Below are 144,179 nucleotides of genomic sequence, written 5' to 3'. Positions count from 1 at the left end.
AAATTACAGCTCGCTAACTGGCCGATTTTTACGGAGAACTTGAAACTGGAAGCTGTCTTTTTGCCAGACCTAAGCCTTCATGAACTTAACAAAAATTCACTGCGGTAATAATCTCAGCGGCAGAAAAGGCGATACTCCAGTCATCAGGCATTGTGCCCAAAAAACTAAACCGATGGTGGACAAAGGGATGTACCGACGCTAAAAAAGAACAAAATAAGGCCTAGGGTATGTTACGGAGGTACCCCGCCTATAGAAACCTCTTAAACATCAAACAAGCCAGAGCCAAAGCACGATTCATTTGAAAACAGGCTTAAAAATCGTCATGGCAAAAATATATATCTTCAATTAATAGTTCGGTCACATCGAAACGAATGCGGGTCCAGGTGAGGAAATTTAGAGGAGAGTACTCACCTTACACAATACCACTACTTACATGCCCAGGCACGCAAACGAAACTACAGGACCAGACCAACACATTAGTTGAACACATTAACAACATCTCCACCTTAGCACACCCTTCAAGTTCATTCTTAAAATATGAATATTCGGCGAAGGAACAGAGACTGCCCATGACTGGGGCTTCAGCTGAAATGCATAACCCCCTCACAATACATAGATTAAATAGAGTTCTCTCTGCCTGTAAAAAAACGGCAACAGGTTTTCACCGTGCCCGCTACACACTGCTGGCACACGTATCTCAAGCATCGGTAGGGGCACTTCTTAAAATTTGCAATAAGATATGGGAGTGTGGGGTAATGCCCACAGATTGCAAAAATGCCGTAGTAGTTCATTTTCTAAAATCTGGTAAACTCGCAACATCCCCTAGCAGCTATGGACCCATTGCATTAACAAGCTGTCTAGCCAAATCCTATGAGAGCACCATAAGCATAAGACTAACATTCATCCTTGAAACAAGACACCTAATAGACTTGCACCAGTGCAGATACAAAAAGGACTGCTCCACCACTGACCATCTCGTGCGACTAGAACAGGAAATACGTGACGCGTTCCTAGACAAGCAATACTGACGCTTTTCTTCGATTTAGGAAAGTCCTATGATACTACGTGGCGATATGGAATCTTGAGGGACCTGGCTGACTTGGGAATTCGCTGCAGAATGCTAAATTGTCTATGTGATTTCATGTGAAATAGAATTTTTCAAGTACGTCTCGACAAAATACGTTCACGCACATTTACACAGGAAAATGGCGTTCCACAATGTTGCATGCTGAGCACGAGACTATTCAATAGTCAAAATGAACTCTGCTAATAAAATTATCCCATCCTCTGTTATGTACTCATTATATGTCGACGATTTGCAAAAGGCTTGCCGCGCTTCAAATCTACCCACCTGCGAAAGATAACTACCAATAACGATAAATAATCTGATACAATGGGCTGACAAAAACGTTTTCCGTTTTTCAACACACAAAACTGTTACAGTTCTTTTTTTCCCAGAAGCGAGCGTTACATTGCACTCCAGTTCTCACATTGTATGGTACAACGCTGCCGGTCAAGGAAGACTACAAATTTTTAGGCGTAACTTTTGACACAAAACTGAATTTCCTGGCCCACATTGACGCAACTAAAATAAAGCAAATAAAAAGCAATAAATATCATTAAGGTTTTATCGCACAAGCGCTGGGGATCTCACCGAACATGTCTATTACGTTATACCGCTCTCTTGTACGTAGCGTCCTCGTCTACGGTAGCGTAATTTATGGTGCAGCTAGGCAGTCCTACATTAAGCGATTTCATCCAGTTCACATTCTCGGCCTACGACTGGCGAGCGGTACCTACAGAACATCACCTCTCCAAAGTTTATGCGTTGACTGCAATAAGCTGTCCTTACAACACCGCAGAGCACTACTTACATTTCCTACATACTGAGAATTCAGTCATCACCACAACCTATATGCTACAGCATCATCATCCTCAACAACAGCCTGGTTACGTCCACTGCAGGGCAAAGGCCTCTCCCATACTTCTCCAACTACCCCGGCTATATACTAATCGTGGCCATGTTGTCCCTGCAAACTTCTTAATCTCATCCACCCACCTAACTTTCTGCCGCCCCCTGCTACGCTTCCCTTCCCTTCAAATCCAGTCCGTAACCCTTAATGACCATCGATTATCTTCCCTCCTCATTACATGTCCTGCCAATGCCCATTTCTTTTTCTTGATTTCAACTAAGATGTCATTAACTCGCGTTTGTTCCCTCATCCAAACTGCTCTTTTCTTATCCCTTACCGTTACACCTATCATTCTTCTTTCCATAGCTCGTTGCGTCGTCCTCAATTTAAGTAGAACCCTTTTCGTAAGCCCTCACATTTCTGCCCCGTACGTGTGTAGTGGTAAGACACAGCTGTTATATACTTTTCTCTTGAGGTATAATAGTAGGCTGCTGTTCATGATCTGAGAATGCCTGCCAAACACACCCCAACCCATTCTTATTGTACAGCATCATAACACAGTACAAATCACGGGTACTCTATACAAACAAACCGACCATGATTAGGCCACTTATCTTAAGACACGAAGAATACTGTCACACTTATGAAATTCCTCATGAGGTCCTGCAGGTTGCTGAAAGGCCACCAAGATTGTCCCCATGGTACAACTTTGGACACTAACACATTTAAAGAAAAAGACCTTCCACAAGAACCCATAATACGAGTGTTCCGAGCTATTCAAGAAAAATATATAAAATTACACGGAATTTTATACTGACGGCTCCAAAACACAAGAATAGGTAGGTGTTGGAATAATAAAAAAAATTGGCAAAATAGCACTCGGATGAATAATTTTTCTTCAGTCTTTACCGCCGAAGTTTTTGCGGTGTGGATGATAGTAAAAAAATTCCCACCGACAAGCAGACGAATGCTGTAATATATATCGATTCGTTAAGTGCAGTCAGAGCTCTAAATCATAACTCCGCGTCTGAGCCCCTACTTGCTGATGTCCTAAAAATGCTGGCCTACAATGAACACGGAAGAACCATACAATTCTTCTTGGTCCCAAGCCATGTTGAAATACCAGGGAATGAAGCAGCCGATAGATGCGCATTCATGGCAGTGCACAAGTGCATAACGCAAACAACACTTCCATACAAAGAAAGTATCCGAGAGATCCATAAGGCCCTGGCATCAAAGCGACAACTAGAATGGGACTGTTGCATAAATAACAAGTTACACACAATAAAACCCCTGCTTGGCGAGTGGAAGTCATGCAGTCACCAGCAACGCTTATATGAGCTGATCCTATGTCGACTTCGAATAGGGCATACACACCTGACACAGACTTTTCTACTTTAAAACGAAAACCCGCAAACTTGCGAGAAATGCCATGAGCCACTCACAGTAATGCACATTATTATGACATGTCCAAACACTGAAACACAGAGAGGGAAGCTTTTACAGAATCTCTGTAACTTACACATACCTTTACACCCCACCTCAATGCTCGGAGATGAACCGCTAGTGCCCTTCACTGACTTGAGATTTTTAGAAAAAACCGGTTTTTTGCCGACTCTAAACTAATGGAGCTTTCGCTGCTCTAACATTTCATTTCTTAATATCTTGTGGCTGGCGCAGCATGGCCTTAGTCGCTTTTGCGCCATTAAACCCAAAATAACAAACTAATTATAGTTGGTCATTCCCTCCAGGGCTTTTGCTCGGGAAATGCAGTTCGGGCTGGGACACTGTGCCATGCTCTAACGGTCGGTCGCAAATGCAGGAGACTAGCAAACGCCTTTACTAGTGGTGGAGGGTGCTTCAGCCTACAACGTCCATCCTGGAACTTCCATCCCCTACCCCGCGCTCAACCATGCCTGAAGACGCATCGCAGCAAAACCCTGCTACTTCATCTTATCAGGTGCCTCCTACGTCCATCTTGTGCTTTGGTGTGCTTCGCCGCAGTTACGCTGCCATTTTAAGCGGTGCATACGACACCAACGTCGAAGACTGGCTGACGACATGTGAGAGGGTAAGCGACACAACAAATGGAACGACGCTGTAAAACTGAGCAACTTGCTCTTCTATCTCGCGGATGTGACCATCTCCTGGTACAATAATGTTCCGACATGGTCCTCATTCAAGACCTCTGTAATGTTTTTGTTTGGTGGCTCGGCTGTGCGTAAGCAGCGTGCGGGATCGTGTTTGCTAGAACGTATACAGGAACCGGCTGAATCATTCACCAGCGAGATTGAGGGTCTTCTGGGCTTGTGTAAGTGTCTCAAAGTGGCGATGTCCGAGTCGGACGAAATCGGACATGTCATCAGAGCGATAGAGGAAGATTCTTTCAACATGCTCCTTCCAAATAATCCTCAGTCCGTGACACACATAATCACTCTATGCCAAAGCTACGAGGAATTACGGAGGCAGTGGTTGCTCACACGTCGCCTTTCATCCCGCTACGAACACATCGGGAGTTTGGCTATCATATCCGACCAGTGGAGCTGCTTGCAGAAATGAAAGCGTCGGTCCGGGAGGAAAACGAACGCCAGCTTTCCTTGATGACCTTCGCTCAGCTGGCACGTATCCAGTAGCCTGCTGCGAATTTTGTGCCTCCGCACCATAGCCCAATCCCGAAAGAAATCGCCGAGGTCTTACCAGACTAGCGCCATCATTTTCCTGCGGCTGCTTCACTAAGCTACGTTGAACTCATGCACCACCCGAACCGGTCCCGGTGGCTGCCCCACTCAGCTACGCTGAAGTCGTAGCGCGGACCCAACCACTCTCTCCAGTTAACCCTCTCCATTATGCCAACTTCGTGGCTGGACCCCAATGGTAGCCCGTCATGCAGTCATATCAACAGCCGCAAACCTGTGACAAGGATGGGACATGCCCCAGCGAGCTGGTGGCGTACTCCTGACAGCTGATCCACATGGTTTGCGTGCAGCTACGTCGGTCACGTAGCACGTTTTTGTAATCGTGTGCGCCTGCCTTGCGCCGCAACAATTGAGACTAGCCACCCAAACCGTCCATATAACGGCCACTCGTAGGCTATGTCACTGACTTGGCACCCTACACCAACTACCCACTGTCCACCGTCTCCTTGTCGTCGCTCTCTGTTACCGATGCGACCTCGCCACGTCACTCCCGGTGGGGAAAACTAATCGTCGCAGTCTAAGAGGCAAGGGCTGCGACGCCATAAAACGTGAAAGTCCTCAACGCAGTCTCTGGGATCTAAGTGCTCCTTGACGGTGTTCACATATCTGTAGTTGTGGACACAGGAGGCGCCGTATGTGTTATGGATGCTAAGCTTCGTCGTATACTTCGGAGAGTCACGGCGCCCCTTTCTGTGCTGTCCCTCCGCACAGCCAGTGCTCAGAATATTCCCCCTTTAGCGGCTTGCACTGCTCGTGTTGTCATTGCCGACGTTCTATACGATAGAGAGAGAGAGAGAGAGAGAAAACATTTATTTGTCATGAGATTGGGCGACGTCCTCGCAGGGTGCAGCCCTTAGTTCCGGGCCCCATTGGCTCGCGCCACTCCGCGTGCCCTCCGGATCAGCCGTCGCTGCTCTTGCGGGTCTGAGCTGGTCAGCGCAGTCTCCCAGAAGGAAGGTGAAGGTGAAGGAATACGGGAGTAGCCCGTAGGGTGTGGGCACTCTCAGGTGCAATGATATACTGTGGGCTTTGCTCCACAATAGGGACCGTATGAGGGATATTATGTGGGGTGGAAGAGGTGAAGATAAAAGAGGCAGGGAAATGAATTAGTTTGAAGCTGTCGCCACGCGACCGCATCTTCTCGATTAAGGGAATTATGTGGTGGAGGGAAGTGTGTCCTGGTATCGCTGTAATATTGTAGAGTTTCAGCGTAGTTCAGTGGTTCTGTCGGTGCGTCGTCTGGGTCTGGGTTGGTTGGTGCTTTCATGATGTTATGCGCGGCTGGGATTTTGTCTCGCGGCACGATGCCGTTATTCATTGTGCACGGACTGAAATAGAGCTCTCGCCGCTGTTAGATTTGACGCTGGCCGACATCTCTTCGCTTTTCAGAAAAATACTTGTCCAAGACGACTCCCCACATTCCCCCGAACGCGTCAACGGTCGCGCCCATGTACTGCAGCGAAATCGCAGGCCTTTTACTAAAGGGAATATTCCCCTGCGCCCCAGCATCATTTTCGTTTGCAACCTGTTCCCATACCCTTTGTGGTAGTCCAAGGGGAATAACGCGTTGTGAGTCAGTGCTTGTTATCGTCGTTCTTTCTGTCCCTCTTTTTATGCACGCGCTGTAAATAAAGTTTACAATGATATATTAACTAGCCCGTACCCAAACCCTGCCAAGGGGAATGTCTTGACTATATAGAAACGATGTAGGACGTGTAAATTATGGGCGTGCCCGATGGACATTACTGTATTAGTTTATGTGCGCACAGTGCTGTTTCTATGTGTTGCCTATCGCCCAGTGATGTCTTCGGTCATTCTATTGCCGATGACCTTACACCGGTCCAGCGCTCTTAGCGTTTGTGCCTCTTAGAATAACTTCGTTCTTCTTTCGATGCAGGGTGTAACCTCCTGCTACGTGCCGGAATGGTCAGGGCACAAAAGACGAGGACCACACGCCCGGCACGCTGACAGTGCGCGAGCAGCGGAATCGAGGGAATCAGGCTTCCGCCAGCGGGATCGGCTAAAAATATGGTTTCTATACACCAAGCACCAGCGTTTGTCCGGTTTTTCTTCACCAACAAATTATTGACTCCGGACTTCGTGTCATCGCTCTCAGCTTCGGGTGCCACAACAGCTTAGCTGGACCTACCGCCGCAAGAAGCTCGACCCTCGCAGTCTTCGAAGTCCGACTTCTGTCAAGTCAGTCATGGTCTCAGATTCCCCCTGTTAAGTACTGCTCTCAACGCCACTACCCAGCGATGTGTAAGTCTCCGCTCTCAATCCTCCCGAAGTTCTGGTAGGTGGTCTCACAACTTTGGTTCCTTGCCATCAAATTCTTCTTCCGTCGCCATTGCTTCGGTTCGCAGTTGACCATATTTGACCATGTTGCTGGAGCGCTTCCACCTACTAGGGATGGGATTGTTCACGATGTTCTACGCACCCATCCCGTCGGCCGCCCCTATTACCACCTAGCGCGCCATTGAACCGGAGCTACATCGATTACAGCAACTTCTTACATTAGAGAAGCTCGGCGACCGCAACCCTACCGACTTATTGCGTCAAGCTGAAGCCCTGGTTGGACACCTGGCTCCTTCAACCAGCCGCGCACTGTTCCAGAAACTTTTCCTGCAGCGCCGTCTACAGCAGCTGCGCATGAAATTGAGAGCGTCTTCAGCCTGGACGCTGTAATCTCCGCCTCACTTGCCCGACAAGATGAAGGATGTCGGTTTTCCCACCGTGGCCCCAGTTCGTCGCCCTCATGACCCTTCGTCCTATGGCGCAGCCGCTGGCGAAAACTATGCGCGTCTACTCGAAGCTAACGAAGAGTTTACACGGCAAGTAGCGTGACTGACAGCTGAGGTCGCTGCCATCTAAAGAGGCCAGCCATGCTCTTAATCACGACCTCACCGCCCCAGCCTCAGTTACTCCGGACACCGTTTCTCTCCACCCGTTACGCTTTGATGGTACCACCGTCATTATGGCTCTCGCGCAAACCAGTGCCGCGAGCCCTGCTTCTACGCAAGAAACGGTTGGGCAGAACATTGACGGTGACCACTGTTCCAGGCCGAGATACAGTAGCCTTCTCCACGTCACCGACCGTGTCCTCAACGTCTGCTATCTCGTTGGCACTGCCACTGAGATTTGCTCCCTTCCTCATAGATTGGCTGAGCGCCGCCATCCTTCCGACTCTCCTCATTTCACCGCGATCAGCGTATCAACCTTCGGGATCTACGGTCAAAAGTCGGCGACCCTTGACAGCGGCATCAGACCTACCTTTCCTGGTTCTTTGACATCGCAGCCGTGCACCAGTCCATCGTCAGAGACGACTTTCTTTCGCACTGTATCGGACACGTGTAGTGATTATATCGGCGCGGCTGCGCATCGGTGATTCGCAGTATGTACAGCACGCTGCATCATGTCTTTATAAGCCACGCTCGCAATAAACCTTTTTTCATTTCCTGCCCTGGCTGTGCTGCTGTAAGCGTCGTCTCCCTTGGCAGGTTACATGGTGTAAGAAGTGGGATGGTGTCAGAAGAGGTCCATAACGCGAAGTACGCTAAATGGACCTGCTAAAGGTGCCCCAGCCATTGCGGCTGACGGGTAACGTCACGGAAAACTAGAAGCGTTTTAAGCAGAAATTTGAGTTAATTCTGCAGGCAACGGCGGCAAAGGACCAGCCGAGAACGGAAGCATCGAAGGCAGCCCTCCTGCTGAGCTTGGCGGGTGACGACGCGCTGGACGTGTTCAACATCTTCGATTTCGCGCCAAATAAAGACAAGAACCACTTCAGTACCGTGGTGAGAAAGTCTTATTCCTATGGTGCCGAAGTGAGCAATGAAGTGCACGAGAGATATGTTTTCCCTTCAAGGAAACAAGCGGAGGGAGAACCATGTGAAAAATTTGTTCGTTATCTGAAAAAGCAAGCAGCGCAGTGTAATTTTGGCGTTTTGCAAGAATTCATGATAAGTCCCAAGACCGTATTTGGCACGCACGATCCTAGGCTATGTGAGAAAATGTTTCGCCACAGCCAACTGACTTTGCAAAAAGCAGAGGAAATGTGCAAAGCAGCGGAGACGGCAGCACAGCGAAATGAAGTATGGCGTAGCGGGGAAGACAGAGTCGATGCCATATCGAGGCGCCCGGCGCCACCCTCGAAAGAGCTGAAGCAAGGAAAAGAACAATTTCGCTGTCGTAAGCGCAACCGCTGGCATAAACCGAAGCAATGCCCAGCGTTTAAAAAGAGGTGTCGTTTGTGCCACATGCTGAACCACTTCGCAAGTGGTTGCGCGTCAGCGGTAGTAAGCGAAGTAAAAAAACAAGATGAGGACTTCGACATTCTCGAGATCACTACAACTAGGCACGAAAGGGATTGGACGGTTAAAGCCTAAGTTCGCAATTGCGAGATAAGCTTTAAAGTGGACACCTGGTGGCAGGCAAGCCTGTTTCCCATGTCAATTTACCGCCATCTGAGGGCAGCTGAAGAGTTGAAGCCAACGAATTCGGTGCTGAGGGCGTATAACGGTGGTACCATATCGTCCTTTGGAACGTTTACGCAGGAAGTAAGGCTTGGTAATACTTCTGCTTCAATCATATTTCTGTTGTGAAAAATGGCCAGCAGGCCTTACTTGGACTAGATGATATGAGGCTTTGGGGCTGGTCCCGCGTAAAGTAGGCGCCGCCGACAAGATTTCCAACGATGGACTTCTCAAGAATTTCAGGCATGTCTTCGAGGGCCTAGGTTGCTTGCAGCAGGCCTACAGCATGGTCTTGAAACCGGAAGTGGTGCCAGTCGTGCAACCAGCTCGACGAGTTCCTTTGGCGCTGGAAGAGCCTCTAAAGAAGGAAATTGAAAGAATGGTACGTGCTGTCATAATTGTTAAAGGGAACGAGCCTGCCGACTGGGCCATTCCTTTAGTTCTGGCAAAAAAGAAAGATGTCACGCTACGAGTGTGCATGGACCCCATAGCTGTTAACAAGTACATAAAGCGGCAGCATTTCCCGCTTCCTAGGCGCAAGGATTTGGAAGCCCGTTTAACCAATGCCACGTACTTCAGCTGTCTTGACGCGAACTCCGGCTATCATGAGATACCGCTTGACGAGCGGACATCTAAGATCTGCACTTTCTCTTTACTGTTTGGGAGATACCGTTTGCTGCGTCTGCCCTTCGGCATTTCACCCGCAGTGGAGCTATTTCAACAAACCAAGAGTCAAGTATTCGATGGCCTACCTGGTGTGCTAGTATACATTGACGACATTTTAGTTTGAGGTTCCCGTAAGAAAGAACACGATGAGCGGCCGACAGAAGTGCTTAAAACTGCCGAGAAAGCAGGATTGACTTTCAACACGCAGAAATGCAAGTCTGGTGTGAAATCAGTCAAATTCATTGGTGACGTCATAAGCCGAACGGGCACATCGCCTGACACAAAGCTTATCGAAAGCTCGGAAAAAATGCCGACACCACCGTCTAAGACTGACGTCCAGCGGATGCTGGTAGTGCTTAACTATTTCAGCAAATTCGTGCTACGGTTGTCCGAGCGAACAGCGCTTTTACGAGAGCTTATCAAGTCGCATGCAGAATTCCAATGGACAGCAAACTACACGCAAGAGTGGAAAATCGCAACGCAAATTGTGACTACCGCCCCCCTGCTTGCAATCTTTGATCCACAACGAGAAACTAAGATAACGTGCGACGCATCAAAGGAAGGTGTCGGTGCAGCATTATTGCAAGGCTGCAATGGTGAATGGCGACCGGTAGCATATGCATCACGTGTATTAACCCGAGCCGAGCAAAGCTATGCACAAATTGAAAAGGAGGCACTCGGAATTTGTTTTGGCTGTGAAAGTTTTCACCAGTTTGTGTACGGAAGAAAAGTGCTTATCGAAACAGACCATAAGCCGCTTGTAGCAATCGTGCTAAAGGAAATCGCCGACATGCCACCACGAGTGCAAAGACTCTTTTTGCGGCTGTTAAAATACAACTTTGTCTTGCAGTACATTCCCGGAAAGCAGCTGGTTCTCGCTGACATGTAACGCTCAACGGCTGACCAGGGCGAAGACCAAGTTGACACCACTTCAGGTACCACAGACGACGTGGATATCCATGCGGTGCAGTCCTTTGGCTACATGGTCACTTCCGAAAAGCAGCGGTGACTGCAGCAAGAAACCTCTCATGAGATATACCTACAGGCCATTAGCAAGAGCTTAGCATGCGGGCAGCCGGTGAAAGGGGAACTCAAGCCATTTGCGAAAGAAATGTCAGTCGTTAATGGAATAGTGCTGAAGGGCTCGAAAGTTGTAATACCGAAGAGTATGCGACAAAACATCTTGAAAAGAATACATGCTGGGCACATCGGGTTGCAAAAGTGTAAAGAGAGGGCCCAACCTCTAGTATTTTGGCCCGGTCTGAACGGCGAAATTGTTTAGCTAGTAGAAAGCTCCGCAACGTGCAGGAAGTAGGCGTACAGGACACCACATAAACTACTTTTAATGCGGCCAGTTCCAAAATGTTCTTGGTATAGGGTCGGCGTAGACATCTTTTCTTATGCTGGAAATTCGTTCCTGGTTGCTTACGACGCCTTTTCAAATTTCCCGGAGGTTGAGAAACTTGACGACACAACTGCAGCAACCACGATAGCAGCCTTTAGCGCCATGTTCGTCAGGTATAATGTACCTGTAGCAGTTTGCACGGATAACGGACCCCAGTTTTCAAGCCATGAATTTGCCAGATCTGCCAAAACATATGACTTCAACCATGTAACCTCCAGCCCCCGTTACCCGCAGTCGAACGGCTTGGCCGAGAAATGTGTGCAAATCGTAAAGCGCATCCTGAAAAAGACTCGAGAGTCGAGGGAGGACTTCTGGCTGGGTTTACTAGCCTATCGCTCAACACCACTGGAAGATGGGCATTCTCCGGGTGAGCTTCTGCAAAGAGGCGACTTCGTTCTAACCTTCCCGACTTCGGCAGGGTGTCCGGGACCCCTGTGAGGAAGCACCACCAAGCCACGGCTGGGAAGCCTTTGCAAATACTGCGCAGAGGCACGAAGGTGAGGCTTCAGGATGCGACTGGGTGGTCCCCAAAAGCGAAGGTCGTCGATGAAACTGCTCCACGTTCCTACTTGGTACGAACGCAAGATCACCGTGTTCTGCGGCGCAACCGCCGACATCTCCTTAGGACGGGTGAACAGTATAGCGGTGAACGTGATGACGACTGCGAGGAGAGTCCACCATGTGAAAACTCCCGTTCGCAGGCGCCTACAGCACCAGCTGAACCAAGAGCGCAAGCCTCCGAGTCGTCATCTCTAGAAACAGCAGTAGGATCAATAATACCAGCAAGTGACGGCGATCCTTCGCCTGGCATCCAACCGACGCATGCTACTAGAAGGTCGACTCGTGCCGTCCGGCCTCCCCAGAAGCTTCATTAGCATGAACATATTCAGCAAGTGTTATAAGCTTTGGCAAATGTGTATATGTATCTAAGTCTCTCTTTTGTTTGTTACCCGAGGGAGGATGTATCTGGCACGTGTAGTGATTATATCAGTGCGGATGGGCATCGGTGATGCGCAGTATGTACAGCGCGCTGCATCATATCTTTATAAGCCACGCTCGCAATAAACCTTTGTTCATTTACTGCCCTGGCTACGCTGCTGCAAGCGTCGTCTCCCTTGGCACGTTACAGGCACTACAGGGTCGTCGTCGACCTGCGGCACATCCGCATCTTGGAATCGGAGACACGCTTAACCGCCCGAGACGTTGCCATTCATGCTCCACTGCTCCGGCTTCTCCAGGAGCACATGCCCGTTCTCGACCTTTGGTCAGTCGACCTTGTCGAGTTTTTGGACGTGTTCCTTTCAGTCCTCAGTCACTCACAGACTGACACATAATATCGTAACCACTGGCTCTCCTGTATTTGTCGGGCTCGTCACATCTCGCTCGATCGTTTAGCTGTCGCCAAAAAGGCGTTTGAGCACATGCTTAACCAGGGCCTCGTTCGTCCTTCCTGCAGACCCTGGGCCTCGTCACTCCATGTGTTTCCAAGAAGACTGGTGACTTGCGCCCCTATGGCAATTCGCGAGTTCTAATAAGGCCACTGTCCGAGACCGGTAGTGCATACCTAACGTTCACGATTTTACACCGGCACTGCACGGCGGCACAATTTTTAGCAAGGTCGACTTGGTGAAAGCCTGCCACCAGATTCTTAAGGAACACCCAGATATTCCAAAGACCGACATTTTAACGCCCTTCGGCCAGTTCGAATATATGCGCCTGCCTTGCGGTCTTCGCAATGTGGCCCAGACCGTTGAATGTTTCGTTGATCAGGTATTACGTGGCTTGACGTGCTGCGTTGCCTATCTTTATGACGTCCTCGTCTACAGCACCACCGCCGAAGTTCATAAGTTCCATCTCTATCAAGTGCTCCCAAGACTCAGACAATTTGGTCTTTCGGTTACCGGTCCCAAGAGTGAGTTCGCCGTTGTCGAGTGGGATTTCCTCGGCCATTGCGTCAGTGCGCATGACATTCATCCACTTCCGACCCGCATCACATGCAGCCATCCATGGGTTTCTAAAGCCTGCCACAGCAAGGCAGCAGTGCGAATCTCTTGGCCTAGCCAACTATTACCACTGCTTCGTTCGTCACTGCGCCAATATACTGCAGCCTCTCCCCGACCTTCTCTCAGGCTTCAAGTCACCGAATACTTCGTGGTCTGGAACGACGCCGCCGACCGCGCATTTGGAAGCATCAAAGAAGCCACTGCAGTGCGACGCTTTTCGTCCACCCCAAATGCCACGCCCCAACATCTGGCATCGTTGACATATTGGACATCACTGCCGGCGCAGTCTTCCAGAAGTTCGTTGCTGGTGCTTGGCAGCGCATTACCTTCTTTTCCAAGAAGCTTGCGCCCCTTAAGCGCAACTACAGCACGTTCGGCCAATAGCTGGTCGCCATCTATGTTGCTGTGAAACACTTTCGACCTGTTCTCGAGGGTCGCTCCTTCCATGTCCTCACCGAACATAAACTACTGACTTCCACCATAGCGTCCAGCAGCACCTTCAACGCACCCGACAAAATTGGACAGCTTGCCTGCAGTTCTTAATATATCTGTGACATTCGTCACATCAGCGGAAAATCCAACACCTTTGCCGACACACATTCTCGTGCTGCCGTTCATGCAATTGACCACGGCCGACCAGTCACCGACTTCGTGGCCATGGCTGTCATCCAAAGTGTCGACGCCGAGCGCCAGCTGCTTCGCACGAGCGGTACCCTTCTGGTGGTTGAAGATAGCTTGCTTCCTCACTGCGAGGTAACCCTAGTTTCCGAAATTACTGGACGTCCTCGTACTTACGTGCCTCGCTTATACCGGCGGGCCGTCCTTGAAGCTCCATACTTTCGCTTATCCTGGCATTTGCGCAATACAGCGACTTGTCAGTTCTCGTTACGTGTGGCCCAAAATCAACGTATACGTTCATCGCTAGTCACATGCGTGCCCCATCTGCCAGGAGTCTAATGTGCATCGTAACACTGCGACTCCTCTTGGCACATTCCCTTCCCCAGACGCCTGCTTCGGTCATCTGCATGTGGATTTTGTTGGCCCCCTTAATTCTTTCGGAAATCATCGCTACTTGTTCACTTGCATTGACAGGTACACCAGACGGCCGAAAACGATGACCATCCTCGACATAACGGCGGAGTCGATAGCTCGAGCACTCATCGCACTCTCGATTAGTTGCCATGGTGTCCATTCCACCATTACGACTGACCGTGGTCGTTAATTCAACTGAATATTGCTGGCAAATCTATCTTGGCTAGTGGGCATCAAACACCTCAAGACTACCTCTTACGACGAGATATCCAATTGGGTTATCGAACGCTTTCACTGCTAGGAGAAAGTTTCACTCTTGTGTAAGACTTTTCATTCATCATGAATCGAGCACCGTGCTTTCTTTATCCTTGGCATCCGCTCCACTCTTTGCAGAGATTCTCCCCCTAGCACCGCCGAGCTTACGTTTGGCACCACTCTACGAGTGCCTGGCGAATTCATCGACAAGTCGCCCGCCGCACCTACTGACGTTTCCGACTACGCCTACCGTCTACGCAGCGCTATGCGTACTGTCGTTGCCACCCAACAACAACGTTATTACCGGCGTGTATACGTCAACCCTAGCCTTGAGAGCTGCACACATCTCTTTGTGCGGCACGACGCTGTGCGTTCTCTTTTACGGCCCCCGTATCGTTGTCCGTCCAAAGTACACATGCGTGCACCTAAACAGATTCTATTGCTCATCAACGGCTGGTAAGGTACGCTCTCCGCTGACCACCTGAAGCCTGCCTACTTGTACTCTGACGCTTTAGTCACTTCTACTGTCCTATTCCCTCGCAACCAGGCTAGTCCTACTAGCCGATTGCGTACCTTACCACCGTCATCCGCGCTTCACTATATGTCCAGCTCATGGCCTCGTTGATAGAAGGGGGCTCTGTAGCGCACTACTACGTGCCACAATAGTACGGTCACAAAAGACAACGAGGACACGCGCGGCAGGCTGACGGTGCGCGAGCAGGCGAATCAGCGGAATCAGGCGTCCGCCTGATTGAGGAGGCTTGGCTAAAAATATAATTTTTGGACGCAAGGCACCAGCGTCTGTACGGTTTTTATCCACCCTGAAGGGTAATGTTCCCTGGGACAGACGTCAACTGTTACTCATCGGATTGACACTAGCTCGCAACCGCCATTGTGGCAATGTCCATATCGTATATCTCCTGCAGAACGTCGTGTAATGAATGACGAAGTCGACGACATGCTTTGCCGCGAAGTGATACGACCTTCCAACAGTGCATGGACATCCCCTGTCGTTCTTGTTTCGAAGAAAGATGATTCTGTGCGGTTCTGTGTCAACAACCGGCGCCTGGACGAAATCACCACGCAAGGACGTCTACTCTCTCGCGCGCATAGACGACTCGATTGGCAGTCTACAAGAGACAGAGCTAAATAATCTTTATTAAAAAGTACCTGTTGGGTTCGAAAGCGAAAGGCGCCGAATTATTTTCATCTCTAGATTTGCGCCTGAAAGTATTGGCAAGTACCCATGGCAGACGCCGATCAGCCGAAGACAGGCTTTGTCACACCCGACCACTTATACGATATTGAAGTAATGCCTTTTGGACTTTGTAAAGCGCCGGCAATTTTCTCGCGCATGATGGACACAGTTCTACGCGGCTTGAAGTGGCACAAGTGCTTGTGCTGTCTTGACAATGTTGTAATTTTTCCTCCTGACGTCACCACGCAGCTTCAACGGCTCCGGTGTGCTTGGGCGTGTTTAACAAACGGTGGCTTACAAGTAAACCTTAATAAGTGCCAATTCGCAGTTCGGCAGCTGACAATTCTGGGATACGTCGTATCCACGGATGTATCACTCCCCTATCCAGCCAAACTTAGGGCCGAGGCCGACTTCCCGAAGCCAACATCTGTCAGAGAATTGCGCACTTTCATAGGTTTCTGCTCTTACTTCTGGCGCTTCATTCGCAATTTCGCCGCCATCATGTCGCGCCTGTGGAAACTTCTTAGAAGCAACGGACCCCTCACGTCGTGGTCGTCCGAGTGCTCCGTTGTTTGATAACCTCTCCTCCAATTTTCGGCCATTACAACCCGTGAGGCCCTACAGAAGTGCACACAGATGTTAGCGGTGTTGGTCTCGACACTGTGCTTCCCCAGCCCAAACAAGGACTTTCTGAGTATGTCATGGCTTATGCAATCACACACTTACGAAATCTGAAACCAATTACGCTGTTACAGAAAAAGAATGCCCGGCCATAATATGCACTCTCACTAAGTTCCGGCCATATTTCTATGGTCACCTGTTTGATGTAGTTACCAACCACCATGCACTTACTATGATGTCGTCCTTGAAAGATACCTCAGGCCATCTTGCCCGATGAGCATTTCGCCTGCAGGACTATGATATTCGCGTGCTGTAAGGCAGCGGACACCGGCATTCTGACGCCGAGACTTTCTCGCGCTGTCCCTTGCCTGACCACAATGACTGCCGCTCGCTATTCTAGTTGACCATTTCTTCGCAAGAACTTGCCACAGTCGCTTCTGAGCAGCGCGAGGACCATTGGAGTGCCTCCCTTATAGACTTGCTTTCTGGTTCACGAGCACGACCAACCACTCGCACCTTGCGTCGTCAAGCTCACCAGTTTGCCATTCGCGACAACCTACTTCATCAGACACAACTATAACCTCGACGAGCGCCAGTGGTTGTTAGTAGTACAACGCAGTCTGCGTTCCGAGATATGCCCAGCTTCCAACCCCAGTCCACATTTTGCACACTCAGGAGTTTTCAAAACGCGCCAGCGCCTTCAACAGTGGTACTACTAGCGAGGGATGTACAACTACACTCAGTAGTTTGTTGGCTGACTCAGTAGTTTGTTGGTTGTGGGCTGATGCCTCAATTATCAGCGCCAGAAATCTTCAGCATGCCTCTCGCCAGTCATTCTGTAACCTTTAACTTGTGCTACCCGGCCGATTGAGTGCGTTGCCATCGATTTGTATATGCCCCTTTCCTTGACATCGGCTGGAAACCACTGGACCATTGTGGTAATCGACCACCTCACGCGATATGCCGAAACAGCCGCAGCTACAGACGTCCGGCAGCTACAGCCCACCTTCTTGCTTCGTCGATTCATCCTGCATCGTGTGCCACCTGAGGAACTCCTCAGTAATGGCGGACATGTCTTCCGGTCAGAAGTAGTTGGAGCCATTCTTAAAGAGTGCCGCGGTGTTCATCCTGCAGCTACGGCGTACCATCCCCAAACCAATGGCCCTACGGAACGCTTCAACCATACGCTTGGCGACATGCTTGCCACGTACGTCACCTCCGACCACACGAATTGCTACGACCCCTTCGTGACCTACGCCTACAAGACAGCTACTGAAAGCACCACCACCTTTTAACCCTCTTTTTTTAATGTACGATTTGCGCCCGTCGCACATCATCGACGTAATTCTACCATGTCGGCCGGATAACATCAAATGTGCGCCCATTTCTGCCATGGGAAGACAGGCTAAAGAGTGCCGTGATCTCGCTCGGGCCTTTACTTCTAATGATCAAAAGTGCCGGAAGAGCACTTGTGGTGACGCCCCATGTGCGCCTACCTTCGTTCCTGGAGCGCTTTTATGGCTCTCGGTTTCTTCCGCTGCACTCGGTCTATCTCCAAACTAGTACCCAAGTATGAAGGCCCCTGCGGTGTCGTCGAACGCGCATACCTCTTAAAGTACGTGATCGAACCCATTAAACTGTCTTCGGACATAAGCCGTCGTGGACGAGTGATTGTTAACGTCGACCGCCTCAACCCGCACTATAATCCACTCATAGTGAGGAGCTGTTAGGTAGCCTGATGGCTCTCGTTTCATTCCAGGAGGTAATTGAAGCGAATGAGTTGGATGCTATAGTGGGCCATCCTCTCCAACGCTTTCTAGTGGGTTAACCTCTCCAGCGCTTCAGCTTGGGGAACGCCGCTCGTCCTTGGAGTCCGTGCCCTGCTTTAAAGGTCGGTCCCAAATGCCAGTGACTAATAAACGCCGTTGCATACGAACTGTCTCGTGGCAACATTAGTTATAGAAGGCGAAGCTAACTAGCAGCTGCAAAAATTATGACATTTTTGAATACGAACTGCCTTGTGGCAAAGTTATTTATACAAGGCCAAACTAACTAGCAGCAGTAAAAATGATGACATTTTCGCAACCAGAACTTCTTGGAACTGCAAGAACAGCTCAACTGATGCCACTGGAACCCTCAAGTGCCTATCCCACATGGTTTCGGTTGGCAGTATCACTGGTTTTTGAGTGGAATAATTCAAGGCCAAGAAAAGTAAAGAACTTTGTTGCAAACAAAGTGAAGAAAAGGTTCGAGAACGCTTATGATTCGCTTTTCAAAGTTTAACGCGATAGCATGCAAATATTCCTGACTGCATCTCACACTACACGGCAATTGCAGCCTATGTAACCTCCCTGTTTCCGTGGAAACGCTGGCGGCGAGCGCTATGCACGAAGGTGAAGGTTTTGTTATTGTCTCCCACTTTTAATATTTCATTGCGAGATTTACCGTAAAAGGCATTTGTTTGTTTGTGGACTTTCGTTTTCAAACTTCCAAGGAATAACCTTCCGAAGAATGTAAGACAAGGTATGATCAACTTTACTGATAAAATGGAGCGGCAATATAACCCGCATATACCGCATCTGATACAGCAAGGCGTGGCACATTCCTATACCTAAATATATACGATAATTCCCTGGCAGCGCCCCGGCTACGGACGCCGACACAGAATTTTCTGCTACATGGGACCTTTAACGCTGCCACGTTAAATTTTCGTTTAAGCTAGACTGCTCACATGCGTTGCTTAAAATAATCAAACCTGTTTTATATGGCAAAACGGGATATCACAGGAAAACGTTTTGAAGAAGGGCTTTCTCTGTTAGGAAAGAGCTCACTGGCTGCATTAAAATGAGGCGTTTTTTACTCGTCATTTGTACTACATATAAGCATGAGGAATTTAGACAAGACAAATTCAAATTCAATGGGGAGCAGCACAGCTTCTGAGGAGCAGAGAACGGTTTCTGCATGTGATGCATAAAAAGTATGACCTCTCTCTGTTCCTTTCGTTTAAGCAGTTTGTGAAAAATCTCTAACATTACTACATTGCTCTTCCATTTTATGCACTAGGAATGCATGCTGATTATGTAGTGATTTAATTTCAAGAATTTTGCAAATACCTCTGAATTATGACAGCAAATGATGTTGAAATCACCCGCATGAGATCTTGCCCATATAAGGGCAACATGTGTAACTCATTGTAACCACTGTCTAGTCGAAAAATTTTTGTACTGCGGCAACTGTTTATTTAAGCTGAAACTGTACTACATTGTACAAATTTTCGGCCGACTCCAACGTACATCTATACTGTTTCTGCAGATATCACTAAGACTGGTTGTTCTATGAGTGCGATATTCTATTCGATATTCGATATTCTTTAAAGACATGCTAATAGTTCATTCAACAAACACATGGTTGCACCGCACTAGGAATTCCTGGTTCACAAACTTAGGCAGGCAGTGTTCGGATTTTATCAGCGGGAAAGACTTAACAGTTCGGTCATTCTTTGCAACAGCATTAGAAAACACTAAACACGAGTGTTATAATTTATTTTGTTTCGATGTACAAAGTTGGGTGCACTCAGCGCAACAGCGCGGCGTTAATTCAGTGAAGAGAAGGTGGAGAGGATTAAGGCGCCCACCACACATTTATTGAGATTACAGAGGATTGATTTTAAACACTCCATTAATACCCTTTATTACATACAGTCATAGGCCGACACCCTCTGCTCAAGGCTTTGTGCAATCTCCTGGTTGAAAACGCAAAACTAAACTAACGAACCGCATTATGCAACATAGTTCTTGTGTTCAACGTTCTGGAACGCGAAATTCACGGAACCAGGACCTTGTGCGCCGTCATGACGCGATTTTTTCGGTCTCTAAACAATTTTCAACGCAAGGACGTCACTGCCCCATTTGTCGCCCCTCCACTTGCTTTTTGTGATCTCAGACGTGCTGTAGTAGCATGCTCTTTCGTCGAGTAAAGTGCGTACTCCAAAACAAGCAGCGATGGTTCACTCACTTAAGACGTTGACCTACTACACAGGTGAGCTCAACTATGTACATATTAACTCTCGTGTGATTTGCCGAAAAACATCTTCTTCGCAGCAAGCTGACCATGTTCTAATGTTCAGGTGACACTTCTTGTACTTCGCTAAGTCAGAAGGAACGGACTGAGGAAAAACACAGAATTCTGGGGACAACCTAAGGAACGCAAATCAGGTGTGAAGTCAGAGACTCTATTGTTCTGCGCATTCAGCCGGCACGCGAGGAGACGCATGTCTACGCGTCGTGTCCTCACCAAAGTGCCGCATCAGCGGAAGTCTGTCTTCGGTGCCTGCTGTGAATCGCACCGTCTGGTCAGCCACGCGCTGCCACTCGCGATCTCCCCATCAGTGAGGCAGTAGCGCCATACTTCGCTCCGTTGGCAACGCGCCACGCGAGACAGATTGCCCGTGCCAGCCAATATTTGCCAGCCTTGTTCCGTACCGGGCACGCGACCGTACGGAACAAGCTCGTGCAACTGCCATTCTTTCTGCAGGCCGCCCTTCAGTGGGCCATCGCCTCTCTGCCCAACTGCTTCGTGCGTAGCGAGGTAGCCTGGATGCTTCATCGCCACCGGCCATCTCATACCGAATACCTGCCCGTCCAAACCGAAGCGGATCATCGACTCTTCAATTTGCCTCCGTTCCTTGCCACAAACGCACTTCCCTTCTCGCAACATGGCTGTACTATCAGTGAGGCCACCCCTTCGAAGCTGCTACTTAGCCCGGGACTGTTTCTCGGCCAGTTGGGACACGCCACCGTACGGAACAAGGTCATGCAACTGCCATTCTTTCTGCAGGCCTCCCTTCAGTGGGCCATCGCCCCTCTGCCCAACTGCTTCGTGCGTAGCGAGGTAGCCTGGATGCTTCATCGCCACCGGCCATCTCATACGAAATACCTGCCGGTCCAACCCGAAGCGGATCATCGACTCTTCAATTTGCCTTCGTTCCTTGCCACAAACGCACTTCCCTTCTGGCAACCTGGCTGTACTATCAGTGAGGCCACCCCTTCCCAGCTGCTACTTAGCCCGGAACTGATTCTCGGCCAGTCGGGACACGCCGCCGTACGGAACAAGGTCATGCAACTGCCATTATTTCTGCAGGCCTCCCTTCAGTGGGCCATCGTCCCTCTGCACAACTGCTTCGTGCGTAGCGAGGTAGCCTGGATGCTTCATCGCCACGGGCAATCTCATACGGAATACCTGCCGGTCCAACCCGAAGCGGATCATCGACTCTTCATTTTGCCTCCGTTCCTTGCCGCAAACGCACTTCCCTTCTGGTAACCTGGCTGTACTATCAGTGAGGCCACCCCTTCCCAGCTGCTACTTAGCCCGGAACTGTTTCTCGGCCAGTCGGGAAACGCCACCGTACGGAACAAGGTCATGCAACTGCCATTCTTTCTGCAGGCCTCCCTTCAGTGGGCCATCGCCCCTCTGCCCAACTGCTTCGTGCGTAGCGAGGTAGCCTGGATGCTTCATCGCCACCGGCCATCTGATACGGAATGCCTGCCGGTCCAACCCGGAGCGGATCATCGACTCTTCAGTTTGCCTCCGTTCCTTGCCACAAACGCACTTCCCTTCTGGCAACCTGGCTGTACTATCAGTGAGGCCACCCCTTCCCAGCTGCTACTTAGCCCGGAACTGTTTCTCGGCCAGTCGGGACACGCCGCCGTACGGAACAAGGTCGCCATTATTTCTGCAGGCCTCCCTTCAGTGGGCCATCGTCCCTCTGCACAACTGCTTCGTGCGTAGCGAGGTAGCCTGGATGCTTCATCGCCACGGGCCATCTCATACGGAATACCTGCCGGTCCAACCCGAAGCGGATCATCGACTCTTCATTTTACCTCCGTTCCGTGCCGCAAACGCACTTCCCTTCTGGTAACCTGGCTGTACTATCAGTGAGGCCACCCCTTCCCAGCTGCTACTTAGCCCGGAACTGTTTCTCGGCCAGTCGGGAAACGCCACCGTACGGAACAAGGTCATGCAACTGCCATTCTTTCTGCAGGCCTCCCTTCAGTGGGCCATCGCCCCTCTGCCCAACTGCTTCGTGCGTAGCGAGGTAGCCTGGATGCTTCATCGCCACCGGCCATCTCATACGGAATACCTGCCGGTCCAACCCGGAGCGGATCATCGACTCTTCCGTTTGCCTCCGTTCCTTGCCACAAACGCACTTCCCTTCTGGCAACCTGGCTGTACTTTCAGTGAGGCCACCCCTTCGAAGCGGCTACTTAGCCCGGGACTGTTTCTCGGCCAGTTGGGACACGCCAGCGTACGGAACAAGGTCATGCAACTGCCATTCTTTCTGCAGGCCTCCCTTCAGTGGGCCATCGTCCCTCTGCACAACTGCTTCGTGCGTAGCGAGGTAGCCTGGATGCTTCATCGCCACCGGCCATCTCATACGGAATACCTGCTGGTCCAACCCGACGCGGATCATCGACTCTTCAGTTTCCCTCCGTTCCTTGCCACAAACGCACTTCCCTTCTGGTAACCTGGCTGTACTATCAGTGAGGCCACCCCTTCCCAGCTGCTACTTAGCCCGGTACTGTTTCTCGGCCAGTCGGGAAACGCCACCGTACGGAACAAGGTCATGCAACTGCCATTCTTTCTGCAGGCCTCCCTTCAGTGGGCCATCGCCCCTCTGCCCAAATGCTTGGTGCGTAGCGAGGTAGCCTGGATGCTTCATCGCCACCGGCCATCTCATACGGAATGCCTGCCGGTCCAACCCGGAGCGGATCATCGACTCTTCAGTTTCCCTCCGTTCCTTGCCACAAACGCACTTCCCTTGTGGCAACCTGGCTGTACTATCAGTGAGGCCACCCCTTCGAAGCTGCTACTTAGCCCGGGACTGTTTCTCGGCCAGTTGGGACACGCCACCGTATGGAACAAGGTCATGCAACTGCCATTCTTTCTGCAGGCCTCCCTTCAGTGGGCCATCGCCCCTCTGCCCAACTGCTTCGTGCGTAGCGAGGTAGCCTGGATGCTTCATCGCCACCGGCCATCTCATACGAAATACCTGCCGGTCCAACCCGAAGCGGATCATCGACTCTTCAGTTTCCCTCCGTTCCTTGCCACAAACGCACTTCCCTTCTGGCAACCTGGCTGTACTATCAGTGAGGCCACCCCTTCCCAGCTGCTACTTAGCCCGGTACTCTTTCTCGGCCAGTCGGGAAACGCCACCGTACGGAACAAGGTCATGCAACTGCCATTCTTTCTGCAAGCCTCCCTTCAGTGGGCCATCGCCCCTCTGCCCAAATGCTTCGTGCGTAGCGAGGTAGCCTGGATGCTTCATCGCCACCGGCCATCTGATACGGAATGCCTGCCGGTCCAACCCGGAGCGGATCATCGACTCTTCAGTTTGCCTCCGTTCCTTGCCACAAACGCACTTCCCTTCTGGCAACCTGGCTGTACTATCAGTGAGGCCACCCCTTCCCAGCTGCTACTTAGCCCGGAACTGTTTCTCGGCCAGTGGGGACACGCCGCCGTACGGAACAAGGTCATGCAACTGCCATTATTTCTGCAGGCCTCCCTTCAGTGGGCCATCGTCCCTCTGCACAACTGCTTCGTGCGTAGCGAGGTAGCCTGGATGCTTCATCGCCACCGGCCATCTCATACGGAATACCTGCTGGTCCAACCCGACGCGGATCATCGACTCTTCAGTTTCCCTCCGTTCCTTGCCACAAACGCACTTCCCTTCTGGTAACCTGGCTGTACTATCAGTGAGGCCACCCCTTCCCAGCTGCTACTTAGCCCGGTACTGTTTCTCGGCCAGTCGGGAAACGCCACCGTACGGAACAAGGTCATGCAACTGCCATTCTTTCTGCAGGCCTCCCTTCAGTGGGCCATCGCCCCTCTGCCCAAATGCTTGGTGCGTAGCGAGGTAGCCTGGATGCTTCATCGCCACCGGCCATCTCATACGGAATGCCTGCCGGTCCAACCCGGAGCGGATCATCGACTCTTCAGTTTCCCTCCGTTCCTTGCCACAAACGCACTTCCCTTGTGGCAACCTGGCTGTACTATCAGTGAGGCCACCCCTTCGAAGCTGCTACTTAGCCCGGGACTGTTTCTCGGCCAGTTGGGACACGCCACCGTATGGAACAAGGTCATGCAACTGCCATTCTTTCTGCAGGCCTCCCTTCAGTGGGCCATCGCCCCTCTGCCCAACTGCTTCGTGCGTAGCTAGGTAGCCTGGATGCTTCATCGCCACCGGCCATCTCATACGAAATACCTGCCGGTCCAACCCGAAGCGGATCATCGACTCTTCAGTTTCCCTCCGTTCCTTGCCACAAACGCACTTCCCTTCTGGCAACCTGGCTGTACTATCAGTGAGGCCACCCCTTCCCAGCTGCTACTTAGCCCGGTACTCTTTCTCGGCCAGTCGGGAAACGCCACCGTACGGAACAAGGTCATGCAACTGCCATTCTTTCTGCAGGCCTCCCTTCAGTGGGCCATCGCCCCTCTGCCCAAATGCTTCGTGCGTAGCGAGGTAGCCTGGATGCTTCATCGCCACCGGCCATCTGATACGGAATGCCTGCCGGTCCAACCCGGAGCGGATCATCGACTCTTCAGTTTGCCTCCGTTCCTTGCCACAAACGCACTTCCCTTCTGGCAACCTGGCTGTACTATCAGTGAGGCCACCCCTTCCCAGCTGCTACTTAGCCCGGAACTGTTTCTCGGCCAGTGGGGACACGCCGCCGTACGGAACAAGGTCATGCAACTGCCATTATTTCTGCAGGCCTCCCTTCAGTGGGCCATCGTCCCTCTGCACAACTGCTTCGTGCGTAGCGAGGTAGCCTGGATGCTTCATCGCCACGGGCCATCTCATGCGGAATACCTGCCGGTCCAACCCGAAGCGGATCATCGACTCTTCATTTTGCCTCCGTTCCGTGCCGCAAACGCACTTCCCTTCTGGTAACCTGGCTGTACTATCAGTGAGGCCACCCCTTCCCAGCTGCTACTTAGCCCGGAACTGTTTCTCGGCCAGTCGGGAAACGCCACCGTACGGAACAAGGTCATGCAACTGCCATTCTTTCTGCAGGCCTCCCTTCAGTGGGCCATCGCCCCTCTGCCCAACTGCTTCGTGCGTAGCGAGGTAGCCTGGATGCTTCATCGCCACCGGCCATCTCATACGGAATACCTGCCGGTCCAACCCGGAGCGAATCATCGACTCTTCCGTTTGCCTCCGTTCCTTGCCACAAACGCACTTCCCTTCTGGCAACCTGGCTGTACTTTCAGTGAGGCCACCCCTTCGAAGCTGCTACTTAGCCCGGGACTGTTTCTCGGCCAGTTGGGACACGCCAGCGTACGGAACAAGGTCATGCAACTGCCATTCTTTCTGCAGGCCTCCCTTCAGTGGGCCATCCTCCCTCTGCACAACTGCTTCGTGCGTAGCGAGGTAGCCTGGATGCTTCATCGCCACCGGCCATCTCATACGGAATACCTGCCGGTCCAACCCGAAGCGGATCATCGACTCTTCAGTTTCCCTCCGTTCCTTGCCACAAACGCACTTCCCTTCTGGTAACCTGGCTGTACTATCAGTGAGGCCACCCCTTCCCAGCTGCTACTTAGCCCGGTACTGTTTCTCGGCCAGTCGGGAAACGCCACCGTACGGAACAAGGTCATGCAACTGCCATTCTTTCTGCAGGCCTCCCTTCAGTGGGCCGTCGCCCCTCTGCCCAAATGCTTGGTGCGTAGCGAGGTAGCCTGGATGCTTCATCGCCACCGGCCATCTCATACGGAATGCCTGCCGGTCCAACCCGGAGCGGATCATCGACTCTTCAGTTTCCCTCCGTTCCTTGCCACAAACGCACTTCCCTTGTGGCAACCTGGCTGTACTATCAGTGAGGCCACCCCTTCGAAGCTGCTACTTAGCCCGGGACTGTTTCTCGGCCAGTTGGGACACGCCACCGTATGGAACAAGGTCATGCAACTGCCATTCTTTCTGCAGGCCTCCCTTCAGTGGGCCATCGCCCCTCTGCCCAACTGCTTCGTGCGTAGCGAGGTAGCCTGGATGCTTCATCGCCACCGGCCATCTCATACGAAATACCTGCCGGTCCAACCCGAAGCGGATCATCGACTCTTCAATTTGCCTTCGTTCCTTGCCACAAACGCACTTCCCTTCTGGCAACCTGGCTGTACTATCAGTGAGGCCACCCCTTCCCAGCTGCTACTTAGCCCGGAACTGTTTCTCGGCCAGTCGGGACACGCCGCCGTACGGAACAAGGTCATGCAACTGCCATTATTTCTGCAGGCCTCCCTTCAGTGGGCCATCGTCCCTCTGCACAACTGCTTCGTGCGTAGCGAGGTAGCCTGGATGCTTCATCGCCACGGGCCATCTCATACGGAATACCTGCCGGTCCAACCCGAAGCGGATCATCGACTCTTCATTTTGCCTCCGTTCCTTGCCGCAAACGCACTTCCCTTCTGGTAACCTGGCTGTACTATCAGTGAGGCCACCCCTTCCCAGCTGCTACTTAGCCCAGAACTGTTTCTCGGCCAGTCGGGAAACGCCACCGTACGGAACAAGGTCATGCAACTGCCATTCTTTCTGCAGGCCTCCCTTCAGTGGGCCATCGCCCCTCTGCCCAACTGCTTCGTGCGTAGCGAGGTAGCCTGGATGCTTCATCGCCACCGGCCCTCTCATACGGAATACCTGCCGGTCCAACCCGAAGCGGATGATCGACTCTTCAATTTGCCTCCGTTCTTGGCCACAAACGCACTTCCAGTCCGGCAACCTCGCTGTACTACCAGTGAAGCCGCCCCGTCCCAGCTGCTACTTAGCCCGAAACTGTTTCTCGGCCAGTCGGGACACGCCACCGTACGGAGCAAGGTCATGGAACCGCCATTGTTTCTGCAGGTTAGTTACCTTGCAAACGCAAGCTGCTTCCGTACAAATGGCCGTTTTCTAATTGCGGTATCGTGCCCCCCTCATTTGGGTGACAGTTGTCGCAATCATTTATGCAAGTTGTTATTCTCCTGGTACGTTATTTTTCACGACGTATCTCTTTTGCATATACTGGCTGGCGACGTGGAATTGGACCCCGGTCCTGTCACAGGCACTGCTCCTTCTCTTGAATCTATTTCCAAAGCACTAACTCATTTAGAATTCCCGATGCTAACAACGAAAGCTGGGCACAATCAGAAATGAACGTAACCTCAGTCTTATCCGAGAAGCTTAACATTTCCATTGTACCTGCTGACTTTAGCGTGCACACAGACTAGGTCGCTTCCAGAAAAACAAAAATCATCCCATCATCCTCAAATTCGCACATTTTAAAGACAAAACCGCCATCCTTCAAGCAGCTTCCAAGCTTAAAGGCTCCTCTTTTGCAGTTCGCGAGGATTTCTGTACGCGCGTGCGCGCAGCGCGGAAAGAGTTATATTAGTTTGGTATACAAATGGGCTCCCATTTAAAATTCGTTTTGACAGGCTCATCATAGAAGACAAGCAGTATGTCTCTGACGCCGAGTCTGATTCAGTCATAGAACTAACAAAGTAGCCATCAACTCGAATTGAAAATCTTCCTTTTTCCCACTCTACCCTACCAAGTTATGCCCCGTCAAGGAGCCCCACGTTTCAAACGATGAAAGTTATGTTAACCAATGCTCGAAGCTTCACGCCGAAAAAAGAAGCACTGCGAACGATCTTCACGGATCCTGACACTGACATTGTTGTTATCACGGAGTCATGGCTAAACTCTGATATCGAGGACCATGAACTTAGTAACAACCCATCGTATATCGTTTATAGGCAAGATAGGACCGCTCGTCGGGGGATGGGGTCTTGGTATTGGTCAAACAACGGCTGGTCTCTTCTCGCTTATCTGCTGAAGGTCAACACGACATCCTTTGTCTCAAGATAGTGTTGCCGACAAGCACTACCATACTGATTTCTTGTTACTGTCCCCCTGATTGTGACATTACATATACAAACGAGCTTAATTCGATCATATCCAATCTCATCTACCATTTTCCTCGTGATAATCTCGCACTATGCGGCGACTTCAACTTTCCGGATATTGACTGGGAAAACTGCATCGCTTCAAGCCGCGCGTCCAAAGATTTCCAAGAAGTAGTTCTTAGGTACAACCTTAGCCAAGTAGTTACCAGACCTACTCGCAGTAATAACATTCTTGATTTAGTACTCCCTACCAATAACGAACTAACAAATTCATAAAAACATGTTATAGGTGTTAGCGATCACAACATTGTTTGTTAACATAGCTATAGAAGTTACTATCAGCCAGCTGTCTACTAAATACATCCGACATTACAATATAGCAAAGTTTGCAGAAATTAACAATCAGCCACTTCCAGAACAATTGAGCAAAACTGGTTACTCAATAAACATCAACTTTTGTATCTTCTTGATGCTCATGTTCCCCTTGTACGTATTCACGGGGATGTGCCGGCAGACCTTGTGTTCGAACAACCTTAAAAAACAATCTAGGAAAAAAGCGCATTTTCCGCGAACTCAAACGACGCAACAATCCATAAAAAGGTGAAAAATACATCACGGCATTGCGGGAATACACAAGTTTGCTGAGACAATCTCAACGCAAATATTTCCACCAGGACCTGCTGAGCATCCTGCACGACAACCCTGGCAAATTCTGGAACTCATTATCACTTAAACGCACTTCATCTCATAGTATCGCATTAATCAACTGGGATGGGTCTCCTGTTTCAGTGAATCAGCGTCCCGATGTCATGAACTATTATTTTTGGACGGTTTTCACTGATGAACCTCCCACTGATAATCCTACGTTGCCATCTACTTACTTTTCAGAAATGCCGGCTGTTATTGTAACTACTCAAGGAATCTACAATTTAATTGATAACCTTAAACATTGCAGTGCGCCAGGTCCAGACGGCATTACGGCCAAAGCTTTAAAGGGCACCAAATCTCAATGTAGCCGCTTCTTGAGATTGATTTTCCCTCAATCTATTGCCTCTTCCAGCATTCCGAGTGATTGAAAAATTGGCAGTATTGTATCTGTGCACAAATCCGGTAGTCGTTCCAGTCCATGTAATTACCGCCCTATTTCCGTAACTTGCATACTTTGTAAAATTCAAGAGCATATATTGTACTCCAGCATTGCATCTCATTTAGTCAATCACTCTTTTCCCTTTCCCAATCAACACTGATTTAGACGAGGCCAATCATGTGAAACGCAGCTGTTCGAATTCACCACCGACCTTCACCTCCACATTGACTCCCGTTTCCAAACCGATGTTATCTTTCTTGATTTTGCAAAGGCGTTTGATTCTATCGCCCATCTACGTCTTACTGCGAAACATGCTTGTCTTAATTTCGACCCACTTGCATTGTCTTGGATTGAATGTTTTCTCACAAACCGCTCACAACACACTGTAATCGATAACCTCAAGTCATCAAGTAGTACAGTCTTGTCAGGTATACCACAGGGCTCTGTGTTCGGGCATGTTTTGTTTCTAATTTTTATAAATGACCTCCCTAACAGCATTCTTTCATCACTTCGGTCATTCGCTGATGACTGCGTCCTGTATCGGCGATATCCTCCCATAATGATCAACTAATACTCCAGAAAGACCTAAGCAAAATAGCAAATTGGTGCTCTATTTGGCTCATGTCCCTCAACGTTTCCAAGTGCAAGCACATGTGTGTAACTCGCAAGCGGGACATCATTAACCACCAGTACTCTCTTAATTCCACAGCCCTGACTAAAGTTGACTCTTACCATTATCCAGGCGTTATTATCACTTATCAGCTTACGTGGTCTGTACACATAACTCAACTTATAAAGACTGTTTTAAATCACTTGGCCTACTCAAAGATCGGCTTTTCTGTCTCCTGTTCCCGTACGCAAGCTAGGCTATGAAACGATCATTCGGACTAAACTTGAGTATGCCTCAATAATTTGGAACCCTCACCAGTTTTATCTTATTAACTCGCTCGAAGCAGTGCAGAATCGCGCCGCACGTTTTATCGCTACAAACTATGACAGGCATTCAAGTATAAGCGGCATTAAATCATCCCTCAGCATCCCTAGCCTAAGATTTTGTAGGAATATTTCACAACTATCCCTTTTCCACAAACTCTATTATAATTTCCCACCATCTCAGGAACACTCTTTTACTTCCGCCCAACCGCTTTTCTAAGCGTCTCTTTAACAACCTGAGCCTACAACGTCTTCATGGTTCCTCTAATGCCTTCAACAACTTCTTCTTACCTAGTGCTATTGATTCGTGGAACGCACCAATTGACGACACCGTAAATGAAAGTAATTCAGATAAATTTAGACACCAATTGTCATGTTTTTTAAACCCTTAACCTACCGCTACTATGCTGGTACTCTAACGTCTAACTTTTGTTTTTTACTTCTCTGTTATATTGCCGGTTGTGTTGCCATTTCTACTGCCGGTTCGTACCTTACTTTGTTTTGTTTTAAATTTTTCTTGCCCATCATCTGCTCACTGGCTATGGTGTTAGGCGACTGAGCACTAGGTCGCGGGATCGAATCCCGGCCACAGCGGCCGCATTTCGATGGGGGCAAAATGCGAAAACACCCGTATGCTTAGATGTAGGTGCACGTTAAAGAACCCCAGGTGGTCAAAATTTCCGGAGTCCTCCACTACGGCGTGCCTGATAATCAGAAAGTGGTTTTGGCGCGTAAAACCGCATAATTAAATTTTTTTGTGCCCATCGTGTACTAGCATGTACACTAAGTTTTGTTTACCATTGTACAAATGAGTTAACCATTGTATAATAATGACCATAGTGTTTCTTGATGCTCTTGCTCCCCCCCCCTCCCTTCTGTAATACCCTGAAAGGGGTCCCTAACGGACAATAACTCATGATGATGGAAAGGCAAGCGCGTAAAGACACGGACGGAGATAGGACGACAAAGACGAGCACTGATTTGTAAAGCCGGCAGCGAAAAAGGAAAAGGATGGAGATAAGCTTGTACCTCTTCAATTATGTACCAACACTCCCAATTCACCACATTAACCACCCAATATATTGCAAAATGAAAACAAATACAGAGCTGTGCTCAAGTTCAGCATTAGGGAGTAGCGTCATCGTCTTTGATGTTTTGTGGGCAAGAAAACGACCTGTGAAATAAACTTTCATTCCACAACCTATAGTGCCACAATAACATAGATCTTTGTGAATAAAAAAACAGCTAAATACTACAGCTGTTATAGTTTCACTGTGCGGGCTGCACCTTTGTTTTATTATGGGGCATATCCTGCGTAGAAACAAAGCGTCTTGATGCTTTGGGCTGCCTTTGGGCGCAGCTGCCTGCAATGCCTTAACGTTTAAAGAAAGACTGCAAAATATTTTGTCTGGTGAAGGTCTTGTTAAGCGTTTTTCTCCGGCAGACTTCAAATTATGGAAAAAGTAAGCATTTGTTGCTCTTATCCTGTTTCTTAAAATAGGTGTGTCCCGCTTTTTTATCGGAGCTTTCAGTGTTACGCGAAAGCACTTGATAAAAATGAGTTTCTTGAGCTTAAATCATCCTGAGGGCTGCCATGACTTCAACAGCGACATTGGCTGTATATAAGCTGCCTGCATGTCTCGAATCTTGTAATACCTTATCTTACCGATGTAGGCACAGCGCACACCCCTCAAATGTTCTATGGAGCACGTGTAAATATCGAACAAGGCCTACGAATAGAAGGCACTTGCCATTGATAGACAGGTAGGTTCTAGCAGGGTTCTTTAGTGCTTCTATATAAGACAGGAAACGAAGGCTCAACGCCATGAGATCATTTCATGCAGTGTCCGCCATGCACGCACTGCGGCACTGGCGCAAAACGAAGAAAATCGAAGAGATCTCGCTACGCACACCTAAGGGGTTCTGTGCGAATGCCGACCACTGTGCAATGGCCGACTGCCATGGGTGGTGGGCGAGCACTGTCAGCGCAAGGTAGAATCTGACGGTTTGTTTGTGCAAAGGGCTGGAAATTGAAATGCCAACAATATTGAAACTACTTGAATGTGTTGTTGCGTTTACAGGTTCATCTGCCATTCTCAGAGCGGCGTAATGAAACCCCAGACCATGCACTTTGAGCTACGCTATGCTTAACGACTGGCCACAGAATAGTAAGACAGCAAATTTCAGTGTACTTACGCGTCAAAAGCGTTGGTTGCTGTTCTTTGCCTTTGCAGTTTAATTTTTTTTAGCACTGTGCGTGTTTCCCCATGTAGAGACAGCAATGGTTCGGGACAGTGACAATGCCTTATTGTGTCGTGTGCCGGCGTTTTGGCCCGGTTGCAAGAGTACGAAAACAGTATCTTTCTTTTGTTTCAATTTTACCCGACTGAGGTCTTCTCTGACTTCGAAAAAGATTTTTGAAGTTCAGTGATGACTTTTGAGCCAGCATCCTTAAGAACAAGGGCGTCGTCCCCTGCTAGTTGGACCAAACTATAATGAATATTGTCACGTGGAGTGACGTATGAAGAACACAGTAGCAATACTGTGAAAGACGAAACTAACTTTTATTGGGCGAACCTGTGCCCACAAAAAACAGGCTACACTTAAAGAACGGCGACAACGGCGAACACAGTCGGCAATCGTCGAAATCTCATCAGCGGGTCAAGGGCGTCGACTTTTATACATCACTAGTCGAATGTTCCAGAGTAATCGCTGCGACCCGCATGCCTTCCACAAAGTTCTACATTATTTGCGTCGCGCACACGTGCTATCAGATTACACAACGGCCGGTCACAGACAGCGGATGCAACCATCGATAACATTCCAGAAACTTCCGATACATGCCGGCGCATCCTGCGCTATGCGATAACATTTGTTAGGCGGTGAAACGTGGTCGCCTGATAAAAATATGCAAGTAAGCGTTTCCATACCCCCCTCTTAGAAAGCATCGACCTGATGCTGTAAACAACCGAAAGTAATAAAGAAAAAAACACCCGTAGCAAAGAAACAACAAAATAAGGAAGTTCGTCAGCGTGCGTATAAAGGTTTAAGACGCACTACGTGGACCACTTCAGATCGTGCGTGGCGCCGCTGGGACTGCGAAATGCCATCTGGCACGACCTCATTGTCCCGTGGGCCAATACGTCGGATGACGTTGTAGGGCCCGAAATAGCGTCGCAGTAGTTTCTCACTGAGTCCTCGTCGGCGTATCGGGGTCCATACCCAAACATGGTTGCCGGGCTGGTACTCGACGAAGCGTCGTCGGAGGTTGTAGTGTCGGCTGTCGGTACGCTGCTGGGTCTTGATCCGTAGGCGGGCGAGCTGTCGGGCTTCTTCGGCGCACTGGAGATAGCTAGCGACGTCAAGATTCTCCTCTTCAGTGACATGTGGCAGCATGGCGTCTAGAGTAGTCATCAGATTCTTGCCATAAACCAGCTTCAACCGCGTGATCTGGTTTGTTTCTTGTACCGCCGTGTTGTATGCAAAGGTTGCATGCAGCAGGACCGCCTTCTACCTCTTGCGCTCGACGTCGACGGAGATTGCTACCATGTCGGCAAGGGCTTTGTTCAGGCGCTCCGTGAGACCATTCGTCTGCGGATGGTAGGCACTTGTCCTCCTGTGGCTTGTCTGGCTGTATTGCAGAATGGCTTGGGTGAGCTCTGCTGTGAAGGCCATTCCTTTGGCGGTGATGAGGACTTCGGGGGCACCATGTCGCAGCAGGATGTTCTCGACAAAAAATTTTGCCACTTTGGCTGCGCTTCCTTTCGGTAGAGCGTTAATTTCAGCGAAGCGGGTAAGATAGTCCGTCGCCACGATGACCCACTTATTTCCGGATGTTGACGTCGGAATCAGTCCCAACAAATCAATCCCGATCTCCTGAAATGGTCGGCAAGGAGGTTCGATTGGCTGTAGCAATCCTGCTGGCTTTGTCGGTGGTGTGTTGCATCGCTGACAGTCTCGGCATGTCTTGACGTAATGGGCGACGTCGGCGGTCAGACACGGCCAGTAATACCTCTCCTGTGTCCTCGACAGCGTTCGGGAGACTCCGAGGTGCCCAGCGGTTGGTTCGTCATGTAGGGCTGTGATGTGTGTGGTGCACGATATGGTGCGGTGGTCGGGACGGACAGAAGCAGACGATAAGGAGTGTGCGCCAGCTCTGGCTCTGGCGTTCTGGCCGGGCAGCTGGGCGTAGAACTCGCGCCCGTAGCCCGACTGCTCTCGTCCTGCCCACGGGCACAGAAGCTCGCCGACTTTGAGCAGCTGGCGGCACGCTCGGGTAGACTGGCGACGCGCAGGAACGGGTTGGCAGGAGGCCCCGGTCGGGTGAAGTCCTGTTGGCTCGGGTCCGGAACCCGACGGCCCGTCTTCAACTCCCGGTCCGGTGGCCGGCCTTCTCCTGGCTTCACTTCCTGGAATTCTCCCAGCGTCTCCCTCTGCGTCTCTCGGCGTCTCCCCCTTGCGTCTGCTCCTGTCCGTCCCGACCACCGCACCATCTCGCGCACCACACACATCACAAGGACATACAGTACTTCTGGACGCAGCGCTAACGGAACAATAAGTTTGTTGGAGCGGACTGGTGAGAAGTTCTTCTTCACGAGCAGGCTGTTTTGTAGCATGAACGAAGATAATCTGCGCTTAAATGCCCTGGGGACAACGTCAGTGTTCCCTTCCAAATACTCGACGAGGCCTTTTAGCTCTGGGTCTGCTCGTTGCTGTTTAGTGAAATCTTCCGCGCTTATTATTCTAAGGAAGGCGTCGTCATCCTCGTCGTCTTGCGGCGGGGGATCGATGGGGGCGCATGATAGACAGTCGGCTTCAGAGTGTTTTGGTCCGGACTTGTAGATTATCCTGATGTCATATTCTTGCAGTCTGAGGATCCACCGCGCCAGCCGTCCTGAAGGGTCCTTTAAGTTAGCTAGCCAACACAAGGTGTGATGGTCGCTGACGACGTTGAATGGCCTGCCATATAGGTAAGGGCGGAATTTTGCTGTAGCCCGAATGATGGCGAGGTATTCCTTTTCAGTCGTAGAATAATTGCCTTCCGCTTTTGACAGCGACTTGCTAGCATAAGATATTACCCGTTCATGTCCGTATTTCCTCTGGACGATGACGGCACCGAGGCCTAGGCTACTGGCGTCAGTGTGGATTTCGGTATCCGCGTCCTCGTCGAAATGTGCAAGTACCGGCGGCGACTGCATACGTCGTTTGAGTTCTTGAAATGCGTCGGCCTGCAGCGTTTCCCACTTAAACTCGACATCACATTTGGTTACATCTGTTCTCGAGAAACAAGGTGGCTATCTCAGTGGCGCTCCGCACGTCGCCTCAGCGACAGCGCACGAATACGAAACCATTAACGCTTCCACACTGCTTCTTTGCAATCAGCTGCCGGCAATACCACTGAGTTTTCGCTAATGAACTGTGCTCCAATCATGCCGCATTAAATAATGTGGATTGAAGATGAATGAAGCAGTTGGCTGCAAATATCTAGACTGGCATACTAAATTATCTAATGAAACGGTTTAGCCAAGTTCGCAGACCGTTGCTGCAACAGTCCTAATTATTATCGTCCTACCGAGAAATTTTCGACATCCACGATCGCCCTTTAGGCCAGACGCTCACGGTCAAGCATCGAATTCTTACTGGCGATGCTACGCCTATTCAACGACGACCGTATCGAGTTTCTGCGTCGGAACGCCGAGTAATTCAAAATGAAGTCAACAAAATGCTCGATAAAACATCATTGAGCCTTCTTCGAGTCCCTGGGCGTGCCCTGTGGTGTTGGTTAAGAAGGACGGCACGTGGCGCTTCTGTGTAGACTACCGTCATCTGAACAACATTACTAAGAAGGACGTCTACCCGCTCCCGCGTATAGACGACGCCCTTGACTGCCTGCACGGTTCCAGCTATTTCTCGTCTATTGATCTTCGTTTGGGATAGTGGCAGATTGCTGTTCACGATATGGACAGAGAAAAAACCGCGTTCATCACACCTGATGGCCTATACCAATTTAATGTAATGCCGGTTGGATTATGCAACGCCCCTGCCTCCTTTGAGCGTATGATGGACTCCTTGCTCCGTGGTTTCAAATGGTCCTCATGCCTCTGCTACCTCGACGACGTCATCGTCTTCTCGCCCACGTTCGACACTCACCTTGAGCGTCTAACAGCTATACTTGATGTATTTCGAAAGGCAAAGCTGCAACTTAACTCGTGGAAATGTCATTTCGGCCACCGCCAAATTACTGTTCTGGGCCACCTCGTTGATGCTTCCGGAGTACAGCCTGATCCCGACAAAACTCGCTGTCCGAGAGTTTCCGGTTCCGAAGACAGCCGCAGACGTTCAAAGTTTTGTGGGGCTGTGCACGTACTATCGTTGTTTTGTTCCAGCTTTTGCGACAATTGCTGGACCCCTCCCTAATCTTTTGAAGAAAGGCGTTCAATTCTCGTGGGGTACTGCTGAAGCCGCCGCCTTGTCTCGTCTCGTCACTCTTCTAACCTCACAACCCATTCTCGCCGACTTCGACCCTGATGCTCCTACAAAATTGCGTACAGATGCCAGCGGTCATGGCGTAGGTGCCGTCCTAGCCCAGCGTCAGCGTGGCCAGGATCGCGTTATTGCTTATGCAAGCCGCCTCCTAGCACCATCGGAGCGCAACTATTCCATTACGGAACGAGAATGCCTTGCTGTTGTCTGGGCGGTTCCGAAGTTCCGTCCTTACCTTTACGGCCACCCATTTTCCGTAGTCACTGACCATCATGCTCTCTGCTGGCTGTCTTCGCTAAAAGATCCTACAGGCCGGCTTGGTCGATGGGCTTTGAGGCTACAAGAATTTTCATATTCCGTGGTCTACAAGTCTGGCCGCCTGCACCAAGACGCTGACAGCTTGTCGCGTTACCCTGTTGACGACCCTGACTCCTCCAATATTGCCAGTGCTTCTTGCGTATTCTCTGTGTCGCAGCTGCTTCATTTCGCCAACAAGCAACGTCATGACGCCTACATCAGAGCACTCATGGACCGTTTTAAAGACTCTCCGGCCGACGCCAGTCTACGCCTCATCGCCCTCCGCGACGGTACTCTGTACCGTCGTAACCTTCATCAGGACGGCTCTGAGTTCCTACTTCTCATACCTAAACGCCTCCGCTCAACCGTTCTAGAAGAGCTTCACGACGCACCAACGGCAGGACACCTCGGCGTATCTCGAACCTATGACCGTGTACGTCGCCGTTTTTTCTGGCCGGGCCTTGTCCGTTCCGTACGACGTTGCGTCGCCGCTTGTGAAGTTTGCCAACGACGCAAGAAGCCTTCCCAGCTCCCCGCTGGTTACCGGCAGCCGCTCGACATCCCTGCCGAGCCGTTTCATCGTGTAGGCTTAGACCTTCTCGGCCAATTTCCGAAATCTACATAAGGGAACAAGTGGGTTGCAGTCGCGGTGGACTACGCGACCCGCTACGCCATAACCCGTGCTCTTCCGACCAGTTGCGCAACTGATGTTGCGCACTTCCTCCTACATAATATTATTTTGATGCATGGTGCTCCGCATCAATTGCTAACAGACCATGGCCGTATGTTTTTTGTTAAAGTCATCGACGACAACATGCGTGCCTGCTCAATACGGCATAAATTTATCATCTCCTACCATCCCCAAACGAAAGGCCTCACTGAGCACTTGAACCGCACCCTTACAGACATGCTATCCAAATACGTTTCCGACGACCACCGTCACTGGGACCTGACTCTACCTTACATTACCTTGCATACAACTCTTCCCGTCTCCAAACTGCTGGCTTTTCCCCGTTTTACCTCTTGTATGGCCGCGAACCAACGCTACCACTGGAAACTGTACTTCCGTCCGCCACAGCTTCAACTAGCGATTATGCCCGTGATGCAATAGCCCATGCTGACCACGCGCGCCAACTTGCGCGCGCTCGTCTACAAGTGTCTCAAGACAAGCAGACGCAACGCTACGACCTGCGTCACCGTGATGTCCATTTTGTGCCAGGAAGCCTCGTGTTGCTTTGGTCACCTTCGCGTAAAGTTGGCCTATGTGAAAAACTCCTTTCTTGTTACACAGGTCCATATCGCGTGCTCCGCAACGTGACCGATGTCAACTATGAAATCGTTCTAGCCACGCCCACTACGTCCTCCGCTGTGACAACCAGTGACATTGTCCACGGCGCCCGACTCAAGCCCTACAACTCTCCACGCGCCTTGGATATTTAACAGCAGCATGACGGTGCTTTTGCCGCCGGGAGGGGGGGGGGGGGTAGTATTACGATATCATCGAGCGATGCTCAAGAAACAAGCCGCCGCGACAACGAGGATGAAGTTGGTCGGTGCGCTTGGCGCGAGCGAGTGTCGGCCTGGCTGTCTGGCTGCAGTGTAAATAGCCTGCAAATAACCTCTTCTGTCTGTCTCTTTCCACACGCAACAATATTATTAAAAATTGGACCCCTCGGTTAACCCTCTTTCTTCTCCTTCATTACATGAAAAGGGTCTCGATCAAGCCAACATTGACGCCTTCAGGTAGCATATGTGGGTTTATTGACCACTTGCCTTCACACAAAAAGATCACGCATTCGTGACGCCTGCGGGAGAAAGGAGGTTCCACGTTCCGCCGCCAAGGCTTGTTAGTAGTGGCGCTTGCTAACACTCGCAGGGTTAGTTCTAGCAGTAAAAACATAAATACCCACGTATGTGGATGGAAAAATTTAACTGCGGTATCTCAATTGGTTGAGCATCGCATGCGTAATGCGTAGACGTGGGATTGTTGGCCACCTGCGGCAAGCTGTTTTCTCATGCACTTTCGTTTCCATTACCTTTTGATTTCTTTATTTCAATTAGTAAGTACAAGTAATTTACCCTATGTTGTCCTTGGTGTCGTTGATTGTTGACTTCCGATGACAGCATAAGGCAGACATTTAAAGTGAATTCAATGTGTTATGAATATACTTGTAACAATCTTATGCAAAATTTATCGTGGTATAAATCGGCGACATTTGCACTCCTGTCACAATCACTGAGATGCAATTTTCCACACCAGTGTTGTCAATATATGACCTTCTAATTATGACGTCATCGTAGTGCAAGTTGTGCGAACGAATAAGATTGCCACAAATTATGCACACACAAACGTTTCAATAACGTTTGCTGCTACTTTTCTCTTCGCCTCCTGAAGGCGCAGACCGCTTTTCCGGCTGCTGAAGCTGCCGCTGCGGGCGTGCTATGAAAAATAATGAATACACAATGCGTTGTGACTTAAAACATTAAATTGAACGCTCAGCATAAAGAACAAATTTACACGAATATTCACGCCACTTGAGTGATTGAAACTAAACTTTTTTGATCGAATCATGCTTACCTCGGGTCCCACTCATGCCCGGGTGGTCGCCGACCGAGACACAACCACTGGACTGCTGCTCCCGGCTCTCGCCAGCTGTTGGCTCATCGCAGACCTATGCCGATTTTATTGTTCCCTTCGCATTGGTGGAAAAAGGCATGAAAACGCATTTGATGTCTGAAACTGTTGCCTTTACTAGAGCGTCCTTGGCTGCTTGGTACACAGATTTTCCTGCACTGTGAAGGAATATAATATCCCACTAAATGAAAACGCGTTCGATGTCACTGGGGCAACAGTAAAATTGCCTTCTCGCTTCTGAAAAATTTTTCTGATACGTATAACAAGACACTTCTTCAAAATCACGTAAGTAAAACAAACATCGCTCGAAATGACCACACTGCGTGTCGGCCAAAATGTTAATTGCAGCTCTCTTACACGTATTACAACCCCGACTGCGGTGCGTTGTTATGCGCGGCGTGCACGCCGATGGCCGCGCCACTGGTGGCGGCCTTGCGCAGAACGCATGGGAGAGGAGCGAGCCGCGCGCCGTAGCACGCCGTAGTTTGTTGCGTCGCTGATAGTGCTTCTCCGTCTTATTTGTGTTTTCAGAGCAAAATAAGCAACACCCTTCGCATGTGTGGGATGGCCAAAGCTTCCGAAGAATGTCGAAGAAGAATTGTTGCAGGGTGGGGGGGCTCAAATACCGGCGAAAACGTGCCGGTGATACGGTTCTAATTATTCCCCGCAAAGCCTCATCAGCAGGAGCAACGGTGGCAATGGATCGTAGCTTCGGCGCGAAATTTCTTGTTCTCATCCTTTCCTTTGTCGCTTCGGTGTTTTTTCTTTTTTATTATTATTTTTTTACTCAATTGTAGTTAGACGGGTAAGCGACGAAGTTCGTCTGCAGTGCAACATGCGGTTGAAAGGCATTTCGCTAAAGTTCGGAATGCCGTTTGCCGCTTATATCGTTTTCCGCTTCTTTACCGCGTTGGGCTAGATAGGCAGCACGACTGCATGAGCGCATTGTTTTGCATGTTAAGCTACAGAAGTTTGCAAGAACTGAAATTGTTAGCTTTATGTGGCCCGGTAAATCCTCGCACCAGCTGTCGCGCACTTCATGTTTTTACATTTATTTTATGCGTGGCTTCGCCCATGTTTAACTGTTGCTAGTTGCTTCATGCATAACTCTTGATTCTTTTGAGCTGCGAGGTTTTCACCCTGCCTCGTTTGTAAAGGGTATAAATCACGCTGTGTCTTATCGGAATGACACCAAGCAAGTGCTTCTTTAACAGCTTTATTCATTTCGCCCGAGGGCACCTTAGATATTGCGGATTTTTGGGAAATGTGTTTAGAAAATAGGTAGCTCAGGGCGAGAATTGCTAATAGTTACTGCATATGGTATTTTTGTTCTATTTTTCGCTGATCCATTTTTCGTTGAGTAGTTCGCGTCACGTCATCATACCTTGATGCTGTCTGAGCAGACTTAACACGCCGAGTGATTTGTTTGTTTCACAACGTAGTCGCTTCTTGCAAGTGAATTTTGCACTCAGCTGAATTATTTCTTATTATGCTTACGCCGCATAGGACTAAACCCGGCCTTGCCGCCAGCGCTGTATCTAATTTGACTGGCGCTGCTCTGCCTTTAAATATATCATGTGGCCTTTCTCTCTAGTAACATTTAAAAAAAGTACTGCAATGTTAGTCACACTATAGCTTTGTACGCTTCCAAGCAGTTCCCTTAGGGAATTTAAAATTGCAAAAACTGCAGCGCGAACGGCAGTTCATCGGCGGTACAGCGCTAACACGCGCTTTTATTAACCCGTGCGTTTGGTGGCTTCGTTGACTATAATGTACGCGTTTCTATCAATAAATTCGCAATTATTCTACTTCAGGCGACTTTCACTACACTTATTCGGCTGCGTCACATGTATTCATCGGCAGAAAAATCACAACGGTATATGCAGACATCGCACCGTGCGGATTTGTTATCTAAGTCTGCACTAACGACGGGTGCTTATTATTGAGGTACAGAAGCAGCATTACGGCAAGGGTAGAATTAAAGAAAAAAAAACGGTCGAGACATCGCATTAGTCAACAAAATTTGTCGGCTAGTTTACATGAGCTCCACTTCATGTAAATGGTCTTCATGGCGTTTGTCTGCGGGACGCACCTGGCGCGTATGTGGACCATGTTGCCCCAAACACCGGTAACATCTTGTTCATACCCGCTCCCACAGAGGTCTGCGTCTTCCCTACAGCTGTCACCGCAGAAGAAGCAGTCTGGCGCCCGAACCAAGGACAAATCGCAGCCGCGAACTTCAGTCACCCTTGCTGCAAAGCGTTGTCGTCTGCTACTGCTCCCACGCGTATTGTTGGAAGCGCCCGCTAGGTGGCTATCAGTGGCGCCTCTATAGGCGGTGCACGCGGCCTATACGTCACATCGTGAGCTCTAAGGTATTCACCGGGTAAAATGTCCCAAACAAAAGGCAACACAATACCTACCTCTTCGGCGTTCTCAAAAAGCTGGAGCACACTCCGATTGCGCTGGCCAGCCCTATGAGCGACAGGTGCGCCCACGCAGTCCCGACAGCATGCCACCCCCAGTGCCCCTGCAAGAAACGTCGTTGGCGCGTTCCCTGCAGCCTATATTTTCCGACCTCAGCGGTGCTTTGCGACGTGAACGGTGGCGTCCTGGCAGGCGTCGTACGTCTGCTTATTCGAGAAGGCGCGCCACTGGTTCAACGTTTTCACCGCAGGGCCTTCATTGTTCAGCAAGGCGACCCACAGTTCTTCCCATAGTTCTTTGCGCGCTGCCCTCAGCTCCGGGATCAACGCACCCGATAATTTCGGCAGGTACGAGTGGAGTTCCATGGACTCCACGAGTATCTCCCGCTGGCGAGGAGATAGTGCAGGTCTGAGGCGGCTGCCCTTTTGTGGTAACATCGGGCTTCAACGCCTTACGCAAAGAAACGACGGCACAAAGCTCGTCACTCAATCAAGAAACGAATTAAGGCTTTTCTGATGGCGCAGAATTACGAAATACCAGCAATACTAGTGGAAGCATCGGCACGCCAAGTTAGCGTACGACGCGCAAACTAGCGGCATAAATGGGTAATCCACAGTGAAAAAAAAAAAAGAAAAAATGCGCTAAGTCATTCACCGCCAGTTTGTCACACACATGTTTCATAATGAAAAACATAACCTGATCATTGTCATGAACACATTATTTTTTATTTACCAAGTAACGCTCATAATCTGCTACATTTCCCCTTGGTTTGTGACGTTCACGTCCACAAAAAAACATACGCACCGACTGGCCTCTATCCTTTCTCTCGTTTTCAGTACATCAGTGGGGTACGGGCGCTAGCCTGGGGGAGGTATTTTGATGTTCGGAGCACGTGCTTCCAAGCCACCCCGTAGGCAACCGATCGAATGAGGTTACCGTGGGGTCCGTTACGGGTGCATCCCCGCGTTATGTTATGTGGCCCCTGCTTCGTCAAGCCGCAATGTGACACAGTGTCCTCTTTGAAAATAGCCGGCAGCCTGCGGGTCCTCAGGACACTGTGTCTCTGAGCACTACAGATTTTGGCCGCTTGGTGTCGTTCCAGATTGTTACACGGAGGCGGACACGCGTATCGCTCCTTGCGTTATTTAAGCCTATCCCCATAGGTCTTTTAGGCCTCTTCTAGAACCCTCGGGCAAATTAAGACACCGTTAATTAACATATAGTTAATTAAGGGTCTCGAACCCATGGCCCATCAAAGAGAGATAGGCGAACCGGCCATGTCTTCAAGTGGAATTCTAATTGCTACCGTGAAAGTTGAGACGAACCCACTACTTTTAGTGTAAATTAAAGCCAAGTTTTTTAAGGCGAAGTGAATTGACATATAGTTAATTTAATAACTCGAACCCACGAACTTTGGTGTTAGTTAGGGCGATGCTATTTAAGTTAGAGTTATTTATGTAGAGTTAATTAAATCACTCAAGCCCACGACCTTTTTTGGGAGGAAACAACAAGATGCAACAACGCATTAGAATCAAAATGTCAAGTAATGTAAAGAATGTATCGTGAGCTAGCAGACTTTAACCTTCATCCTCTTTAGTGTATGCTAAAATGACTCAACATTTTACAGTGGTGATGGCCGATGCTTCAATAATATGTAGTGCCATTGACACACAGCGCTGTCACTGTTTGTCTGTTTCTCTCTGTACGTCCTCGCTCAGTCGCACTTACGCGTTATATCACAATTTTCAACCAACTACCTGGCCAACGTATTTTAGCCAATTTTATATAATAGCGACCTTCAAAAGCGTCACTATAATGCATCTTAAACGCCAGAAATTGTTGCCCGATTGTGTCAATAAGCAGGAAACTACACGCGTGAAAAGTGCAATCTAATCAAATGTATTTTACATTAAAATCAAGCGGCGGTTGAGGGAATACTTATTTCCAACAACGTATTAGCCTTAGTGGTGACTATTGAAGGTACCGTAAAATGAAAATATTTTATTTTGCTGTATTCTCAACACATACGCAAGCGGAGAATCCATACTTGTAGTCTTCTCAATCTAAGGTTGGTGCTTATCTTGATCGCATGGATGAACCAAGAAGGTTGTTGATTTCAGTTCAGTTTCAGTTTCAGTTTATTATTCTTTAAATACAATTAATTGGTAAGAGACAATATACAGACGAGGGTCCCAAAGTCACAGACGTTGGCGGCGAATGTGGAACATCCTTTCTGCCGTAGGCATCATGAGAACCTGACGCCTCGTTCTCGTGACGCCTGCGGCACAAACTATGTTCCACATCCGCCGCCATAGTGTGTGAGTGGTGGCTCTGGCTAACACTACCAGAGTTCTACTGGGAAACAAATACCCATGAAAGTGGATGGGGAGACAGTGCCGCGGTAGCTCAATTCGTAGAGCATCGCACGCGAAATGGGAAGATTGTGGGATCGTTCCCCTTCTGCGGGAAGTCCTTTTTTCATCCACTTGCATTTCCAATAATTTATCGTTTCGTTATTTCATTTATTACGCACAAGTAATTTCCTTTATGTTGTCCTTGGTGTCAGTGTTTGTTGGCTTCTTATGATATGACGCAATTAGGGCATTCTTTTTGTTTAGTGTAAGCGACTTTTGCTGTGAACATGCATCGGATGCGCTGTACAAGAGTTTCAAAATAAACATCCACGAAAGCGCGCAACTAGGCATATTATCCCTTACGGTCACGGTGTCTAAATATGAAGACGCGACTTGCTTCGTTGCGTTTTCTACCAAAAAGCGGAGGAGTGACTCGGCACACTGGTGCAGGTAATATTCGAGACATACATAAATCCAACTAATGCCATCTTATACGAAGCGGCGAAACACTACGGGAGAAAAAGGTGTTTGAAGACTGACAACTCCATGTATCACGGAAGCTCTGGTTTGTTGCTATTCAAATTTCTCTTGTGCAGCCGCCTCAGTCATTCACAACAATTCAGACACCCAGTTTTACGTAAAGAAAACGCTACCTTTAATGAAAACCACTTACTCAATACTCATGGTTCTGTTACTGACAAGTTTTGGCCTTGTTTTCGTCCACGTCTCCATTCGGAGGCACCTTGACCTACTCAATCTTTTTTTTACCACGGCGACGACCCATTAGTCACAACGCGAAAATTTAAAACCACCGGCACTTTTTGGACTTCTTGTGCTGTCTAGTTGACCGTCGAAGAATTAGGCTGTGTTTTTTAGTATTGCTATTACTCGAGTGGTGGCATTTTTGAATTGTACAAATCGCCGTACGCAATGTCTGATTGCGAAGATGGTAAACGCACACGTTTTCGGACCACCAAACGAGCGACGTCGGTCTGACAATTATGTTGCGTGCTCGAATGGTTATCCGAAAATGAGAAACTCCTAGTTTCATCCAAGAACAATACAATTGCGTTCACGCGAACCTGACCCGCAGTGCGGACTGTTGTTTTTGAATTTGAGAATTTTACCTCCACTGCAAATTAGGATTGTTTTTTAAGGTCATTCTAGAATAGCTCATTCTGAGTAACCGTCCTTGCTCCTAAACATGATGCGATTGTGTGAGGTAGGATGAGAACGACCACTGGCACCAGCAAGTCCAGTCGCCCTTTCCGAAACCTTTCAAGTACGTGTAGTGCGTGGAGAAAAACCAAGGCCAATGCCGCAAATGCGATGTTTTCCTGTGAATCGCTGCTGAGAACTGTTTCTTCGAATATCGCAACCTGTCAACCCGTTGATGCACCACTCGCACAACCTTTAATAGCCAGTGGCCCTCCTTTCTGCAAACTGACATATTGCGGTTGCGAAAAAAAGATAGTATTGAGTCACGATATCTCGATATGAGGACGCGATGGAATTTGCATAATAATGTTCCCAGAGAGGGGAATTTTTTTCTTCCGGCTCTGGACACCTAAAACAGCAATACCTACACGTTCTAAAAGTTTCCCCGCAGGATACCTCAATTCGTGACTGAAGGGGTTAAATGACATCTTGCTTGTTTTTATACATGCGTAAGCGGCTTTACGTTCTGTTTCTAAAAAGTAGAATCTGATTTCTAAATGCAGCTTTTTGCGCACAAGACGAGGACGAAGGAGAGGCTGAGACACACGATCGCGGACTTACAACATTGTTTCATATTGTAGCAAGGGACCACATATATAGCAGAATCCGTGACATCACGTGTGCGCCGCCCGCTAATGCCTCTCAATCTTCCACGCTTTACAAGAATGTCGCGGTTATACCGTATATATAGGGCATATCGCATCAACTGAAAAGGCTTGGCCAGCACGCCAATGTAAAAGTGTTTTTACCGCTCCCGATAAAGTGCAATCTTTGTGCAGATTTACCAGTGCGTGTGCCCCCAAAGAGCCTGCTTGCGAAAAGGGACATCAGACAAAGTTCGTTGAATGTGCGGAAGGAAGAGTTTATAATCTGCCTTCGAACTGCGGGCGTAACAATGTTGGTCAGAGCGGATGATGCCTTGATGACAGGCTACAGGAGCATCTCTACAATGTTATAGAAATGAGAGGGGGTTTTTCGGATGCCCACTGTAGAAATAGTACGCGTATAATCAGGCAGACGCCACAAATAGGGTCACATGTAGCCCCGTGTATAGTGCATGCTAAATCGTCAGCAGAAATTGTAATCAGTTAACCCGTGAAATCATCGCAGCAGAATTCATTGACAGCTGTGGTGACACCTGTGTGTCAAAACCATCCATCGACCTTTTCAGCAAGGAGCTATCCTTCTGGCGCTGAGACAGGTATTTTATGCGGGTGGCGCACACGTGGTGTCACGGATTCAGCTATATATGTGCTCACTTGCGTCAAAATAAAACAATGTTGTAAGTCTGACCTCGTGTGTCTCAGCCTCTGCTTCGTCCTCCTCTTGTGCGCAAAAAGCTGCATTCATGTCCTACCAACATGCCCAAACAGTCTCCTAAGTGAGCTAATTTCTAAATTTGAAGAAAATATAACCGCCTTTACCGCATATATGTAGAACTGGCGCTGCTATATCTTGGCAGGCTTCACTGAAATAAATCACGGAGATGAGCGGCATCATTCCAGTCACAACTGTCGATTTCTTTGTTTCACCAGAGAACCAATGGATGAAATCAATGTCTAGCTGCATAGTCCTGTTTGCTGGAATTTGGAGAACGTTGACAACAGCAAGCGATGAGAAATCAACCACTGATGCTGCTCTCTATCTTGGTCGGGGCCCTGTTGTGCCGAGCAAGACATTCCTATAAGTGCCAGCCTCTCGAAAGCAGCGAGTACTACAGTTTTAATGACATGGCCGATTACATCGTCTCGCAGCAGAAACACATTAGCTTCTATAACACGGTCCTCGAGGTCACATGTGTATGTTCAGCGGTAAGTCGTTATGTCTTTCCTGCTTCTTTTCATTTGCATCAGTACTTTTTTTTCTTCGACAGTTTCCATCTGCAAAGCTTGAACAGTACAGGAAGCCTTGAAAGCAATTCTCACTTTCTAAACCGTCAGATTAGTTGCTAGCTTATTTTATTTTTGTGATGTGTTCATTGCAATGTGAATTGTAGCATTAAGTATTCTGTAAGCGTATGCTGTCACATAACGTCAGAAATGTTTTTGCTAAGTTTCGGGGGTTTCAATTGCGTGTCCTATATTTGCTGCAATTTTCATTTATGTTATGCAACGGTGCAATAAGAGAACTACTACACTGTAAAAAGTATCTTGTATTCCTGCTACATATTTGACTGGCGCGTATTTTATTAGGCAAGACACGGGCAAAATGAAAAGGTAGAACAAGAGGAACAGCAGCAGGAAACTGGTCTGGGAAATGAGTAGAAGAGCTGGTCGGGGACAAGCTGCTTCCCTCAAGAAAAGACGGCGGGGGAGCATTACGATTCATCATATTTTAACTGGTGGTTCTCGCACCGACAAATTGTATGGTTATAAAAGCACTAGTGGGTGATTTGACGCCTTTGTTCTTCCATAAATAATCAGAAGATACAATATAAAAATATGGTTGCCACTCTTTCATAGGAATGGGCAACGCGAAACAGAAACGCGTCTTCAAAGAAGCTGTTGCATGTTTATTGTACGTGTAGAATTAAGTTGCTAGTAAACATCCGCGGCGCTTTACCACTGCACAGGGATCCTCATCTATTGCCACAGCAGCGAGCGTTGTCGAATGAATCGCGACCGGGAAACATCCGCCGGAGACACTGCATTGGCGCGCGGGATCTCTGCGCAAATCCGCCATAATCCACAGGCGTGTCCGGACCGTGCAAGTGAAATCGACCGGGTTGTTAGCAAATCGCTTCGTGAACTCACGGACCGATGCAGCGAAATGCGAATGATTGGCGGGTCGGTGACGGTGTGGCAGGTTTGCGAGGCAACCGGCGCTCTGTTGGCTAGTGGCGTCCTGCTGCCGAGTCGCTTCAGCAAAGCTATGGGTATTTTGGTCCGGCTCCGTAATGTCGTGGACGGCCACTTGAGTTACGAGGAGCTCACCTTCGGAAATACGAGTGGGAGAGTTTGCAGCATCTGCTGCAAATGTGCCAAGGCATTCTGCTTTAAGCTGGAGTGTCTCTCGCCCTACCAAAGCAAGATTCCTCCGTCGACGTCGTGGTCTTTCTGCGCCGCTTAGTGCAGCAATTTTCTTAGTTGGTGCCATGGCAAGGGAAGCAGCAGCCAGCGTTTAAGCTCTGCTGATGCATGTTGAAGCTCCACTGCGTAGGCGGCGATGTGTCACAGGCTACTCCGACACGGAAGATAAACTTATGCGGAATCTGCGTCGCCACCTCAGCAGACTGCCTACACCACCTGCACCAGGCTACACCTTATTAGAGCGTCCGCTGCGCTGAGACTGTAGGAGGACATGACGGCTGCCAGTGAGCTAGGCCATTGTACCTACATTTCATTCAGGAGACGGGCGAAGGCGGCGAGCGGAGCGGCGGCTGCGACGACAAGCGTGGCCGACCTCTAGAACGACGCTGCGCCGACCAAAGCGCCCCACATTGGTGTGTCGGTGGGCGCTACAGGGCCCCCTGCCCAGACGGACCGGCGATAAAGCAAGTTAGGGAAGGCAAGCGTCAAAAGGGCCCATGGGCCGTCAAAGTAAGGCGAGTAGGTTGAAAAAGAAGGGGACTAGCACATCCCTCCGGTGGGCGATACTGCGCGTGGCACTGCGGACGAACGGTACACAGGACGCCCGCATGGTGAGTCCAGATGAACTAGATGAGGTGGTGGATGCAAGACACTGTCACGACTCGTGTCGCGGGAGGGTGGTGTCAGTCAATCTTTTGCTGTGTGTCACGTGATGATTGTCCATAGCCTTCGATTTCGGTGCTGTCCGAGCTGTAGAGCTGTCGCCAGAGGGGTTTGACAACAAGTCGTCCGAAGGAAAGGACCAGCAGCGGAGGGAAAGGACGCAGATCGGTGCTACAGCTGCGCTGCTCTCACTTGGTTGTAGGTGCCGCGGGGTAGCGTGGGAAGAGTCGCATGAGGTGGAGTTGGTCGGCATGGTCACAGGTACCACCGTCTTTCAGGTGCTGAGCTGGCGCACCGACCGCAAGGCTGGCTCAGGAGCTGGCGTGGATGGGTCGGTCAGAGGGTTGGTCAGGCGTCAAATTTGGCGTTTGTGACAGCGCCGATCGCGTGCGGTACCGGAGCTGGTGTATGTCACCGCTGGCATGTGCCATCATTGATCTCGATAAAGGCGAAGCGACGCGGGAACGCATGGTAGCGCATCTGCCGGCCTGCTGATGAAAGCCCACGAGCACATGAGGAGGCGGGCCTGCTGGTGGCAGTGAGGTTGGTGGTAAAGATGAGTGGCGCACCATGCGATCAACCTCTGGAAGAGCGCGGTACGCAGAGGCGTAGAAGTTCAAGACGGACTGCTGCAGCTTCTCTTAGGGCTGAAGAGCAAGCGGTAGGATGTCCGGAAGTACATAGTACGTGAACTCCTGGATCCATATCCAGTTTAAGGCCACAGCCGCCTCATACTGCGCGTGCCATGCGCGACGTCACTGGACTGGAACGGTGGTATTGATTGGACCGACTGGGGCACTCCAGCCAGGTAACCAAGGCAGTGTCTCGATCGGTGCAGTGTGCGTGCTGACGGGTCATCACTGCAGGAGGACGTGGCGGCGGCCAATAAGCTGTGCCATCGCCTCTACGTTTAATTCAGGACAGGGGCGAAGGCGGCGAGCGGAGCGGCGGCCGGGGCGTGAGGAGGAGCCGCGCTAGTCATGAGAGGACGTCCGAAGGGCGTCGATGGAGACGGCGAGCTGTTCGATCCGGGACTCTTAGCGGGCTACGATAGAGCACTCTAGTGTTGTAGAGAAGGCGGCGACAGAAGTCGCGTCGTGTACTCAATTGGCGAGATGGGCGAGGCCTTTGAGGGTCAAATCAACTGCAGCTGCCAAGGCAATGCGTGTAGACAGCGGCTAGCGCTGCAGGAGGAGCTCCTTCGACAGTGCACCGTTCGCGTCGACGTTGCTTTTTCCTAGGAGCCGTCGCATACTGTTGGGCAGCTGAGTAGGGCGCCGAGCGTGCGCTCTCAGAGTCTATGATGCAGCCCAAAATACACAGTTTCAGCTACTGGTATGGGTCATCGCCCAAAGGTGCACTTATGACCGCTGCCACCTCGTAAGCAATATAAGGAGACAAATTGGCAATTAAGTGGCGATACCGAGCAGTTTCCAAGGCGATGTGGTGTATATCGAAGGATGCTTTGACCAGGGTGAGCCAAACCTGTGAATCCTTGTGCCAGCTGTATAGCTGCGACGTCCTCTGGGCGTGGGGTAGCGTCAGGCGGAAGGTCACCTGAGGGTGGTAGGTAGCGGGGGTCAGTCAACTTGTAGTCTGGAGCCATAAAATCTCGCGAACTAAGAGGGTTGCAGCGGAGCGCCAGCACCAGAGTTCCAGCGTAGCAGGCTAGTCATCACTGGTCACCACTCAGAAATGAGCCATGACGGCTCATTGGCACGGTGGCCAATGAGCCGTGCTGTCGTCCTAACATTTCATTCAGTGAAAGGCGAAGGCGGCAAGAGTAGGGACGGCTGTGACGACCAGCGTGGCCGGCTTCTAGAAAGACTTGCTTGCACTGCTTGCACTGCTTGCGCCTCTAGCACGCGCTGCCCAACTTTATTAGCCAGCTCGTAGGCAGCAGCGCCCAACACCGACCCACACCACGGCAGCTCTCGTTGCGGAGTCGGTAGGCGCTGTAGAACTAAAGCGCTAGCTGTCGGCGCTCGATACTCTCAAAATGCAGCATTTCGCTTTACCACATCCAGATGGCTGCGCCATGCTTGTCAAATGAGCGTAATTTACGTGTTCGCGCGGAGTCATGTCGATTAGAGGAAGATGATCGTGGACCCCGATATAAATGACTTTCGTGTTAAAACTATTAGGTAGCAATTTAGTGGTAAGCCTGATAGAAATTCCTCAGCATTACATCACACCTCTCTGAGGTCCTACATCCATGATTTAAACCTCCTTCATCACAGTACAAAGTGTTTTTCAGGAGCTTGTTCGACACACTCCTGCCTTCTCCGAGGAGCGAAGTGCAATAGAGCGTATTTTGAAGGATGAGAAGGTCAGCTGCACGATTATATTCGGTTTAGTTGAGCAACACTTTCGGTTGTTGGACCTTGAAAATAGCCGGTCCAAAGACTGGAATGGTTGCATGAATAAAGCGAAAAGAACCGCAAAGTGGTGCTTTTCATCTTTCTATATGTTGAAAGACGGAAGGCGACCAGAACAGTCAGCCACAGCCGACCCGTTTATTCCTCAGTTACTACTCAGGCTCCCGCACGAAAAGAGCATGGATGATGATGATTATATACAAATGAAAGAGTGACGTGCGGTAATTGTGCCTTATGTATATATATATATATATATATATATACATATATATATATATATACATATATATATATATATATATCCATATATATATTGATTTCACACTTTCTGCCCATCCCAGCATGCAGCACGATGTAGAAGACTTAGGAAGGGTAAGATGCAGGTTTCGTAGGTTAGTGATGTCTAGGATTTACCTCAATTTGAAGAGAGAAAGAGTAAAATTGGCCATGAAGGGACTGGTCAACCTTGAAGCAGTAAGGGTAAAAGCAGACCAACTTACAGTGGTGCTTGCAAACAAACGTTCAGCCTTAGAACAGGTGAAGAAGATGAGATAGAGCAATGAACGCAACCATAACTAGACTGGCTTCACAAGCAGCTATTTAAATATTAGGTAAGGCGCCAAGGCAAGCAGTAGGTAAGCGCTCCCAAGTATTGAAAGACCTCCTAAAGAAATGTCAGGGATTGAAAGTGCCCACCTCAAGAGATCAGATAGAATTCGCGTAACTCTGAAAACTAAACAACAAGGAGAAATTAAAGAATATTCGAAATGAAAACGTAAGAAAGCCTACGGATGCATTACGAATCGACGCAGCGTGAAATCAGCGAGAACAAAGCTTGGCATAGGACAAGCCAATATGTATACACTTAAATATGAGCAAGGTATTGCCATGTGCAATTTGGAAGATATAGGTACAGGAGCGGAAAGATTCTACACTGAGCTGTCCAATACCCACAGCAACAAGGATGTTCTTATTCGAAGTAGTAATGAACATGTTATAGAGGCTCCTCCTATAACTAGCGATGAAGTTAGAGGGACCATCCAAGACATGAAATAGGGAAAGGCGGCAGGAGAAAATGGAATAACAGTCAATTTAATCAAACGTGGAGGAGGCATTATGCTTGAAAATCCTGCCGTCCTTTATACGAAATGTCTTACGACTTAACGGTTGGCAGATAACTGAAAGAATGCTAAAATATATTCATCCGCAAAAAGGGAGACTATAAAGAATTGAAAAGGTGTAGTTCCATTAGATTACTCCCAGTACTGTATAAAATACTCACCAAGATAATTTCCAACACAATAATGGAACACTTGCCTTCAGTGAACCACGGCAACAGGCTGGCTTCAGCAAGGAACACCCACAATGGATAAGATCTATGTGATTATTCAGGTAATAAATAAACCTGCAGTGTACAATCAGCGTTTATATATGGCTTTCATAGATTACGAAAAGGCATATGATTCAGTAGAGGTACCAGCAGTCACAGACACATTGCGTAATAAAGGAGTACAGGAGGCTTACGCAAATATATTGTAAAAAGTCTATAAAGATTGCGCAGCTGCCTTGAATGTCCAAACGAAAAGTAGTATAAAGTTTGTAAACAGGGATGAAGTGCCTCAAACAGGCTGGCCAACGTTTCGATAGGAGGACCTATCTTCGTCAAAGGCGGCCTCGTCATCCTCGGCGTGGTAGTTTTAAAGGGTTAGTGCAGTGACGTCACGTGCGGGTGTTGTCGCTGGCGGCTGGTTTTAAAGAGAGAGATTACAAGAGGAAACAAGCGCTGTCGTCCGACGTCTGTGAGCTTCATTCTCAAGACGAGGGGACAAGAGCGTGAGAGTGGGCACGCGGGGAGAAAAAAAATAGAAGGAGAAAAAAAGGAAAGAAAAGAAAAGAAAAGGGGGGGGGGAAACCAGGGCGGCACCAAGACAGACAAAAAAGGGGGGAGTGAAAGAAAAAGAAAGAGAAAAGTGAAATCTTTAAGAAATACGGGGGCTTGGGAGCGTGTTGGGGATGCGAAAGGTTAGGAGGTATTCAGGGGGAGTCGTTGGCGGCATGTTTTTGAGGCATTAAAACGGCCGGTCAAGCGCTCAGCGCGCGAGTAACACAAAAGACAAAAAAAAGAGAGAAAGGAGAAAACCCAGACATACACACACACAAAATAAAACATGAGTTGAAAGTGACTTGAGTAGTATAGTAGTAATACGTCGAGTAATTTTGAAATAGTTAAGGTGGCGACGAGGAGTCTGCAGTGCAATGTATGGGGTGACTGAAAGGCAGCGGCATGGTCTTTCAAGGGGCACTGCCCCACGCGCTTAACGTAGGTGTCGTTACGGCGGCATCCAGAGATGGCGATACTCTGGGTTGAGGCGCCGAAAAAGGCATATTGACTTCGGAATGTGTTGTCGAGGGGATTTCAAGAAAAAAAAAAGATTATAAAAAAAGGGGGGGAGGGAAGGGAGAGGGGGGCCGAAACCGGTATAACAAACAGGAGGGTGACGCGCGCAGAAGGGGGCAAGCGTACATGGAAGAAGGGAATCGTACAGTTGGTATAGACGTAAAAACCTGAAAGAGTACATTAAATTGAGTAGTAGGCAGGAAAAAATTTTTTCGAAATGGAAGAGTAGGTGAGGTTAAGAATTAAAGTTGGCTGGTGGCCTAATGTGTTTTGTGTATTGGTTGATGATATGAGAGTTTCAGATTTAAGTTACAGCTTTTAAAGATTCTAAGTTGCCGCGTGCCAAATTAATTCCTGTCGGGTGTAGGCAATTAAACTTGTGTATGGGAATGATTCCGTATACTTCCTTTCGCGAGGGGAACGGAAATTTGTTTGTAGTATATAGAGCCTTGCTTTGTCAAACATATGTCCAGAAAGATACCCAAAAAGAAAGGCGTCAGGCTATCAGACACGATTTCTCCAATGCTATTCACTGCAGGCGTGGAAGAAGTATTCGAGCTATTAAACTTGGAAGGCTTAGGAGTGAGGATGAACGGCGAAACTCTCAGCAAACCGCTTTGCAGATGACATTGTCCTCTTCAGCAACACTGGGGACGATTTACAACACATTATTGAGGACCTTAACAGAGAGGGTGTAACAGTAGGGTTCAAGATTAATATGCAGAAGACAAATATAACGATGAATAGCCTGGCAAGGAACAGGAGTTCTTAATCATCAGTCAGCCTGAAGAGGCTGCGAAGGGATACGTTTACGTAGGTCATTTGCTCACGGGGGACCTTGATCATGTGAAGGAAATGTACGGAAGAATGAAAATGTGTTGGAGAGCTTACGGCAGACATTGTCAGATCCTGACTGAAAGCTTACCACTACCATCAAAAGGAAAGGTGTACAACTAATGTATTATATATGTGGTAACATGTGCGGGATAAACTTGGAGGTTGACCAAGAAGCCCGTAACAAGCTAAGGACCACGCGAAGAGTGACGGAACGAATAATGATAGGCGCAACGATAAGAGATAGGAAGAGAGCGGTGTGGATGAAAGAGCAAACGAGGATATCCGATATTCTAATTGACATTAAGGGGAAAAAATGGAGCTGGGCAGCCCATGTAATGTGTAGGTTGGATAAATGCTAGACGATTACCGTCACAGAATGGGTGCCAAGAGAAAGCAAGCGCAGTCGTGGACGACAGGCGACTGAGATATATATATATATATATATATATATACGCCTTAAATTTCCGACGACTATCCACTTCAGGAGAATTACTATGGGTGCCAGCATGCCTATCTAATTCACAAAGGGACTACCTAATTCACATTGCTCGAATGCCTACGCTTTTTTATTGGCGTTTCATGCCTAACCTTGTCATCTTCTTTTCTCAAAAGTAGAGAGAAATGGGTAAGTTGCAATATGTTCGTGATCTTTCAGCGAGACAGCTAGACAAACAATAAAAACAATATGCGATTCCAAGCGCGGTCTATCAGCTAAGCTGACACTACTTCTCATCGGGTCTAGTTCTGGCGCTCACAGATCATACACGTTATTTTCTGCCCCGCACACATTCAGTCTATGACAGCTTCAGCATTCCCGTTATATATACAGGGTGTTCCATCTATCTTTCACCAAGATTTAATAATACGCAAATGCCACCTCGCTAGACAGAATGGAGGTAATGTTGTTTTCCGTCGCTTTGAGATATTCAGTTATGTTTTGCATTCCGCATTATTATAAAATTAGTCTTGTTTAATTTATCAACGTCTCAAATATTATAACTAGATGAAAAGAGCAAGAGAGACAATTAGAGAGCAACATGAAAAACTCCCGATACAGCTTTCTGTTGCTCAATACGAGCTACAAAAAAGTGTTTTTCCTAGCATGAAAGCCCACGAATGCACACAACGTGCCCAGAAGCGGCCTGTCGCACGCAAATTCTGCCTGTATTTGCGGGCTTATTTCACGCTCGGATAAATGCTTTTATGTAGAACGTACTGAGCAACAGAAAACTTTATCCGGATTTTTCTTGTTGCTCTACAATTTTCTCATTGACACTTTTCTTCTCATTACAATATTTGAGAAGATATTCAGTTAGACTAATTATGTAATGAGGCGAAATGCAAAAAGTAATCCTAGTATCTCAAAGAGACCGCGAACGCTGGTTCTGTCTAGCTAGGTGGCATGCGTATATTTTTAAACTTTGGTGCAGAATATTTGGGACACACTATTTATGCGAAAGCGTCAAACGCCTCAGAGTAGAAAAAATCACGAGCCATTCGCTGTTTCGCGGAACTTTGAACACGGAACTTTGAACAAAGGAACGAACACATTTTGTAGCGAACACGTTTATGGCTGGGTCTTGGCGGATCTCGTCTCCGTGGACATAGACCAACAATTATTTACATGTGGGCCGATCCCGAAGATTGTGCAATGAAGGGCTGACACGCGGCCAAGGTGAAGCAGGCGTTAAGCACTCCGTATATGTGGCCCGATCCCGAAGATAGTGCAATGCCGGGCCGATCCGCGGCGGAGGTGAAGTAGTCTTTAGGCACTCCCTATACGTGGCCAGATCTCGAAGGTAGTGCAATACCGGGCCGACCCAGGGGGAGGTGAAGTTCGTCTTTAAGGGTTACCCGTTCACAGCTTCGCTGGTCAGCTTTCTTCACTGAGTTGACGGGCACTGAATCTTTTTGTCTTGATCGGTGGTCGTGTTTGATCGTGTTTGTCAACGCGTTTATTGTCGTTCGCATGGACGACGGGATCAGTACATCAAGGAGCCACAGGAAACTACACAAACGTGCGGTTTCGACGGAACCGCCGCCACGGTAGAGTCGAAAAAGAGGCAACTAGATGCGCAAAGGTTTCGAACGGTGGCTGGCGGTGCGAACGTTGGCATGGCGTAGACAGGGGCCCTATAACGCAAAACTATTCCAATATGTTTCTATTCCTATCTCCTGACGTCAAATTTGCGTAACCACCGACGAAAGCACCGGGCGGTCACCCGTAGGTTTGTCTGAACACACCAATAAAACGTCCTCCCCGTTCATAAGAGGTCACTTTTGTTTGCTTGAAAAACGAATAACATTGCCTACACTGAGCGGTTTGTCGTATCTAATTGGCTGACAAGAGGCGAGGAGAACGCTCAAACGGGTCGGTCGGATTGGTCGGCTTGCCCTTACTTAGCTTGCGGTGGCTGGTCAAAAATCGCGGCGGCATGCAACGGAAGCTGAAGAATGACGCTAAAGCGAACCCTCAGCAAAACAGAGTTGGCAGAATGAGGTGGTAAACATGTCGAAAGCGCTCGAAAACGTTACACGGCTACGCAAGAAGTTTTATTATGCGCAAATACACCCATGCTCTCCGGCAGATGCGAGTAGCCAGCGCCTGAGCGATCGGCGGCAGCCATCTTTTATTCCTTTCAGAACGGGGCAGCCTGCGGCTATTCAGAAGAAAATTCAGTTTTGTTCGGCATATTAATGCATCGTTAATGCGTACACGTCACTTCGACGCGGTGAGTTATTTGCGGCTTTGTGACGCCGCGTGACAGGCAGATGAAGTGGGTGCTGCCCGAAAACTTTTGACCAATAGCCGGGGGCTAATGGCGAAAAGGCATCGAATCAGAAATAACTGTTTTTCTTTTTTCTGTCAAATCATGCATAATCAGTGTGTGCACATCATATCAGATGGGGAGGTATCGCGGTTTTTGTGACGCCGCGTGACAAACAGGTGAAGCGGGGGTGGTCGAAAAAAGTTTTTGACCAATCGTAGAGGGCTGACAGCAGAATTGGAATAGAAAAGTTTGGAATAGTTTTACGTTATAGCGCCCAGCATAAGCATTCTAATACCCCTGTTACACGGGCAATTTAACGGCCGTCAAAGAAAACGGCAGGTGGCTTTAACGGCCGTTAGCCGGAGTTACACTGCAGCGCGAGCGCCGTTGGAAATCCAATGGCGATTGGCACCAACGGAGCTCGCCGGTCTCCATTCCGCCGCCGTTTACGTCCGTTTTGTCGTGGAATAGGCAAGATGGTAGCCCCAATCAGCAACGTGTCCCCGTTGTAGGTGAGCGCGCTAGCGCAACAACGCTGTGCCTTGACAGAGTCACTGACTCATTTACTTGTCAACTTGTGGCATGATCACCTGGCCGAACTGCGAGCTCAGAAACACAATGCGCCCGTGTAGGCAAGGATGACGGCGCTGTTCCACCAGCTCTGTTCAGCCAGTCTGTGCAGGGAGAGGGCGACGCGCTGGTGTAGGGGTATGCAAGCTCGCATGTCCGTATCATCCCGTGCTAGTGAGGGACGCGAGCTCACGATGTAGGAAAATGTGGAACAAGTCACGCGAAAGTTGGCCTTGAAAACTTGATCCGACAACGTCCACACGGTGGTGTCGTACCAAGACGGTGATCTGCAAAGCGTCCACACACTCCTTTGCCTGGGAGACTTCACCGTAGTGAGTGCAGCGAGGCTGCGACATCGCCTCTCGGCGGCCTTCATCTTCTTCTTGATTGACGCTTAATGCGCACAGCTTGCAGTTCAGCCCTTTTGGCAGAAAACAAGGCCCCGTAGTGCGCAGCCAGGAGAAGCTAATCGGGTGGACGAGCACGGTCGCATTCACAAGGCCGCCCGCTAAGTGCCATTGCGTGGCTGTTCTCGGGTGCGCGTTGCAAAGTCGCACCACGTTCAACAGTGCACCTGCTGAATCGAGCAGACGGTCACTCGCGGTACGAAAGAAAAATAGAAATGCAGAATGGTGCTGCGGTTAGTACAAGTGATGGAACGAGAAATGGGATGCTTCACCACGTTGAAAACACAACAAACGCCGCCATTTTGTAACGCCATGCATCGGATTGGATTCAGAAACAAAATTCTTTCGAGAAAGTGGAAGAGTCACGTGATAAATCGCCGAAACGGAAGTGAAGCGACTGAACATAGAAAGTGCCGTGTGAGAGCAACAACCACCGTTCCGTTCCCACGGCCGTTACGGCGTTCAACTGTCGTTTGCGTTAACGGCCGTTGCAAGTGCCCGTGTAACAGGGTAACCCTTATGCCTGGGACCTATAGTTTGGGTCCCAGGTGTGACAAGGGTAGCTTAAGGGCGCCTTTCAGGCCCAGGAAGACACCACCCGGGGTCCACAGGAGTACGCGTCATTGGGCTTGTATTCTGTTTGCGCTATCTTGGGGATCCGCCCACAATTTTCGCACACGCACACAAAATATGCACAGAAGACTCGCCATAAACAGCTTCGCTGTGAAAGCCGGCGTCCGGCGTCTGTAACAGCGAAACGGTACATAAATTCCAGATGGCTGCGACGACGCATCACGAATGTGCCTTGACGGAGTTCTCATCGGCTGCGATGCCACACAACAAACGTGACTCGACAGAGCAGAGCGGGCGAAAGGAAACACCTGCTGCCGCAGTAGCGCGCCAGATTTTTGTGTGACGGGAGATCCGATGACCGTCCCGATGCAAAATCGCCCTCGCCCTCGCAGAGTCTGTTCTGTCATTCCTGGCCTTTGCTGTATCTGGCCGGCGTTCTAATGACGCCTCGGTAAGGCGAAGTGAAAACGCGCCAAGCGTCTCAGTACACAATGAAATCCATAACTCGGAGGGCCGATCAGCGGCGTTCATATTGGACATTAATTCTATGGCATTCACAACGCCTAGGAAGTACTTTTAAGTGCTCCAGGATTTCACAGAAACACCTTTTAGGCCATACTTGTCTCATTCGCTAACATCCAGGATTCTCGCGCAGTATCCAAGTGATCACCTTAATTTTTTGTTCCAGTTTCCTGACTACACAATGTTGTGTAGTAGGCGGGATAACATTTTTTTTCAACCAGTCGTCAAACAGCCTACTAGACCAATCTTGACATAGTCTTCATCTTTAACCTAAAGTTGTATTCGGATGTCTTCAAACCGGGTATGTTTAAAAGACTTAATTCCTGAACATTACAGCCACATCAGTTCATTTTACTCTTTGTAACGGAATGACACACCAAGACTGATATTTTATGTCACATGACTTCCACGATATTCCCGCAAGCTTTAATTGCAGTTGAAACATTCTTCGTACTAAGCGCATTTCCCCGCAAAGGGGAGCTTCATTAAATATAAAGCGGTATCCAGCTAGCTCACCTTGATTCATTTTCTGGCTAGTGATTACATTTATTGCTGTCAACGTCAGTTGAACATGGAGGCTTCAGTATCCTTTGCTAAAGACATAACGACTGCTGTGCACCAGCAGTTATCGTGTTCCGTAGCCAAAAACATCACTTCTGATCTTGAAGTATTATGGCTAATTATTCATGCTTCCCCCATACTATAATTCTAGGTGTTTGCTACAAGCCTCCGAATAATATTCTAAATTTCACATTTAAATTTATTAACAGTTTGAGTGACCTTAGTAATCAACACCCGCAGGCAGAAATCCTCGTTTTTGGTGATATTATATTTCCTTAAATAGACTGGAGCAATGACGTCCCCATAACTATGTCATTTTGTGGATTTCTGCCTTAATTTCAATTTAACCCAACTTGTATAAGAACCTACACGCGTTGCACTGAGCACTTCTAGCATCTTAGATATCGTCCTAACCAGTTCTCCGGAAAGCTTATCATCAATAGCATATCTACCTGAAGTCAGCTACCACAAAGTAATTGGCGCCACATTTTCGTTTCAGCCGGTAAAACGCCATTTAGTCATCAAAACAATTCGCCTGTACAATAAAGGTAATTATGATTTAAATAATAAAGATCTGAGTGCATTTCTTCCTACGTTCGTGAGGTTATGTTCTACGCGCTCTATGAATGAAAACTGGTCAATATTTAAAAACAAGCTAGGTGATCTCGTTGATAAGTTCATACCGAGAATAACGTTCCGTGGAAACCGAAACAAGCCATGGTTCACTAAAACGCTTAAGTGACATGAAAAGAAAAAGAAACGTCTTTTCCACTCAGCCAAACTAAATCGGCACCGCTCTGCTTGGGGGAAATATTTTGTGGCCGAAGACGATTATCTGAGGGGTATTATCTTCATCATCAGCAGCAGCAGCAGCAGCAGCAACAGCAGCAGCAGCCTACTTCTCCAACTACTGCGGTCATGTACAAATTGTGGCCATGTCGTTCCTGCAAACTTCTTAATCTCATCCGCCCACCTAACTGTCTGCCTCCCCCTGCTACGCTTCCCTTCTCTTGAAATCGAGTCCGTAACCCTTAATGACCATCGGTTATCTTCCCTCCTCATTACATGTCCAGCCCATGCCCATTTCTTTTTCTTGATTTCAACTATGATGTCATTAACTCGCGTTTGTTCCCTTAGCCAATGTGCTCTTTTCTTAAGCCCCTAAAAGATACACCTATCATTCTTCTTTCCATAGCTCGTTGCGTCGTCCTCAATTTAAGTAGAACCCTTTTCAAAAGTAAGCCTCCAGGTTTCGGCCCCGTCCGTGAGTACTGGTAAGACACAGCTGTTATACACTTTTCTCTTGAGGGATAATTGCAATCTGCTGTTCATGATCTCAGATTGCCTGTCAAACACACCCTAGCCCATTCTTATTCTTCCGATTATTTCAGTCTCATGATCCGGATCCGCGGTCACTACCTGCCCTAAGTAGACGTATTCGCTTACCACTTCCAGTGCATCACTACTTATTGTAAACTGCTGTTCTCTCCCGGGACTGCTAAACATTAGTTTTCTGCAGATTAATTTTTAGGCCCAGCCTTCTGCTTTGCCTCTTCAGGTCAGTGAGCATGCATTGCAATTGGTCCCCTGAGTTAGTAAGCAAGGCAATATCATCAGCGAATCGCAAGTTACAAAGGTATTCTCCATTAACTCTTCTCCCTAATTCTTCCCAATCCAGGTCTCTAAATACCTCCTATAAACACGCTGTGAATAGCATTGGAGAGGTTGTATATCCCTGCCTGAGGGGTATACGGATTGCTAAATTCTCCATTTTCCACGATGAACTGCCTAATATGCTTACGAACAGCCCTCCTCAATTTCGGAAAATAATAAACCCTCAGGAGGCGCGCGTGATCAGCGTGTTAAATGCACATGGCCAAGCGGTCAGCGACAGCGAGTGTGCTGACATGTTCAACCCAGCCGTTTTCTCTGTATTTACTAACGAGACTTCAACTCCAGATCTCCCGACATTTACTAACATAACTGCGCGTATGTCGCTAATTATATTCTCGGCAGACGGAATCACCTCGATCACTAATAACATCAAGATCTCATCGTCAGCAGGTATAGATGATGTTTATTCCAAACACTTAAATATAATAACCATGTATCTGCTGCATACCTAACTTTGTTCTTTTCGCAGTCACTCTCTACAGGCATCTTACCATCCGACTGGAAAGTGGGCAAGCTCGTTCCAGTCTTCAAATCAGATAACAGAGACACCCCATTAAATTTTCGTCCTATATCATTAACTAGTGGCCCCTGCAAAATCATGGAACACGTCATATGCTCGCATATGATAAACTTTTTAGACTCAATCTGTGTTTTTCACCCTTGTCAGTACGGATTTCGAAAAGGCTATTCTTGCGAAACACAGTTGGCAATTTTCCTTCACGACCTGCATGTTAACCTAGACCGTAACTTTCCGACTGATGCCATATTCCTAGATTTTGCAAAAGCATTTGACATAGTTCCTCATAAACGTTTGCTGCTAAAATTGCATCAGTTAAATTACTCCCCGACGTACAAAAGTGGATAGAAGCATTCGTAACTAACCGCTCTCAGTTTGTTTTTGTTAATAACCATTATTCTAGCAGACTCCCCGTAATATCAGGCGTCCCCCAGGGATCCGTCTGAGGGCCACTTCTTTTTTTAAATTTACATTAGGGTTCTACCAGCGCATGTATCATGTAACATTCGTTTGTTTGCAGATGATTGTGTGATCTACCCCAAAGTTACCAACACACCTGACCACACATTCATCCTGAACGGTCTCAATAATGCACAATGGTGTAATCGCTGGCTAATGAACCTAAATCCTAACAAATGTAATCTCGAGTCTTTCACTCGCTGCCGTAAGCCCTCACATTGACCTATTGCATTGCTGACGTTCCAATAGAATCAGTCCAGTCGTTCAAATACCTCGGCGTCAACCTATCTTGTGATCTGTCCTGGCGCTTGCGCACTACTATCATCATCTCAGCTGCTAATAGATCACTGGGATTCCTTAGGCGACATCTGCGTCATACCCCACAACAAGTAAAAGCATTGGCCTATAAATCATTTGTAAGATCGAAACCTGAGTATGCATCTCCCGTCTCGAACCCGCATCAGATTTATTCATAAATGCACTTGAGGCTGTGCAAAATCCGGTTACTAGGTTTATTCAATCATCATATTCGTACGATATCAGCATTTCATCGATGAAACCAGAATCTGGTTTGGAAACGCTTTCTTTCCGTCGACAGGTTGCCACCCACTCTCTCTTCCGTTCATTTTTTTTTTCAGCTGCCTAAATCACCCAACGTACGTCACGCTCCCTTCATACATATCTCATCGCACCGGTCATCCGCTTCAAGTTGCACGCGCACGTGCCCAGACCACCACTCTTCAGGCATCACTTTTTATTCGAGCATCAAGGGACCGTAACGGCCTTCCACAGGCCATTGTAGTCATCACAAGCCCATCTGCCTTTACCGAAGCTGTTGTCACCCATATCTGAAAATGAACGCCTGTTTCTAATGTTTATCATATTAACCACCCCTTGTGTAATACCCCTACAATGGGGTTTTTAAGGTGATCAAGTGAAGTGAAGTGAAGAATATATTTTGTATATGTAGTTGGTGTCTAGAAATTCTGAAAGCATTGCGCGAATCGCTGGATCACGCAACGCCTACGCGTGTTGTGCTGTCAGGAGCGCTTACTGCTGGAGACATGCTCTGTCGTGTTGATCTTGCGTTGTGTGTGTTTTTTTTTTAGAATTCCGAGGAGAATAGCGCACCAGCCTAACCATTGCGATGGTCTTTTGGGTTTGCCTTTCAGCTATCACGCCCCCATATCTGACAGGACGGGCGGGTGCCGCCGGGGCTCTGCAATGTGTGACAGGGCATCACTGATCAGTGAAATAGCTTTTGCTTGGCAGGAAGCTTCGTCTTACGTGTGCGATAAGCGCACTATTAACGCGCTTGGCTGCCCCTCCGTCGTCATAGCAATTGTTACCACCAACAGAAGCCTCGGTTAGTGGCGCTTGTTACCGTGATTTACAAATGGGATAGTAGTAGAAGGGAGGGTCCGAGACGAGTCCCTTGATGGATCGCGTGCACGATGGCAGCGCGAAGGAAGAGCAGTTCGCCAGTAGAGGAAAGCGTTTATTTTTTTAACAGCAATGAGTCTTACGTGGACTGCAGGCGGAAAACTGCCTGCTTTCCATCCTTTAGCAACCGTTTTTGTAGGTTCGGTCTAACTCCCCTTAGTGAATGCACTGACCTCTGCGCAATCGCACAAAAACGACCAAGTGCGCATACAGTTGAACTCCTTGCGTTGGATTGACACGGATAAGAAAAACGAGAATACGTGCGCTAAACTAACAGAATTTTATTTCAGAAAAGCATGGTACTTATACCGGCCAAACGCATACTTTTGTTTAAGATCTCTGCTTTATCTCTCCAAGCTGGAGCGACAGAACCTTCTGTCACGACCCACAAGTAATAATTGGTCGCTGTACTCTGTAGCACCTTATTTTGAAACGTACCACCAAACGGAAATCTATTTTAATTTTAGCGAAATCCCATGACTGTGTTTCACCTTTACCAAGCACCCTACCCACACGTGTTTTGTAATCTATCCGCAGAATGGATTAGGGAATGCCGTCATGGCCTCCAATGTCATTTATTCGACGACCCCCATGCGCATCGCTGTAGGACGTCGGTGTCACTGCAGCCGCACCCAGTAAAATAAAACCTGCTTCTATAATTACTCCTTAGAAAAACTTGGCGAAGCGCTGCAGCCTCCTCAGCCTTTATGCGCTCAAAGTGCGTCCTTGGCTCCAGGTGACACAATGCATTCGAAAGGGCACCCTGAAAGAAGAGACGTTCGGAGAACAGGTCACACGTGCGCGATGACATGAAACTCAACGAACTTGGCTGGCTATCCTCCGTTGACTCCCTCGCTCTCGGCCACCTATCGAAAAGTCAGCTACTTCCCATCGTTCACAGGGACTGGAGGGAATTGTCTGCTCGCTGACCGACAAAATGGCAAAAGACCGAGATACATTACAAGAAGAGGCGTGATTCCAAGGAGAATACTTCCTATTAGAAACTTCACCTTTTTATAAGGTATTGAGAAAAGTGGCAACGCCGCATTGTCTTAAGTTACCTGCAGCACTTTCTACCGAAAAAAGAATTAAGGCAGAAAACATAATTTTCTACATGAAATTTCAGGGGCGGTTGCTGAAAGAGAAAATTGAACATGGGTATGTATTCTTAATAAACCGGTGTTCTGACTCACGCCATGACTTATTCGTCAGAATAGGTTGAAAGGATCTACCTCAACAGCATCGTGAACACATCTGGGATGACGACGAAACTGACTGAGTCCACCGGACCCGATGACCATTTCCCTGTGGATAAGTGGCTGCGCCTACTCGAGAAGTAAGCAACCAACGCCGCGTGGACGGAGCGAGACCGCATCAACCTCATCAGGAAGCATTTGAAAGGCCAGGCATTCCGCTGGCACCTGGCCGAGGTTTTCCACGTTCAAAACTCGTGGGAAGGCATCAAACATAGCACGTTAATGCGCATTACTCTGCCCACCGGAGACCCATTCCGCCAGTTGATACACTGCACGCTCGAGAAACAGCAACGCATCAAGCATTACTATGAGGAAAATACGCGTCAGGGCCGCCTCGTTACCTGAATGACGCTCATATAGTATCAGCTTTTACCGATGGTGTGCCTCAGGAAACTGAAGTACATCTCGCTGGATTGACTATCTCTGAAATTGCGAAGTGGCTTGCTGCTGTGCTTCCGCAGAGGGGTTTTTCCAAAGAAAGCTTTTTAACGCTCATCGGACCGAGAACTAGGTGCAACTGGAGCGTCGTCCTATGCGACATTGCAGTTCTGCGGGATCTACGGGCACTCATTGCAGTAACTGCCGACGAACTGCATCTGCGGGTTTGCCCAACCAAGTTCACTGGCGGAATGAGTACCCTTTTAGTGCGATTGTGCCTACGCTTGCTCACGACTAAGGAAACGAGGAGGCTGACCCAAAGGTGTGTTAACACGGTTCAGCACACTTGTGTATGGACACTTATGGAGCGCAACTCTAGATAAAGCAACCACTATTATCTGACACTTGCGTAAACAGCGAAAAAATTCACCCAGACACGACAGAAAGAAGAGATACCACAACGGTGGACAAGCAACTGACGCATATTCGGTGCCCCACGGCGAATTGTTCAATGCTATTCGAGAATTGGTTGATAAAACAGGTGTAGTAAAATTTCAGAATAAGTGCGGTGTCAACACCGGAGCGTTTCTTGAGTTGTTACCTATGTATTTATCATCAACTATGGTTCGATTTCAAGATCGCCACTTTATCTAGAAACAAGGCATCTGTATAGGTTCCTCTGTGGCACCTGTGTTGTGCAAGATTTTATGTCCAAGTTTGACAAAAGGCTTATGGAGGTCGCAGCTGACGAAGTTGAGAGGGCTTCGCGCGTTCCGACACGTAGACAATTTTTCTATAACGTTAAGGTTGGTGGCCTATGACTGTTTGAAAGATGTCGCGGAAGACAGTCCAACGTACTTCAAAGAGTGTTCTGACACTTTAAATTTTACCTTTGAACTTCCCCAAAAAATTGTGTTTTAGACATAACACTAACTTTTCGAGACGACAGCCACATTTTCTGGATTTACTCACCTAGAACTGAGCAGACTTTGCTTCCGTTTGAATGAAGCCGATCTAAGTTCGTTAAAAGAAGTAAAGCCACTGTATGTTTCCGATGTGTGCTACAGAAAAGTTCTTGTCACGTGTTAGTGTGGCCGCTTTTTGCAGTCTGGCGCGCACCTGCGGACGCGTCACTCCTGATGACCAAATGCATATATCGTCTGCATAGATCGACACATGGACGGATTGTGGAACGGTGTGAACCAGGTCGATGAGCACGAGGTTAAATAGAGTGAGACTCAAGACTCAAGACTCAAGCTATCTTCGAGCACGAGGTTTGGAGATGTCCTCCCAGAAGTGCTCTATGGTCGCTTTCACGCGCAAAGCAATGAGACAATACGTTGTTAGAATTATTGGACAGCCAATTGCCTACGAGAAGACGCACCGTTTTCTAGGAGTAATAATAGATCGAAACCTCTCCTGGAGTCCTCACGTCTCTTACCTAAAAAGGAAACTAGTGATGATAACAGACGTGCTCAGATTTCTTGCAGGAAAGTAATGGGGTGCGTCTGTGAGTGCAATGCTCCAACTCTATAATGCACTGTTCTTGGGTCTCTTACGCTACAGCTTACCTGTACCAGGTGGGACCGGTAAGACCAACCTCCGAGCCCTCCAATCTGTACAAGCTCAAGCTCTGACAATTTGTCTTGGCCTTCCGAGGTGTGCATCAACGGCAGCAACAATAGCCATCGCGCATGACCACCCTATCAATACGTATATTCATATCGACTCCTTACGGGTGCACATCAGGCACTTTGCCCGACTTCCTTCGCATCATCTCGCCTCCCTTCCTGCCGCTCGACCTCGTTCAGCGTTTAGCAGAATTATTGCCGCCAACCACGGAAGTTTACCGTCAAACTTCACACATGCAGCACGGCCATCTCTACCGCTGTGGTGCCTGCATCCACTCCAGGCCCTTCTTGTTATTCCCGGCATCAAAAAGAAAACGGAAATGTCATCTATCGCCCTCAAACAAACCGTCCTTTCATTCTTACATGAAAAACACAACGAACGCACTCACGTTTACACGGACGGTTCTGTCTCCTGTAATAGTTCAGCTGGAGCAGTGGTACTTCCCGCTCAATCTGTCACTATCAAATTCAAGACGTCTCACGTTACTTCATCGACGGCTGCAGAACTCGCAGCTATCCGTGCTGCTCTGGAGTTTATAGGTCCCAATTCACCACATTCATGGTCCATCTTTTGTGATTCAAAGGCAGCTCTCCAGTGTCTGCTGTCCCCTTTCAACCACGGACCAAATGTACAACTAGTCGCAGACATCCGACTACTCCACCATTACGCAATCGACAAGGGACACAACATCATCTACCAGTGGATACCGGGTCACTGCGGAATTTCGGGGAATGACAGTGCGGATGACGCTGCCCGGTCGGCCCATGATGGTGCCCAGATTGTACCCATACCGCTGTCAAGAACAGATGCAGCGACAAGTCTTCGCTCCATCGCACGCGAGCTTACGCTAACTCTGTGGAACACCAGCGAATTCACGAACACACGTCTTCACACATTAGATCCAAGTTTGCAACTCCGTCTTCCACCAGGGTTGCCACGAGCGGAAGCAACACTTCTGTGCCGCCTATGGCTCGGCGTGGCATTCACGAACTTATATTCCTTCCGTATTGGAATGGCCGACAGCCCTGCTTGCGACACCTGCGGCTGCGAAGAGACGATCGCGCACCTCCTCTGTGACTGTCCACGTTACAATGTGCAAAGAAAAGTGCTCGTGACCGTGCTCGAAAAACTGGACAATCGCCCCTTCACAGAAGAGAAAGTTCTAGGACACTGGTCCAGACGGGTTTCGGCACTCAAGGCCTTAAGGGCCTTGCTCAAGTTCTTAAGGACATGTGAATTGTGCGAACGACTTTGACTATTGTTGCGCGTAACATCGCGTTACTGTGTGCATTTTTCTTGTTTGTTTTTTTTTCTTCTCTCTTCCTTCTCCTTTTATTCCCTTTCCCCAGCACAGGGTAGCCAGCCGGTATTTACACTGGCTAACCTCCCTGTCTTTCCTTCCCTTCTGTCTCTCTCTCTCTTGTCACGTGTGCATGCAAAGCCTTGACTGCCAAATTCAGAGGCTAACTGCAGCGGGTTTAGCTGCACAAGTGCTTAAGGCGGTAGCTGAGACCTTACGTGCAAAGCTTAAAGGACAAGTCAAAGGTGGCCGAAAATATAACAGAAACAAAGAAACAAGGAAAGTTCATGGGATGGCTTATATTCATCAACTGTTCATAAAAGTAGCTGTGCTACATGGTGTACAACTAGTGTTTTCCGCTCCGTGTAAGTTGTCAGGACTGTGCACGCGCATCGAAAATGTTGGAAAGACGGAAGAAGGAACCGAGGGAGGGGGGGAACCGACGGAACCGCATGTGAACAAATACGATAAGTGCGCGGCACACGAAGTTTGCAAAGTCCCGTTTAAGTGTGGTAAGGTCTGTATTGTCCAAACAGGCCGATGCGTGAATTATCCGATGCGCGAGCACTGTGCATTGACTAATTCTCAAGGAGCTGGTCACCTGGATTTTCACTGTCGTCACTGCCTTTGGCACGACTGTGCATCACTTTTTGAAAATGTGACGATTCTTGCCACGGGCAGGACGAAAACCGAAAGTTAAATACTTGAGGCATTTTATATCGATATACAAAAGAGGAAGCAAAATGCATCACTGTCCCTTGTAGCTCTCTGAGCAATAAAGAGATAGCTTTTCTAAAAGGCTGATCCTAAAGGTGAGATAGGTAGGGCAAAATAATGTGTCCATCAATTTAAAGAACGTGCACCTTGATATGAGCATTGAGCATGCGTTGGCGGTTTGATGTTCGAAGGTTGACCCGTGTTTTCAAATATACGTCTGATGCTAGTCCAGCGTTGGGGTGCCCCTTCGTGCTGTCGTGTGTGGGTCTCATTTTTTTCGCTGGTTTTCTCAAGCGTGAACACGAACCAACAGGCCTAGCAAGCGGCACTGCTACACTATTACTTGCATCAGTGATGTTTTGTTTAGAACTCGCAAGCTGTAATTACTGAAAGATTCATGCATAAGTGTCCAGCAAGTCACGTCAACGACAGAACCACTGGGTCGCGTATAAATACAATTGCAAATAGGAAAACTGAAAAGGTGCTCCGAATACACGTTCTCCAAGTCATGAAAACTGATTTCTTGCTAGGTCTGTGTAGCGTCTTTCTTTAGCCTTTCTTTTACGTTGAACACTATGTTCAACGACAACTACGTGCACCAGACTTCCTCCGCGTACCGAAAGTGCATTATCAGGGCTGGCGACTCCCCGCTACAGTCCGTTGATGTTAAGCATCTTCCGATTCCGCTGCAAGTAGCTTTGAAGGCACGTCATACTGTACCCATATGACATTCCGAAGGCAGCTTTTATGACGCCAAACGGCCATTACTAATGACTCTTGATGCCTTTCGGTATGAGGAATGCATCAAATACACTTGAATTACCTATCCAGCTATTCACAAGATAACACAACTTGAAGAAGGTCGTTAACTACTTCCATGATGTCGCTATTTTCTCCGGCCAAAATTCTGAGCAGTAAAGCACCTACAAGCAATATTGCAACTCTTCAGAACTGAAAACGTCAAAGTAAGGCTGAGAAATGGTCACCTTGGCGAAGATTCTATTGACTATCTGCGTCACAGAGTACCTCACGTCACCTCAACGCCTAAACGAAGCAATTTAGAACCGATATTGCAATTTCCAAAACCAAAATGTCCGATAGAGCTGGAGCGATTTCATGGTACCTCATTTCATTACCTTAAAACCCTTGAGACGGGCACTGCATAAGGGGTGGGAATACATCATTACACAATTTGCATAAGACAATTTAACACGGAAAGAAGAAGAGAAAAATAGGAAAAAGATAGACTACATGACCTAAAATGTTAAATTGATTAGTAAAAATAATAGATGCTAATTATACAAAGCAAAACTTCCCGAGCCGGTAATTCCGTTAACATGTCAGTTTTGTTGTGAAAAGCCTGCAGTGACGCTCTCAATAAACGCTCAAGGGCAAGTGAAGGCCCCAATTTGGTGGGGCAGGTCGGTCCAATTTGTAGCGGCGTGGCAAAAAGAATGAGGCGGTAAAGCTAACAGTGCGCTTGCCAGGGTAGCCCAGTTGAAAAGTGTGCCGCATACGTTGAGATGTTGGCGTTGCGAGGAGGACCAACGTTCACCGATAATTTAGTCCTAATTTCAGCGACATAGTTTTCCTACTTAAGAAATTAGTCAAGAGGTACGCATAGTGGAAACGGGATGTTCAGTTCCTTCACTTTGTGGAAAGGAAGGAACGTCTAACCGAAGAACCCATCCTCAGAATGTATTCTTGCGAGACACTGAATATTTTACTGCGACGCGTCGAATGTAGGTATCGGCGCAGTCCTAAAACAATGAGACTGCGGAAGCATAGAGCATCTGGTTGGTTATCACTCGCGCACACGGCTTAAGTACGAACTAAGCTATACAATAACTGAGAGTGAATGCGTAGCCATAGTTGATGTTGTTGACAGGTGGCACTGCTATTTCAACAGCAACTCATTCACTGCATTCACCGAACGCGCTACCTTATAATGGCTAAAACACATAAAAAACCCACAGAGTTGCTTGTTTCGATGGTCGTTGTAGCTTCCCATGTATGACGCCAACATCGCACACCTACAGGGCAGACGGAGCAGACGCATTTTCTGGAAGTCCAGTGGTTCAACTCATATCTTTACCAGAACATCAAGGTCACCAGAATGACCACCCGCAATACAAATACACTACTGAAAATAACGTCATAATGGTCACACAGAAAGGAATTTCCAATGGTTACGTTGTTCACAAACTTTGACTGGACCTACTGTAGAAAGCATATCACCAGTTTGGACATATTGGGGTGAAGAAAACTCGGGAGTTGTCAGAATATTATTGGCCAGAAATCAGCAGCAACGTTTCATCTAACGTCAGGCACTGTGACCTGTGCCAAAGGTGCAAGAAAACCAAAGTCAAGAGGTTTTTAATGCTGGAATTGCTAACCCCCGGAGAGCAAGCCTTCAACCTTGAAGCAATGGACACTTTAGGTCGCCTTTCTTAATAAGGCTCCGTAAAAATATTCATTCACTTGGTGATAGAGCACGCTCAGCGTTCTCTATAGGACTTTGCTCATAAAAACGAAACTTGTCACACATATATTTCTTGCCTCACCACAATCTTCACTGAAGAACTTCCTCTGTAATGGTGCGCCAGCGTTCATTGCAGGCAAGCTGAAGCAATTCATAACAAAGAACAGTATCCGCAAGCTGTTCACATCCTCCGAACAACCTCAATTCCATGGCATGAATGAACTCATGAAACGACCATTGTGACTTGATTGATGTGCAAAATCTACAAACAGGCACGAAAAGCCTGGGCAGAACACCTTTCGGATATTCAGAAGTACAACAGAATCTCACGCAATGATACCAGATATCCCCCATCATATCTATTGTATGAGATGCCATCTTATACACCGTTGTTAGATACCACTCTGGGAAGCGTCGAAGAAGCAAGCAAAATTTCAGTTCGGAACACGATGGCCTACAATTAGAAGAATAAGGCCATTCACGACACAAACTTCCTTCCGCAAGATCTTCACGTTGGCGAGCTCGTGCTCTACAAAACACCTTCGTACCCAAAGAAAGAAACGCTGAGTACGTTCATGGATACACCCTACACAGTTATTCGCAGAGTTTCTCAAGTGAACTTTCAGATGGGCCGATGAGTGAGACAATTCAGCAGAACTACAGACATTATGTACGTTGACAAACTTCGTCGTTACTATTCTCCCAAGTTGTCCCTCTCTGTTACTGAGGCGGAGAGAATGTTATGGTTCACGGGTGCATGGAAAACGAGGAAGATGAGGAAGTGCCCGTATTCTCAATAAACTGGTGTTCTGACTGGCGCCAAGACTGCTCGTCACATCTATGTCATGCGAACATTTCTGGAAGATATAGGCGACGAAATGAGTGCGACACGTGACAGCGACGGTGTCATGGCTATGGCATGACGATGACTACGTTACGGCTGTCTGATGATGACGCTGGTAAAATACCGATATCAGAGTGATGCTGACAAAATGACAGTGTTAAAATGGTTACAATGCGGTGACTATCGCGTGACGATGATGGCGTGTCGACAATAGCATGACGACAAAACGATGACAAAGGTGGAATCAGGATGGCAGAATGGGTTGCCGGCAGTGGAATCGCTCGAGAAATAAACGACTACGATGGTATAACGGCGAGTTTGTGATGACGATGCGCTGTCAACAATCACATGACGGCGATGAAATGATGATGACGACCACAGCCCGAACACGGCGTGACAACGACAATATGACAATGGAGGGACAGCAACGGACCAAAAATGACAAAAGTATGACGATGAAATAGTAACGACAAAATCATCACAATGGCATAAAGGCAATGTAATGGCATTGCATGCATAATGCATAATTACATGCATTTATACATAATTACATGCATAATGGCACGTAATTGCGATGATATAATTACAATACAACATGACAAAGACGACATACGGGTGTTAGAGTCACGTCTGCGATTGCGTGTATCAACTGCAGCGGCGCGCAGCCATAATTCGCAAGATATCCGGTCTTTGTTTGGAATGTGTTCGGTGGATTTTCGAACCACGCTACCTGCGGGATATATCCAGATTCTTTGGTACCGAAATTGACGCGCCTTGCGGGTGACTTTTTCTGACCTTGGCATCAACCAGGTGAAAAATGTGGCGCATTTATAACTTTGATTGCTCATTGAGCTACCCACTAGTCGTCATTGCTTAATTTCGGCGAATATGTGATAGCGAGAAGCCGAATGCGAACTTTACCCAAACAAAACTCATTTGGATAATAAGTACGAGGAGACTGGAAACGTGATCCTACTAGCTGCTTAGTCGTCTTCCATCTGCTCTCGTTTATCCTGCCCAGTTGCGCGCTCGCAGGCTTCACGCCGTGTTCAAACTACACCGCTGTCGCATGGCCCCGTTCGCGCGAAAATGGTGTCAACCACTGAAGGCATCGCGCCTGAGGCAGCTATTCGTACCTGACTATCTTTAATTGGAATATACAAAGGGCATTCTTGCCTATAGGCAGGATCAATAGAACGGCTACCAGCTTAGCGAACGTCGCGCTCCTGTAGAGGGTTATTAAAGCGAGATTTTGCAGCAACGAACCTAATACTAAAGAAGGAAAATTTGTTCGTACACTTTTATCAGAAGTGTGGCGCGAGTTGTTTAGGGGCCACATTCTGAGGCAGTCACATTTTATTGCACCCACATTTGCGAAAGTTATTTAATTTCACCTAATCTGATATTTTGCCGGAGAGCGCCCCCCCCCCCCCCCCATTCATGTTGCGAGCACCGTTATAAGGGCGCCGACAACGCCTAGCGCATATTATAACATTGCATATTAAAACTTAGCGACGTTATAACATTATAACGTAGCTCCAGAAAATCCGGCCCACGCTCTGATGAGGCGCTGTTGTCCGTGGGAAAGTTTCAGTTATCTTCCATTTAAAATACTATTGTACAATGTAGCCGGAAATTACCAGAGAATAGTTCATATACAGCATGCCAGTTTGTATGCGATTCTTCGAATTTATCGCGGTGTAGCAATGCTCTACCCAGGCATTCTCGAAAGCGAGCGTGCCTGTGATGCCGTGTGACATCCCAGCCGTTATGTAAAACAGACTCCTCCCATGATGAAGTGTTTGGCGATGTTTGAATGATGAAACGTTCGGCAAATACTGATGCGCCACGTCGGGGCGAAATGGGGCATATCAGTGTGCGCCTCAACTCGCGTTAGTGTTTTCTTCACAGATCTTTTTGTTACAGGGCAATTCCGTCGGATGTGATACCGGGGCTGCCTTCCCTCACTGCCGGCGCGCTCGCTTTCGATACTGATTAAGTTTGAGACCGCATTTCTACGAAAACTATCTCCAATCATGTCCTATCTTCCGAATGATTATTCAAAAGGACGGTGAATTAAAATGTGACTGCTTTTATTTTTTGGTCAATAATCACCTGAACCCAAGGTGCCAAACAAAAGGTAACAATATTTGTTAATCACTCTTTTGTAGTTTGTGCTAATAGCTGCCAGGTTTTCTATTCAGATTAGCAAAATGCTATAAAGGCATCATGTCCTAACGCTTCATAGCCTCTGAAAGAATGTGTGCCGTCTAAAGGCCCTGCATTTTGAGAAATCGCCTCTGACAGCATTGCCCCACTTTCTTAGGTAAATTTTTTGACAAGTATAAATTCCTTGCATGAGTAATTACGCTATCTAGGTAGGTAATTAAAGATTGACTATATAATCGACTTGATGACCGATATTCGAATTGTGAATTCGAAGTCAAGCAGCATTTAAGTCCGTTGTTCTTAATGAAAATTCTGACACTTCCACCACACTCAAGACACCTGCCCGATGATTGGCTAAATATTCTTTGAAATTCTTATTGCCAATCCGGCATAGCAAAGGAGGCCTTTCTGCGAACTGTTACTTGAAGTGCCAATACATTTTCTAGCCCACATTATGGACCCTTATATCGACACTGATGCTATTCTTCAGATATCTTCGAAAGCGACATCACCTAGATCAAAAAAAAAAGAAATGAATGCTTGTTGAAGGCTGTAAATTCAGGAGCTTTGTAAACCAATTTATTTATCAATCTTTACATCGTTATTTGCCGTAAAAAAGCATATTCTGTTTCTTCGGGTAATCTACCTCAGCACACCATTTTGCACTGTATGATCCATGAGACATAAAAAAAACTACGCGTATATTACTTTAATTATTCTCTTATGCTATGCCAAACTGCTCTTGGGTGCTGCATGTCTTATCAACTGTTATTGTGCTTCAATGCGAACGAAGCCGTAACGACACAGACGTTTCAATATGTAGATACATTTTTGTCAAGGTTGATCTTATCACCTTTTATGTTTGTAACAGGAGGGCAGCGCGAACTAGCACGCCAAGGTTGACGAAGCAGTCTTTGACGAGGCTCCTTTCCCCGGCTAATACCCCGTTTACACCGGGTACTAATAACCGGGAGGCGCATGCCGTGTAAAGTGAAGCCGTCTAACGCAAAAATTACATGTCTTCTGCGCTCAACTATTAAATAAACTCTGAAAGACTATTTTACATGGGTAATATTTCTCCCCAAAAAAGAAGGACGTAAAAAGCCAAAATATACAGTTTACGTTGAGACGTGTTCTTGCGTACTTAAAATAAAGCTATTCAAAGCTTTGGTATTCCAATTCTGCGATCAGCCCTCTACAATCGGTCAAAAACTTTCGGCGCACCTCCACATCGCCAGTCTGCCACACAAGGTCTCAAAAACCGCGATATCTCCACATTTGGTATGACGTATACACACTGCTTATGCATGAATAGACAGAAGAAAAAAAGAGTATTTCTGATTGGACGCCCTCCGGCCATTAGCCCTCTGCTATTGGCCACAAGTTTTTGGACAGAGCCCACGTCGCCCGTTTGTCACGCGAAGTAAAAACAGAGCGAAAGGTCACGGCGTCAACGTGACGTGTATGCGTTAAAGATTCATTACTGTCGCATACAAAACTGAATTTTTTTCTGAATAGCCAGAGGCCGCTCCATTTCGAAAAGATGGTTGCCCGCCGATTGCTCAGGCACTGGTTACTCGCACCTGCCGAAGAGCATGGATTCAGTTGCGCATTATAAAGCTTCTCCCATGGTAGTATAAGGTTATCGAGCCCTTTCGGCACCTATACGACATCGCTCTTCCAAATCTGCCGAGGATCCATATTAATGGCGCTCTTAACCTACAGTAGCAAGCCGCCGCGATTTTCGACCAGCCACCGCAAGCTGGTAATGGGAAACGGACCATTAGCAGACGCCGGCACCACCTTCCGCATCCGGTTACCGATTTTCACTGCGCTGGCTCCACCCCATCGAAACCCTCTCCAGTTGAGCGTGCTTCTCTCCTCTGGTCAGCCAATTACGTGAGCAAAGCCGCTATATGTAGGCAATGTTGTTCGTTTTTAAAGCAAACAAAAGTGACCTCATATAAACGAGGAGAGCGCTTTATTGGGCTTTTAAGAGAACGCTGCGGGTCACCGCCCGATGCTTGCGTCGGTTGTCACGTAAATTTAACGTCAGGATATTGGAATGAAATACAAATTGCAACAGTTTTACGTTATCAGGCCATTGATATACTTTCTTTCAGTATGACCCCGAAAAACACTACGAGATCGCATTCACCATCGCACCGACTTACTGCAACTCTCGTATCAAGTACGACAATCAAGTCTGCCAACCCATCACCACAGATGTGAGCAACGAATATTGTTTTTCACAGTGTGAGAGCATGCTCGGTGCATTTAGAGCCACTCGAAGAGCTAGCTATTCGCCATCTATTTCGAGTGACATATACTATAAAATAGAAGAAATAAAAGTTTTTTTCAGAGATGTGGAAGATATAAGAGTGCATTTCAGAGCGTAATTCCGAGATAAAGAAGCACAAGAATGGCAGGCTGCTTTAGACGATGCACGTGGGTCAATAGAAGCCAAGCAAGACTTGTTTTTTTTTTTGCCACAATGGATGTTACAGAACAAATTAGGCTGTGTTGGTGGCTACGAGAAACTATTATGGCCACTTTATTTTACACAAATAAAATTTTTCGTCGAGTGGTGAGTCTTTCACTTTAATTAAAAAACGCTCCGAGATCTAACGTCCGAGATCTTATTTCAGAAGTACGTAGGAGGTTTACTTGGTTTAAATAATGGTTTTACGAAGAGAATGAGTTGACCTAATCCCTAAGATAGCCTACTGTTAATCAAGGCGCGGACAATTACCAGTTTGGATTTTTTACCGATGTACTGGTAAAGAAACCAGCCACACAAAGATTTAGAGCAGATGCTAAGCGCCACATAATGCATACAATAAAATTGTTTCACTCTAGAAATACACAACGCTGCATGTGAAAAAATGATAAATTTGACAATTTTTGCAAGGTTAAAATTACATCTTCTTGTTCAGGCTAAAAATCTGTAGGAAACGTTGTCGGGTGTTTAAAGTTAAATACAGCAGATAATATGTGTTACCCATACATCTTATGTTTTAATTGAAAGAAGTGTCTCTCTCTTCTTTAGAATCGCCTTAGCGAAGCACATCTAATACGCACACTGCTCTGTGCGTTGATACATCAAACGTCCTGTGTAGCGCTTAAACGAGGGTTCTCAGTTACAGTCGGTTAATTAACGATGACGTGTACTGTTTTGGAGAGGTGGCCCAGAATAATACATCTAATTATCTCTTTGACTCAGCAGGCTGTGTGGAACTTATATTGTCCTATAGTTTTCTGGCACCCAGATTTATTTTGCTACATTATATAGATCTATTCATGAGAACAGCTGCTAAGATAGTTAATAATTGGTTAATATCGGCGTCCTGCAGACTTTTCCTGCCACTCAGATCTGTCTAGCTAGTACAGACACCGTGGCAAAAACGTTTGCTCAGCGATGCGCAAAAAAGTTCGAAAGAGCTCTGAGGGTGTGATCTTGGGCGTGTGGTATTTTATATTACCTAAGTTGGTATTTTGCATTGTGACGTTCAAAAGAAAAAAAGTAAATTGATTGTTTATGCGTGGTTGGGTCGCATTTGAGACCATTAAAGGAGTGCAGACACTCAAATTTCTTCTGCAGATTTCTTACTGTCAGGTAATGCATAACTTCAAGGGGATCACAATAACTGCTGGCATGCGCGGAATCACGTCCCCAGTAATTTAATATAAAATGATTTCCTTTAAACCCTTCTAGATTTCAATATTCTCGCCAGCTCGTCTAGGCAAACTTTGACGTTAATCAGGTTACCGAATCTAAGGAATTGGCCTGAACTACCAAGGCGCTGACCACAATGAATTCATTCATCACCTGCTCAATTACACAGGTGCGTCCACCTTCGTAGCCGACGGAGAAAGGTGGTAAACGCGCTCTTGAGTCTGCAGACCGCGTACAGCCGGTCTGAAAATTAGCAGCCACCATTGTCCTCACCCCTCACTCCATCTTGCGCGCAAAAATGCAGTTTTCATGAAAGCTACCGCCACGAGTCGAGATAAGGGAACCACTTTTTATATCTGTATTTTGAAATTCCATTAAAGTACCGTTTTACCGTCAAAAGTGGCAAAGGGATTAAAAGGGATAGAGGACATTCACTTTACCATTTATGCAGACGATGTGACTATATAGACCGCTGAAGGAAGTATGGGACATGCGGAAAGCAGACTTCAGCAGAGCATTTATGAGGTAGAGTCTATTTTAGAAGACATGGGACTCAAATGTTCCGCTAATAAGTCTGAACTCCTTGTACTCAAGAACAGAAGAAGGGGTAGAAAACCGATGGGATATGTTCCCGAAGAGGAACCCAGGTTAGTACTAACCACGAAGGCAGGCGAATCTATTAAGCAAGTAGAATCCATTAGAGCCTTAGGGTTATTCCTGGAGGCAAACGGGGCAAACGGAAGAACAATACGACACATCAAAAGCAAGACTGTGGAGGTAATAAGAGTGCTAAGGAGAATCACTAACAGACACAGAGGGCTGGGAGAGGAGAGCGCCATGAGACTGGTCCACGCTTTCGCCTTGTGTCACTTCTCCTATTTAGCTGGGATGCTCAGTTGGACACAGGCAGAGCTAAACAAGTTGAACAGATTAATTAAAAGGCTAGTCAAAACAACGGTGGAGTTACCGATTAACACGCCAGATAATAAATTAATAAAACCTGGGATCCACAACACAATAGCCGAGATAATTGAAGCTCAGCAAATCGCCCACAGAGAGAGGCTCTCTGGAACAAGGCCAGGTAGAGCAATACTAGAAGAGGCAGGGTGGTGCCCAACCGAATCCAACATTTCAGGCGAAGGCACAGTAGAACTAAAAGATAGCATCAGAGAGATAATCAAGACGTCTCCTTTCCCCAGAAATATGCACCCGGTGCACAACCTGGATAGACGAAAGGCAAGGGCCGAAGCTCTCCTGCAAGAGATAGAACACGACAGAGAACATGCGGCTTTTGTAGATGCTGCGTGGGTCAGAGGAAAGAAAGCCTTTACGGCAGTAGTAGTAGATGCAGATGGTCTCACTCGGGATGCTATTACAATCATGACTGAAGACACGAAAGTCACGGAACAAGTAGCGATAGCATTGTCTTTAAGGAATAATAAGTGGACGAAGATTTACAGTGACTCTAAGATGGCTGTTAGACAGTTTACCAATGGCTTTGTAACCAAAAGGGCTACATAGCTGATCAGTGAGTTGGACAGCCAAGGGCTCGAAATCCGCTGGTTTCCTGCGCATATGGGGTCTGTCGATCCATCTCGGAAGAATTTAAACGAGATGGCTAACGCAGCTCCACGAGGAGTTACTATCCGTGCACTACGCGACCAGGACCTTAATAATATACAGGAGGAGAACAGGGACCAATTACTTACATATAATGAAATCACGAGGCATTACCACATGAACAGAAGGGAATTCCCAGTGCCACACGCTAAGCTCAATAGTGCTCAAGCGGTGACTATGAGATTGTTGCAGACAATAACTTATCCAAGTCCAAACTTTATTAATAAGCTATATCCTGAAAGAGAGGTACCAATCAATTGCGAGAAGTGCAATGGCATCATTACTCTGGATCACATGCTTTGGCATTGTCCTGTGACTTTCACAGACTGTGACAAAGAGAGACACTGGTGGCGGCGAGTCCAACATGGTGGAGTTCTTTTCGATCAAGTACAGGCCGTCCAGAAGGCCCACGATACGGCGGTAAGGTTAAACCTTACTGTCCCGACGTGGGAGCCGCCTGCGTCAACCTAAGGGTTCATTTTCAGGACAATATTAAGTTCATCATACCATACCATACCATACCGTTTTACCGTCTGCTATCATTGATACTTGACGAAAGCGTTCTTCGTGCGCATGCATGCTATGGAAAATTTAGCCTTTCTATTCGGCATCTACACTGATTTAAGGAATGCATATTGAAATACACAGTCTGTTAGTGGCGTTCCCAAAGACAGCGTGATATGACAACTTACGATTTAACCTGTCGTTTTTTGGGATGAGCGCGTCACTCGATCGCACACAACCAGCAGGGGCAATTCTTCCTGAATGCCAACTGTCTCAGTGATATGGCGTAATACCATCTTGGACCAGAAGGCTAAATATTCTCCAGATGGGCAGATAATCAATCTATAGTGATAAATTGAAGTAGAATTTGTAGGCTCTCTTTAAAAGAAGTGTGTGAAGTAAGTAAAAACCAGAATGCGTAGTATTTTATTGCAATGGCAATAAAATGGACACTCCAGGAGCATTTCTGCCCTCGTCGTCATCGTCGCCGTGATGTTCCGCACAACATGCAAGGGCGATAACATTGACACGTGACGTATGCTGTGTGTGCGAGTGAAAACGTGCGAGGGTGAGCCGACGCTTGTGGCTCAATGTTGCTCGCGCAAGAGAGAAAGCGGAGGATGTGCCGTCGTCCGTCGTGCGCAAGGCAACGCGGTGAGGGGAGCGAGGGGGGAGGCGTTCTCCTCCAGCGGCGGCTTCCAAGCGATTTTCGATGGAGACAGAGCGCACCGAGTGCTGAGAGCTTCGTGGGCTATGTGTTCTCGCCACTTCGTTTGCATTGAAGCGGGAGGCAGCTTGAAGGTCAATTGGGTCGCTGCTCCAGCGTTTTGACGAGTGTGCGTGGCCACTGAGCCAGATGTGCTTGTTTTTGCTTGAGTGAGCGTGAAACCATGCTTCTTGTGTATTCTTGAGTAAAGCAACAAATGGGGCGTGAAACGCAACTCTGCTAAATCTGTGTTTATACGTATAAGTAATAAAAACAACTTCTGAGGGTTTAAAGTGAGTAAGGGGTCTGGCTACTCCATCTGGCCAGACCCCTTATTGATGATAACGAATATACGTATCTCGGAATTACAATTACTAATAACCTAAACTGGAACAGTCATAATACTAACACTGCCTCTCCTGCTTTTCGAAAACTTTGACTACTAAGCCGTAAACTTAATGGCAGCTCCGCTGAAATGAAGTCATTAGCCTATACCACCTGTAGTCGACCCACACTGGAATAGATTTAACATTATTTGGAATTCGCTCTCTAGAACTAATCGAACGCCCTTGAACACATAGACAGAACGGCCATCCATATTACTGTCTCCATACGCGTCTGCAAAGAGTTCAAAAGATTTATTGCGCACTGATGACTTTCACACCCTTCGACGAAGGGAAAAATAGTGCGAGTGAAATTTCTTTACTTATTATTATAATCTAAACTTTCTCTAAATCATAGGTTATACCTTGCCATTTCTTATTCTCATCATTGTCATCCTCTTACTGTCTCTCCTCACGTTGCCAGGGTAAACCACTTTGAGTTCTTATTTTTCTTAAAGCAATACAAGAATGGAATGCCATAGATTTTGGATGTGCTAACTCTGCCGAATCAGTTAAAACTAACCATCTCACACTTATGTCTAGGCAGAATTACTGTTTCGTGATGTTTTATTCGTTTTCCTAAGGCTTCATTTTTCCTTTAAATGGTTCTTTAGCGTTTAACCTTGTTTATTGCTTATATATCTGAGTATCTTGCCACTCCTGCATGGGCCACAATGCCTGTAATAAGATAATGAGATAAGATATAATAATAAGATACGATAATAATCAGGCCTTAATAAGAGTTTCACCTTAAAGGCGAAGCATCGATTGTGATAGTAAACTAGTGGGCGACAATACGAAGTAATGAGAGTAGTTTTATCGGACGTATAAACTCGCAAACATAAATATACTAGCTAAATGAACCAGCTTGGGGTTATGCACGCACAAGCAAAGATGAACAGATCTCAGCCGATGGCCGCGGAAACTCGCTTTCAAAACACGGGAGTGAGGAAGCGCGGCAGCAGCAGCGAGCGAATTGACTTTCGTGCTGCCTCTCCCGTCAATGCGAACTCAGCCGCGAAAACACAGCGCACGGTGGACTTTGTCCCCGTCGCAGATGGCTTTCAATATACAGAGGCCACGCGGACCGCCCAGATTAGACCGCACCCCCTCTCCCTACATTCCCCAGGGCAGACGGCGAGCTGTTTCTCCGCTTTCTTTTCTTGTGTGCACGAGGTGAGCCGCGATAGCCGGATCTCCCTTGCGCACTTTCGCTCTTACATGCAACATACGGCGCGTGGCAACGATTTTATCCCCCTCGAGCTTTATACGAAACCTTAGGCCGGCGGCAGAAGTGCGCTTCGTATGTCTATATAATTGCTATTGCAAAATGAGTAAGCGAACGTATTCAAGAGCAAGAACTCCTTGCAACCAAATTTGTTTTTTCGTGTGAAATAAACTCCTAAAGATAACAAGCTGGTAATACAATAAGAATGTTATTAACGCGCAAATATATGAAGCCCTAATAATTACCAACTGGTGTTAAAATATAAATCTGATAAACGCACACTAAATAAGACAATACAGCAAGCAGCCAGGTGAACAAAAGTACATGGTAAAGCCCTGTCTGCGATACGTCGGAAGAGCCGCCTTTGTGGTATTTTTAGCCGCCCTTTCCACATCAATAATACTTAGGCTGAGTATTTCGCAACATTTCATGAGTATCTGCTGACATTGTAAAAATCACAGCTGGTCTGTTTAGTGGGCTAAATAACAATGCATAATTCTTAATTTAGAATGGTGCCAAGACAGTTATTGGCAAATATATTTATATAATATTCACATTTCATGTTGTCAAAATAAACCATGTCTGCACTAATCCACCCTTATAAGTTGTAAGCTACAAACTATTTTAAAGATTATGAATGTCCGCCAGAAATGCTTTTGCAGCAAATCATTATAGCGTTGGCCGGCATTTTTCGTATCTATGGCCGCGGCGAAAATTTTTGCCTATCACGGATGTTCTGTAATACGTGGAGGTGAAGTAGGCTTCAACCACTCTGCAAGGTGAAGTCAAAAGGGAATATACTACAGCGAAGCTCTATATGGCTAGGCGATTCGTCCGGCTGTCCGTCTGTCTTTCGCCTATACGCCGAAAACTCCTCCGGCGCAACCCGATGCCTATAGGCGAAAAAGAAAAAAGAAACATACGCGCGTGATTGGCTGCGCCAGTTGTGACGTCGATGCTTTCCGTCGCTCAGCGCTCAGCAGTCTCTCTCCAGCTCCGAAATGGGTAGGCCACACGTCATACGTATTCCTGAGGAGCAGCAGCTATCTATGAGCAACGCCACGAACACAACCGGGAACGAGCTCATCTACGCGGTACCAGTGGTGCCGCCCGGGCACAAGAACAAGCTCGTGCAATGGAGCGCAAGTAGCAACTACGTTCCGAGGATCAAACAGCTCACCAAATCATTGTTTAAGGAACTGACGGGTTAAACCCAGTGATAAACACCAGGGTGGCACGTTTCAGGTTCGCTGGTTAACTATCTTTACGGAATGCTTAAAAATTAAATTGTGGGGTTTTACGTGCCAAAACCACTTTTTGATTATGATACACGCCGTAGTGGAGGGCTCCGGGAATTTCAACCACCTGGGGTTCATTAACGTGCACCTAAATCTAAGTACACCGGTGTTTTCGCATTTCGCCCCCATCGACATGCGGCCGCCGTGGCCGGGATTCGATCCCGCGACCTCGTGCTCAGCAGCCCAACACCATAGCCACTGAGCAACCACGGCAGAAACCTGGAGGCTTACGAAAAAGGTTCTACTCAAATTGAGGACGACGCAACGAGCTATGGAAAGAATGATAGGTGTAACGTTAAGGGATAAGAAAAGAGCAGATTGGGTGAGGGAACAAACGCGAGTTAATGACATCTTAGTTGAAATCAAGAAAAAGAAATGGCCATGGGCAGGACATGTAATGAGGAGGGAAGATAACCGATGGTCATTAAGGGTTACAGACTGGATCATAAGGGAAGGGAAGCGTAGCAGGGGGCGGCAGAAAGTTAGGTGGGCGGATGAGATTAAGAAGTTTGCAGGGACGGCATGGCCGCAATTAGTACATGACCGGGGTTGTTGGAGAAGTATGGGAGAGGCCTTTGCCCTGCAGTGGGCGTAACCAGGCTGATGATGATGATGATGATGATGATGATGAACCACGGAGGGTGCGGAATGCTTGGGCAGTGATTTTTGTTTATTGAAATCGCACATACGACATAAAGAACATCATTCGTTTCAATTAGAAACAAGCACAAGAGAAGCATCCGAACCAGATAATTGATCATAAGGCGTTACTGCTAACAAAGCGAAGCATGTAGCACTTCCCGCATACGTTTCCCGGTAAAGATTAGTGCGGCGCAACCTGCCGCGGCGACGGCAGCTTGGGACGTAGGGAATGACGCCACTTGCGTTTTGTATATAAAAGAACCAGCCTAGCAACTGATTTCATTGTTGCTCCACCACTATCGGTAAGCAGCGCATAGCTAGGACTCCGGACGAGCAGCGTGAATGCGAGGAGTGGCAAAGGGGAGAAAATGGCAGTACGACCAGCGGCGGCGTGTTGTCTAAATGACCATTACTCCCATTGCTATCTACTCTAACTGGTCATTATTAGCATTTCATTACAGTAAAAAAGCATTGGAGTGGTAGTTTTCGACAGCTTCGGCGGACATCCACTTTCGCAGGGCCGGGATGGCGAGTCCGTTTTTTTCGAATTGCGTTTTGTATGGCGGTCTACCTATAACGAAGCCAAATGATTCACAGTGCAGGCTACTGTATCGTTGTTCGCTGAATTATAAGACGAGCTTTTCTTGAACTCAGATGCTGAAAGCTAAAACAGAATTTTTTTTTCTTTCAAGGCCATCGGGAAATGCCAGGCCAAGGTGCAAGGGGAGCCGTCGGACAAACAGTGGAATATGACGGACTTCACCTGCGCGCCTCCTGATCCATCAGATACATTTAGCTCACTCTGCAATTAAATTGAGTAATTACTCAGCGCTACACTCCCTGCTTGAGTCAGTTCAATGCAAGCGTCAGCGCTAAAAACGCATTCCATGTCTTAGCGGACCCTCTAAAGCTCCGCGCACGGGCTGGGAATGCGCCCAGACCGAAAAGCACGATGGCGGTGGTACCGACGCGCCGACGGCGTACATGCAGCGGCACCTTCCGTGCAGATTGGAAAAGATAATATTTAATCAAAAGAGAACTTGGTAGCTTGGACATCCACATCGTGTGATGATCTCAACGGTGGCCCTTTGCGAAAACAAAGAGCGTCGGCCTAGCGTCATCCTTCAAGTGTCTGCAGTAAATTGGCTTTGCGAGCCTGAACAGTTCCACTAGCTTCAAATACATATTATTTGGGTCAATAAAAGAAGATAATAAACGACAAGGACATTAAGTAACTCAACCACTGAGCGATGCTCCATTTCAGGTAGAGCAGGACGTATGCGCGTGTTTTATCCCCATCTCCTAGTATGCTTACATGTTTGTGCTCTGGTAAATAAACTCCTGTATCGAATTCCTGTATGTTAAAAGCTATATCCTTATTAAGAGTCGGATTCCTGAATAATAAGGACATAGCTGGTAACATAAAGGAATTCTATAGCATTACCTTCCTCTAGAGGGTGGCTATAGCATTACCTACAGCATTACCTACATGTAGAAGGTGGCAGGTCTTGTTGTGGAATTTATTAAGAGGTTCAAATTGAAGGTCGTACAATTCTATACGCGCCTACATCCAGTCATAATGACCAGCAAGACGAAAGCTTCTATGAAGACGTGGAATCGGCAATGCGTAAAGTCAACGCAGGAGCCGGAAGAACTGATTATGAAACACCAATGTATGAAAGCCCCTAACCCAACAGCTAGAAAAGAACTAACATAAATTTCCAAGTTATTCAACAAGCGTAAAATAGCTGCCATAAGAAAGTATAAAATGGATAGAATTGAGCATGCACTCAGGACTAGGAATAGGCAAGAATCAGATGCATGCTTTAAGAGACAATGCGGGCAATGTCATTACTAATGTGGGCGAGATAGTTCAAGTGGCTGAGGAGTTCTATACAGATTTATACAGTACCGGTGGCATCCACGACGATAATGGAAGAGGGAATAGTCTAGAGCAATTTTACATCCCACAAGTAACGCCGGAAGAAGGAAAGAAAGCCTTGGGAGCTATGCGAAGAGGGAAGGCAGCTGGGGAGAATGAAGTAACAGCAGATTTGTTGAAGGATGGTGGGCAGATTGTTCAAGAAAAACTGACCACCCTGTATAAGCAATGCAAATGACCTCGAGCGTACCGGAATCTTGGGAGAACGCCAACATAATCTTAATCCATAGGAAAGGGGACGCAAAAGACTTAAAAAATTATAGACTGATCACCTTACAGTCCGTTGTCTACAAAGAATTTACTAAGGCAATCGCAAATAGAACCAGGAACACCTTAGACTTCTGTCAACCAAAGGACCAGGCAGGATTTCGGGAAGGCTACTCAACAATAGACCATATTCACACTATCGATCAGGTGATAGAGACATGTGCGGAATATAACCAACTCCTATATTAGCTTTGATTGATTACGAAAAAGCTTTTGATTCAGTCGAAACCTCAGCAGTCATGGAGGCATTACGGAATCAGGATGTAGATGAGCCGTATGTAAAAATACTGAAAGATATCTATTGCGGCTTCCCAGCCACCGTAGTCCTCTATAAAGAAGGGAACAAAATCCCAATAAAGAAGGGTGTCAGGCAGGGAGATACGATCTCTCCAATGCTATTCACAGCGTGTTTACAGGAGCTGTTCAGAGACCTGGATAGGGAAGAATTGGGGGTAAGAGTTAATGAAGACTACCTTAGTAGCTTGCGATTCGCTGATGATAATGCCTTACTTAGTAACTCAGGGGACCAATTGCAATGCATGCTCACTGACCTGGAGTGGCGAAGCAGAAGGGTGGGTTCAAAATTAATCTGCAGGAAACTAAAGTAATGTTTAACACTCTTGGAAGAGAACAGCAGTTTACGATAGGTAACGACGCACTGGAAGTGGTAAGCGAATGCATCTACTTAGGGCAGGTAGTGACCGCGGATCCGGATCATGAGACTCAAATAATCTGAAGAATAAGATTGGGCTAGGGTGCGTTTGGCAGGCATTCTCGGATCATGAAGAGCAGGTTGAGATTATCCCTCAAGAGAAACGTGTATAACAGTTGTGCCTTACCAGTATTCACCTACGGGGCAGAAACCTGGAGGCTTACGAATAGGGTTCTACTTAAATTGAGGACGACGCAATCGGACGACGCCTCAGCGCCTCAGGGCATCGCTCCAACGCCGCTGTTGTCCGTCATTGGTCGGGACCGCTCCGACGTCAGTCACGGGGATCACCTGTCGGTGCCGCCCTTTCTGAGCGTAGCACGCTGTTCTGGTCTGGCTTCACAGATGAATTGTAAGCATTGTGGAACATTCTCGCTGTGTCGGACAGCTTGTATTTTCGCCTTACATGTTCGAACCGACAGCCGATACAGAAAGCGATGGCGGCAACGACGATGTTGAGTGTGCTAACAGCGAGAATTATTTGTGCAGCTTCTCGCGCATTGGAAATATTATTAGCTGGTACGTATGTTAAAAACGCGGTAAAGTGTCACTGGGAACTTGCTGCTGGAAGAATTTCGAAGCACTAACTTCTGATTAGATTGTAAACAAGGGTGTAATTCCGCGATGTCAAGCACCTTGCCGCTGCTTGTCTAAAGTACGGTGGTTTTCTTGCTTGTTGATACACGATCGCTAACATAAGTGCCCCGTTTCAAAGCGCGCACATACAGTGCCACGAGGTACAGTCATGGAAGTTGCTTATGATACAGATCCAGATCGAGATGGGCAGGGGGATTATATGTGCAATATTCAGACTATGATTCAACGAGTTTGCGATAGTGGCTCGATCAAGAATCGGTATGCGTGCTGCATTCGCGCGTTGACAAAGAGACATTAGGGAGTTTTAGCACCGCCGTGTGGTAAATACACTAACTTTACGGTAACCGACAGTATACGTCGAATGTCGCTAGGCAAGCCTAGCAACGCTAGCAGCAACGCGTTTCCGCATTGGTCGTAAGGCTATCTGGCTGCGCTAAAACTGTGTTACCAGAGGTTCATGGCTGCAAATATTCGCATTTCCAGAGTGCATCAATGTGGGCACCGGAACAGCGGAATTGGAATACCGATTGCCCGCATCGTTGTCAAGCTCCAATGATAATCACTGTCGCGGAAATAATCCGAGCACAGCAGAGTTGATTTCGTCGGCACGAAATTCTCTCTCCTCCCCACACGAACCCACTGCGCTGCAAGATTCTCCTTCGGGAACATGTGAAACACCACATCGTCTCGCCCGCCTGTGTTCGCACAGCCGAATGCTGCACAGAACGAGGGCATGTTGCGCGCTCTTGGCGGTAGGCACTCACGTAGCACAGAAAGGGAGCACAGTTCACGAAAATCGCAAAAGAAAGCAAACGTCAGCGGCGGCAGATGTCTCGTAGCGTCGTTTAGTGAAGCGCATGACGGAAAGAAACACGCCAGCACATGCCAGTACGCCGGTTTGCCGGCACGCTCCCCGGGAATGACGTCACCCTCGCCGGTACTTTCCTCCAGCTGCCTCCTCACCCGGCACTCCGGGAAGCGACGGGGGCGTGTCCACAGGGGGGATTTAGAAAGCAATTTCCGGCCCTTATATTAACAAAACGAAGAAAAAAAGTTTCAGAACCGTAAATTAATAGTTGCGTCCTTCCCAACCCCAGCAATTCATGCAATTTGAAAACCGTTTCAGCTTCCCTTTAATGTCCATTATAATATCGGCTATCCCCTTTTGCTCTCTGATCCACAGCACTATCGTCCTGACTCTTAACGCTACGCCTGTCAGTCTTCGTTCCATCACTCTTTGCGCGGTCCTCAACTTGTTCTCGAACTTCGTCAATCTCCAAGTATCTACCCCATATCTTAGCACATGCAGAATGGATAGGCTTTATACCTTTCTTTTCGATGATAAAGGTAAGCTTCCAGTTAGGATCGGACAATGCCTGCCGTAAACACTGCAACCCATTTTTATTCTTCTCGAAATTTCCCTCTGATGGTCAGGGTCCCTTGCGATTAAATGACGTAGGTAAACACACTCATTCACAGACTCTACAGGTTGACTGACAATTTCGGACTCTTGTTCCCTTGCCAAGCTATTTATCATTACCTTTGTTTTCGGCGTTTTAATTTTTAACCTCACTCTTACACTTTCTCTGTTAAGGTCCTGGAATATATTTCGCAACTCGTCCCCGGCGTTGCTGAACGGGACAATGTCGTCTGAAAACCGAAGGTTGCGCTTCATTCTCACTCCTAAGCCGTCCCAATTTAATTGTTTGAATACTTTTACCAAGCATGCAGTGAATACAGTTGGAGAGATTTGCATCGGAGGGTAATATCTGCTTTTTTTTATAGAGAAGTAAGATAGTTGTGGTATCTGTGCAAATATTTTGCAAGATATGGACGTAAGTTCCTGTCCTTCTTGAATACATATTGCCTCTCTGAATGCTGGTATCTCTACTGAATCAAATGCATTTTCGTCATCTATGAAAGCCATATTGAGAGGCTGATTGTACGCTGCATATTTCTCGATTACCTGACTGATTACACGGAAGTGATCCATTTTACATTTCCCTTCCTGAAGCCAGCCTGGTTCCTTGGTTCACTGCAATCAAGCATTGCCCTTATCCTATTGGAAATTATCTTTGTGTATATTTTATACAATACTTGAAGTAAGCTAAAAGTCCTCTAATTCTTAAATTCTTTAAAGTGTCCTTTTTTGTGGATTAGTATAATGTTGATATTCTTCCAGTATTTTGGGACCCTTGAAGTCGTGAGGCATTTCGTGTAAAGCGCCGCAAGCTTTTCAAGCATGATATCTCTTCATTGACTGCTATTCCATCTTCTGCTGCCGCTTTTCCTCCTTTCATGTCTTCCCAGACCCTACTAACTTCATAGCAAATTATAGAAGGGTCCTCTGTAACATCTTCATTACTTCTTCCAATGGAGGTATTCTGGCTGCTCGAAGTATTGTACAGGGCGGTATGGAATTCTTCCGCTGCTTTTATTATATCTTCAAAATTGCTCATTGCTCATTCATAGCTCATTGCTCATTCAAAATTGCTTCAAAATTACCCTGCTTATCTTTCAGATCGTAAATTTTGGCTTGGCCTATGCGAAGTTTTCTTCTCACGGATTTCATGATGCGACCATTTTTTACTGCTTTCTCAGTCCTACTTTATAATTTTGAATATCATTGACTTTCTTCCTGTATATCAGATTTGTCAATTCCGCGAGTACTACCTCATCTCTTGAGTTGGACACTTTCGTACTTTTTCGTTTCTTTATTAGGTCTTTAGTTGCTTAGTATAGTTTACCTACTGGTTGCCTTGGTAGGCTACCTCCCACTTCAATTGCTGCTTCGGAAGCCAACCTAGTTACGATTTCATTCATTATCTCTCTGTAATCTTCATCTCGCTGCTCTAAGGCTGCATATTTGTTTGCAAGTGCCAGCCTGAATTGGTGTGCTTTTACCCTTACTGCCTCTAGGTTGACCTGCTTCTTCTTGACCAATTTAGCTCAATTGAGGTAAACCCTAGCCCTCACTTACCTATTATCACTGCACTTTACCCTACCTATCATCACTTCTACCTCCTGCACTATGCTGGGATCAGAAGAAAGAAAGTATGAAGTCAATTTCATTTCTTGTTTCACCATTAGGGCTTTTCCAGGTCCACTTTCTGTTGCTACGCTTCCTGAAAAAGGTGATCCTTATTCAAAGCTTATTCCTTTATGCGAATTCTACCAGTATCTCTCCTCTAGCATTCCTACAATCGACGCCATAGTTGGCAATTGCTTGTTCAGCAGCCTGCTTTTTCCTTACTTTTGCATTGAAGTCGCCCATTACTATAGTATATTGAGTTTGCACTTTTCTCATCGCTAATTTAACATCTTCATAAAGCTGATCTACTTCCTCATCAACGTGAGTGGAGGTTGGAGCGTGGGCTTGTACTACCTTTAATCTATACCTCATATTAAGTTTGATTACGACTTCAGCTACCCTCGAGTTATTGCTGTATAATTCGTCAATGTTGCTCGCTATTTCCTTATGGATTAGAAATCCTACCCCGTATTGCTTCTTATCTAGGAGACATTTATAGCAGAGGACACGTCCGTTATTCAGCAATGTATAAGCCTCACCAGTTATTCTAATCTCACTAAGGCCGATGATATCCTAAACAATGTCTGATAATTGCTCAAAGAGTCCTGCTATGCTAGCCTCACTCGAGAGGGTTCGGGTGTTAAAATATGCCCAGGTCAGTTTCCATTGGTAGCCTGTCCGGATCCAGAGATTGTTAGATCCCTCTACTGTGTTACAGGTCTGACCACCGCCTTGGTCAGATGCTCCGCAGCTGCTGTGGACTGAGGACCATCGGTTAATTGTAGGAATCACGAGGAAGGTAGTGGCTGAATACTGCACTAGAGAGACCAATTCCTGTTCTGGTGAGGGAGTGTCTTTGTTGAAGCTAAGTTGGACTTCCTAATTGGCTTAGTGTAGCCTCACTAGTTCTCTGCGTTTTTGCAAGTGTCAGGTGCCACTGTAAGCCTGGAGATGTAGAATTGAAAATATATGCAGCTTGAACGCAAGTGTTAAAATCTATGTGACGTGAAGCTTTATTCAAGCTGGTAAATAAACGCTTTAGAACTAACTGCAATGCGTATCTTTTTCTTTACTTTCATCACCTCCAATGTGTTACCTATTGCAAAGGGTACATTTACATAGGACACAGTTGACAGCTTTGTTTTGGGCATTTTTTATATTGATTTAGATTCAACACCTTTGTATATGACACTTTTATGCAGAAAACCGACAAACACCTGCTTTGGAGGATAGGCCGAGAACGATCCCACATTGAATAACACATACCAAATGCATAAATGAATAAACATCATGTCAATGAAAGAAAAATGTAGTAAATATAACGCACTCGTCTATATCTGCTTCGCGTGCGGTAAAGGTATGCTTTTTCACTGGGATTATATGTGCTAGGCTTACCTAGAATGTTTTTCTTTTTCATTTCTTCTTGCTTTTGTAATGTAACACAGAGGTTCACTTATTCCTATGCAGTGTCACGATATGATCTGATAAGCCGCTTCGGTGGTGCTAGCATTCGGCACTCGCATTACCTGTTGTTTTGTTAAATACTGCCAACTGTAGACAATATTACAGCAGGAATGGCATGTACAAGAATAGGCTATCATAAATCAAATTGTATTTTTTATATCAGAACCGACAAGGGAAAGTTTGATTATGACATAAAGAGCAAACAAATGATCAAGCTAAACGGAAAGTGAATATGCATTAAAGCATTAAAGCAGATGCCAGTCTTGGAAAATAATAGTACTGGTCATTTCAATGTACTGGAGAAGAGTGTGCAGTATGCACTGCTTCGAAAAAAAAGACAATGACGTGCTATTCGAAGCATTGTGCCTGCATTTCCTGAGCTGTGGGACCTTGTTGTGTTACGCAGTTATCTGAGGACATTAAAACAGAATGCATCTCGATATTTGGCGGAGGGGCCGGGCCCTTTAAGACCTAGAACTCTGCAACCGGACGCTCCCTCTCGTTTCTGTTATGCTTGAGCACGATCCACACCGTCATTCTCCCCAGGCGTTGCCAGTCGTCTGTTGAGGTGCTCTACTCAAAGAGATCCTCCCGTTTTCAGCGAAAACCATGACGTAGTGGATTGGATCTCGTCACACGACCGAGTTAGTGCACATAACAAATGGGACGACACAGCTGAACTCACCAACGTCATCTTCTATCACTTTGTAGTAGCCAATCTCAGGTTGTTGAACAACCAATCTCACGTTTCCACCTGGACAGAATTTAGGACTAGATTCAAAGAAGTATCCGGTCGCCCTGTTATCAACAGTCAACCATTGTTCGCGTGGAACAATGGTTCCGTAGTCGCGCTCGACAGAAGGGCCAAAACCCCCATCTACATTGAAGACGTATTTCACCTCTGTCATTCAATTTATTCTGCTATGCCTAAAACTGAACACATAAGAAATATGAAAGGCATAGAGGATGACGCCTTCCAAAAGATCATCATGAAAAAGCCTCAAATGGTTCATAATGTCGTTACCCTATCCCAGAACCACGATGAGCTCCGCAAACGTCTTACTGCGCTCCGATATCTCGCGCCGAACGACTGGCTGTAGGCCCAAACCGACCGTTCCAGTACTGTTTTCGTCACTCCTCAGTCTCGACCAAATCAAACAATTATTCGTTGGAGAGGAAAATCGCACGACAACTGTCACTTTTAGGTACCATCCAGGCGTCTGCGTCCTGTTTGTTTCGCGAACGCCGACGTGTTATTCGCGAACAAGTAGCGACGCACAACCACTGGATAATCATCTACCTCCGGTGCCTGTTCCGCTCACGCATGCTGCTGTTGTTGCCAGGCCAAGGCCTCCGTCTGCAGTTGTACATTACACGCCCACAGGAAGCTTCTACGCGCTGTCTTCCACAGCTTCTACGCCCGGCTCAGCGCTACGGTGGGATCATTTTTAAGTTTTCCAGAATTTTTAAAAATCACGAGTGGCAGACAACACAATTCATGCTCTCGAGCTAGATTATTCGTAGAGGCGCACATTACTAGCACGGGAAATCGAAAGACAGATTCAAATATTTAGCAAAATGCAATATTTACCTTCTAAATTAGTTACCTAATGGCGCATATTGCAATTTACGAATTGTAGCTGGAAAGCTTGCAAGACGAATGCATTAAGTATAACCTTCAAGATGACACCAGTTTCGAGATATTATTTTCCAATGCGTGGAAAAAGTACGAGCGCGTTGCAGATACTTTTGTGGTTCCGTTAATAAAACAATGTTTTTTTAATTAAGTTGAACCGCGCATTTTTCTTGAAGTTTTGAGGGTGAATATCTCCAAATTGGCGTCATTCTGACAATTCATTAAACGTGGATACACCTTGCAAACTCCCCGGCTACAATTCCTAAATTGCAATATGTGCCGCAATCAACACAAGAAGATAACTTTGGGATTTTTCTTAATTAGTTGAATATGTGTTTCGCTTTCTCGTGCAAGTAATGACGCCTCAGGATAATCCAGCTCAACGACTAGAAATACGTTATGTGCAATAGGCTGTATTTAAAATTAAATAAAGCTTAAAAAATGATCACCCTGTATACCCCAACATGGGACCCTTGTACCCAAGACAACCGGCCCATCTGCTTCGCGGGAGGCTTTCCCGGCCACTTGGCACAGTTCTGCCGCCAGTGCGTTTGGTACGTTCCCAACTCTACGACACCACTAGGCAACGCTCCCAACTACCTATACCGCTATGCTTCGCCTGTTGCGCGCTTCGATCGTCTACTGTTCCCTGAAGGTTCAACAATAGTAGGTCTCGATCGCCCCGACGACGTGCACTGCTCCCCCTTATCTGGTGCTGTCCAGCGGTGCAGAAGGAAAACTAAACCTTGCAGTTCCGGAGGCAAGAATTGCGATCTGATCGAGTTGTTTAAGACCACGCGTATTTCCTGCAAACGACAGTCAATTTAAGCCGAAGGTCTTCCTTTTCATACGCTTGTCGACACGGGAGCCGCCGTGTCAGTGATTGCCGGCCTGCTTCGCCGCCCTCTCCGAAAAGTCGTGTCGCTGTTTTCTGCCATTTCACTACCCACATCAAAAGAATGAGCCAATTGAGCCCTTAGTGACACTCATCGTCTGTGTCGCTATGTAAGACAGTTTATATGGGAATGAGCTGCTTGTTCTTCCCCGCTGCTGTCATGACAACATTTTATGCTGGGACTCCCTATCGCCTCATAAGGCCGTCCCATAGTGTGCGTGTGCAGAGCTTCTGCGGTCCCCGATTTGGGGCAACCTTCCTGAAGATTTGCCTCCATCTTCTATTCGAGTGTTTTTCACCACCGATACAAATATTCCTTCTTTCTCTTCCGGCCTTGTGTCATTCTCCTGTGATGCATTCTGCGATTCCACAGCTCTCTTGACGCTGTCTGATCCTGCTGTATGGCGTCATGCTTCCTTGCATCCTTGTGTTCTCCTTCCCATTTGTCAGGGTTCCAGCGCACGTCACGTTTCGCATCTGTATTTTGGTTCTTCACACTTGCATTATGGCTAGTGCTCCGGTTTTCCTGACGAATTTAGCACAAGCTTTGTCTGCGATGTGCCTGATGATTCGCCTCCTTTTCAACTGGATGCCATGTCTGCTACTGTCCCAGCGTCTGAGTTTCCATGTGACAGAAAGTTTACACGGCCTGTCCATTCCAACATCAATGCCAGTCTGCGCGCGTGGATCGTAGATTTCTTCAACTGAATTCGTACTTGGTTTGACTTGCAACACCTCACCTCTCATTCCTCACATCAACACCGACAGCCATGCGCCAGCGTCCATACCGTGTGTCCGCCATGGAGCGATGCATCATCGCCGAACAAATAGTAGACATGCTCTAACGCGGTGTGATACAGCCTTCGCATAGTCCCTGAGCCTTTTCAGTAGTGCTCGTCAGAATGAAGTATGGCACTGTTAGTTCTTGTGAGGGCTATTGACGAGTGAACACAATAACCCGAAAGGATGCTTATCCACCCCCATGCATTCATGACGCACTGAGCCGCCTCCACGGCACAGAAATCCTTTCGTCCTTAGACCTACGTTGAGGTTATTGGCAACTCCCGATGGCTTAGGCAGATCACCCGAAAAGGGCATTTGTCAGGCCTCGCGCCTTATTGGAATTTACCATGATGCCATTTGGCCAGTGTAATGGGAATTGCAAATTGAAATGATAGATAAAATCCTTCGGGGCCGGAAGTGGAAAGCATGCTCTTGTTTTCTCGATGATAGTGTCATCTATTCACCGGACTTTCCTTCTCACCTGCTACGACTCCAAACGTCAGAAAGGCAGGCAGATACACGTGATAAGGAACGCGTGTTTGAAAGGTAAGAGCGCGAACAGTGCACGTGAAAAGAAAAGCCAAGAACGCCAGTGTGCACAGAGAAGAGCGTGCACGTGAAGCATCGCCAAATTGAAAGACGAGAGCGCGAAAACTGAAGACAACACGAATTGCCACGTAAAATGATGCGGCTTAATGCCGAAAGAGAACCCCTTCGAACAGCATGTTTGGGCAATAAGGCGTCCCGTGGAGGAGAAAGCCTTAAGCAACATCGAAAACATGTGCCTTTGAGTCGGGAAGGTTCCGAAAGGCGGAGCTGTTGGAGTTGTGTTGGGAGCTTGATATATATTGTGGCAGCCTAGTAGGAGACGGGAAAGCCGGCGTAGAGGACGTATGAAAGCACTTTATCAGAGCAGTCAATGCGACGTCGTTGGCGTGTCTGTTTTTCCACTCGCGCGCTACTTCAGCGTCGTTCTCATCGCCTGGCACATACCCGCGGCGACCATATAGGATGTGGCAATATGTAGAGTAAGATATGACTGTTATTGCCATTCCTTTAATCAGTTTTGTTAAGCGAGAATGATTGGCCGGAGATGTAATACTTCGTGAAGGTGATTCTAATATCGGGATTCACGAGCAAGTTGCGAGGAAATCGAAACACTGGACAAAGTGACCGAAGGATTGAGACAGGAGTTTCGCCGCAAGGAAGAGCGCTACGATTCGGAACGTACGAATGAGTGCGAAGCCGCGAGTACGGTCCCGTCAAATGCTTGTGAGCTCGCTGAAGAGGTATTAGGTTAAGAAACGGTAGCTTCAAGCGATGTAACAAAAACTATAAGCCCAGCACGATAAGACCGAAAGCGCCCATGCGTTGAAGCTGATCGAACTCGTTGCGAAGACGGTATTTGAAACGTCAAACGTCACTGCGACAACAAACGCCGTGACGTACGTTTTCACCTTGGAGACCAAGTCCTGCTTTGGACTCCAGTCCGCACTCCAGGCCTCTGTGAGAAGTTCCTTCAACGCTACAATGGCCCATACACCGTTGTGCAGCAAACATCTGCAGTGAATTATCTCGTCCGCCCAGTACACTCCGTCACTGGCCGGCGCCGCCGGAATGCCGAAATTGTTTATGTCTCGCGGATCAAGCCCTTCACTTCCCGTTCAGATAACCTCTAATCTGCGCCCAAGCTGGCCGATTCCATGACGGGGGGACTTTAGTGTAAGCACTATTAACGTACTTCGTCGTTTTCATTTGTACATAGCCATCGTCATCTTCCCTGTTCTTCTACTTCTTCGCGCATGAGCTGGGGCGTTGCCTTTTGGGGAATAAACAGCGGCGGACAACTTGATCGGTCTCGGTATTATAATATGTCACGATCCACCCGGGGTGTTAAACAAGGGAGGGCTCGAGGCACCCTCCGATAGACGGACGCTCCGCAGTGTGGTGGTGCTGAACGATGACTGACCGCCGAGCAGCCGTGCTCGTCGGCGTTTATTGCGGTGCGGTGACCAATGTTGCCTGCCGAGCTTAGCAGGCCACCGAGCCTAGCGGCGAACAAACGTTATGCCTGAGGGGGGTCACATGCTTGCTATATATATATATGCAGGAAAGAGACGACGAATCTTTTGGAATATTTATTTAACGTTTTCGGCTGGTGGACCAGCCTTCGTCAGAGTACAATAACGCATGAACAACACATAAATAACTTCAAAAGAACCGTATCATGAGCATCGGGCGCACTACCTGCGCTGACTAGAACTTACACTGCGCATCATAAATCATTATCAATGATACGCATTGCAGAATACAAAAAAAATGAAATGCAGATGTGTTAAGGCCGCAATATATACAAACATGACTCAGTTAAATGCCAGCGGTTACCATGATCATGCGTAGTGAAAACAAAATGACGTACATATGTAGATACAAAGGCGTGTTGTTCAACACATGGCATTTCCAAGTGCCACCTCGAATTATCTAAAAATTGAGGTGTTAAGCGTACAACTTCAAGCCACATACGTCAAGAAAGCTACATGTAAGAAAAGCGTTGAAATCATACATATACACTGTGTGGGAAGTGCAGATTTGTGCTCAATCTAATGTAGGACAGGCTAGTTTTCCTTGTTTTGATTTATTCCTGATGGGACAGTGTTACATTTATGAATCAGGTAAGATTCGCGAAGCTCGCGGTCATGGCTGGTGCGGAATCCAGATTCGAGTATTGTTGCTTTGAGATTGTTGAATGAGTGACCCGGCATGTTAACATGTTTCGAGAGTGGTAAGTTTGGTTGGGATTTGGCACGCGATCGGTGGTTGTTAAAACGGATCCTGAAGGGTTTTTCAGTCTGGCCTATGTATTGCATGTGGCAAGTGCCACACTCGAGCAAATACACTACGTTACATGAATCCCAACTGAAACTGCATTTAATTTTCAACATGAATTGGCTGGCTATCTTGGTGGCAGACAATGTAGGTGTTATATGAGGGCAGACTTTGCAACGAGGTTTATTGGAGGGGCTGCAACTGGCGGGATTATAAGTGGCGATTTTTGAAGACTTAGTATGCCACCTATGTTTTCTGAACGCCTAAAAATGACACGAGGTGGCTCAGTAAAAACGGCCTTTATCATGTCGCTTTGGGCGAGAATGTTGTAGTGTTTGCGGAGTATGCCTGAGACCTTAGGGTTAGACGCGGAATATGTGACTATCAACATAGCCGACTGCGAGCCACTGGGCTTGTTTCTGCACTTAAGAAAGTCCATCCGGGCGTGTCGTGCTGCTCGGTGTATCGCGTCATCGATCATCTTTTCTGAATATTTGCGGTTGAGAAGTTTCTTTTTGAGTTCCTGGCAACAAGAATTAAAATTGTCTTATTCGGAACATATGCACTGAAAGTGCTGTGCCTGGCTGTATGAATCGCAGTCTTGCATTGACGCACGTGGCTGCTTTCAAGATGAAGAAATAGATGATTATCAGTTAGCTTTTTGTAGAGTTTCGTGATTAGGCGTCCGTCGGAAATAGTAATAGTGGCGTCAAAGATGTCTACAGACGCTGGTGAGTAATGATGTGCGAATTTGATAGCGGAGTGTGCCTGGTTTGATGCCGCAATGGATTTTAAGAGTTCTGTTTCGCTATCTGTCCAAATACAAGATATATCGTAGATTTAGCGTTTAAAATAGACATGTTTCTGTCGTTCACTCTTAAGAAATGCGTCTTCGAGCACTCCTATGAATACCTTTAAATAGTTAGGGCCTATTTTCGTTCCCATCAATGTTAAACTGGTTTGTACATAATTATAATTGTTAAATTCGAAGTTGTGAACCTTGAGAACTAACTTCAAGGAAACCTCGAGAGTTGAGCGGTCAATAGGGCTATTACACTGGAGTTGTTCATAGGAGCACAAGACAGGCTGAATGCCATCCATATGCGGATTGTTCGTGTAGAGGGAAGTGACGTCCATCGTCACCAGAAGCGAGCCTTCAGGAATAGTTAGATATATTAGGTACTTAAGAAAAGAATTAGTATCCTTAGCGAAAGAAGAAAATATGGCTGGAATCAATTTGATTAGACTGTCGACGTAACGAGATATTTTTTTTGTGGTTGTTCTTATGCCGGATACAATGGGACGGCCTGGATTACCTGGTTTATATATCTTGGGCAACAGGTAAAAGCGCCCGGCTATTAGACTAGGTGGGATCAAGGAGTGTGCTATCTTATTGCTGATCTTCTGCTGCTTCACCAATGCTTTTATGGTGTCCCCAACGATGGAAAGGAATTTGTCGGTTGGATCACAAGGAAGTTCTTTATAAATTGTGCCGTCAAATAACTGTCCTACGACTTCTTTTATGTAATTTTCTTTTGTCATTATCACGACCGCGTCAACCTTCTCTGCCGGTTTAATGACAATATTATCGCGTGTGCTTAGGCTTCTAAGAGCATCGCATTCGCCAGTGGAAAGATTTCTCTGGAATGGAGTGCGTGTCTACGTGTCGAGCGCCTCGCGAGCAACAGCTGTGATATAGAGGTCTAGGCATTTGTCCTGTTGCGAGGCAGCCGTCCAGTGTGTCGCGGACGGTATAGCTGGGTGGCCTTGTTTGCTGCTAGCGCGTTCACGAAAATATTCTTGGAATCTTAAGTTTCGGGAGAAGTTTTCAATGTCTTTCAATAATTGCAATTCGTCGAAGCCCCCGTGACTGGACAGAAATTAAGGACTTTGGAAAGAACACTTTCTTCCTTAGGCAGAAGCGCAACAGCTTAACTATGGTAGTATCTGGGTGGGTTGTCTCCGGCAAGGTTTTAGCAATTGGGACTACGCAAGTTGCAGAACAGCTACGTTTGGCAGAGTCAGTTACTACCCGGACATTGTCGAGCAACAGTTTCCGACTTCTTATTTTGCTTAACGCCTTCACCTTTCTTCCTTCGTAAACATTCAGCAAATGTACTTCATGCGGGATAAGTTGGCCAACCAAGGTAGTTTCTTCCTTTAAAAGTGAGTTTTCCGATGATTGATAGTGATTTAAAATAATACGGATTAGATGGAGTGAAGCATTAGTCAGTTCTCCTTGCTAATTATGCTTGTTTACGGTCGATAGTACAGAGGTAGCAGTGTTTACATGAATTCGAAAACCCCTAGGGACTTTTCAAATATTACCATACTCTCTAAGGGTGGACATATGAAGTTCCGCACGAATGCGTTTTTCAGTCACCTTCTGGCAATTCAGAAAAGATGAGGAGTCTCAATGGGCAGGGGGGCGGGGAGAAAGCTCTATATGTCAGATATAAGCTTGGAGTAGAAGTGTCGGGCCGTACACGCGTGATGAGGCTCAGGCTGTGCTCGCCGCCTAATCAGACGAACTGAACAAGAAATACGAGTGCTGTCCAGAGAGCCGTCAAGCACCCTGCAGAGTAGAGAGAGTAGTGCAATGTTGCGCTGGTATTGCAGGATGTGGCACTTGAGAGCTTTGAGGCAATCCTGGTAGCCTGGCATGAGCTTTCAATGACCCAAAAGACAGGAGTAGGGGGTGCGTGCTGCCACAGCGCTGAACAAAATCAAGTTATTCAGTGACGTGGGTTTGGTTGAGGGACTATGGTGATGAGAAGTACTCAAGCCGTGGCAGAATGATATAAGTGTAGAGTCCTCGGAAAACCTCAGGTCCACAGGGAAGGAAGACACGGGACACAAAACCAAGAATGCGACGATTCTTTCATAGAGGCTGGTGACATATGCAGAAAAGCCGCGAGCATTCCTGAATGTTACACCGAGAAGGGGAAGGGCCTGAACAGTTTTTATAGGAGTGCCTCCGAGAAAGTAGGTTGGACAGCCATCAGTTTTGTGGTGGCTGGTACTCAAGGCAGCAATTTTTGCCGCGCAAATTTTGTTATTGTAGGCCAGTCGTTCACCTTTACGGAATGTATTTATTTCAAGCGCGTATGCTGCACAATGGTGTAATGTTGCAGTAGAAGTGTTAACTTATTAGTCAAACAAATTTTTCGAATATTCATTAAGAACTCTGTTTTGAGTTGATCTTTTTACTGACTACATTTCATAGTATCGTAGTGAGAAATATTTAATCAGAAGCTGAAGATATTTGGGCAGTTTAAGCGCACAGACTGCACAAAGCGCTGGTGACACATTTTCCCCTTCCCCGCAATGCACTGACAATATCTGCTCTTTCCATAAAAAATGAGATCAAAAGGCAATTACAGTTTCATTGACTAAGTAGTGCTGCTTCTGAAGCAGACTTAGCAGCAATCCTGGTATACGCGGCTGCATGCATAGGTCTTGCATGATGCAGGTCCTCAGATGCATGGAACACGCTACACATATTGCAAAGAGATCATTCCTTTTTGCAGTGATCAAGTATAAGGACACACTGACTCAAACATGATAGCACTGTGTGATGTTTCCTTCAGTGCGTCAGCGCTCTTGAGCGCTACACGAGCCATTTACCCTCAACTAGCCCGCAAGACTCATGCACTTGAAAGAAATGAGTGAAGGAGTACTGTGAACTTGTACTGAACAGGATTCACAAGGCGATTAGAATAGCGCACTGTCAGCTGAAACGGATGGCATGGCTGATGACGTATGTACTTCCCACTGTTCGGCTACTAGTGCCTTTCGATTTCGAAAGTTACCTTTGCCACTGGAAAGAGCGCAGAGCTCGCCCGTTAAGCTTTAGACACCTCAGACCACAAAAACACGCCGCTGTTCGCCACTGGATGTTCCACACGGTTTATTCACTACAGTACACACCACACGAACTCAGAAGTGCCATATTTTATATCACTGCAGCGCGAAAGGGACCTCAAAATTAATTTCCGTTGACAGAATTGCTCAGCTGGGCTCATGCGCACGCCAGTTACGAACTCGATGGACGCACTAGGTCTACGCGTAACGTAAGCAACATCGGCTGTAGGCGAGTGCTGATTATCCAGACTTCGGAGTTGGGAAGTATGTTTCACTTGCACCAAGCGCAGACATTGCGCCAATCATGATTCGGTTTGATGTTTTAGCAGACGATCGCATTGAGACCGGCGGGACACATCGACAGGTTGGATTGGTCGTTGTCTTTAAATCTCGGCTCGGTTGTACGTCACACTGCCACAACCCACGTACGTCGGTCATGTTGTTGTCGGCTTGGTATCACAACACTGTCTTTCTGTAACACTATCGCGCTCGTAGTGCATCTGAAGAACTCGGACGATCGTTGGTATCGGCGTCCTCGCATCGGCGGCCGTCAGGCATAGCATCGGCAGGCCTCGCAGCTTGCGATTGGTGGACGCCGGCGAAGCGTCACCGTGTGTCGCCGGTCTCCTCGCATGGACAGTCAAAATCTCTCAGCGTTGCCACGCGTCACCCTGTTCGCGACGGACGCTGCAGACGCAGCTTGCCGACGCTTAAGTGAGCTAACGAGCGCTGAGAAGAACGAAAACGAGCGCGGAGTGTAGCGGGATATGACAAAAGGCGATAGCGCCGAAGGAGGGTGCAGCGGAACCATGAGGCAAAAAGTGGAGGACGAACGGAGGGGAGACGGCCTGCGCATGTGCAGAATTGCCGGTAGCTTAGGCAACCGCAACCGCGTGGGCGATCTCATATGCGCTTCGGGGGGCGGGGGGGGGGGGGGGGCAGGGTGCCGTGAGGGGTCGAGGGCCACGCTCGTCCGCGGCGTAAACCGCTGAAGTCAGTCCGCGGTACCTCCATGCGTGGCGGGGATCACTGCTGCTGCAAGGGCAGGTTGCGCGCGGCTACGAGTAAGACTCGATGTGACGCTCCCTTGGGTGCTGTCCCTGACACTGGTGGCACGACATCCTCTCGACGAAGGTCCACTCTCTCCCAAAACAGACCTAAACCACGTCATGTGGGGGCGCCCTAAGTTACCTTCCCCCTTTCCTCAAGCAATTAATATGTGGTGAGGAGCACGGGGAGGCTGCCTTGCGAAGCCCGAGGCCCGACCTTCAGGAGGCCATCCTGGAGTGGGCTGAGATGATAGAGGAGGCCTACTTCAAGTAGTTCTTCCCCCACGCTCTATTGCCCCGTTCCCTTTAATGATTGATAAATAGTCTTTCATCATCATCATCGTCATTGCGGGAATGAAAGCGTGGTAAGAAAAACGTAGTGCCACGCCATACGGGCTGTCGGAGACGATGGCTACGTTACCGCGCCAGAGTAGCGCGCGTCGTCTCTATGGAAACAAAGCGCTGCATGAGCGCAGGCCTATCTGCGACTGCTCCTGTGAATCGCACCCACACGTCACCCACGCGCTGCCTCTCGCGATCTTCAATTTAATGAAACATACGCGCCACACTTGTTCCTGTTTGAAGCGCACGAGACAGATTGTCCTTGCCAGACAATGTATTGCGAAATAAAAACACGTACAGAGCTGCGCTCAAATTTTGCATTATGGAGTATCGGAATTGTCGGTGAACTTCTTATGGTCTCTTCGAAAATGTCTGACATAAACATATGTCCGAACACATTACAATATAGTGTCCTATAGTTCCAGGTTGCTTGGAAAGGCTGCAATTTCCATTCCAAGGCAGTTGCACTCTCCTTTATGAAGCCATGATTTTATTACTGGCAAACTATGTGGTGTGGTAGCTAAAGAAAAAAACTTTTCGCTGCTGGTGAAGTTTTGACAAAATAGAGACATATGCGGTTTCGGTACATCGCTTCAAGGAAGGACTTTTTCACAAGTGCGGCATTGTTGCCATGTTCCATCGACACAGACACTCTAATGTTATTCCGGCCTAAATAAAATGCTATAGCCTACTTCTATTAAGCAGCTACGCGACAGCTTAATGCTATGTGTATGTGACGCTCTTCAATGAACATCTCTCTCGGTCATGATGTGTATGGGTCTCTTTGGCCACATCTGACCATTGCGCCATAATGCCCCACACATCAATCAATGAAACCCTCTCACACCAACTTTGGTCACTGTGTATGTGCCACTGCGTATGCAGCCAGCGAGGAAACAACTCTCAAGGTTCGCAAATACTGCGCGCCATGCGTTTCGGAGGACACAGGTCGGCTTTGCGGCGGCGCGTGTAGATGGCGTAGCCTGTCTCTCCAAAGAAGCGTGAGAGAAGTGCCGGACTGAAATACGTACCTCATACGTACCGATGCGCCACCGATGCAATTTCAGAGGCCACGCAAAGGACTTCGCGCTGGTGGCACAAAGTCCTTTGCACAGCGTGTCCAGATCCAAACGCGAAAGTCCCGCTGTAGTACAAGACTAATGCATGACGCAAGGTCAATTCACGTTATTGCAAAGGCGAGGCTGCAATGCTCTTCTAAACCAATGAGCAGCTGCGTCAATTACGGTCGTAAGATTGAAGCGTGCCTAGATCTCGCGTGGCAAACACTAGTTGAACACAATTACGCATTCAATACGTCACCAACGGAAACCTTTAAAAAAATGTAGACAGCGCTATTAGAACAGGAAAAGGGGAAGTCGCCTGCTGTTTATTTCCGTCCACGAATATTTATGAGTGCGACACTTTACTGCTACGAATTGGCGGTGTTGGTAAATATTTGAGAAGACGGCAGCGCAAGAAAGGAGGACACGGACGCAGACTAAACTGTGCAGGCTTTCTGAAGTTGGCTCATGGCGATGCATGCTGAGATATGCCAAGATTGTCTTACAGTATTTAATACTGTAATGTCATCAAAACTCTCTTATGTGGAGCCAAAACAAGCATTGGTAATACATATAGTATTAAACTTACAACATCTGATCAGTAACTGGATTTTTTACTGCCTCCAACGAAATATTTTCTTGTCAGCTAGTTATGTATTGAGTACCTGGGAAAAAGTACAGTGTGGCACGCGTGCTGTGGTAGTGACGATAACATCTCAATAACGTCTACAGTTTACAAACTGCTCGAACACCTAATTAATAGGCGCATATCGGACTTTATCGAAAAATAAGATATTAACAGAATACCAGCATGGTTTTACATGAAGGGTTTTCAACTTTTGCCCAGCTTGTGGAAACGGCGCGCGATTTTTCAAACACACTATATAGAGAATACCAAACTGATTCAAATTTATAGACTTCGAAACACTTTCTACAAGCCTTCGCATAAAAAATTGCTTTTAAGCTTGAAGAAACACTACAGAAGAGAGAACTTATAACTTGGCTGAACGCTTATCCTAGCAATAGGCAGCAATATGCCATTTTCATAGTTCACTCGTCAAGCCGACTGTCAGTTCATTCTGGAGTTCCACAAGGCTGAGTGCTTGGCCATCGCTGTCTTTAATATTGTTAACAGCATTGTACGCAATATCCCCGTTAACATAAAACGGTTCGCCGATGACTGTGTATTGTATTCCACTGTACAAAAGTCTGCCGATCAACTCTTCATAAATGACGCTGTTTAGAAAGCTGGTGCATGGTGTGCATCTTGGCAAATGTCCATACATTCGACAAAACTGTCTTCAGAAATATCACAAAAAATAAAACCCCTGTTACCGTCGTATATTCTGCTACTCATGTCTACCTGTGAAGTTACACAGTATAAGTATTTAGGTGTTTTATTACCAGTAATCTTAATTGGACTAAACACATGAACCTTATAACCAGCAATGCATACCCTAAGCTTCATACCGTAAGCTTCCTTCGATCAGCCCTTCAGCTCTCTACACCTCAAGTTCGTCTGCTCGCATACAAGACAGTTATGCTACCAACACATGATGACGCTGGATTTATTTCTGACTCCTACGTAAAAGCAAATATTGACCCACTCGTAGGAGTGCAAAAAACGGCTTTTAGTTTTTTTTTAATTGTTTCGGCCGCTCATCAATAGCTGATCTATTGTCTAAAGCCCATCTACAAACCATAAAGCAGAGAAAGTGCTGCTCAAGTTTTAAGTTTCTTTATCAATCAATTAAAGGACATTACAACGTCGACACGACAGAAATGATTGAATTCTCATCGGCATATGCCACTAGGCAACAACATGACCTATGAATAAGACCGTTGAGTACTGCAAGTAATTGTTTTAAATATTCTTTTTTTCCCTGCCAACTGTTACCGAGTGCAATAAGTTAACTAATCCTTCTGTGCTTTTGCCAACGCCGACATCAATTGTATTTAGTTTAGAGCAACTGCATTGAATATTTTTTCTGTTATCAGATTTACGTCAAACCTGTATTGTTTCAGTGTTCGTGGACATTTCGTTGACTATTGAATTTTGTAAACCACCCTGCTAAAATCTTCAGAAAAGGGATTGCAGTATTGATAAATAAGTAAAGGTGGCTTTTCTGAATTATTTCATTGTAATGTTGATTTTATCTTAACACCCAAATAATAGATGCGTGTTGGTGCTAAGGACGCATGCATACTGCATTTATTTATTTATTTATTTATTTATTTATTTATTTATTTATTTATTTATTTATTTATTTGTACATACTGCAGCCCATCCTTGGATATAGCAGGACTGGCGGTAATATCATATGTCATTTGCCGACAAAAAGTCGGTCAGTGGCAATGAACGAACATTTCCGGGGATTTCCGGGCATCAGATGAGACGAATGCCCACCAGCTCTTTTCCCACGTCTCGCACTTCCCTTTGCGCACTGAGCGTGACGTCACGCGCTTTATTAAAGACAAAGGTGGATTGTTAGCTATTGGGCTACGCTACACCATGTAATACAACTGAACTATGCCATTTGCTAAAGGTTGGATGACAAGGGTAATCGAGAAAGTCACGGGCAGCGCAACCTGTGCGCGGTTGCCGTAAGTTGCAAGATGCTTCAGGTGCGCCCAAAGTAGAAACGCTACATACACACTTGTTCGCAGTCGCAGTGATCCACACAGCCGCGGTAAGCATGCCAGGGCCAGCCTCGACGGCCAAAGTGCCATGATCGTCGTAGGCGCTATCACGCAAAATTGGGCAGAGAAAAGCTTCTCGCGCGAGCAATATAACGTGACGTGTGTTGGCAACGCGCACCACTCCCGCCCCCGCCACCCCCATGCTGGCGCGTTGCGGCCGCGCGCGAGAGGCGTATCGGATGGGCGATGTCAATTTACGACGCTGTAACGTTCGAAACGCGCAACGAAACTCGTCGAAACGAGATTTTCTCTATAACACGTTATTTGTCCGTTTCTCATATCTAGCTTCGTCTTCTAGCCCATTGGCGCCGGCTAAAGCACGGCGTCTGCGCGATACGATGCCACTAAACGGGTAAATTTGAATGGACGTTAAAAGCGTCACGGAGCGCGTGGCGTCGCCACGTGTACAGTATCGCACCACGGCGCTTTGGTGAAGAAAGACGTGGCTGCGCTTTTTACAATAACATGCATGTCATTGCCCGGTGACATGTTGCTCTCGAGCGAAGGCACGCGAACGCGCACCACTCACATAACTTTCCCACTTTACCAGATATCTGTGTCAATCTTAGTCGGCTTGCTCCCTACGTACATGAGAATAGCAATTTAGGCAAGTTGGCCAAAGTTCGTGTCAGTAAAGCAGCGTGACGTATGAAGTTGGGGAACACAAATTGCGGGAGAATCCATTTCACGTTAACTGCCTATGATAATGCCATTAGCCTTGAAGCAACCACCGAAACGCGTCATGTAAGGTAGATGTAGGCATGATAGCGAAGCTCCCATAGAAGCATGTACGTCCAGAGGCATGGCCGCGCCATCTACATTTCCAGGGGCCAACTTCTCTCAGAAAAAAAAAAATTGCCATTCCAGGCTCGTTGCGCCAAGTCCTTTACAGCGCCCACTCCCATCGCATCGCATATAGATAGCGCACAAATGTACAAATCAAGTATAAATAAGTGAGAATATTTGCCATAATATCGCGTAACGATCTAAGTAGAATACACGCATCTGTATTTATAGCCCTCACTCTATAACAAGAAGCGTTACACTGTTGAGCTCTGAGAGTTTTAGATAAATTTAGAGCCATGCATTTACCCAGGGATTGAACTAAGTACCCTATATCGGCGTGCTATTTCGCCCTCCCGGTTCATCTCCTGACCTCTTATCGAGTCTGCATCAGTTTTTACACGAGCGCAACATCCTCTCTTTAGTCATACTGCTTACGGGTGATTTCAATCCTCGAGGTATATCATGGCTGTCATTACCCCTGCCTGGTCATGAAGTTCACTCATCGAGGGAGCTTCTCGAGCTATCACAGTGGACTGGTCTTAAACAAATAGTAGAGCAACCTAGCACCGGTGAAGCCCTTCTAGATGTAGTCTTTCTCAACCAACGCCTCGTAGATGGTGGTTTCTAATGTGAAGTCACTGAAGGTTTTTCAGATCATCGAGCAGTTTCATTTTAACGTGACAGTGTTAAGGAGCTCGTGTCGCAGAAAAGCCGGTGTCGTTGGCGTCGGTGGGGTTGGCCGTGAGCAAAAAATCCTGGCAGGCAATTCATAAATAAAAACAACTTGCAAGATGGGCTGCCTGGGAATGAATGAATGAATGAAACCACGTTTGTTCTACATTAAAATGCGCCGAAGACGCCGCGGTGGAAAGAGGAGGGGTGTTATTTCACAAGCGGAAGGGTAAGGCTGCCTCCGTTTTATTAATGAACGTCCTGGAGGCAGCTAAGTGGGGACCGCATGACGCTTGTGGCTGTCGCGGAGCCGATCGCCGACGGGTGGTGCTGCAGGGTCCTGAAGGAACAGCAGCAGTGCTCGCCAGAGCTCGATGGCACGGTCCGGAGATGTGGTATCCGGGCAAGCCCAAGTCCGGAGAGAAGAAGGCCAGGGTCCTCGCTGTATGGTGGCCAGGGCACGAAGCCTTGGTGGGATGTAGAGGGGGCACTCCCAACAAAGGTGGTTTAGATTAGCACGACATGTGCACATGGAACAGAACCCACTTACGGGTGGTGGTGTGCCACCCTTGTGCAAACGGTTCAACAAGTGAGGAGTAAGGAGGGTGCTTGTCTGGATTGTCCGAAGCAAGACTGACTCTCGCCGAGTGAATACCTTCGGTGAAAGTGACGGTATAGAGAGTGGATTGCCCACTGCTGCGAGGTAGGCGGCACGTCGTTTTTGGTCGCACGCTTGTCTGCGATTGGGTCTGCTACCTCAGGTGTGGTAGCTAGGAGAGGATAAGGATTATCGGAGGCTCTGGCTAGCGCGGTAGAGAGATGAGCGCGCGCCAGTCTATGAGCCTTCTCGTTTCCGGGGATACCGTAGTGCGCAGGGACCCAGTGAATGGTAACATCGTGACCGCATTCGCGGAGCAGGCGTGCCTGGTGCCGGATCTTCTGCAGTACGGGATCTGTGTAAATAACATTAGCACATGCCCGACGGGCAGCCTGGAAATCTGTGTACACATAATGGTGAACAGGGTCAGTTTGAGACAAAGTTGCGAGGGCCCACTCCAAATAATCTAGGATGGCCATTAGCTCAGCGCGGGTGCTGGACTGCTTCTGCCGATATATGATGGCGGCGGTTCTGATTTTCATTTGTCTGGTCATACCACGCAGTCGCATAACAGGTGTTACTAACGTCGTCTGCAGGCAGTGCAGCGTACGATGCGTTCAGTCAAGGAGAGTGAACTCGTAGCCTTGGCATGCCTCTTGGCATATGCAAGGCGCCGCATTGGCTGAGTAGGGTCCATGTTGTCACGTGGTGGTGACGTTGAAGAACACAGTAGCAAATACTGTGAAATACAAAACTAACTTTTATTGGGCGCACCTGTGCCCACAAAAACAGGCTGCGCTTACAGCACAACGATAGTGGCGAACACGGTCGGCGATCGTCGAAAATCTGATCAGCGGGTCAAGCGCGTCCGCTTTTATACAGCAGTCGTCGAATGTTCCATACTAATCGTCCGGACCCGCGTGCCTTCCACAAAGTTCTACACCATTCGCGTCACGCGATGAAATCAGATAACACAACGTATGGCGACAACAGACAGCCGGATAGAAGCATCGATAACTTTCCAGAAACTTCGGATACATGCAGGCGCGTCCCACGCTGTGCGATTACATTTGTTAGGCGTCGAAACGTGGTCGCCCAATAAAGATAAGTACACGTGTCTATATTGAGAGGAAGTGGCCTGCCATCGGTGAGAGCCGTGATTTTCCACGGCGGCGTGCTGTTGGGCAAGATGGGCATTTGGTGGACGTCATACCCGAGGAGCATGAGTGTGTGTCCCCCGGCTTTTGTGGCGCGAAGACACGTCTCTTGTGTATAGATGTGCATGTCTACGAACTCGGACAGGTTGTTGAGTTCGCTACAACTTTTAAGCTCTTCGAGGCTTGTGTACCTAGGGAGTCCAGTTAAAATGCGTTTGGCTTCGTTAAGTAACCGGTCGAGCGCGTGCATCTGTGTGCGGTTGACTGGATGATACGGCAGCCCGTACATGATACGGGAGACAAGAAAAGCTTGAGCGAACTGCCGCATTTCACGTTCGTTTACTCCACGGGTGCGGGTAGAGATTCTGCGTAAAGCGTGCAGGATTTGTTTGCTGGTCTTCGTAACGCATTGGAACCAAGTATTCGCTGTGCAGTTCTCGTCTAGGTGCATACCGAGTATTCGGATAGTCGATTTTTGTGTGATGGGTTGGTCACCGATGTACAGTTTAAAAGACTGCTTTTCTTCCTGCTTTCCAAAGGTAGACCTGCCACCATGAATGACGACAAACTCTGTTTTGTCTGGGGCAGTGTGTAAACCCGTTTCCGTGGCATAGGCGTGAATAATGTCGAGAGCTCGTTGCAAGACGTCCTCCTGCTCCCCGATTGGACCCTTGATGCGTCCACAGGGTGACGTCATCGGCGTACACCGCGTGTTTCAGGCCCGATACGTCGGCAAGGCGCTGGTGCATAGCTATATTAAACAGAGCCGGTGAAATAACCGAGCCCTGGCGGACGCCAACGTGGTTGGTTCGAATGGCACTGGCGTCGTGACCAACCTCGGCTTGGTAGCTTCGCTCTTCAAGAAAGCCCGCTATGAAGTTGTACATCTTCCCTCTGATGCCAAGGACACGTGCTTTGATCATGATAGTGTTATGTGGGACGGAATCAAATGCGTTGCGTATATCCACTGCGACAACGGAGTCGTGGGTTAACCGAATTAGAGTCGAGGACGTCCTGTTTTAGGCGGGCTAGCACATCCTGTGTTGATAGCCCACGGCGAAATCCATACAGTGTAGGAGCCAAAACGTCGCGATCTTCAAGGTACTACATCAAGCGTGTGTTGACCATGCTCTCCATTACTTTACAAACACACGAGGTCAAAGAGATCGGACGGAGGTTGGATAAGGTATGTGGTGGTTTACCAGGCTTCGGAATGGGCTTGACCACTGAAAACTTCCAAGTGGAGGGCAGTATCCCGGTATCCCAGACTCGATTAAATTCTTCGAGAAGAGCGTGCTTGTGCCAAGCGGCACATTGCGTAGATGAGCCACGCCCACCTCATCGACCCCTGGAGCACTACGTACGTTAGCACGCTGCAAGCCGTGCTCCAGCTCGATCATGGTGAAGGGGCTGTGAAGTGGTTCATTATCTTCAGAATGTACATCCTTCTGGTATGTGGTGTCTGTGGGGCGAGACGTCTGCGGGAAAAACAGTTCAGCGGCCTGCTCGGCAAGTTCCTGAGCGCTGATGCCTTCGCGGAGGGCCACACAAGTCGCGCCGTTGTTGGTCTTGCGCTGGCCGAGAAGAGAGCGCAGGATGGCCGAAACCTGTGACGTACGAGTCTGTCCATTGATGGATTCGCAAATTCCCATCCAGCGGTCTGACGCGAGCATACTCGTATATTCTTCGATCAAACGCTGTATTTTGCGCAACCGTGCTTTTTGGTGAGCAGTGCGGCCAGACCGCCTGTACTGAGCGAGTATCGGGTGCCTTCTATTCCATAAGGGGAGCAGATGTCTATCAGGCTGGGTGGTCAGAGGGAACCCTTAAATGTTTGGTGGCTCTTCGCCTCGCTACGCACAGCTGTGATACCAGATGGTCAATGTTTTTGGCTGGAGACTGCTGCTGCAGTAACTCGCGGTATTTGTCCCAGTGTGTTATGTGGCTTAGCCGTGTAGTGGCGTGTGACTTCATCTTCGGATTGGCATGGCCTGTGCGAAAGCGTATGAGGATCGGAAAGTGGTCGCTCCCCATGCAATCGTCCAGCACCTCCCATCGAAAAAGCTGCGGACGAGTACTCCAGGTAAGATCTGGTGATGTGTCTGCTTGGTGAACTGTCTGTCCCAGCCTCGTGTGTGCTTGAGGCATGTTGAGGAGTGTCAGCCCCTACTCCGAGGTATCTTGCATGATGCGCCGAGTGCACGGGCTGCATTTGTTGTATCCCGGGGCGATGTGCTGAGCGTTAAAGTCCCCGTACAAAAATATGGTCTCTTGCGGATAAATCTTCTTAAAGTGGGAGATCAAGGTGAGATCAACGAGTGCCCTTGTTGCCTTATTCCTTGTGTTCTCGGGAGCCACGTAGACGCAAAAGATGAGCATTGTACGCTGTGATAAGACTTCTAACCGGCATCCGACAACGCTAACAGTAGCGCTGCACCACGGTTGCGTGTCTAATTGCACGTGTGTAGTTCCCCGTCACACGTACAATGCTGTCTTCGTGGGTTCAGCGACTTTTACAGGCGGGGCGTAGCCGTCATAGCCGATAATGCTCAGCACAGGGCCGTTGACTTCTTGAAGGGCAATGACCGAGGGACTGGTGTTGTCTCGCTTGCGGGAGAACCGGGTGATCATGTCAGCCCTCTTGTTACGAAGAGAACGACAATTCCATTGCAGGACAGTTGCCCATGGGGATGAATTTGAACTGCTAGACATGGTGAGGCTGTGTTGTTTCAGCAGCAATGAAGCTTGGTGGTACCCAAGGCGTATGCATTGCTGGTGCTCCTGCGGGTGTCGGAGAGGTTGCGCCAAAAGGGAGAGTGCCGGAAAGCATGATACGCCCCATGATGGTGTGGACGCATGTTTCCATGGCCCTGTTAATAAGCTGTTGGACGGTTTGATAGATGGACTTCTCTATTTGCGCCATACGATTTTCAAGACGCCCCTCGAGATCGTGAAGTGTCGTTGGGGGGGGGGGAGATATGGATTATCGCTGGGAGGTGTAAGCACCGTTAACTGAGCTGGGTCCCTGCGAGTATGCTGCGCCACTCCATCTGAGGGTGGTTGCAGCGCAGAGGACGAGAATGTTGAGGTTGAGGGAAGTGCTGTACTATTGCTGGAACTGATTGTTAGGTGCGCGTTCACTTGTCTAACTACATCCGCGAAGGTGGCTTTTCCGCTGGCTTCTGACTGTAACTGGGGATACCGGTGGCCCGGCGAAGAAATTCTGGCCCGTTGCCTTTAGCATGGGTCTAGATGAATTTTGTTCAGTTCCGCTCTCGGGACAGCGGTGCTGACGCCCCTCTGTCTGCCATTTCCTACATGGCCTTTGGGCAGCCGGTTTGCGTTTTTGTTCAATTTTCTTGTTGACTTGTCGTCTTTTTGGACAGTTTGTGGCTGTGGCCAAAATGTGGCGCGTGATGTGGCTGTGACCGAAATGTGGCTGTGACCGAGATGAGCCGAAATGTGGCGCGTTATGACTTTGTCTAACCGTATGAACTGCTCATCCATAATGCGGCACGGCTGCTTAGGCCGAAGGATGACGGTGTGTTGATGTTTACGCGGGGCACCTGAGCTCGGCTTGGCCGCGTCCGTCGTACGGTTCTGCTTTGTCCGTCGAGAACGAACAAGTAGCCAATTGTCCTCTTCGTCCTGGCGACTAACGGTAGCAGGAGGCATGCGACGTGCGCCTCTCGCACAGGGGTAATCCCTCGGTATACTTCGTGTACTGTCGGTCGGGCGTCAGCATGAGCGAGCCTCGTGCACGTTTTTCTCCATTCGGTGCGGTAGAAATGACGCGAGCTTGATAAAAAGTATTCGCAGACTTGCCTTCAATGCCATGCTGTTCCTCTAGGTCCATTAGTGGGGCGAACGGGTTGGAGTCCGGCAGCAGCAGCACCCTTGAAGGTATAACAGCGGCGGCAGAGTTCTTCGTTAAAGTCAGCGGCGCAAACGAGGCAGCCTGGTTGTCCGGAGCCTGTGGGTCCATGTCATCGGGCAGTGGTACATCGTTAGGGAGCACGGGCTGCTCCGGCGGGGCCATCAAAGCACGAAACTGGACGAGCAGCGATGGCCGCCGGCAGCAGCCCGGCGGTGGTATTGCTGGCGGGTTCAGAAAACAGCGAGCCAGACAGCTGTTACTGCGAGCGGGTGGTGTCGCCGTGATCGTCTGGTTGTGAAGCGTCGATTGGTGTAATCCAGCCAAGAGTACATTCTGATTAACGGGCCAAAACCGATGTTAAAAGTGGGAGCCGATCTTACTACATGTTCTTTGATGCTTCTGCTTCCTCTCCAGCCTGCCTGGGAATCGAACCAGGGTCTCAGGAGTGCGAGGCGGAGACGCTACCACCCAGCCACGAGTTCGATCGTTCAACGTGGGACAAAAACGCCTCTAGTGAATGCGGTGTTGCCTTACAAACGTGCCGTAGAAAGCTATACTGATGTGTATATCGGTAATTATCAGCATGTAAATTACACAAGTCGCAGGTAAACGCGTGGCGAAGTACGTTTCCGCTACATTTCTTCTGCGCTTTTCGCACACGCAGAGCCATCTTGCGGCAAACACAGAAGACCCCCTCCTCTCAACGTATGGCGCTACCCCGAAAGATGGCGCACCACGCGCGCGTTGGGGCTGTGCGGGGACCGGTGTGAGGCGCGTCGCGGCCCCGACTCCCTCTCCCCTGACGACGCTTCGCCGTGTCTCCTCACGGGTTGCAGAATCAAGCGTCCTTCCTTTCTTTAGATCCCTATCTATCTGTCTCTCTGCCCGTGCCGATCACGTCGTTTGGCTGGCGTAGATCGTTTCCCCCTCCGAGACACCGAGTTCTTTGGTTCGTTCCGCTTGCTCAGGCGCACGTTTCGTTGCGCGCCAAACACTGCGTTGCTCGACGCTCACCGCTTGATTGGTGGGTGCAAGTTCGGATGCGGGGCGCCTCGTCTTACACAGCGCATTGTCTTACACCCCTTGGCGGGTTGACGGGAACGCTGTCGCGTTCCACTCTTGAAGGCGAAGCTTAATCCTCCAATTTTTGTATTTCTCTCCCGGTAAAAAAGCCACACATTTGGTACGCCTCATTTCAAATCTTCGATCGTGGGGATGATGCTACCATTATTGGTACCCTGAGTGAAATTTCCACAATTTCGTACAAATGAGGGCTGGTAATGATGCTGATTATTTAGTTTCTTTCTTCGAAAACCTCATTCTCACATGCATTCTCCGTTTTGTTCCTTTTAAAACCAAGAAAAAAAATCTTAGCCAGAACCATAGACGACGAGAAATATTTTACACTTCTAACGACGTGTCAATAGACTACGGCACGCAAAGCATAGTGGTGATTCCGCTAAAGCTGCACTGTTGAAACGAGTGAAGGAGAAATTTCAAGATAAACTTAAATTGGCGAAATACTTCTGTTTTAAAGTTACATTAGCTGAGCTTCTTAAAAGCAACCCCAAAAAGTTTGGCAATGCATCTCAGCTTGTGGGACCACTTTTGTAATTAGTGGGGAGTACATTAGTAACTCCAATCAAATCACATCTGCCTTTATTTATATTTTCATTTCCTTTATACTCAAGATAACCTCGAACTTCCTGCATTTGAATATGATAGAGCTTCAACAATTAGGGACCTCCTAGGATCACTTGACGGTGTACTTAATTTGGTGTTTAAACTCGATAGTAAGAAGTCCTATTGTCCTGACGGCATTTGCAATGCTTTCCTTATTCTTTACTCCCTTTGGAATAGTCGTTATCTTGCAGTTATCTTTAACAAATTATTAGCAACTGCGTCTGTTCCTTCTTCGTGGCGACGTGATAAAATTCTACCTTTGCAGAAATCTGGTAATACACAGATGCTGACTACCTACCGACCGATTTCCCTAACCTATCACTCATGGAAACTACTCGATCTTATAATTTGCTAACACGCATGGATTAACTAAAATTCAACAACGTGCTAAGTGACTGTCACCATGGTTTTGGTCATGGTTTAGCGCCGTCATCCAGATGGTTGAATTCATACATGACATGGCTAAAGCACCAGACATTGGTACACAGGTCGACGAAATATTCAAAGATCTGCCCGAAGCGTTCGACATTGTGGTTCACCATAAACTAGTAATTAAATTACACCTTCTCCTAAATAATCCTAAACTCGTAGACTGGATTGCCAGTTTTTGATTCTGACTCCACTGTTACTAATGTTTCCTCTGGCGTGCCGCAGGGTGCAGTCCTCGGCCCACTTCTCATTCTACTTTCCATTAATGACTTGCCACAAGATATAATTACTAACATAAGTCTCTATGCTGATGATTGCGTCCTCTACCGCAATATTAACAACCCCTAAAGATCATATTGTTCTCAACGACGAATTTGCAAGAGAGAGAGAAGGGAAGACAAAGGAAAGGACAGGGACGTTAGGTAGATATTATCTCCGGTTGGGTACCGCCTTCTCAAAAGTCTGCTAATGGTGTAACACTTGGCCAGACGAGTGTAAACTTCACAATAACCGTTTCAATGACAATCTGATTCAGATTCAGATTTATTGGTTCCGAAAAAAGAAGTAATTACAACGTGACAAATATATAGACGAGGGTCCCAAAGTGAAAGAACTGTAGTGGACCTTCGGTTAATAATAACAACATTGATGGTGATATCAATAGTCGGCAAATTAACGTTATTACACACAACATCTACAGATCAAATACATCATTAGACACGTCATTTACAATGAAACACGAAAAAGTGCGGTATAAAAGAAAGTGGGAAAAAAGCATGGATGAAATACAAGAAATGACATGTGAGAGAAAAGTCAAAGGTACACCACCAGATCGTAGTTAAGTTATCGCCGGAAATGATGCTTAGGGTGATTTTCAAAGATTTCAAGAGAAGCACAGGATTTTATTGTTGATGGTAATTCATTCCAAAGAGAAATTGCAGCGAAGGAAGATGTTTTTTCTGCCTTAATTGGCATGAACCATGGGTAACAAGAAATTGTTGTTAGCCGCAAGTCTGGTTATATATTTATTCTGCAAAAGGCCACCTGCAAGGAACGGAAACGTAAGGTTATTGTGAAAGAACTTGTGGAGTAAGACGAGTATGTTAAACTGGAAGAAATGTATATTGAGCAAGATATTATACGCGCGAAGTAACAAAGAGACATTGGATTGCATGGAGCTAGAAGTGATAATGCGTATTGACTGATTTTGGATATGTTGAATTGATGATAAGTGACAAGCGTACGTGTTGCCCCATGAAACAAGAGAATGCCGTAATTAATGTGACTATGAATAAACGCATAATACAACGCTAGCAGAGCCTCACGCGAAAGAAAAGAGCGAGCTTTTATTAGTGCACGTATACCCAACACAGTCTTGTGCTTGAGATGTTGGATGTGGGAGCGAAATGTAAGGTTAGGGTCAAGATGTATGCCAAGAAAAGTGACATCGGTGCTGACGGGAATTGAATGAATTCCAAGCTTTACTTCAGGAATAGAAGTTAAGGCCTTTTGAGCACTTTTGAATGACATATATTTAGTTTTTCACTTGCATTTAAGTCCTTCTGTTTTGTCGTTCACTTTGAATAACTTCTTTTTACTAAAAGTACCCAAATATAAGTACCTCGGATACTTGTTCTCTCACAACTTATCTTGGAGCAGGCATAATGAAGTAATGTGTACTAAATCACTTAATTCTCGACTATCTCCAACGCACCCTTCGTGTAACTCATCAAGAAACTAAATTATCAACATACAAAACACTACTCCACCCAAACCTTGAATATGCATCTATAGTTTGGAACCCGTTTCATAAAAAAACAATATTAAGAAGATTGAGTCCCTACATAAGAAAGCTGATCGTTTTATCTACCGTCGCTACGGCTGGAATTTTCCCCATCTAGTAACCTCTCTAATTTTAACCACTTTGGCAGCACGTCATCACAACGAAAGCATAAAGTTCCTGCACACCTTAATTAACTCTCCACGCTCTACCCACTTAGATAAATATTATTGTTTTGCTGAATCTTCCCGCACCCGTAGCTCTCACAACCTAAATCTTTTGCCACTGCAATCTAGAACTCAAAAACATAAACATGGTGTTTCCCCTCAACAATTGAACGTTGGAATGCATTGCCCGGAAATGTTCGTCCATTGCCACTGACCCACTTTTTGTCGGCGAATGCATTTTATCGCCAGTCCTGCTTTATCCAAGAATGGGCTGCAGTATTTAAAAATAAATAAATAAATAAAATATGCATGTGTCCTTAGCGCCAACCCACATCTGTTATTTAGGGGTCAAGATAAACTCAAAGTTGCATTGAAATGTTTCAGAAGAAACTACAATAATTTAGTTGTAATTACTGCAATGCCCTGTCTGAAGATTTTAGCAGGGCGGTTTACAAAATTCAAGAGTCAACAAAATTTCCACAAACAGTGAAACAATAAAGGTTTCACGTAAATCTGATAACGGAAAAAAATATTCAATGCAGTCGCTCTAAACTAGATGCAAATGATGTCGGCGTTGGCAAAAGCACACAATGATTGGTTCAGTTATTGCACTCGGTAACAGTTGGCAGGGGAAAAATGGAATATTTAAAACAATTACTTGCAGTTCTAAACGGTGTTATTGATAGGTCATGTTGTTGCCTAGTGGCATATCCCGATGAGAATTTATTAATTTCTGTCGTGTCGACGTTGTAATGTCCATTATTTGATTGATAAAAAAACTTAAAACTTGAGCAGCGCTTTCTCTGCTTTATGGTTTGTAGATGGGCTTGAAACAATAGATCAGTTATTGATGCGCGGCGGAAAGTACTAAAAAAACTAAAAGCCTCTTGCACTCCTTCGAGAGGGTCAATATTTGCTTTTAAGTAGGGGTCCGACATAAATGCAGCGCAATCAAGTGTTGGTAGCATAACTGTCTTGTATGCGAGCAGACGAACGTGAGGTGTAGAGAGCTGAAGGGCTTATCGAAGGAAGCTTACGGTATGAAGCTTAGGGTATGCATTGTTGGTTATAAGGTTCATGTGGTTAGTCCAATTAAGATTACTGGTAATAAAACACCTAAATACTTATACTGTGTAACTTCAGAGGTAGACATTATTAGCAGAATATACGAAGGTAGCAGGTAGCAATAGTGTCTTTATATATATATAAAGACAGTTTTGTCGAATGTATGAACATTTGCCAGACTTCACCCCATGCACCAACTTTCTTAAAAACGTCATTTAGTAAGAGTTGATCGTTAGAATTTTGTACAGTGGAATATAATACACAGTCATCGGCGAACCGTTTTATGTTAACGGGGATATTGCGTACAATGCTGTAACAATATTAAAAACAGGGATGGCCCAGCACTCAGCCGGCTTGACGAGCGAACAGTCGGCTTGACGAGTGAACTTTGGAAATTACCTGTTACTGCCTTTTGCAAGGATAAGCGTTCCCCCAAGCTTTAAGTTGCCTGTTCTGTAGCGTTTCTTGAAGCGTAACAAGAATTAAATTTTTTATGCGAAATCTTGTTGAAAGCGTTTTCAAAGTCCATAAAATTGAATCAATTTGGTATTCTTTATTTAGTATGTTAGCAAAGTCACGCGCCGTTCCCACAAGCTGCGTGAAAGTTGAAAACCTTGTGAAGCAATGCTCCCATGTGTGCCTATGAATTAGGTGTTCAAGAAGTTTGCAAAGTGTAGACGTTAGTGAGACTCACCCCTGTATTCACAAATGCATCTTAACTTGAAGCCTATCCTTGACTTGATTTAAATGACGCCTGTCGTGAACGCACTGAAAGAAAATGAGCGTGTTGGACGCGTTCGCACCAGGCGTCATTTATATTTAATCAAGTATGAGCTTCAAGTCAAGATGCTTGTCTGAATACGGACGTTATTCTTCATTAACAGAGCGCGCGTGCCATCTGTTGTATTTCTCTGGTAATCAAGACATAACTAGCTGACAGCAGAATATTTCGTTAAAGGCAGGTAAATATATAGTTACTGATCAGATCTTAACAGGTTAATACTGTATATTTTGGCAGTGCTTTATATGATAACGCATAAGAGAGTTTTCATGATATTACAGTATTAAATACGGTAAGACAATCTTGACATATCTCAGCACGCATCGCCACGAGCAAACTTCAGAAAGCCTGCACATTTGCGTATCCGTCAGTGTCTTTCTTCCTTGCACTGCCGCCTTCTCAAATATTTACCAACACCGCCAATACGGAATAGTAAAGTTCCGCATCATAAATATTTGTGGACGGAGGCAAACAGCACGCGACATCGCCTTTTCCTATTCTAATAGCACTGTCTATATTTTTTCAAAGGTTTCCGTTGGTCGCGTATTGAATGCGTAATTGTATTGAACTAGTGTTTTGCCACGCCACGTGTAGGCGCCCTTCAATCGCACGACCGTAATTGACGGAGCTGCTCCCTGGTTTAGAAGAGCATTTCAGCCTCGCCTTTGCAATAACGTGAATTGACCTTGCGTCATGCATTAGTCTTGTACTACAGCGGGACTTTCGCGTTTGGTTCTGGACACGCTGTGCAAAGGACTTCGCGCTGGTGGCGCGAAGTCCTTTGCGTGTCTTCTGAAATTGCATCGGTGGCGCATCGGTACGTATGAGGTGTGTATTTCAGCCCGGCACTTCCCTCAGGCTTCTTTGCATAGACAGGCTACGCCATCTACACGCGCCGCCACAAAGCCAAGCTGTGTCCTCCGAAACGCAAGGCTTGCCGTATTTGCGAACCTTGACAATTGTCCCCTCGCTAGCTGCATACCCAGTGGCACATACACAGTGACCAAAGTTGGCGTGAGAGAGTTTCAGTGATTGATGTGTGGGGTTTTATGGGGCAATGGTCAGATGTGGCCAAAGAGAACCATACACATCGTGACGAAGAGAGATGTTCATTCAAGAGGGCCACTTACCCATAGCATTAGGCTGCCGTGTACCTTCTTAATAGAAGTTGGCTATAGCGTCTTATTTAACCCCGAATAACATTACAGTCTCGGTCCGTGTCGATGAAACGTCGCAACAATGCCGCACTTGGGAAAATCTTTTTCATTGAAGCCACGTACGAAAAGCCGCGTATGTCTGTATTTGGTCAATGCGAGCTTGAGCAGTACCCGTTGCCAGTCATCAATGATATTTTCGCGTCCTTAAGTGGTGGAAAATATTTCAGCATACTGGATTTATGTGACGCATATAACCAAGTCCCTCTCGATGTGGAATCGCGCCAGTTACAAGGTAAATACACCTGGTAGCGAAGCTTCCATTGGAGCCCATACGTTCAAAACATGGCGGTCCATCGGCGGTTCATGGGGCTTAGCGCCATCTGTATGTGGTGGGAACACTTCCGGCGGAAAAAAATAATGTGACGCCATGTCCGTTAAAAGCAGAAGTGACGTCATATTGTTTTCGAAGGCGCGAAATTTGTTTTGTTGACCTGCTTTTGGAGCTATATATTCAAATGCCCCGCCATGCCACTTGATGGGCGCTTCGAGCTTTCAGCGCGGAAAGCAATGCAGGAAAAGCGAGCCCTACGGCTGTCGAAATCGCACCCCTGCACAGAACATACTTTCTTTGGAGGCCGACGAAAGCTTTAGGTGTAGAGTGCTGAGCCTGTCGTCGGACGCCGAGCTCGTTGGCCGGCGCAGTCGCACGAAAACAACTACACAATTATCTGGCGGTCGTAACTCACTACTTTTGACTGAACAGATTAAGAAGCGATGAAACTACCCGCGTCACCAAATTCGGAAAAACTTCGACAAGTAAGAAAGCACAAACTGTGAGGGGGGCGTAGTTCAACAGGTGAACTTTACGAGGGCGCGTTTCTGCCCATTTCAAGACGTGCATTGCATTGCGAGTGATAATGGCGTCAACGCCCCCTTTAACGGTGTGCGCTGAAAATAAATGCATTTATTAATAATAATAAAATGAAATAAACTTGTATTTTCTTAACTCGTCACGAATATATAAAATTGACCAGAAATTTTATTTTAGTTGAATGAATCTAACTGTGTCTCGCTTGAATTAAAAAACGCTTATTTCTTTCCAAATGTTTGTTCCCTCCAAACATAGTCGCGCTTCAATCGCTGCTCCCATAACGCCCCTTGCTGATGTCGGTGACAATCTGTACTGAACCGCTTTTCGCCCGAAGCCTCGCGACCTATTTGGATCGACCCTGCCAGTTATGCTGGATTAGTACGCATAAAGGTCTTTTTTACTACAACAGATTACCTTTCGGCATTGCCTCAGCGCCAGCGATTTTTCAACGCAGAATGGCAACCTTTCTACAAGGCTTATCAGGCGCGCGAGCTTATCTGCACGATGTCTTGGTTTTCGAAAGAGCAGGAAGTGACGACGTGCTTAAAGCCGTTCTGCAGCGTTTCCGCGAGAGTGGTGTTAAACTGCGCTTCGACACAAGGAAATTTCCGCAAGTGTCCGTTACATATCTCGGCCATCGAAATGATCAGCAAGGGTTGCACCCAATAGAAAAGAATGTTGAAGCTATCACAGAAGCCCCTAGAGCTGAAAAATGTAGCTGAGCTTCGTTCTTTTATTGCGAAAGCAATACTGCTCGAGGTTTCCGCTCTTGGCTGTCGTCCTGGAGAATCCGCCATTGACTTTTAGCGTGACCTATGTGTGACGTCATACCAGCTGTGGAAAAGCGGGGCCCCAACTCGGCTCGTCGCGATCGTACCAACGAATCCTCCATGCTGCAGCTGCGCGCCGCTGCAGCGAGGGGCGCTCGCTGTACGTGACGTCATGCCTGCTGTGGAAAAGCGCCCCCCCCCCCCCCCCCAACTCGGCTCGTCGTGATCGTCCCAGCGAATCCTCCACGCGCGGCTGCCGTGGGGGAGGCACTCGCTCTACGTGACGTCATGCCAGCTGTGGAAAAGCGGCCCCCCAACTCGGCTCTTAGCAGTCGTCCCAGCGAATCCTCCACGGTATGTCGGATGATGTCTATAAGGTGCAGCTGCAGCGATATGCTGCAGCTAAGAAGCGGCGGCGTGCGGAAGAAACGGATGAAGAGCGGGAACAACGTTTAGCTAAACGGCGTGCACATTATGCAGCCAGGTGAATGCGTTCAACATCTCTTGATCTGGGTGCATCTACAAGTATCATGCATGCTCTCAATGCTGACGCGACTTTGGCGACACCTGATCATTCGACAGCAAGCCTTATGGATGCTTTAAATGGCGACGAGACTGCATCTACGCGTTAGATGAGCAGTATGGAACTCTGCAACCTGAACAGAAGATTGCTTTCGCAATCCACTAGGCTTAGCCAAGCTAAGCCTCCGCCAATTTTTTCTTGGCATGATAGCTTTCTACTCTAAATTTTTCCCGAACATATCGCCTCTGCTCTCTCCATTGTATCGGCTGCTGCAAAAGAACAAACATTGGCTCTGGGAAGAAGATCAACAAACGGCGTTCGATAAAGCAAAACGGTATTTGCAGCAAGCAGGGGTGTTGGTTCATTTCAACCCTTTACAACCGCTGAAACTAGAGTGCAACGCATCGCAAAAAGGAATCGGCGCAGTGCTTTTTCACACGAAAGGGAACTTCAACAAGCTGATCGGATTTCGTTCAAGGACATTGTCGAAAGGAGAAAAAAATCATTCGCCACTTGAACGTGAAGCATTGGCCCTCGTTTTTCGAGTAATCAAATTTCGTGATTACATTCTAGTCCGAGTATTCATCCTGGTCGCAGATCACCAGCCGCTCCTGGGCCTGCTGAGACCGGATCGGCCCACTCCGCCCCTGGCTGCTGCTTGCATACAGCGCTGGGCGCTGTATTCCAATTTCAATTTTGCCGTGTATCTCTCAAATATTAGAAAAACACCTTCTGCAAGTCATGTCGACGTACCTCGACGCCAGTAGCATTATTTCAAGTACGCAGTACGGTTTTGTTCCAGGCAGAGGCACACAGGCTCTCCTTGAGGATATTTCAGACATTATAAATTCAGCTTTTGATGCTAACGAGGTCGTATGTGCTCTTTTTCTTGATGTTAGCAAAGCTTTCGACAGTGTTTGCCATAGTCTTTTGTTATATAAACTTTCCTTGATGGGATTTCGTGGGCCTTTCCTAAAACTACTCTCTAACTTTTGGGAGGATAGAACGCAGTTAGTCTCCATTGGTCAGTACCGGAGTAATACAACTTCAATAAAAGCCGGCGTACCTCAGGGATCTATATTAAGTCCACTTCTTTTCAATCTATATGTGAATGACCTTGCCGCTGCTACCCCTATTTTTACATTTCAGTACGCAGACGACACAGTTATCTTGTCTCAAGCTCCACGTTGTTCAGATGCAATCTCCCTTTTACAAGATGCAACGATCAGCGTTATGAACTGGTTCAATAACAATGTCATTAAAGTAAACGTCTCGAAAACACAGCTTATATGTTTTCATAATCCTTTGAAGAAAGTCAGTTTAAACCTTCCATTACTGGCACACTCATCATCCTGCTCCCCCTGCACCTGCTCACCCGTTCCATATGTTTCAACAGTGAAATACCTCGGCGTTTTCCTCGACAGTGACTTCACATGGAATACGCATCTGGCCCATATATGCTCAAGATTACGTGCAGTTTCAGGTACATTATACCATATCAGATATTACATACCACTCTCAGTTCGTAAAATGGTTTTGCAAGCTTTGGGTTACGGCATGCTTCGCTATGGGATTACGGTGTACGGTCACTGCGCGATTCGATGGAAAAATAGAGTCAACTCTATCCTTCGATCAATTCTGAAAATTATTGGTTATGATTTAGGTTTAACCACCGGCATCGACCTTTTCTAAGCGTTAAGGTTGCCAGATTTTAACGCCCTTCTAGCGGAAACGGCCATCCTGAGCCATTTCTGGTCGCACAAATACAAGGTTGAATATGTTCCTGCTCGTTGTCTCCGGCCGAAAGACCGTTTTCGGGTGCCTCGCTGTTCTACCAAGTACGGTCAGCGCACTCGTAATTACTTTATCCCTTCCTCTCTCAATAAACTACCAGCAAGCGCCTTTCGCGCGAAATCAAAGTATAAATTAAAACAAATTCTTCGTCGCATTAACCTCTAATCCATTATGCGGTTGGTTCTTTCATGTGTATTAAAACCCTACATAACTTTAGGGTCAATTTATTTGTTTCATTTTACGCCTACTGATGTGTGTGAATAGAGCCTGTAAAGAGTACTTTCGTTTTCTTTCAGTGCCCTGCTCCCTGCAGACCTCATATGTATATTCCTGTCTCTTTTTTGTTCCTATTTTCATTTTGTTATTTTGGCTGTTGTCAATAGGATAATTGATGGATTTTAAGTGACATACAAATGCCTGATGTATGTTTTCTTGCTCTGTTTAAGAATTGTGGGTTATGTTACTTTTCATCGCAGGATACGTGGTTTGTTTTCATTTTTTTGCCTCCTCATTGCTGTTTGTGTTTCTCTCCTGTGTCCGTGCCTGTTAACAATGTTTCTGCATATCTTGCGTTATCCGCGATATTACATCGTGTTAAACGCTGTCTGTCGGCACTGCCCTTCAAGCCCAATGCGGCTTTGGCAGACCTATTATGTATTAGTGTTAGCGGAATTCTGTGTCAATAAAGTATTATTATTATTATTATTATTATTATTTGGGAGGATTTTGCTACAAGTTACAGTATTCGCCAGGCAAGCAGCTCCTGAACTCAGACGCCGCGCTTAGTAGGTTGTCACAATAAACTTCGGAGCCAACCACGGGAGGGGACCCACCTGACTTCGTTCTGGCACTCGCATGTGTCCACAAGGGGGCGGTCTCGGTGGAAGAACTGCAGGTGCTGACGGCAGAAGACGCATTACTTTCAAAGGTCGTGCAGTACACAAGAGACGGGTGGCCTCCAAGCTCTAAAGCATTAGAACGAAGCTTACTCCCATTTTACGACCGCAGACTGGAACTGTCATTGGTCCACCGTTTGCTGTATTGGGGCCGTAGAGTTGTCATTCCAGTTACACCTACGAAACGCGCAACATAGAATGTTGCAAATGTTGCACGAGACACATCAACGATCATCGGCGATGAAATAAATCGCTCGGTCAGCTTTCTGATGGCCAGGCATGAACCGCCACATAGAACAACTGTCGGCGGGGTGCAAAAGCTGCATCCAAAATCGACCAATCCCGGTATCTGCTCCGCCAGTTACCTGCCCGACCTGCCAGGAAATTTGGTCGAGAGTGCATCTAGATTTCGCGGGGCCAATCAAAGGAAACATCACAGGTGGCACGTCAGGTCGGGCCAACGTTGGAAACGTATTGGCACTTCCTGCCCCAATAACGGCCTAAGATTAACAGCGTGGTTCCAGTATTGGCAGTGCCATTCTGATTCCTGGCTCAATCATGGCCTAAGGTTAACAGTGTGGCGCGAATATTGGCTGTGCCATTCTGATAGAGATCCAACGTTGGCCCACATTACACAGTCAGTAAACAATATTGGCTGTGCCATTCTGATAGAGATCCAATGTTGGCCCACTTTACACAGTCAGTAAACAATATTGGCACTGTCGTTATACAAGGCGGGAATTATTGGACCGACTTTCGTACGGATTTGCCAATATGGGTTACTAGTTGGCTTTCTTTGGAGGACATTGGCCCGTAATAAACCAATTTTTGCCTTGTCGGTTTTTAGTGCTCTACGAGTTGCTGAGATTGAACAGCGTGTTTTGAAAACTAACGCACTGATCACAGGCACACGGCGCAGGAACCAGAAATATGTTTGCAAGCTGCGACCACCTGTGGAACCACCTGTGGTTCTCCCATGTCAACTCCATGCATGGTAAACCACCATTTTTGCAGTTCGCCTTCACCGAAATGCGCCCCCTAAAGAGAAAAGCCAGGGCACCACGTAGCAAGCACGGGAAGTCGCATAAATTTAGCCGCTCCTTTATTGATCGTGCATGGGAACATGAGATTTCCATAAGAAGCAATGGTATTGCGAATTTGCCTGCGCATTGTATACTTTGCATGTACGCTTCGCGGCTTTGCAGGATCAGGATTCTGAGGAGAATCTAGAATTACAGTGCCACAGGACTGATGGAACCGTTTTATATTGCATCAAGATGGAGCGCATATGTATTAGTGAAACTTTTGTTTGTTTGTTTAGCATGCATGGCATGTTGCGGTGAAATAATCATCATGCTCCTATTCCAATATATTTGTTTGTTCGTGCATAAGTAGTAAGCCCCTTGTATGAGTGCCCCTGACAGACAAAAAAAAATAATTGCACGTTTTGGATTTTCTGTGTCAACAACCTCTTGTCTTTGCCTGTATTTGGCACGGCGCATTCCGTATTTTTTTTCGGTCTAACTTTCTGTCCTTCAGCCCCCACTTGCCTCTCCCCCACAAACCCACGTGAGCCTGGTCAATGCTATCAGTCGACGCTCAGACAGCTACAAGCTGCTGTGTCGAATCGGCTGCTCCCGGAAGCACGGGGGAAAGCGACGGGGTCACTATTGTCCTTGTCTCCGTCCATCGCTGCCGCCCAAAGAACGCGGTCAGGCTAGGTCCAGCGGGGGAAAGTGGCGTTTACGCCGTTTTCTTCATTCACCCTTTCCTTTCACTCTTTCCTTCTATGCATCGCTAGCACGCCGACTGGGTGCAACACCGCCTGAGTGCTTGCAGTCTTGTCCGTTCCTATCGTAAAAAAAAACACTCGCTTGCGGTCGTCATTCCAACTGAGAAGCCTACATCTTGAAATGCGCAGCAAAGTGACCACGAATTTTTGTGAGTGTTAGAATTAATATAGGCAAAACAACAACTAGAAAAAAGTCGACGACCGTGGCCACCGTCTTCGATGTGGGATGAACTCGGATACACAGAAGCATGGATCTTACAATGGTGAGTGCATTTGTTTTGCGCATGTTATAAGTTTTATAAGGAGCAATGTTACTCAAGCTATATCACGCGGTATATATAATACTGAAACAGCCCTGGCTAATGTAGAGTGCCTGTAATTACATAGCTCTTTTTTATTCGCAGCCTTTGAATAGTGCCCGGAGTAGAACACGCGTAAATCTCTGTGAATTTCACTCAAATTCCAGGGCTATGATTTTACCAAGCCATGCGCGCGGCCTGATCCTGCTAGTCATACCGAGGAACCGCACTTCTTCTCAATGTTCTAGGTTGTGGGGTTTCTGGCTCTCGCGGCGTTTTTCGGGCTCTCGCGGTGGTTGTGTGGAGCCATTGCGTTGTGTTGCCGGGGGCTCCGTGTCCGTCTCCTCCTTGCCTGGACGGGGTGGCAGCGGGTCATAAAACACTGTCACTCTGCTGTCATCCCGCCCACGGGAAGGTCAACAGGCTTCCCTCATTGGCCGACATTTTGGCGGGATTCGGGCCCTGCTTGCGTGCACTCCGGGTAAGGGCGCGCAAGACGGGGACCCGGGGAGACCACATCGGGGCGTCGGAAGGTGCGTACGTGTTCCTCTCTGCCGGCGGCGGCCCCCTTTGTCCGCCGCCGGCCGATGGTTACTTCGGCTCGTCGGGGTCCCGGCCTCGGCGGGCGCGCGGGCACTCTTCCGTCGTCTCGATGTCCTGAGGCCGCGTCTGCCGATCGTGCCCCCGTCTGTTCGTCCGTCGTTTCTTTCTATTTCCCTTTTCTCTGCTGTGGGGCGCGCGATGGCAGGCGCTGACCGAAGGATAGGCAACTTCTTACTGCTGAGGTTCTTTGTTCTTTGTTCCTCGTTTCTTTGTTCTCTCTCTGTCGCGGTGCGCCATTAGCGGCCACCGGCCATGTTTTGTGTAATTAGATTCAGATTCGGACGTTATGTTAAAGCTGATGTTTCTATTGAGTCCCAGCTCAATAAATGTACTTTCTGGCTTCTCGAGAGCTTTGTCTAGGGTCTCCCTTGCTGCGCGCGCGGTCTCGCCTTCCCCTAAGCTGTGCGGCCGGCGGGGCGCATACGAGCGCAGCTGCGCGTCGGCACACGGAGCGGGCCGGGGCAGGCGCGGGCGCGCGGTGCCCTGCACGCATGGCGGCTCGGAGTGCTCGAACCCGCGGTGGTCGTCCGGCGCGAGCGGAATCGGAGCGTGCGCGCCGTGAGCGTCGCGGGCGAAGACCACAAACTGGCGCCCAACGTGGGGCCAGGGGCCTAATCAGCCTCTGGCCGCCGAGTGTCCGGGCCGCTGCGTTGCCGAGGTTGCGTTGCGAACGCGCTTTGTTAACCGAGCCATGTCTCTCCCCCGTGTGCCGAATTCCTCTATTTTCCTCTCGCTTTTCCTGTCATACCTTGCCTCAGTAAAAGTAGCGTGGTAAGCGCATTGGACAGCCGCTTCGAAGTTCCGCGCTGCGAAGCGCGGACGAGGAAAGGAGTCAAGTGGCCGCCAAGATGCTGCAGTCGTCATCGATTGTGGATACCATGCGGGGCCGGAGGTCTCGCCGATTCGTACCGGGAGGGCTGACTTTTCCGTCCTTCCATCTGCTCAACGATTCGGTGAGTCCGACGGATTTCCATGAGTCTCTAGCATCATTACCATTCTGGCGGCTGCTAACTGCGCGGACTGCTCGGGACAGTACCTCTAAGGCCGGCTAACTGCAGATATACGCGGATTTGCTATTGTTGGCGCGGCTCAGTGGCCTGCCCGGCAGTTTTCAGTTGATGCGCGCCTTTCCTCGCAAAATTCAAGCCGTGATAGCTGACGCACTATTAATATGCCCTCTGTCACCTTTAGGAAGGACGGTTAGTGGTGGTGCCTTCTGCACCACCAATTGAGGGCAAAGCTGGCAGCGCATAGCCGAGCGGAGACAAAGGCCACAAAGCGGGCCCGCTCCGCGAAGAGGCAAGCGCCCCGGACATCCCACCGTCGCGCGCGCAGAAGGGGTCGCTCCCCCGCAAGCCCGCGGCGATGGCGGGGAGGACAGCCCGGGTGGAAAGCCAGCCGGGGGAACGAAACCCGCCACCCCCACTACAGGGTGTCGGAATCGTTCTTTTGTATTTTTTTAAAACGGCCCGAAGAGCGCCGAAGGGACCGCAGAGTGACCCGTTTGTAAATATTTGTAAATAGTTCTTCGACGGCCTCAGGGAGGCGGAGCGCCGGAACGTGGCTGTTATTGCACGGGCGCGGGCGCCGTAGCGTTGCTGGTATTGCAACGGGCGCGCGGGGCCGGATACAGCGTGTGTCGCTGTTGCCCCGGGTGGGTTCGCTCTGCGGGGTCACAACGAGCTCGGCCAATGAAGATCGCGTGCCACCCGCTAACACCTCAATCTGAGAGCTGTGTTTGAGGTGGTAACCCCCGGCGCCGGAGAGCACCACTCCGGCAAGTATCGCACGGTCATCAGAGCGCCAAGGTTTTCGTTAAAATCGATTCGCGCTGTGACTTGGCCCGGCGTGGGGCGACTCTTCGTCTATCGCCGAACCTTCCACGTCTGTTCATCACATAGACATCGCGTAGTCGAAGTTAATTTTGATTGGTGCCGCGTATGGACAGTGTGCGTCCGTGGAAGGAATTTCCGCTAGCGTCGAAGTCGTATGTCATCGCGCTAGTGAAGACCACGTTTACTGTGTCCGGCTGAACTCAGACGGAGTAATCATTTATACTGAGATGAGGTATGTCTATGCGGATCCACAACTTTGGATCAGCCACCCATTTCTCTTAAAAAGCTCTCCACTATCCACTTTGCTGCAATCAGGCAGGCTGCTATCCGTCTTTCTCTGTCCTTATTTTCCCTTTGTTCAGTGTTTCCTCGTTAGGCTACTTGTTTCTCTGTGTCTTACTATTGCCGTCTTCATTTTGCTTTTGCGTGTGTTTCCTTAGGTATGGTTCGTGTTGCTTTTATGTTAGTCATTTATTTGTATCTATGTGTTTTGCATTTCGGGAATGTTTCGCGTGTGTTTTTGCTGGCGTGTTGCGTCAACGGGTGATGTCGACCTGGATCAAAGCCTGGCGACGGCGGGGCAGTGGACCGGGCTGTGCGGTCACGACGATTGGCACGGATCATGGCTGTACCATGGAGTGGTCACCGCCAGAAGCACCGGCACCAGGGGCCGTTGCCGGACGCTGTAAGGTGGCTTGGAGTCGCACGCGTGGCATGCGTGCATCATGTTTGGACTCCCCGGAGATTTATCGCGTGGACATTCTTTGTGCGTCATTTGAACCCCGTTTGTTATTCTCTTTTGTTTTGATTGATGCTATAGGCCAACGTTTTGTTATTTTCCCTTGTCCGTGTTTGTGTCCGAATGTCATTGTGTCTCGAAGCGTTTGTATTTTATTGTTGCAGTTACATTTATTTCGGTGGATGCTTTTATTGTGCATGTTCGCGTTCAAGCTTGGGTTCGTGTGGGCTTTCTTTTGTGTTGCTGTTGTGTACCTCAGACCTTCCTATTTAATTTATTCTAATAGCTTTCTTCTTCTTTTGATGTCTTTTCTTTATTTATCTTTTGGGGGCTGGTGGTTTTAGGTTCGAACTGTCAATGGATAGCTCCGGTATTGGCAACGTAATGACTATTTCCTTGTTTTCTTTTCTTCTTTGGCTGACATCGGAGCCACCAGCCTTGCATTGGTAGGGAGCATTTAAGGAGGGAGGGATGTGGGGTTTCTGGCTCTCGCGGCGTTTTTCGGGCTCTCGCGGTGGTTGTGTGGAGCCATTGCGTTGTGTTGCCGGGGGCTCCGTGTCCGTCTCCTCCTTGCCTGGACGGGGTGGCAGCGGGTCATAAAACACTGTCACTCTGCTGTCATCCCGCCCACGGGAAGGTCAACAGGCTTCCCTCATTGGCCGACATTTTGGCGGGATTCGGGCCCTGCTTGCGTGCACTCCGGGTAAGGGCGCGCAAGACGGGGACCCGGGGAGACCACATCGGGGCGTCGGAAGGTGCGTACGTGTTCCTCTCTGCCGGCGGCGGCCCCCTTTGTCCGCCGCCGGCCGATGGTTACTTCGGCTCGTCGGGGTCCCGGCCTCGGCGGGCGCGCGGGCACTCTTCCGTCGTCTCGATGTCCTGAGGCCGCGTCTGCCGATCGTGCCCCCGTCTGTTCGTCCGTCGTTTCTTTCTATTTCCCTTTTCTCTGCTGTGGGGCGCGCGATGGCAGGCGCTGACCGAAGGATAGGCAACTTCTTACTGCTGAGGTTCTTTGTTCTTTGTTCCTCGTTTCTTTGTTCTCTCTCTGTCGCGGTGCGCCATTAGCGGCCACCGGCCATGTTTTGTGTAATTAGATTCAGATTCGGACGTTATGTTAAAGCTGATGTTTCTATTGAGTCCCAGCTCAATAAATGTACTTTCTGGCTTCTCGAGAGCTTTGTCTAGGGTCTCCCTTGCTGCGCGCGCGGTCTCGCCTTCCCCTAAGCTGTGCGGCCGGCGGGGCGCATACGAGCGCAGCTGCGCGTCGGCACACGGAGCGGGCCGGGGCAGGCGCGGGCGCGCGGTGCCCTGCACGCATGGCGGCTCGGAGTGCTCGAACCCGCGGTGGTCGTCCGGCGCGAGCGGAATCGGAGCGTGCGCGCCGTGAGCGTCGCGGGCGAAGACCACAAGGTCAAGCATCATTTTCAGCCAGCAGTATTTCTTTCTTTTCGTATAATAAGTGCCTCTCTTGCTAGTGTTTCCTGACGGAACTTCTCGGTTTCCACATTCAAAATTTTGCATGAAGGCCGCATTGTGTCTAGACAGTCTGAAACTAGGCTTTTTGTGCTGTAGCAGGTTTTGTTGCAATTTCTTAATTATAAAGTGCTACGCTGACTAGGTGGGGGGTGTAAACAAGGCGGACGGATCCTGCGCCTTTTATGTTTGTTCTAAATATGCTGTTACACCTACGAAATATGCCATATATGTCGAAATAATAAAAAAGTGTTACCTGATAAATTTTTTGCAAGAAAGTTTCTTGATTCACCCCTTCGAACTCTCTGCTCAGGCTTATTGTTGCGGTATGGCGATTTTTCAAATGAGAACACTGCCACATACATTTGTCATACCAACATCTCTGATAATATTTCATTTTATTTTACAGTGCAAGCATCTCCTCCAGGTAATGGTGAAGTCGCTATGGGAAGTTGTAGCGATTTCAACGAAACCACCGCGTTATCGTGGTCCTCGGGGGCCTGATCAGCCCTCCGTTATCCAAGTACTGACCAACCTGTCTACCGACGTCAGCTCCCTGCCCTGAAACCCCTGGCCGTCCCACCGTCCCCGGCCCCTTGCCTAATTCCTATCCTGAGGGCAGTGCCTGTAAATAAACTGTTTGAAGATAACCGAGCGTCACCCATCTAGGTCCACGGAACATACCTGTGTGTGAAAATTTATTCGCAAATAAACTGTCATAAAAGTCAATTTCAGTATTCTTTTATTATTATTTGCAAGTATAGATGACTTCTGCTTATTGACATAGTATCTTTCTGACGAGCTTTCCTAGCTACAAATGAAGAAGACGGTTCTGATATTTTGATATTTATTAGACAATACAATTACAAAGAAAATGTAATATAGAAGGAGGTCCCAAAGTAAAAACTGTCAGGGGGACCTCCTGTTACAACATGTACAAAATATGTAATATAGGATTAGCAACGAGGGTAAGAACAGCGTGAAAATACAATCAACATATAAGAAGTAATTACTGAAACATAGGGTAGTTGAAGATTACACAAAAATTAGCAAAAATAATTCCATCTTGAAATACACATGAAGGTACTATCATTACAGTAATTGAATAGAAGTATAATGATTATGAACAAAAGTGCGCAATCCAACAGTGCAACAAAATTAAATTACAAACGGCTGATAATCCATCAACATATATCGAGAAAAATAATGAAACGTGGCTACACAGTATTAAATGTATACACACACGCATACATAGATACATACCTATATATAGACACACATATAAACGTATGTACACTTGTCGAATAATCAGGTAAGGTATGTTGTTAATAAGAACTGTTTCAGAAGCCGCCGAGTAGGCTGAGTAGGCTGGGGACAATTGTTATAAAAATGCCACTAGCAAAAAGTTTGAGGTAAGAATGGCTGCGTGCTCTAGAGCCAGCGTGTCTAAAATATTCGTCATAAAAAAGGCATTGGGTCAGAGCTGGCATTATTAATGGCAGCGATATGGCTCAACACTGGTTCTACGCTGGCAGCACAATGGCTGCTGCATTGGCTCAAAGCTGGAAATAATAACGGCAACGATGTGGCTCAACGCTGGTCCTAGGCTGGCAGCACGATGGCTGCTGCATTGGCGTAACATTGGTCCAATCTTGGCGTTAACACTGGGCCAGCATTGGATTGGGTTGCACTTTGCCAACATGCCAACATTGGTCCAATATTGGTACCAATTTCTGCCAGCATTGGGCCATGGTTGGACCATTGCTGGTGTGCTGCCTGGGATGATCCTTGTTCTCGTAGATGCTCACCGCAAATGAATTGAGGCCTTACCAATGAAACAGGCGAACACATCTTCGACTATTACTTGCCTGTGCAGCTTCTTTAGCGGGTTCGGCAGTCCTCGCACCATTGTTTCAGATAATGGGACGCTGTTCACTAGCCAAGAAGTTACTGATTTTGCGAACAACAATAACATTACCCATATGCGCACGGCTGCGTTTCATCCATAGTCGAATGGCCTAGCAGAGAGAGCTGTCCGAACTGTTAAAGATGGACAGAAGAAGATGAACCAGGGCAGATTAGAAGACTGCTTTTGCAGACTACATTTTCAACTACCGGAGAACCCCCCTTGCCTCGGGCAAATCTTCTTCGGAACTTCTTCTTGGGTACCAAATCCGGTCCCGCTTCGACACATGTTTTCCTCCTTTAAGTACAGGAAGATCGGGTACATCGGATGACAGGACCCTTGCACCAGACACAAATGTTTACGTTCGAACTTTGGTAAGGATGATAAGATGAAGCCGGGCACGTTAAAGTCAGCAGACGGAACTAGGATGGTGACAGCGAAAACGCCTGAGGGCCTCGTTCGGCGACACGTTGATCAAGTTCACATAAGGAAAGGCCCAACGGCTACCCAAGGCCACACGGAAAGTGAAAGCTCATCCATCCGAGAACTCCGCAAGAAACTCCCGGAGCAGGGCCAAAGGCAAAAGCCGAAATTCGTGAAACGGCACCACCACACCGTCAGTAATCACCTGAACCCCTGGACGCACAAGAGCGAAACGGTGAAGCTAGAGTGGCCACGGAACTCCGACGCTCAACACGAGAGCGCAGACCTGTGCAGCGTTTTGAGTATTATTGACGGAGAAATGTTATAACTGTAGTGTTCTTATCATTTCTCAGATGAAGTCGACAACTACACGTGCCAATCTGGTTGCCTATCTTACGTGTCCTTGCTTTGTTTCCCTTCCCCCCCTTCCTTAACTTGTATTTATATTTCGACGTGCACTGCAAATAAACGCCCATTCTTCCAGCTTGTCAGCTTGTGTCTGCCTCGCTGGCGTCAAGCGCAGTGTCCAACTTACAATATAACACTACACTCCTATCATTCTGCCACGGCTTGAGTACTCCTCATCAGTATAGTCCTTGTACCAAACTCACGTCGCTGAATAACTTGATTTTGTTCGGTACTGTGCTACACGCACCCTCTACTCCCCTCTTGGGATCATCGAAAACTTATGCCAGCCTACGAGAATTGCCTCAAAGCTCTCAAGGGGCACATCCTCTGATACCAGCGCAACATTGCACTAGTCAGCCTACTCTGCAGAATCTCTGGACAGCACTCGTCCTTCTTGTTCAGTTCGTCTCAACAAGTGGTCAGCACAGCCTGAGTCCCATCACTACACGGAAACATGGTGCGTCTTTAAAACAAAGCTATTCAACCTTGTTTTTTAAAAGCGTGTGTCATTCAAACAGGTGTGACGGTATTTTCGAAAAGGATGAACACTATGCTAATCCAGAACGAAACGTTCACACAGGAAATGAATACTGTGCGCAGTTGCCGTTTAGAGTACAGTACTCGCCATGTAATGAAAGAAGAAAATACTCAGAAAGCACACGGTCACGAACACGTTCCGTTCTCGTACACTGATTCTCTATCAAACGAATGCACGTATTCTGATGAGAAACAAAACCGAAAGCATACACGCAAACACAATGACCGATGGATCTTCTGGTATAATTCTGAAGAAGCTCAGTGAATTTGTGGGTCAATCCGCACGTCTGAATCACCTTTGCGAGCAACACTGCATCATAGTAAAGCTGCTCATAAACGGTTACGGTACATTTTGAGGAAATGATAACTCAGGTAGATAAATAAAAGAGGCATGAGAACTTTGTTCACACTGTAAGCCTAAGGGTCCTTAGTGGCGCTGTCTCTCTTTGCACCCTTAGGGGTGCAAAGGTGGGAGTTATAGAAAGAAAACGTCTTGAAGGGTCTAAATCGGTTTACTGTGTGTTTCGTCAGGTATCTTGCCATGTTGCTGAGATAGAAGGAAAGCTTTCTGCTCGCAATAACAAACAAGAAATGGCCGTAAATAACTAACTGCCCCTGTAAATGTCATTCTCTGGCGTTAACGCCAGAGAAGGACCTCATGCTTGCAAAGCGTGCTCAACTGATCATATTGAATAAGTTAGGAAAACAAGAAGTAGAAACAGTATTTCACGAAGGCCCCACACTAGGTGACGAACCAAAGCACCATTTGTTGATTTGTTGAATCTGTATTAAGTTTACATTTCCATACCTTAGTGTGTGTCTTATAGTACTAAGCTGTCTGTTAAGTTTCAATTTTTGATATATTTTACGGTAGTGCTGTTACGACTCCTAATTTTTTCTATGGGGCTGTGACCTAGAAAAAGCTGTTCTGACAAAGAGCTTTTTGTCACAGCCCTTTTTTTCTGTATCTTTGACCGAATGAAAAATAAACATAATTGATTGTTGTCGCAAACTTCTGTTTTGATCACGTCGTTGCTTCCGATATTGCATTAGCATTATGCTCAATCGCAGATACCGATTTAGAAGCATGCCTGCTGGCTGCAAGTGTGAGGATTCGTTCGAAAGATCAGCAATGTAGCTCCTTTTCCCAACCGAGAGACATTGCTTGGACGCTCAGCAAACAGGTGCGGTCAAAAAAAAAATGTATGACTACAAACTTTTCAGTGTTACGTCGGCTGCAGCGGGTCAAGCTCACGCGCAAGAAATTTAGTCTTGCCGTGAAGTACACCCACTAATAGTTTTCTTGGTTACTGTAACTAAAGCACCATACTTTTGGCCGCGAACGCCGGCATTGTGCGAAGTGGCGTCAGCATTCCCAGAATGACATGCTAATTTTAAAAAATAGTGCCATTTGCTTTTCTTCCTACTATTCTGAATTAACAGTTTTGTGTTGATTAAGGTCTTCTGTTCATTTCAGAGAGGCAGATCTCTTATGTGCGACCATGCGAGCCATAATTTTAAAAACAGCATATGTACTCGCTGGGCGGTTTCGAGGCACACAGTATCGTGGTTATACAGGGTGTCCCACATAACTTCAGCCAACTATTTAAAAATGAAAGGCGCGTTAGTGATGAATAGAACCGAACGCATACTTTTTGAAATAGCCTATTGTTACTCAGACATTTTTTTTGTTTTCCCCTTCACGCACTAATTCATTAAGTTTAATTGTCCAACTTTTTAATTATTGGATGAGGACCCCAAGTATGATAAGCAGATTTGTAGAGCACGTTCAAGAACCACCGATCGAGTTGTTTCCTTTACGATACGTCTCACGTAGTCCTTTTCTGCGTGTTGTAAAGAAAGTGGTCGAAATATGAAAAAAAAAGAACGTGACGGAGCGCATGCGCACTGGTGTTGCCGCTCTCAAGCGTGCATTCGGTGAACAAGTTCGCCTCCCGTTGGATGCATGCATGCGAAAATGCATGCTGCTGGCCGAGCGCTGTCGATGAGATAAACGCCCTGCGGCTTCCTCGTCACCAGTCACGATGCATGCTACCTTCTTCACCGAACGCACGCTTGAAAGCAAGCAGCACAATACCACTGCGCAAACGCTCCATCACGTGGCTTCTTTCATATTTCATGGGCTTTCTTTGCAACAAGGAAAAAAGGAACACGTGAGACCTATTGTAAAGGAAACAACTCAATCGGAGGTTCCTCAAGGTGCTCTACAAATTTGATTATCATACTTGGGGTCCTCAGCCACTAATTACAATTTGGATAATTAGACTTAAATATTAAGTGCGTTATGGGGAAAAGAAAAAATTGTCTGAGCAACTAAAAGATATTGCGATTAGTATGCGTTCGCTTCAATTCGTTTCCGATGCACCTTTCAATGCGCCTTTCATTTTTAATTTCTTGGCTCAAGTTATGTGGGACACCCTGTATATACTGGAAGCGTTGCTTGTTGTATGTATTGTTGTATTGTATGTCAAAGTTCTGCGTTGGGCGTTTCTGAAATGTTTATGTATGTCATGATTTAGGTGTTTTCATTGACTTGGTTCGTTGAATTTGGCGCGGTCTCATGTGTATATATCGAAATTTTAACAGTAGCTTCTGCGTATAAAAATCTTCACTCAAACTAACGGGATACCTCTTTTTATACTCCCGTTTCACGTAAAAGAAACTCAGTCCAGTGCAAAGTAAACATAAAAAAAGACAGAAAAGGGTACTCCCATGGTTTCACGCAAGAATTCCACTCGCGCGGAGTAAAAATGTTTACTCCGAGCATACGAAGTATAATTAACTCCGTACCGGGAGTCGTTAGAGGACAAGCTTTATACTCCCACCTGAGAGTTATTTCTTTTTACAGTGTATAGCGGTTGCATGCTGCATGCAGCTGTGCCTGGTTAACTCAAGCAGGCTTGGTTACTATTTGTCACCACCAGTTTCGTAGGGAATGCAAAATATCGTCAGCCATCATCACCAAGATCATCAACAACAGCAACGCACCGTGGTACGGTCGAGGGATGTGAAATGTGCGCGGCGAATTCTGGATACCTGTGTTTACTCTTCGGTACATTTATGACGCCCCCTCTCAAGGTACGAACCGCTGCTGAAGAAGCGAATGGTAGAGCTACGCGCACGGCTGCAACCAGCCAACATCGGGCTCAGGAGACCACTGTGCACAGAGTAGGACAAGCCGCAGCAAATGCCGCTCTTCGCCGTCGACGCAGGGCTGACAGTTCCGACCGCTCTCGTGAAAACGACGCGAAGAGACTTCGCCGCGAAGACCTTGTATTGCGTGAGACCGAAAATTGAGCTTCTCCATTCCTTCATGCAGCTTATGCTGTGATTGTGCTGGGTGTGCGGCGTAGGCCTGTGACTTATTAAATATATGTCATTAACCCGAACCCCTCTGTCAGGAGTGACAAGCGCCAACAAAGAAGGAAGACGAGGAAGAAGGAGTGGAGCGAGCGCGTGGAGCGGCCATCTTGGAGAAGAGGCGCGCGCAGGGAAGGACGTGGTGGCCAGGCGCAGCGTTCCAGGAGAAGACGGCCGGAGATCGCCTCTCTGGGTTCTGCCCCAGTTCCTAGGCGACACATCGACGTCCCGCCCGAGTACCAGGCTCGGCGAGCAGATGTCCGACGTCCCCGGAACTACCGCTGGCCCGGACCTACCTGCCAGGGCACGTCAGCGTTTGTGACGCGCGGAGGCTGGCTACAGTCAGTCACCATCCCGTAGACGCGCGGAGGCTGGCTACAGCCAGTCACCATCCTGTCCAGAGAACTAAGCTGGGCCGGCGCGCACCGGGAGCGCCAGCCGGCACGAGCCGCGCTCTGCCGGAGCGCGACAGCTCCTCAGCGACCGTGCCTGCGTCACGTCGGCCGGAGCATCGGTGACGCCGGACACCAACAACGACTAAAGACTACCAGATTACAACGATGGACCACAGACCGGGGGACGCCGATACCTGCGTCGAACAGAACCGGTACGATAAGCACCCCTACTACAGCGAATAGACGACCGCCTCACACTCACAGACGTTTGTAAACGCGGTAGTGTGAGCGGAAAGCTTAGGAAGGGTGGACGCATTCTGTGTGCAATAAGTGTCAAAAGTTACCCGGTGTTCCTGTAGTTAAAGGTCCATATTGAATTAATGTTACGTGTGCTGCATCTTGCGTTCGTGTGTTTCTTCTGCCCGCTCAAGCTAGCGCACCAGGCGTTAACGTATGCGTGACAACATTGGCGAGCCTGCCAGGATCCCTTTAACTTTGTCACGTGCTTCGGTGTGTCTTGAGCAGCGGAATGGACCTTGAACGTTTGATGACGGCTGGGAATGCCGCGGGCATGTCGGCCGAAGCCATAATAGCACTGTATCATGAAGAACAGAAGCGATTAAGAGAAGAACGCGCAGAGGCGCGAGAGGCTGCTAAGGAAGAGGAGGAGAGAGCGAAAGCTGCGGACGAGCGTGCATATAGGAACTTGACGTTGGAAAAAGAGCTTACGGAAAAGAAATTGCAGCTGCGCATGAGTAACAGTGGAGAAGAGGCAGAAAACAGGAGCGCAGACGTGGTTCCTCAGAGAATAGCGACAGTGTGTCCCCAAAAGTTAATCGCACCTTTTGACGAAAGGCGAGATGACTTAGATGCCTATATACAGCGTTTCGAGCGAATAGCAACTGGACAAGGCTGGCAGAGGAGTGACTGGGCGACGGGATTGAGTATGTGTCTCGTGGGGGAAGCGTTGGCCGTGTACAGCCGGATGTCAGTGACTGACGCACTAGATTACGACAAGGTAAAGAAGGCTCTCCTACAACGCTTCAGACTAACGGCCGAAGGTTTCAGGGATAACTTCCGAAGCTCCAAGCCACACGATAACGAGACAGGCCAGCAATTCGCCGCTCGAATCTCCAACTACTTTGATCATTGGTTGGAGATGGCTAACATAGAGAAGACATTTGAAGACTTGAGCGACAACATGATTGCAGAGCAGTTCCTAGCATCATGTCATCAGGGCGTGGCAATATTCCTGAAAGAACGCAACTTGAGGACGGTGGCGGAACTATCTGTACACGCCGACCGCTATTTAGAAGCCCAAGGCTAAAAGAATTGGGGAAAGGGGAAGGAAGATAAAAAGACACTGGATGAGAGAGAACAGACTCGAAGCACAATCAAATGTTTTATGTGTGACAGGATAGGGCATCGGGCTGTGAATTGCCCCTTGGGTCGTACTCGCAGTTCGACGTTGAAGTGCGAGGGGTGCGGACGGCATGGACATACAATACGAAACTGCCGAGCTAAGTCAGAAAATAAGACTGCCTGCATTGTTGCGAGCGAAAATCCCATTGGTGTTCACAGTACGCGAATGGAACAGAAGGAGGCCAGCGACAAGGCAAGTGCTGTCACGACGGCTCCGAGTTCGGAAGACCCGGAAACCTCGATGCGAGTAGTAGTGGGAATGCTGCAGGGACGAAAAGTGTCTGTACTCAGAGACACTGGGTCCAACATTGTTCTAGTAAGGCAATCCATGGTGCCGGAAAGAGATATCACCGGTACACAAACGCTAGTTCGATTGGCGGATGGTACAGTACGGCGAATGCCTATGGCTCGTGTGTTGCTTTTGACGCCTTATTGCGGTTGGATTGAAGCCCGATGCGTCAAAGAACCGCTGTACGACGTCATTCTTGGGAATGTGCCAGGAGTTAGAAGAGTGGATGATCCAGATCCCCTCTGGAGTTTTCCGAGTATCCAAATTACAAGTAGGACGGAGCATGAATCCACCGAAGCCGGTGGCAGAGACAACGAAAGAAGTTCGGATCCGTATAACGGAGAAGCTAGCATATTGTCAGTAGAGAAAAGCACAAGGAACCAGGATAGGAAAGATGTTCGTATAAAGAATACTTCAGGCACCGCCATCGATATAACCGCGACGGAAATGAAGAAAAGGCAAGAAGCGGACAGTACGCTGCGACATTATTTTGAAATGTTAGGGAAATGGATTCAGAACAAGAAGAGCCGGGTCGTAGATAAGTTTGAGAAGGTTGGAGAATTACTTTACCGAATAGCCAGAACTCACGGTGGAAGAGAAACACGACAGCTAGTAGTGCCAGTGAGTTTACGAAGAGCAGTCCTCGAGTTGGCGCACGACACTATAATGGCTGGCCATCAAGGAGTAAGAAAGACGACCAACCGAATATCAGAAGAATTCTTTTGGCCGTGCATGCAAAGTGACACTAAACGGTTTGTGAAATCTTGCGAGATATGTCAGAGAAACACACCAAAAAGGTTGATATCAAAGGTACCTCTAGGGACTACACCTATTGAGCAACCATTTGAAAAGGACGCAGGAATGGTCATCACAGAGTTGGTTGCTGAAAACCCATACCAAACAGACATCCCAGCAACAGAAATTACCCCTCAGAAGGCGAAGATAACAACCATGTCATGTCTAAACCGAGCGTATGTGAGAAAAGACGGGCTCAAGAATTGAAGAGCAATGGACGCATCATCGCTGTGTCCGACAACTTTGACAAGCTCAGGGCATGCAGGTCTGGGTCCCGCGCCAACTCCTGGTGTCATCCAAATCATTCTGCCCGAGGTCATGTCTCGATGAGGCGCCAGCTTCGAGATCCAGCGCCAGGAAAAAGCTTACTGAGGCAGGAGTTCGCAGACCACGTGAGTGAACGTGCCACGAAGGACATCACTGACTTTGCTGGATATGTTC

At 47.7% G+C, this 144,179-nt stretch overlaps 1 long non-coding RNA gene across 2 annotated transcripts; it reads left to right on the top strand.

The window, feature by feature from the left end:
- Positions 1-31,540: 31,540 nt before the first annotated feature.
- On the top strand, positions 31,541-86,100 carry LOC129385784 (uncharacterized). Of its 2 annotated transcripts, XR_008613338.2 has the most exons (5): positions 31,541-31,678; positions 32,297-32,383; positions 47,165-47,440; positions 77,333-77,437; positions 85,959-86,100. It is a non-coding gene; the product is annotated as an uncharacterized lncRNA (long non-coding RNA). The 2 variants fall into 2 exon arrangements; XR_011895395.1 differs by lacking the exon at positions 32,297-32,383.
- The last annotated feature ends 58,079 nt before the right edge of the window (positions 86,101-144,179 follow it).

The sequence above is a fragment of the Dermacentor andersoni genome, chromosome 7, assembly GCF_023375885.2.
Source record: "Dermacentor andersoni chromosome 7, qqDerAnde1_hic_scaffold, whole genome shotgun sequence".
NCBI lineage: Eukaryota > Metazoa > Arthropoda > Arachnida > Ixodida > Ixodidae > Dermacentor > Dermacentor andersoni.
Note: the sequence above shows the minus strand (reverse complement) of the source record. Positions and strands in the feature narration are given on the sequence as shown.